General features: G+C 36.6%; 2 long non-coding RNA genes and 1 pseudogene across 4 annotated transcripts; 1 reads left to right on the plus strand and 2 right to left on the minus strand.

Moving 5' to 3' along the window:
- Window positions 1-25,629: 25,629 nt before the first annotated feature.
- Window positions 25,630-85,227, plus strand: LOC143649437 (uncharacterized). 3 transcript variants are annotated; one of them, XR_013158997.1, is made up of 4 exons: window positions 25,630-25,748; window positions 27,936-28,084; window positions 47,466-47,572; window positions 49,443-49,695. It is a non-coding gene; the product is annotated as an uncharacterized LOC143649437 (long non-coding RNA). The 3 variants fall into 3 exon arrangements; XR_013158996.1 differs by lacking the exons at window positions 47,466-47,572; window positions 49,443-49,695 and adding an exon at window positions 85,159-85,227; XR_013158995.1 differs by lacking the exons at window positions 47,466-47,572; window positions 49,443-49,695 and adding an exon at window positions 29,247-29,448.
- Window positions 54,397-55,336, minus strand: LOC143650917 (cytosolic Fe-S cluster assembly factor NUBP1 pseudogene; annotated as a pseudogene).
- Window positions 85,228-95,190: 9,963 nt separating the features above from the next.
- LOC143649438 (uncharacterized) lies at window positions 95,191-114,352 on the minus strand. The gene is made up of 3 exons (XR_013158998.1): window positions 114,025-114,352; window positions 97,834-98,027; window positions 95,191-95,713 (listed from the first exon to the last, which is right to left on the minus strand). It is a non-coding gene; the product is annotated as an uncharacterized LOC143649438 (long non-coding RNA).
- Window positions 114,353-144,179: the final 29,827 nt, after the last annotated feature.

Here is a 144,179-nt window from a genome sequence, read left to right on the forward strand (position 1 = left end):
AAGACAAAGCCTGAGACACTGGTGAGTGAGCAATAACTGAGAAAGGAAATCTGAGGGTGGAGAAGGAAATGGTTTTGCTAGCAGAGGCAAACATACCCCTGAAGTATTTATGTTTACTTGCGACCTCTGCCTTCCACCTCACCTCCTTCTTAGAGATGACCCTCTTTCTTTTCACACACATTTGTAGTCTATTCTTTGCAACTGTATTCCTATTCAAGGCATTACTTGTTTACTTTATATCGCGACAGCATATTTTTCCAGGGTAAAGAACAATGGTGAATGGAGATGGGGTGCTGGTGATTCTCGGGAATTTTCCTGGTAAAAACGACTATACCTTGGGTCAGGTTCATACATATATTCAAACTGCTTATGAAAAATTAATTGATAAGTTTCCCTACTCTTTTGTCTGTCCCAGAATTCACTGTTTACTCAGTAGGACATGTGAAAATTGCTCCCAGTTCATTTGCAAGGTCAATCATAATAGAACTAGATCCTGAAATAGCTTGGAATACAATGAATACATTACATCTGCTTTGGCTTTTATTTTGTTGGGTTTTTCTTTTCAGTTGAAGGCTTATTTCTAAATATTATTTTCCTACAACATTATAACGTGCTTCATATTCAAAGTTTGCCTAAACAGGACATGTGGCTAATGAAGTGAGATGATGGGGATTTAAATAGTTTTCAATGTAAAGGGAACAACATTATTTACAAGGCATACTGCTGATTAAGAAAAAAGAAAACAAGTAGTTTTCTTCATTTTAAAAAGAAACAAAAATGATGATTGAGTTCCTCAAATATCACCATTGCTCAACTTGTGATTTGGTGTGAATTGATGGGATTTCATAATTTAATACCAACCACAGGATGACAGACCTTTCTATATTGAATGTGTTGGTATAAAATAAATGTATAACTATAAATGTAAAATGAAACTTATGTTCTGGCTGCCGCAATTCCTGACAATTAGCATGGACTTATAGATACAAAGTATAGCTCACCTAAAATACACAAGGCTATCTAAAATCCCATAAATATCTTTTTTCAGGTGGAATTACTTCATCACAGTGCCATCAGCATGAGGAAAGAGGAATGAACTATGTGACTTTATTTTAAGCACTGAGGATTGACAAGATGCTTCAAAATGATGGGGAAGAACTTGCAGATATTTAAAATACATGCAAAAATAACCTGTGCGCTCCAGGTCATAATAAAGCTTACCTGGCATCATTATTAACAATTTATTTTACTATAAAGTATTGATAATTTACAGCTTTCATTAAAACGTAAAGTAAGTGAAAGTAATTTCAGTTTTATATCTGTGATTTTTTTTAAACAAAAGCAAATTATTTTGCAGCTGAGAATTAAGATTCCAGAACTAGTTGTTGCATTCTGAGATCATCTAGTTACAACATGGTCAGAGACATGCCAGTCCCTACTTTCTTGCCCTTAGCAGATATTGTGGATCAACGGAAGTATTTTCTGTAGATCCAGGATCATAGCCACTACCAGTTGGTCTGAATTGTCATGCAAGGTGAAATCATTTCCCTATTGCTGACAGAATAGTTGCTGAAAATACCAAGTTCAAGAAAGATCAGGGGACTTGCAAAAGTAGGGCAGAATGGGGATGAGTCTGTTTTGATATACAAATCCAATGCTCATCCACTCTGTCAGGCTCTTAAGGCAATTCAATTTAAGATAGATACTTTAAAGTTACAGTTTGCTTTCCTTTAGCATTATGAATATAGAATATTACATAAAGATTAGCTCTCCCAAGCCATCTCAGAAGAGAAACAAAGGTGCAAATAGTTCCCTTATTTATCACACTACAATTCATGAGCAAAGGGAGTTGCCAGAAGAAAAAGAGTAAGGAAATATTATTTTGCAAATAATTCCAAGCAATTGAAACATTGTTCTAAACATTTTATATTCTCAGTTGTTCAAAATGGGAGACAGAGAGACCCATAATGTTTGAAATGACAGATTCTGTCTCTAGAGCACTCGAGTGCAGATATTCCCATGCCTAAATCGGGTTTAATCAGTAATCTGCCATGGGGTGAAAAATTGATCTGTTGTAGAAAATAGGGGACCAAGAACTGGGAGACACAGGGAACCCAACATTCCCGTTAAACACTACATGATGGGAAGCCTGTATATTTTCACCCTGTGTTCAATACCTCCTGGGCAAATTCTCCCACACTGGGGAAACAGCTCTGGATGTTTTCAGTTTTGAATCAAATGGGGAGTATACACAAGGAAAGCTTTATCTTAGCAGACTTGTTTCTTAGATGCAACTTCAGATCATATATGGGTAAAGCAGGACCAGTTTAAGGTGTAACTAATAAGCAAAGAAGTGAGTTTTCACTAGCTTTTCATTCTTATAGCTTCCTGCCCTTCTTTTGCCACCACCCCATCCTCACCTCCAATTTGGTAACACTTCATTCCTTCAAGGTACTCTTTACAACCTGGCCTCTATGACCTTATGCATTAAAATCTGTCAGCTAAGAATCTGATACTATCATTTCCAGTGAAGGATAAGTAACTAGTTAAATGTTATCTTCTACAATGAGATTTGCATTTTAACAAGAGACAAAACCATACACCAAAGGAATGGAGTTGTTTTGGCATCAATGCATCTGGTGACAGAGATGCTTTAGTGAGGTTTTCCTTTTATACTTCTATCACCCTTGTGATTGTGGCAAGCAGGCTTTGGAGCAGGCAGGCCTCTTCCCTCCCTTCTTCTTCTGGTTCAGCTGCATTCTCTGTGGAAAATCCCCAACCCCCCACCCCTAGCCTTAAGGAAGGGGTGAAACTGCAAGTAGGCAAGATGAGATATTCCTGGGATGGGGACCCCTCCTGTTCTAGTTTGCTAGCTGCCAGAATGCAATATACTGGAAACAAAATTGCTTTTAAAATGGAAAATTCTATAAGTTGCTAGTTCACAGTCTAAGGCCAAGAAAATGTCCCAATTAAAAGAAATCTATAGAAATGTCCAATCAAGGCATCCATCTAGGGAAAGATACCTTTTTCAAGAAGGCTGATGAAGTTCAGGGTTTCTCTCTCAAGTGAGAAGGCACATAGCAAACACAGTCAGGACTTCTCTCTCAGCTGGAAGGGCACATGGTGAACATGGAATCATCTGCTAGCTTTCTCTCCTGACTTCTGGTTTCATGAAGCTCCCCGGGAAGCGTTTTCCTCCTTCATCTTCAAAGGTTACTGCCTCGTGGACTCTGCTTTGTGGTGTTACAGCATTCTCTGGTCTCTCAGAATCTCTCATTCTCCAAAATGTTTCCTCTTTTATAGGACTCCAGTACTAATCAAGATCCACCCGAATGGGTGGAGACATGTCATCACCTAACCCAGCTTAACATCCACTCTTGATTAAATCACACCTCCAGGGAGATGATCTAATTGCAGTTTCAAACATACAGTATTGAATAGGGTTTATTCTGCTTTTACAAAATGGGATTTAGATTAAAACATGGTTTTTCTAGGGGACATACGTCTCTTCAAACCAGCCCACCTCCCGTAACAGCTCATATACTTCTGTAACCCAGCCTTGTGCCCTTCTCAACTTAAACCAGCCAATCGTGTTTCTTGCCTTTAACACGTCATCCTATCTATAAAAACTAATGTTAACTCTTTGTTCGGGACTCAGACTTTCAGAGGCTACTCAGCTGAGCCCTATGGCCATAGAACATAAAACTTACTTCTTGAAACTTTGGAGCCTCGGCCTGGTTTGTTCTATTTCTGTATAACATTCCAGGAGGCTTTTAAGCCTTGTCCCTTTTTCACACAACATGATCCCTCATCTTCCTACACTGGGGTAGTCACTTAAATCTTGTCCTAAAAACGTTGTCATTATGTAAGCCACACAGCTTTGGTGGGCTTGGGGATCAAACACTGACAATTGTAGACCTAGTTGGAGTATAGATATGATGTTTTTCCTCATAAAATAATTGTACTTATGTTTGACCTTGATAAGAGGAAGTCCATAATTTATTTTTCCTGCTTGAAAATATAACTATCCCCTCAATGATGCCATTCTGAGGTAGCAGTGTCTCTTTTCTGAGACCTCTGCCTTCTGACAACATGATGCACAGTCCCCACAAAGACCTTTCAACCTCATCTCCAGGCTGGTTCCCAGAACATTAACTTATCAGGAAGATTACAAATTGATGCTGTTTCATTTCCTTTTTCTCCCCCTCATCCTCCACCAGCACCACTACTTCTCATGTCCCCAATACACTTTGTAAACTGTAAGGTGTTAATGCCAAGGTTTTATCATAATCTCAAACTTATATGGAGTCAGGAGAAACTGACATTAGTTAATTAGTTTTTGATGGAGAGGTGTATAAGAAATGAGTCCAATGAAAAGATTTGTTAATGTTTGCAGGACATATTCTAAACACATAAAACAAATGATGATAGCTCTCATAAAATGTTTACATTTCTAACTACAGAATTGAAATGTCCCTAGTATGGGACAGGAGAAACCTAGTAAAAGGGACATGATGGCTTTAATGATTATTAAATGATTCAAAATTCAAGTGTGATAAAATTCAGCAGTACTGCAAACTGTAGGCAGATTAATGGATGGAAAGGGGCACATAGAGTCCTGTGCACTGCCTTTGGCAGAAAAGATAGCTGAGGCTAGAAAAAAAATTGATGGGGTAAAGCAACACCCCTAGAAGAAATACTGAACTTTGCATTTTGCTCAAGTTGAAAGTGTGGGTTTTTATCTCCTGTGTTTTGAGAGGGAGACACTGCTCCCTCCGTTGCTCCAGGGAGGCTTTTGGGGCCAAGTCCCACTCCAAGGAGTCTTTACTGAGTGACAACTGAAGTGACCTCAGAACCAAGGGGACCTCACAGAATATGGAAAAATGAAGGTTGATTATGCTCTTGCTGCATTTCCTCTCCTTTCTCACAGAATGTGCACCCATCACCAGCAATGTAGAGAAAATGACCTTCCACCAAGAGGAAAGTAGGTCAAAGGTCTAAGAAATGAAACAGATTTAATAGTCTCGCATGTATACTTATTCTTCCTCTAAAATAACCTTTGATAGAAAGAGGAAAATATTTAGAAACACAAATTGAAAAATCAGCATAATCAGAAAATGAAGCACTAAAGTTGCAAGAAAAGACGTCTGCAAATAAGATGCTGCAATGACTTTTCCCTTTGGGCAACAGACTAAACAAAAATATTTTCAAGTATAAACTTTCATGGAATCAAATTGTACAGGTGCTAGAAAGTGCTATGGCTTAAGACACTGTGCCAAATAAGTGGTGTTTTCACTCCATATAAAAGAAAACCACAATTTCTCTCATTAAAAAAAAAAATCACACCTCTATTCAGGGTTCATGTTGCCATAAAGTAGGAAAAGGTTGTAGTTCACTTATCATGTGCATTTCTATGGCTATAGGGATGATTGGGTTGATGCTATCTAGTCTTCTCTTCTCTTGCATTTTAATCAAAAAGCCTTCAGAGTGTTAGAAGCAGGGAGTCAGCCAAGACTTGAGGAGACTTCCCTTAGGCAGCCACAGACAGAATGGCAACCTGAAGACAGGCTAAGCTGTCTGTTGGATGGTGAGCCTGTTGTATTACTGATGGAAATTATAAGCAAAAGGGGGAAATTATCTGTACATTCTGTACATGTTTTCTGCTTGGAAATATTTACAGCCTTCATTTCTGGTCACATTTAATTTAGCACTTTTATCACAGCATTTCTGGCAGGGTAAGTACCTGACTTTGGGACAGTTATCAGCCTACAGAATTAAACAGAGCCTGTCTGATTAAAATGAAGGGTTCAAGAACAAATAGCGTTAGAGACAGCAGAGATTAAAAGCAGCCATAAGTTTTGGGGAATGTTAAAATGGGAAAAGATTTAATATTTTTTTCGTCAAATCCATTCCTATTAAAACTTTGCAGGTTCAGTTGGCCAAGTTTTATGACTGAGTGGACTCTCTGAGCATGCTCAAGGTGTGTTTAGAAGATTAATTTACAAGCTCTTCTAACTCTGAATCTCCAAGGTTTATTCTGTCTGTGTGTTGTTTGCATAATGCACTTTTGTTCGGCTAAAGCACTACCTATAAAGGGATTATTTTCATATTCAGCACATTAAAAATCTAGCTCAATTCACAGATCCCATTCTGTGTTTATGCCTGAGATAACAGGTGAAAAGTATCTCATTACAAGTGTCCATGAAGCAAACATAAGAATGTGAATGTTTGGGGAAAGAATGTACCCCTACTGAAATTAATTCCCCAATGGTTTTATTAAAGTCTGCAAATTGCATTATTTTCCCATCATATTTGAAATATTGCCCTCCCTTAATGCCTGCTCTAACCCATGCCATACCATCTTCCCTGGAGTGTCTAGACATGGTGTCTTAGATTTATGTGTATGATCTCAGTATGTTACAACATCACTCTTGACTAATGCATTATTACAATACTTACAGATATTCCCAAGTGCCACTGTATTGATTAGAAAATCACCAATCTGCATATGCACACCATCTGTGCTGCGGAGAAACAAAACATGCAGGATGACATTTGCCTTATTGGAAGGAAGACTCAGAAACCACTAATAGAACGAAAAGGGAATTCTGTTTTGCAGAGAAGGGATTTGGCTTTTCAGAGGTTTTTTTTTTAAGTGCACAATATGAATTTTTATACAAATATACAGTATAAACCTAGGATGTTTAAACCTATTCATCCCCACCCCTTTTGGGTGAGATGGAAAACCCAGGTCTCGGCATGCAAACAGCACGCTTAACCATTTAGATCCTGAAAATGATACCATGTCAGGACCACTGGTACCATGAAATTGATAAATCTCAGCTCTACTGCAGCAACCCTTTGGTAAAAAAGCTGCCTGTAGTGAGCAGTCGGTTACATCTCAGTGGAAAGGCCGAAAGCATGCCTGCAAAAGATGAATGAGGCACTCACCTACGGGGCTGAAATGCTTTTAAAGGACAGGAATCTGTTTATCTTTGATTGATTGTTCAGTCTGATACTTTCCTTTATAAAGTTTATTGACTACAAGCACATAAATCAAAGAAAAGCAAATCACAGGTTCAATTTTGGAGACATTGACATCCTGCCATCTCTGCAGCAACTGCTCATACAAGTCAAGGGGCAGAAAGAAGGATGCAAGTAACTAAGGGAAAAATAGATGATGGAAATGGCCACTAGGAAAGGCCTGCTCTGATTACTCTCCTAAAGGGTCTTTAGATGGCAAATGCATTGAAGCAGTGCCAGTAGTTTAGGCAGATGTTGGAAAGTGGCTGATAGAAAAAGACTCTTTTTTAAAAACAACTAATTGCATAATTGCAAGCAATGACACTCAGATCTGCCATTAAAAATTTTTCCCTATTATTGATCCTTTATTTGCCTCAAGTCTTACTCATTCTAGTGTATTTACCTCATTGCTTTCCAAACTTAAGAAAAAATTAAGGTATGTAAATTGAAAATATTAAAGCAAGAACTACAACGACCTTTGAATGAACTTCTGGGGTTGGGTGGGTAGCAGCAGGAGTCTCTAATCACATCCCCCTCAGTCTTTCTCCATCCCAACAAAGGGAAATACTACTTCACCAGCCTTCCCTTTACAGGAGCCCTTGTCCACAAGGATTGTGGAATAAACTGTGACACTGATATTACCCAGATGGATTTATGCCAATGACCCTGGTGAAGCATCACATTGTGTCTCCTTTTAAAGGAGGGGTGCTGGTCACTATGAAAGTGCTCTGCTAGCATGGGTGTCTGTCCCTTTCCACAGTTTGATCAAACTAACAACAAAGTTCCCCATTCTGAAGAGTTAACAGCAACACTCTTAGAATTTGAGATATCCCTAACATAAGCATAAAATTAAAAGATGACTGCATTTTCCATTCCCTGTGCACTTTGCAAGATTGTTGTTTTCTCTTTTCCTCATTTTAGTCAACTGATATTGACTCAGGTCAGGCCTGTCTCTGAACGATTTCCATATTTTATTTCACATAGAATCTGTGGTAGGAGGTGGAGGGCAAAGGGAAGACATAAACCAATCCTTCCACAAGTGGCCAACTGTAGGAATTTTCACCTACAACTCCAGGAAGCAGTAGTCCTGGTATAATAACCAAGCCACAGAAAATAACGCAAACCAAACTGACAGTAGCTATAGAAAATAGAGAGATGTATAAAAAGTGTCCTTGTTTCTTCCCTGCAGGAACCCAGAGCACCTCACAAAGCCTTCCCCAGAGCAAATATCACTTTATGGTGGTCACCACTGGCAAAGCCACTAATGAGGCCTAATTGGAGCGACAGAGTCTGCCTGTGCACATTAGCATCTCTAAGTTATCCCAATTAAGGAACAAGATACAACGGGGTGGGCATTGTTTGGATACAGGTGTCCTGCTTGGGTGTGCTGGGAGGAACAAGGCCAAAGGCTGAGTGCCTTCAACTTCCCCATGTGTGACCTAATTGCTAATTGATGCACAACGTTGGGTGGCCTGCTGCTTTCTAATGATGTTTGAGACAGTTTGAGTTCCTAGAAAAACAAGCTTGTTTTGGAACAAAGCCAACAATTTATCTTCATTTATCGGTGTTTTACCCTTTTAGGAAAAAAAAAGCACATTGCAGAAAAGAAATAGGAAACATGATGAGACGCTAACCTCTAAATAAAAGCATTGTAGTTAATGAGTAGAAATTCTAGGCTACTTTGGTGTGTAAACAGTGTTAGAGAAGATATTCCTGGAGCATATCCTGGAGCATCAAGAGGTAAGGAGAAAAATAGCAAAGTGTGGAGCACATTATAGTTTAAAGATGAGTTCACAGCAAGAAACTTCAAAATTTATAGAATTTATCTCAGCACCTACTGCTATGAGATGGCATCATTGTCACATTCATCACAGTCCACTTCTGGTCTTCACATTTTCAGGAAATTGTTGGAATGAGTAGAAAAGTTTTAGATAAATTACAAAGATTGAGAAAGATGGGTTATTTTTTTAAAAGATGAAAATGGGAATGGCTGAAACTTCATTCATTTATTCATTCAACAAACATTGTCTAACTGCCTTCTCTGCTCCAGGCACTCAGTAGGTGCTGGGGCTTAAAGGGTGAACCAAACATATTATATCTAACTTCCCAGGAGTTAGACTTTAGCCAAAAAAGAAAGTCATTAAATGCAATGGAAATAATATTAACTGAATTTTATTGAGTTCTTACCACTTGCTAGACAAGAAGAGGATGCTAACTTCATCCAAAGTCATTGAGTTTCCTGGACTTGTGGAGTTTACCTTGAGCCATTCAGGCTCATTTCTTTGACCCTTAAAATACAGGTAATCTTTAATTTCTCTTAGTCTTATAAAATAGTATTTGGTCTGCACTTAAGATTAAGAAGTAACATAAATCCTATTTAACAAATGTAGCACAGGTTTTTTTTGTGATCCATTTGATTTCTACATAATGACTGATTTAGAGAGGGGAAAGATGCAGATTGTGGAAAAGATAAAGTGATTGTAGAAAGACAAATGAAAGGGAGAGAGGACCTCAAGAAAAGAAATACACCCACAGAAAAGGAATGCTCATCAGGAGACTTTCAAAGAAGAAAGCAATTGGCATATACAGTAGGAAAGCAGAAGAAATAAGAAGGGGAAGAGACATGGAGAAAAGAAAAGGGATAGTGAAAAATGTGTAGTAGATCCTGGGGCAGTTTCTAGTTTTACATGAAAATATCTGATCAGATTTTCCCTGTCCTTTGCATTGTATTTTCTGCAAATAGTTAACTCCTCCTTATTGATTCCTTTCTAAATACTAAAGACCTGGTTAATCCCTATGTATAGGTTTTCAGTTGGGATAGCCAAATGATGGACTTCCTATAACATCAGAATTACTATAGACCAGTCGCTTAGAATTATTTCTAACAGCAAGCTGTTTTTCCTCCCCTCAATATAATTTAGAATTATATAACAGCCTGGGAATTATGACAGATGATTTGGGCTACAAAACTAATATGTTCATTGCTAATTCACTTATTCAACAAATATTTAGTGAGAGCATACTAGTTAGAAAACGGTTCAAACCACCATGGAGGATGATCATTGAGCATCCTTAAATATTTGTAATGTAATTACCCAGAATATTGTACCAAAAATATACTCTATTTTTGCCGTGCTGCTCTTCTCCTTACCTCTCTATTTGTTACCTGTAGCCTGTAAAATTCATCCTCTGTCCTTGGCCTGTCTAACTTCCCACCATCTTTTCATCACCATTCATGATCCCTGTTCTCCGAGGAATATTTTCCGATAGCACCCCTCCAGACACCTTTTTTTTTTTTGACTCTCAAAACTCCTATGATCTGAAACTCTCAGACCCTGGAAATGCTTATAAGTGAGGTCACTTTACCACTATCTCTGCTGATCTTTAATGCTTTCAACTCTCACAAAATTACTATAGACCAGTCACTTATAAAAAGAGGAGTAGGGAAATGCTTCCTTCCTATGTTTTATCTTCAGAGAAGAGTCCCACAGCAGGATGTATCTGGAGTCCCAAATATTACAGAGTATAGTGCAATTTTCCTTCTATTCCTATTCTCAGTTATTTTCCAACTTGAAGAGTATATCACACCCCAGGAATTAATTTAGAAGCATTTGCTTTACACCTACTTCAAGTAGCATTGCTCTTTGCTCACAATCAGGGCTTGTATCTGTTCTGGCTTTTCCAACCAGACTCCTTTTTTCCTGGTGAATTTTATTTATGGGGTTCTGTTAACGAATTTTTAAAAAATTTGTTAAAAGTTTTTATTTTTACTTAATAAATTTTAAAATAAAAAAATACAACAGTTCAACTTAAACTTTACTTGTTTAGTCTCCTCAAGTACACAATCTTTTTTTGTTGGTAATTATGGTAAAGTGTGACATATTTATAGAAAAGTGCACAGATCGTGGTAAATTTTAACAAAGTTTGCATATCCAAATGGCAAGCACACAGATTCAGAAACCACATTATCATGGTCTGTGAAGCTTCCATGTGAGCCCTTCCAGTCTTTTTTTTTTTTTCCCAAGAATTACCATTATCTGATTGCTAATAACATAGATTAGATTTGCCTTTCTTTTGAACCTTATATAAATAGAATATTAGAGTTGATATGTCTATGTGTATCCTTTTTTGGTCAACATTATGTTCATGAGATATGCGTGATACTGCATGTGGCTATGGTTCATTTATTCTTATTGGAATATATATTCTATTTTATAAATATGTCACAACTAATTTATCCATTCTACCTTTGACAAACTTTGGATTGTTTTCACTTTCTGGCTATTATGAACAGAGCAGCTATGAAAATTGTTGGGTCATTAGGTCCATATGTTCCATTTTTAGAGCTACTGTTGAACAATTTTTCAAAGTGTTTCACAAAGAAACTTTTATACTAGCATTGTTTGAGAGTTTTAGCCGATCCAAATTCTTGGCGATACTTGGTATTGTCAGTCTTTTTAATTTTAGCCATTCCGACATTGTACTGTTGTCTTAATTGTGATTTTAATTTGCATTTCCTTTATGACTCATAATGTCGAACACTTTTTTATGTGCTTATTGCCATTTTATTTTGGGAAGTGACTGTTGAAGATTTTACCCATTTCTTCAATTGGTTTTCTACCTTTATTTTATTGATAAGAGATCTTTAGAGATTCTGAATAAGAGTTTCTTGGTAGATATATGTATTGTGTTCTCTTCTTTAGTGGTGTTTTTTGGTCATTTGAAGTTCTCATGCTTTATATTCTTGTATAAGAAAATTTTGCTTACCCCAATTCATGAAGATATTCTATGTGTTCTAAAATTTTATACATGTATGTATTTTGTATTTAGATTTATAATCATTCGGGATTTGATTTTGTAGATGGTGTGAGGAGTTGGTCAAAATATTTTTTTTTTCCAATTGGATAGCCAGTTGAACAAGATCATACTTTAAAAAGAGCTATTCCTATTCTTACTACACTGAAGCACCATTTTTGTTTAGCTTTTGCTATAAATTGATGTAGATCTTGTTCTGGATTCTCTATTTCATTCTTTTTTGGGCTTGTTTTCCCTATCTTCATGCCAAAACTTCATGGATTTTATATCTGATAGTGTAAATTCTACAGTTTCACTATTCTTCAAGATCATCTTGGCTATTCTTAGACCATTGAATGTACATATAAAGTTTTAAATCTTATCAGTTTCTACAAAACCATCTCCTGGTATTTTAAGTGAGATTGCAGAGAATTGACAGATCACATAGAGAATTTCTGTCTTTAAAACAATGAGCTACCCAATTCATGAATATGATTTATCTTTCATTTATTTAGGTCTCCTTTAAATGTTCTTAGTAACATGTGTGCTTGTTTGAAAGGATTTATGCACCCCAGAAAAGCCATGTTTTAATTCTGATCAATCTTGTGGGAGCAACCGTTTCTCCTAATCCCTCTTCAGTGCTATAGGGTGGAAACTTGATTTGGTTATCTTCATGGAGCTATAGCTCAATCAACTGTGGTTATTAAAATCGATTAGATGGAGATGTGTCTCCACCCACTCTACGAGAGTCTTGATTAATTTACGGGAATCCTATAAAAGAAGAAGTATTTTGGAGAAAGCTTCGAACACTGCAGAACCAATCAGAGAGTGTACCAGCCAGTGACCTTTGGAGATGAAGAAGGCAAACGCCTCCCAGGGAGCTTCATGAAGCAAGAAACCAGAAGAAAAAGCTAGCAGATTTCACCATGTGTTCCTCTCAATTGAGAGAGAAACGCTGACCGTCATCAGCTTTCGTGGACCTAGGTAACTTTTCCTGGATGCCTTAGATTGGGCATTTCTATAGACTTGTTTTAATTGGGACATTTTCTTGGCCTTAGAACTGTAAACTAGCAACTTATTAAATTCCCTTTTTTAAAAGCCATTCCATTTCTGGTATATTGCATTCAGGCAGCTAGCAAACTAAAACAGTTTTCTGTGTTATAGTTTTCTGTGTAGAGGTCTGACACATAGGTTATTAGATTGATTCATACATATTTGACTTTTTTATGTTTTTGAAAATTATATTATTTTGCAATTTTTATTTCCTTATGGTCCGTTGCCAGTGTATAGAAATGCAACTTTCGTATATTAGCTTTGTATTCAGTTAGCTTGTTAAATTCACTTCTATGGTTGGTAGATTCTATCGGCTCTTCTTCATATACCACCATTCCTCTGTTAGCAATGAAATTGCATTTATTATTTTCCCAATTTAATGCCCTTTGTTTCATTCTCTTGCTTTGTTTAACTGGTTAGGACTCCAGCATGATATTGAATAGAAATGGTGATATTTAGCATCCTTGTCTCATGACTGGTTTCACAGGAAAATTTTTAATAATTCATTATTAGATATACTATTTTTTGTAAGTTCTTTTTGGTAGGTGTTTTGAAGATACTCTTTATTTGCATAAGGAAGATCATTTCTATTACTAATTTGAAAGATTTTTTTATAAGTAGACGTTAAATTTTATTAAATATTTTTTCTTTATCCTTTAAGATGTTGATGATTGTTTTGTCTTTTTTCCTTTAAATGAAGTGAATTATATTTATGGATTTTTAAAGCATTAAACCCATCCTTGCACCCCTGAATGTGATGTATGAGCCTTTTATTTTATTGCTAGGTCCAATTTGCTAAAATTTTGTTTAAGATTTTTTGAATGTATGCTTCAAGAGAGATTGATCTGTGATTTTCTTTCCCATACTGCCTTAAATTCTGGTCTCATAAAAACTGAGGACTATTTTCTCTTTTCTATGTCTTGGAGTTTTCATATAAGATTGTGGTGTTTGCTATTCTTTTTAGAAATATTTCTTCTGTTGCCTCCATCCTGCATCATATACACATAAAGTCAACCTGGTATGACTATGAACTTTAGTGTTGACACAGTTTAAGTGTTATTTCCACCTCCTCACTATACCATAAGGTTCTCCTTCTACCTTAGTGTAAATTAGTGAATAGAAATAAATCTTGGCCATGAGAAGCCCAAGCTTGCACACTAGACATGTTCAAATCCCTGTACTGCTCTTTGTAGTTCTTGTATGCTTTTACTGTATTTTAAATCAGTCACAAAATTCAGTACATTTTCTGTCTTATATTGATCTGTACTTTTTAATGTAAGCCAATCTTATTCATGAATAGATTGAAAGTTTCTTGAAAGCAGAGACGATATCGTATCTTTTGTTTAAATTAGAACATACATACAGTTGAAGACACCTCTTTGTCTACCCAATGATTGTTACAATCATGAATTTGGTACTTATCTTTCACATTAATATTTTCATGTTAGTTATATCTGAAATTATATTATTTCAAGCTATATATAAATGATATGAGACTCACAAATCATTCTATTTAGATTATTTTATTTTTTCTCCAAACTTTTAAATAAAACATAACCACTTATCTGATTACATCAGACCACCTCTGCTGCGACCACCTTGGTCAAAATCACAATCGTTTTTCACCTGGATTATTGTAAGTCTCTTAACTGGACACCTTTCTTCTGTTTTTGTTCCTTACCTCTAAAGCTCTGTTATTTTTTTATTTTTCAACTGCTCAGCTTTACAGTGAAGTTAGATAATTCTCCAACATTCCAGTGACTCCCATCTTACTCATAATCTGGAAGCTCAGACCTGTATAATCACTCGCTCTGCACAAACCATATGGCAACCTTCATGCCCTTCAAACCCTCCCTGTTTGGCCTTTCCACTTGCTGTCCCTTTTGCCTGTAACTTATTTTCCCCAGATAACCACATGACCCTCCAGGTCACCTATTCCAGGTCTGTCCTCTGCTATCAACTCCTCAGTAAGGTCTTCTTTGACGAGGCTAGTTAAGGTAGACTCCTCCTGGAGCCTCACTCCGTCTTGCCCATAGCAGCACTCCCTAACCCCTTTTTCCACCCTTACCATCTTCTGATAAGTAGTTCTAAATTCAGTGTGTTTATTGAACTTTCATTTGTTGATTGGTTGATTTTTTTCCTTCTGCCAGGAAAATGGGAGCCTCATGACAACAGAAAGTTTTATTTACTGCTAAATCCCAAGCATGTAGAATAATGCCTGCAATATAATAGTTGCTCGATAAACACTAGTTAACAGAATATTCAAAGTATATACTCTGAAGCTTGCTTTGTTTCTTCAACCTCACATTTGTGAAGTATCTGGAGATACATGTAGCATAAGTCATTCATTTTAACCACTGATGTATATTATTACATTGTATGAACATGCCAGAATACATTAATATGGTTTCTTTTTGATAGATATTTAGTTTTCAATAGATTGATAGATTCAAGTTTTCAAAAACTGTGTATTACTTTGTATATTTTACTTAGATATCCATTTCTTAATGTTAAATTCAAGAATTGCAAAAAATACACATTTCAACATATTATATATTGTATTTCTGCTTTAAATACATTTTGGTCAAAACCTTGGAACAGATTTAGTTAATCTGATTTATGGAAAATGTTTATCATTTAACTTAAATGGCAAACCAGTCCTCGTTGTCAAAACAAACAGCTAAATCAGACTTATTTTCTGCCAGAAATATATGACTTCATTTTTCAATTCAAATAAATGTGCTTTCATACTCATCTCCATGACAACCATCGCACTTTTGAATTCTATTTCTAAGATAAATAGAAAGAAAGAAGGATAGATAAAAGGATAAGGGCACAAGGGCTATGCCTTGTTTTTGTCATTTGGATGACAAACCAAGTTTAAGAACCAAGTTCTTTGCTGAGTTTAGTGCTTACATCCTTGGACTCTCTCCCTCTGGAGCTTTGCAGTCTTAAAATGTCTCCTTGGGACACCAGAGATTTTTTTTTTTACACCCCAGGGCAATTTACTATAGTAAGATTAAAAAAAAAAAAAAAGGGAGAGATTTTTTGAAAGGGATGATTGTGAAGGGGGAGGTAAGAAGAAAGAAGAGGCAGACGTCTGTTCCAAGGACTCTAAATTTTAAAAAGAGCACCTTGGATGTGGCGGATCTAAAGGATGGCTCCTTTAAAGCTGTCCCTGCCTGCTTAGCTGCTTGAAACTCATTGTATACTCCCAGCTGTATGAATAAACAAGCAGGAAGAAAACTGCTCTTCTGTATATACTCTGAGGTGAAATTCCAAGATTGAAATTAATATTTTAAAATAGCTTTCCAGTACATTTGTATGAATTTCACTCCACAATTAGAGCATGAAAATGGCAATTGTTCCATCTCTTCTCCTATAGTGTCAGATTTAAGCATTTTAAATCATGCGGTGTATATGTGATTGTATCACATTGTAGTTTAAATAAGCATTTCCCTCATGAATAATGAAGTTGAATCTCTTGTAATATGTTTATGGCGTGGTTTACATTCTTTGCCAGTTTTATCTTTTGAATTGTATGCTTTTTTGCTTATTGAGTTGTTGTAGTACTTTACATATCTAGATACTAATCTGTAGCTGTTATACATGTAGCAAAACATTTCTCCCAGACTATGGCTATCTTCTTTTTTAAAGTAAACTTTTAAATTTAGAACAGTGTTAAATTTACAAAAAAATTGGAAAGATAGTACGGAGAATTCCCACATTCCCCACATCCAGTTTCCTCTGTTGTTAACATATTACATTAATATGGACATTTATCACAATGATTGAACCAATATCATCCATTAGTACTAACTATAGTTCATACTTTGTTCAGATTTTCTTATCTAATGCCTTTTTCTGTTCCAGGATCCCATTCGGGATATGATGTTATATTTAGTCATCACGTTTCTTTTTGTTGTTGTTGCTGAACTTCATAGTTTTGAGGAATACTGATTGTCATGGTCAGGTTCATGCGTCAACTTTACCAGGTAGTGGTATCCATTTGTCTGGTTGGATGAGTGCTGGCCTGTCTTTTGCTATGAGGACATTTCATAGAATTAAATTACGATCACATTGACTACATCCAGAGCTGATTCTATTTGTAATCAGCCAAAGGGAGTGTCTTCTTTAATGAGTGATGCTTAATCTAATCACTGGAAGCCTTTTAAGGAAGATTCAGAAGAGACAGGCTCTCTTCTTGCTTCAGCTGGTGAACCTCTCCTGTGGAGTTCATCCAGACCATTCATCAGAGTCATCAGCTTCACAGCCTGCCCTACAGATTTTGGACTCTATGTTCCCATGGTTACATGAGGCACTTTTAAAAATCTTATATTTATGAATATTTCCTGTTGATTCTGTTTCTCTAGAGAACCCTAACTAATACACTGATCAAGTATTTGGTGAAATTTTATATAAGTTCTTTTGGTTAATTTAATTTATCTAAAATTTCCCAGGTATGCAATTTTATCATTTATAAATAATGATAATTTGGTCTTTTCCATTCTAATGCATATATAGTATTTATTTTTCTTATTTTGTTGCACAGATTAAAATTTCCATTACAATGGTTAACAATGGGGTTTCATACCCAAAATACTTGGGAAATTTGGAGATATCTTTCTGTTACTAATTTCTAAATTAATTCCATTGTGATCAGAGATCATACTCTGTATTACTTACTGGTTTGAACTTTGAGACTTGTTTTGTGGCCCAGCCTAAGCTCTATCTTGGAGAATCTTCTGTGTACACTTGGAAAAGAATCTGTACTTTGCAGCTGTTGGTGTTGTATTCTATGAATGCCATTTAGGTAAGTTTGGCTGATAATGTTTTCTAAATCATTAATAATCCAAATATTTTATTTCAATTTGCTTTATTGATTTTTGGGAAAAAATGTTAATATGTCCAAAATACTTGTTGATTTATTCATTCCTCCCTTCAGTTTTGTCAGGCTTTTCTTCAGGTTCTTGAAGCTCTGTTTTCAGATGCATTCATTTTTAGGACAGTCATGTTTGTCTTCTTTGTCATTGTGAATTTTCTTTATATCCCTGATAATATTTCTCATTTTGAAATCTATATTTTCTGATATTAATATAGCCACTCTAGTTTTCTCATAATGAGTATATTCATAGTATATATTTTTACATCTCTGTCTCTATATATCTACATTTAAAGTGAGTTTCCTATAGGGAGCATGTAGTTAGGTCTTTCTTCCTTTTTATCCAGTCTGACAATCTCTTCATTTTAACTGAAGTGTCTTGTACTTTGTTTTAGTTTGCTAAAGCTACTGGAATGCAATATGCCAGAAATGGATGGGCTTTTAAAAGGGGAATTTATCAAGTTATAAGTTTACAGACCTAAGGCCTTAAAAATGTCCAAACTAAGGCATCCAGATAAAGATACCTTGACTCCAAAGAAATGTCAATGTCTGTCACAATGGAAGGCATGAGGCTGGCATCTGCTGCACCTTGTTCCCAGTTCTGTTGCTTCTAGCTTCTGGTATGAGTGGCTTCCTCTCTAAGTGTCTGTGGGCCTTCGCTTAGCTGCTCTGGGGCAAACTCTGGGTTCCATCTCTTAGCTTAGCATCTCCCAGGGCTGGAGATTTTTCTCTTCAGGCTCTGGCTGTTCCTGTGAGTCCTTGCTTAGCACCTGGTCTTTTTCTGTCTCATCTCCAAACATCTATGTTTATGTCAGCTCTCTCTAAAATGTTTCCCCTTTTAAAGGACTACAGTAAATGAATCATGACCCACCTTGAATGGGTGGGGCCACATGTAATCATATTCAAAAGGTTACACCCACATTTTGGTGTGCCATATCTCCAGGAAACAACCTAATCAAGAGGTCCCACCTTACAATATTGAATCAGGATTAAAAGAATATGGATATTCTGGGGTATATCACAGCTTCAAACCAGCACACCTTTTTACATTTATTGAAACTGTACTTGCTGTGACTGAGTTTAATCTTCAACCTTGCTCTCTGTTTTCTATTTGTTCTAGCTGTGTCTATTTTTTGTTTTCCCTCTTTCTCTGCCATATTTTGGCTTGAGTATTTTTATGAATCCTTTTATTTCAGCTACAGGCTTATTAGCTATAGCTCTTTGTTTAGTATTTTTTAGTGGTTTGTCTAGGATTTAAAAGGTACATGTTAATTATTATAATCTACCTTCAGATAATATTATACCTCATTTTTGGAATGTAGGGAACTGACAATTTACTAGTATTTCCTTCTTACATTCTCTTGTTATTGCTGTTATACATTTTACTTTTGCATATTATGGATCCCATAAAATCATTGCTATCAATTTTTTTTTTGCTTTAAATAATCAATGGTTTTTGAAGAATATTTTAAAATGAAGAAATTAATTTCTGGCACTCTCATTCCACTCTCATTCCACTGTGGAGCTACAAGTTTCCATCTGGTATTTTTTCTTTCTTTGTGAAGAACTGCCTGTAACATTTATTGAGATGCAGATGTGCTAGCAATAAAGTCTCTCAGTATATGTTTATCAAAATCATTTTTTTTATTTTCATTTTTGAAATATTTTTTCAATTGATAAGGAATTTTAGTTGTTAGATTTTTTTCATCATCACTTTAAAGATATCATTCCATTTTCGTCTGAATCAAGATCCTGCAAGAAATCTGTTGTCATCCTTACCTTTTTCATTCTGTACATAATGTGCTATTTTCATTAGCCATCTTTAAGATTTTCTTATCAATGTTTTTCAAGAATTTGATTATCAGTGCCTAAGTGTGTTTTGTTTGTGTTCATCCTGCTTGGAGTTCATTATGCCTTTTGGAATTTATCTTATCACTAAATTTGATAAATTTTCAGTGATTCTTTCTTCAAGTATTCTTTTTTCTTTTCTCCATTTCTTTTGGATATATATAAATGTACATATGTATGTATATTTATCATTTATATATATATATAAACACTGTTATTATCTCATAGATTACTGAGGTTCTGTATTTTCTTCATTTTTCATGTGTGAGCTTAGTTTGGATAGTTCTATTGCTATTGTGAAATTCACTTATCTTTTTCTTCTGAAGTATCTAATTCTGCTGTTAAAATCTTTAGTGATTTTTTTGTTTGTTACTCTATATTCCATCTTTAAAAATTCCACTTTGGTTGTGTATAAAATCTAGTATTCTTTACCACACTATGTCCATGTTTTCACTTAAGTGTTTGAGCATTCTGAGCATATAAACCTGTTTTGATATCCTTATCAACTAATTCAATTATCTCTATCAAATTTCTGATATTGTTTCTATTGATTGATTACTTTCCTGGTTATGGGCAAATTTTCTCAGAATTTCTCGTTTCCAGTAATGTTTGACTGCATGTCACACATTGTGAATTTTATGTTTTAGTGCTAGGTATTGTTGTACTTCTTTCATAAACTGTTGAGTTACTCAGGATGAGTTTGATTCTTTGAATCTTTTTTTTTTTTTCAAAGTAAGTCTAGGGTAAGCTTTATTTTAGGCCAAGTTTAGTCTCACTAATAAGTTGTGACCCTTTTGGGTTCTCTGTTGAATGCCCTATATGTCCAATGAGGTCTCTCCACTCTGGCTGATGGAAACCTGAATGATTTCTTGTCTTGTGGGAGCCCTGAGAATTATTTGTTTTGTAACTCCCCAGTAACTGCTGTTACTCTAAAAATTGCTTTATGACTTATTTCATGGGGTTTCTATCTAGGCATGTACAAATTAATCTTCATTCAAAAACTGAAGGGAACTCTAAGCAGTTCTTTGATGCTCTTTCTGTGTATAATCCTACTGTTTTGCACACTACTTTGCAAATTCTATCCTCCTCAGCTCTCCCGAAAGCTGACCCGTCTTCTCATTTGGTAAGAACTCCAGTGTCTGTTTGGGTTCTCTGTCATACCACCTTCCCTACACCCCTCCTCCCATACCATGGTCTGGAAACTACTTCCAGGCAGAAACCTGGGGAATGATCATAGGCTCATTTTTTCCCCCTTATTCTCAGGGATCATAGTACTATGATTTCTGGTTTTCAGTTTCTATAACCTGTTTCATATGTTTTGTTCAATTTTCTAGTTGTCTATGGTGAGAATGCAAGTTTGGGTCTGCTTTCTCATGACCAGATGTCAAGGACCATCTGTTATGGAGTTAAATTAATTTTTGTTGTTTTTATTGATGTAGCTCTCCTAGAGATTTTAGGTATAGTATCTTTCCTTCAATCACAGTTTGGATTTGGTAATTCTGGACAAGAGAGATTAGTTTAGCCAGAATGTATTTTCTTCAGATTTTTCTTTTCTGCTGTGGATATGTGATTAAGTCTAGTAAGCCTTTTCTTTAAGGAAGCTAAGTAGTGATTATTTGGGGGATTTGTTAGATAACCAAACTTCTCATTTAATTGAATATCTATAAACAGTCATATAAGTATTTTTTGTTCTGTTTCTTAAATTTCAGAATCAGAAACTGACAAATTATCTGTGAGTTACTATTTTGCAACTGATCTTCAAGGCATTCTGTTAGAATTCTGAAAACAAAACAATTATAACTCCATAGCTCATACTGATATTTGGGCACAGAATGTTGCCTCAGGGTCTAAAGAGATGTTGTCTGTGCCATTCATAAAAACTTAAAAGCTTTGTCTTTCAGAATGTTGTTTAAAAAATCCTGGAGTTTCATTCTTTCCCTAGGAAAAATTCTAGTTTTGTGTAGCTATTTCCAAACAGCAAACCAAAGGACTAAAATCTAGTGTAAATAAATGTCATTTTGAGTCATAATCTCATGATTGTATAATCTAAATGAACACTATCTTTCATAGACAGAATCTATTTTTAAATTATAGCTATAAAACAGATGAGAATTATAAACATAGATCACTGGGCTATTTTCTTATTGCCATTTAGAAATTACTATTTTTAAAACTCACTTTGCGTTAGTGAAATAACTTTAGAAAGTGTACATAGTTTTACTTTCAAAGGTCATGAGCAAGTGAAAATACACACATTTTATTGCAAGGAAAAGCTTCAGTTATTCTTAGTTATAATCTCCCCCACATTATACCCCTTTTCCAGTGCTAAAAAGTAAAGTATAACTCCGTAATAAATGTCAAGTAGCTACTCATTTCTTACCATTGAACCAAATTGGAAAAATTTAAATTGTGACAACTGTGTTCAAAGATGAAGGGCTGAAAATTTATGTTGGAGGATGAAAGCAAATATAGTTGGATGCTTCTTTGACTTAATTCCAGAGCCCACTCTTGGTAGAGGATCATATCATTTGACTATTCAGGCTCTCAGATCCCTTTGGTCACAATAAGTCATCATCCCTTAAGATGTACTGTTACATCTCAGAAACAAAACAATAATAATGATAATAGTAGTAGTAAATCAAAGCAAACACAAATAAAACCTGGTTCAAAGCAACAAAAATAAGCAGGCAAACATAACAAAAGAACTAACACAGAAAATGCAGCCAGAAATCTGAAGTAATTTTCCACATAAATTATAAATTTCCTTTGACTCCCATAGTCATTTTTTTTTCTTTTTGAGTTTCCTAGTGCTGTTGACTATATAGTGAGTTTCTGGCTTGGTCTATTACTTGGGAAGATGGTGGGGAGTGAGAGGAGCGCTTGGAAGAAGTATAGGTTTGTATATGTGAATGTATGAAAGTGCATTGTGATGAAGGGTCCCCAACTTAGAATAGCATAAGGAATTATGGATTACTTCAAAGGGCATTCAAAATCTATGTATTTGAAATCTGTGATAAGGAAGTCTGTACTTACTTAAGGGACAAAGTTTTCAGGTAAAGTTTCTACTATTTAGATTTTCACAGAGAGGTATTTTGAAATTGGATGGCAGAAAATGTGCAAACTAGAGATATGTTCATTCTCTTGCTCATCTACCTTTAGAGACTAAAGGTAGTATGAGCTGCTTTCATATTTGGCTGAAATGCCTGGAGAAAGCAAATATTTTTAAGAGAGCGGCTTATCTGCTGTTTTTTCAACCATCCTGACACTCCTTTGATAGTTTTGCTTTTAATTTCTTCCAACAGGATACTCCATTCTGATCCCCTTACCTGTGCCTACTAATCCTGCCAGTCCCAGAACACTAGACATCTCAAAATACCAGGCCCTTTCACTATATAACTAAAATAATTGTCACTGTGAATATGTTATACTCTTAGGACCAGAAACGTCAGTCATCTGCATTCTGGTATATCTGAGAGTTCTAAAAGTGTACCACAGACAGAGTCAGCCCAAAGCCAAGGACAACTATTTTTAAACCTATGCATTATTTTTATCTGCTAAGAAAGGTAATATATAAGCATTGTAGAAAAAGAAGAGAATAAGGAAAATCAGGGTTACCTCTTCTTGTCCCCTCTAACCTAACTTTGCCCAATTAAGGAATGCTAGTAGAAAGACTATCCAATTATCCATTCTCTAGAAGTCTCTTAGTTTTTAGTGACTCTGCAATGTGCTATTTCTGAGCAGATGTGAGAAACTTCAGAATTTCAGACTGGTCAAACCTGAACCTCATCAGCACCCCCCAAAAGAATCAGAACTTCCCCCTAGCAACACAGTTCCTGGAGCTTTAAATGCATGCTTGAGGGGGTGGGGAATTTATCCAGACTAGATGAGGGTAGACAAATCATAGAATACAATTAAAAAAAAAATTATAATTAAAATTCTCCAAGCCATAATGGAGTCTTTGTTTTGTTATTACCACGAATGGAATTTGTAGTCAGTTTTAGTGAACACTTATCAATTCATTTTAAAGAACAAACAATAGCCCTATTTTTCTCTGATAGAAAATTACCCTAAAGGATCGTGGGCAGCTTTCCTTTTATTTACATTACCATCAATGAACTTTTCCTGTAGCAGAAGGTTTAAATTGTAGAGAGAAAACTTCGTGACTGAGGAGTGAGATATTAAATTGGCCTTCTTAAGATAGTGGTAGATGTCTCTAGCAAAATGTTATTTTTTGCAAAACTATTGAGACTTCTTTTGTTAGCAAATTTTTTGGAAATATGGGAACTGACACAGGATTGCCAACTCTTTGTTTTTTCCAAGTATGTGAAATAAAAACAAAATTTACTTATTCAAAAAAATACTTATCAAAAGCCTATTCTGAGCCAGGCACTGTGCTAAAATCTGGGGCTGCAATGATGGATCTCTTTCCTTGTGACATTTATAGTTTGGTTGGCGAGATGCATCAATCAAACATGCAGAAACATAAAGTTTCAGCTGTGATTAGTACTATAAAGCCAATGTATATAGAAAAAAGACTCTAATTTTGATACTTTAAATATTATGAAGGAAGTATCCATCATCATCATCATCCTTGTGGCGAATAGTTATGAGTACTTACAAAGGACCAAGCACTGCCCTGAGCATGTGGCATGTGTAACATCATTTGATTCCCAAAGCAACTCTGTGAGATGGTTTATTTTATTATCCCTATTATGAGGATGTGAAAATTGAGACACAGAGAGATTGCTTAACTTGTCCTTAGATTTATAGCTTGCCAGTGTTAGAGCCTGGATTTAAACTCTGCCAGTCTGGCTCTGGAGTTCATGTTCTTAACTTGAGATTGAAGGGCAGTTTTCATAATTTTCATAAAAGTATATTTATGAAAATCTTACTACACACTGTTGCTAATTTTCTCTTTTAGCGGCAGAATGCTAAAAACATGCAGCTAATCGTCCATCAGCCCTGGAAATCCACCCTTTGAAGATTGCTTTGCAAATGAGGACACTGGATGGGATGGTTTAGTGTGATTTCCTGCCCAAGACAGGGGAAAGGACTAGACGGCATTCAAAAGACAATTCCAGGGCCTCATGCCTTAGTTTTAAATGGATTTTCAATAATACTATATGGAACCTTAACCTGATTCTTAAAGGTGTTGCATTTTGTGTTCCATTAATTTATTATAAGCAAACAAGAAAGAAAATGCCTGAAGCAAAAGAAACAAACAGGTCTCCCATGGTGCATCTATTCCAAATGCAATTTGGAATTTCCTTTGTTTGAAAAAGTATTCATTTGGGTATTTATTTATTGTTAAAAGGCATCTAAGCCTGCATTTTAATACAAAATGATTTATATACTTGTAGGTTTTACCCACTTTGAATACGGTTACTAAGATGAGAGGATGCTAAAAATACAAAAAAGCTGTAACACTTTCCAATAAACATCTAATTTGACTTTAATAGAAATTATTGATGTGGAGGAAATGAAAATTGATCACCAGATTCCTGAGGATTAAGGACAAACTGAGAAAGAGACATTTCATTTTATGGATCTGGGATGGAAATGTCCCTGACAAATCACCTTCCTTTGGCAGACCATTTCTAGGACCCAACTGTCTTGCCAATAGCTGGAAGGAAGATAGCAATTCTTTATAAAAGCAATTGGGAAAGCCTAGGCTACCTCACTACAGTGGAAACTTTTAAACTGGCATCAACAAGTCCTCTCCAAGCCTTGTTTCTGAGATACCTTACATAAATGACTGCTTTTCCCAGTTAAGACTGACTGCCCATTGCGGCAATGGCGTGGCCAAAGATATGGCCTAAGAACACAGGGTCAGGCCTAAGAAGGGCTGACAATGGTGAGCATTCTCTTTGCTTTTGCCCCATGCAGGGCAAGTGCAAGCTCGTCAGGCAAAGCCTGGGAAGGCAGGCTGGCAGGTCAGATGTATCATGTTGTCATGGTTCCTTTCTGTATTTGTATTTGTTGTGGATTATAAACCATGATGATGCAATAAAGGGCTGGGGCCATGAATTCCAATTGGCTGTGTAGTGCTATTTCATGGAGGGGCAAGTCCAACAGTCATGAATTCAGACGACATAACGATTTTGGTTTCACTGCATTACTCTGATCCCTGGGAACCCGAGGAAGAGAAGTGAGTAGGCACCTATCATAAATCCAGACATACATACAACATGAAAATAGCTGGTGAGGCTTTAAATCAATGCAGAATGCTTAGGCCAATAAATATACTGATCACACTATTTGGTGAGAAATGTTAATTAACCAGGGAAAGTTGATAAAATACATATTTTAAAAAGAGGAAGCTGCTCAAATATCTTTGTGCTTATTTGTATCTGCGTGAATATGAAATGCCATTGGTTCTTCATCTTTAATACCTAAGGGATTTATAAGCATATTGCTTCAATAAAACTTGGTTCATCTGTACACTACATAACTCAGATATGCATATTTAATTACTCTAAAAGTAATTTACTTGTACAGATGGTGGTATTAGAGGGTCTTATTCAATTTAAATTGCTTTCATTGGAAGCAAAAAAGTGTTCCTTGGCTATGATTTCCAAGTAAAATTTAACTTTTATAACATATGGAATATACCTGCCTATAGTAATTATAGAGGAATAATCCCACGCATGCAAAATAAACATTATTGTAACATTTTGAAACAACTCACAGGGAGTAGTATTATAAGGAGATAATTCAAGAGTCTTTCAGTTGCAAAGCTCAGAGTATTACAAACTCTAAACTTGCAGCTAAAGTATATAAATGAGCTTTGAAAAAAGCAGGGGGGGATCTAATTTGCAGCTGAATGCAGGGAGCAGTCCCTTCCCGCAGCCCCTGCTACCTACTTCCTACATTCAGTAAAATTGATCAAACCCCACCTCCGTGCAAGTAACTACAGAAATTAGGAGCTAATATGTGAGCCATATCCCTAAGCTGATCTCAGAAAATCACACCAACTGGGGTGTTTCCTTAGCAGAGATTTGAGTCCTCTGCGTCCCCCTCTCTAGAAAAGGCAAGACCGCCTTCCCCCCACCCTTACCCCATGCAGCTTGGTGACTTCTGAAATGCGACCTTCATCCTGTTGAAACAAATGTCCAAATAAAAAAATCATCACTTTCAGTGGTAAGCCAGTCATAAAGAAACACAAATGGCTTACATTGTATTGATTATCACACAGTAGCTGCGCATTAAAAATTGGAAAAATTATAAAGGCTTTTGCAAAAGATATTGTTTCCTATGATGAGATTGTAAAAAAAAAGTGCCCATGTGTTTGTTCGTTCTTCACTGCAAGTATTTCTTTATTAAAGCACTGTATCTCGGAGGCAGCACATGTGCCATCCACTCCTGCCGTTGCTATGGTAAGGAGTCATGTTTTATTGAAGAGTAAATGGCCACCACCCACGTGAATGGCTCCCAGGTGGCCTTAACATAAGCTCCCTCCCCCGCTCCTTTTTTTTTTTTTTTGAGCCATTCTGATTTTTTTTTTCTAATAGGCACAAATTTTCCTCTTATTTAGAGTAAGACAAAATCCTTTTGCTGCCTTCTCTCAAATCTGTCTTTTGAAAGCTCTCTATTCATTCTGGACCACGAAGAACAAAAACGAGCCAGATTTAATAGAGAAAACACCCCAAGTGTTTTTCTTTCTTGTTGTAAACTGAAAGGCGATTTCTAATACCTTACATGTGTCATTATAGTTTATGATGCTATTTTATAGGCCTGACTTTATTTAAGAATCCTTGCTTTTATTAATAAAGCCACATCAACCCTAAGAATCTTTGCAACTACACGCACATATGTACACAAAATAAGCATATGCTTTAATACTTTGAGAATTATTTTCTAGGATTCATTTTAAATACTTAACCTAGAATGCAGACAGAAAGATGTCTTGGTACTCACAGATTCCATTATAAGAGATCTCTATTATGTGAAATCATAGCACATAATTTTTAAACCAGCTGCACTGTTGATCTGCGTTTGGGGCATATGTATAGGCAGAGAAGTATTTGACACATGGTGATAACCTGACTGTTTGCCAAGCTAGAGACCTTGAAGTAAAGTGAGGTTTGCATGAGGCCCATTCTCTCTTCAAGTCATAACTATGTGGTGTGAGCATTATAAAAAAATACTCTACCAAAAGTGCTTTAACAAAAATGTTTGGCTTAAAATCTCTGATAAGAGGGAAACAAATCCCTTGAAATAAAAAAAAAAAACTGGCAACTAATCAACAGCATCCAGCTTCCTAAAAAAACGCAGCCACAATTTCTGACCTCTGCCATTTTTCTATTTTTGTTTTATCTGCCTCAAATTTTGCCAGAAAATGACTATGCTGGATTCCTGACTGGAGCCACATACCTGTGACTCAGTGCAGAAGTCGTCCTATCATTTGGGGTTAGCTGGATTGTTATTTTCTCACCAAGACTGAAAACGACTCCCATTTCATGAAGAAGAAAAACACAGGGCAAGGTGAGAAGAAAAGATAAGGGAGAGCAGTGGGATGAGAAGAGCGTTTCTTAATTATGCTGTAGACTCTCTCTAACAGATCCTTTTCCTATCCTGCACTGTGCAAAATAACTGGCACACAATGACTGTTACCGATGGCTCAGCAGTGGCACGTGGATAATGCACCTGTGCCTGTAAGACAGACAGGCGTTGTCTGCTTTTATTTTTTAAGAAGAAAAGATAAAGAGGAGGAAATAAGTTTGATCAAAAAGGTTCAAGATAGTTCTTTATTTTATTCTCATTCCTGTTTATTAGCTATTCTCAATTGTAAGGGGATTTCCCCCATATAATTCTTTTTATTGATTTTTATATTAAAGCAATTGGAAGCAATGTAGTATCATTTTCTGGTATAATAGGGTCATAGAAGCATGACAGCAGACACCTCGCTGGGGAAAAGACTTGTAAACTGTATACAAATTAGCCTCTTCTAATGCAGTTGATAAAAGAAAATAAACACTTGCAGATGGAATAGGATTAAATAATACATTAGAGCTCAGTATTATTTTCTGAGTAAACTCAGAATTTACTGTAGTTTTTTTTCTTTTTTATTGTAAATGACCATCACTAAAATGATCCTAAATACCCCATTAAGAAAAACTTAGTTGCCAGTAGGTGAAGACTAATCAGCCAATAGAAAACCTAATTGAGGAACGTGCATCCTCAACCCCAGGAAATTGTTAGCATGCACAGCCAAATACCAGTGTGTTAGAATATTTGTTAATCCTTAAAAGTAAAAAATACGTGTACACCTCATTTGTTCATTTATTCATTCAAATTTGATCCATTGCTTCATATGTGTAAGTGGTAAACGCTATGGAGGATAAAAAATAGGGTCACTGAAGTTATTGTAGCATGGGCAATAGGATTCTTTGTTTGCCATGTAGCATAGACTGCTTTTTTTAAGACTGAGAGAAGTCTCAGGGATCCTGAACCCTTGAAAGAGAACTCAAAACGGTACTGAGAGTCCATCCATGAAAATGCGTCTGAATAGAAAACATGAATAATACTATCATTACTTCCCATATTTACCTTTTATTAGCTTCCTCCCACTGTGACCTCATGTTTCTCCACACACTTTGACTCCCACACATGCCCTCTATTGATTTAATGTTTCTTGTTCCATTAGGCACATCTTCAACTCTGCTTTCCACCAAAGGAGCATGAATGTAGTTTTGCATTTTGATAATAATTCTTCAGTATCCAATTCCTGACCCTCCCCTAATTTTCAGCTTCATTACCCTCACATTTTGCTGACAGGTGGGAGAGGTTTGCCCTGAAATGCCATCGAGATAAAATAAATGAAAACAAATGTGATTCAAGACGCAACAAGATAAGTGCCATTAGAAATATATAAACAGAATGCTGTGGGGTTTAAGAGGTGGAAAATGCCACTCTCAGGGATCTCAGGGAAGACGATTCAAGGCATACAGAATTTAAATCCGTGATTCCCAAAACGTGTTAGCAAAAAGCTGCTAAATATCTAGGTGAAACTCTTTCATGAACACAACGGACAGATTTTTTTAAGAGCTTAAGAATGGTTTATATACATAATACTAAGCTCAAGAAAGCACATGTAGAGAATTCTCATGTTCTCTTCAGAGGAATTTACAAATGCATAAGCCAATTATTTCAGCTTGAGTGGATTCTTATATGCAAGTTGAAAATTTTAATCAAATTGAAATTAACCCTACTCAAACTGAATCTGAAGGAGTTATGGAGTGTTTTTCTGTTCACAACAATTAGAGTAAAGCACAGTTCAAATAAATATATGTGTTCTCACGCATTTAGATATAATCCTAAATTTTACCAGTTTCATATTTCCAGGGACCAGGGGAGTGGGTATCTTCATTTTTAAATCACTGCAGGTGATTCTGAACCTGGAAGTTCAGGGGTTCCTGCTGAGAAACAATGCTCGATAGCCCCCATCTCTCTGCTTCTGGGACTGAGATGGGCCTGCTAGAGGCATCAGATGAGTGGACCAATCTGAGATATAACAGGCTTGTGTAGATCTGTCTGAGGAAATATCCCTCCAAAAGGAGAGAATTTATATTGGAAAACAAAAGAATCGAGTTAGGGGTTAGAGCCCAGAGTCATAAATGGTCATGAGAACTGGATACGAGATAGAGGAGAAAATGGAGAGCCAGTCCAGGATGGTTGGGGAGGGGAAAGTAAGCGGATTAGAACTGCAGAGAAGGTGAATGGAACAGTGCTGAAGAAAGTGGCTGAATTCTTCCTTTCACACAGCTCCTAGCACATCTGACGGTTCTAAGAAGGAAGAGGAGCTAGAACCAGAGAGACTAGTCCCTATGTATGTATATATAAGAGGTGGAGATGCTAGGGAAGTACTTTGGTAGAATTTAGTTAGCAGAGGTCTGAGTAAAGTGTGGGGGTAGATGAAGAATGAATTAACAAGAGCACATAGTACCCCAGGAAAACTTGATTGAATGATTGAATGCATTCATTCATTTGCTCAATCATCCAACATGTTTAGCACATATTGTAGGCACTCTGCCAGACTCTGGGGATCTAGTAGAGCAAAAGATTGGCAAATGAATACATTGTTAACTGTCATAATGTAAGTATGATGATAATAAAGCAGATTTGGTAAAATAAGATGCAGTTCCATTTTGGGAACACATTAACGAGTCAAAGCAAAGTATTGTCAAACAGTCAACAAGTAGTACAAATTCAAATTTAATTGTCAAATGAGTCAATTATCAATTAACTGTGAAATTGGAAGAAATGGGTAGCATAGGTTATTGATATCCATCAGCAGTTCGCAAATAGCCTTTTTTCCTCTCTCAACAAAATCTTCCCAGGAACTGAACAAATGGTGAAATTACCGCATTGCAAGTTTGTCATCTATATAATTACTATACAGCATTAGCAGAAAATCTAAAATTGTGGTAAACCATCTAAAGAACAAACTAAGACATCTAAAAGAAATTAAGAAAATATTTCTAGAATTTTTTTAGAAAATAAAAAAAAAATAGGGTCAGAATTTTATGATGGGGTAAAAAGACAGGAAACAAGAAGATAAAGACCTGATTATCTTGTGGGTGGTTCTCCCAGTTTATGCCTAAATGGTATCCTCTGCTAATAGAAAGATGCTTAAGGGCATGACTCATGACCTGTCTGTGTTAGACATGCCAGGAGTCTATTGGTTACAGGACTGAGGAGACTGGTAGGAACCAGCACATCCTCAGGGAAGAAGGAGTCTGGAAGCCTAGATTTCCCCAATTACTGATATATCAGTTGTCAGAGGGATTCTGACTACAGCAGGGTCTTTGTCATTTATTTAGTTTCATATCTGTGGCCTAGGGAGAAGGAAGATAGTGAATAAAACTTGAAAGATCTATGTTCACTAGAAACTCTGTCATAAATTAAGGAACAAGCAGCATTGCTTGGGAGCCTGTTTCAACAAGGCATTACATTAAAAATGAAGAAGAAGGAGGAGGAGGAGGTAGAGGAGAAAGAAGAAAAGAAAGAAAGAGGAATTCTTCATTTTGCCATGGAATACATTGGAGCTTTAGCTCTATAAACACTCCAGTGTGTAAGCAGCACCAGTAAAAGAGGGAGCAATGTACCAGAGGATGAAGCAAGGAAGCCTGGCAGCATGCCAGCTATGTTGATGAGCTTGGATAGTTGCTGGGAAATCATGACATGCCCCAGAAGTCATCTCCTAACCCTAGCCTATGTCCCTCTTTTTCCCCCTTTTGCTTGCTTACATGCAGGTGTTTATTTTGTTTCCACCCTTGCTTGTTTGCATGTGGGTGTCTAGTTTGTTTCCGCTTGTGCTTGTTTGCATGCAGGTGTTTGGTATGTTTCTATTTCACAACAGATCACAGGTAGGCATGGGAGACATTAAATCTTAACCATTTCCAAATGATTGCCAGGGCACAACTGTTGCTCTTGGGTAGGGTTCCTTACCCTGGAGTGTATAAAAGCCCATCAGTTGGGTGGTGCAGGTATCCCTCATTTCCCACACAAAGCCAAGCATGTGGAGGTGGCCAGCAGTTGACCCCCCTCCACCCAGGGACCGGCCACATGGTCCTTCATCAATGACACAAAGCAGGGTGTGAAGAGTTGCCATCCACAGACCCTGACATGAGAAGTTGGCCTCTTGGTGGAGCAGCCATGGGGAGATCTTTCCCTATGCTCTTTTGGACCCTTTTGGCTTAATAAGTAATAAAGTGGCTATTTTCTGGGAATCTCTGTTGTTCCTGGGCCTTTGTTCCCACAGAGCACAGTCTAATGACTCTCTCTGCAGTAGCAGAGGGGGTACAATCCAAATGCCAAGTGGCATTCAAAGGAAATGACTGCATTGCCTGTCAGAGGCCAAGTTGTGGTTGTCGGATCATATTTCTAAGCACAAGTGAGATGCCCTTGGGAACTTCCAGAAATTCTTAAGTGATAGGGAAGAGGTCTACAATGCTTGAGGGCTCTATAATAGCTGGTAGGGACGAGAGCAAACAAGCCAAATATTAGTTATTAATGACCAAATGACGTATTTTTAAATCATGCTACATAATCATTTGTTAATAAATGAAATATGAACATTATGGTTTCATTAAATAGTGTAGAGAAACTATTCCAGAAATGTTTTGAAATTAGTTGAGCAGAGAGCTATGGAAGTGCATAAATATTTTGAACCTTAGCATTGAAAACTTTCAGTGGATTCTACAAATTTATTTATTATAAAGAAAGGGTAAGAGCCAGAGAATGAAAAACAATGCTAGATTGTAGATGCTACAATGGTAGATGCTAGAATAAGTGAAAAAAAAAAAAAAGACAACAAACAAACAAAAAATACTGGAAACAAACAAATAAGCAGACAAAATTTCTGTAATAGGCATTGCCAAAGAGGACTGTAGCTTATAGAGGTCAAAAGTAGACCTAAATCCAGGGCATTTTTAATGACCAAAAATTTTGTAAATAAGAAAATTAGAATTTTCTTGTAAAAAACATGGAAAATTGAAAGTTATTTATGCAGCAATTAATAATAAATATGTTAGAGTCATTATATCCCGGTATGCTATTTCATTTAAATTTTACCAAAAATCCATTATTATCCTCTCTCTCCATCATTTTTTCTCTTTCCCTCTTCTTCCCTCTTTTTCTCTTCCTCTCTTCTCTTGCTCTTTTCCCCCCTCTCTCTTTCCACTTTCCCTCCATCCTCCCTTCCTTCCTCCTTTCCTCCCCCTTCCTTTTTTCTTTCAGAAATACATAATAAAGGCTTGAATCCCCTTGCTTACACAAAGGTCCTTGAAGTGACAGCTTCACTCCAAATTTAAGGATGCCACTACATAGCTAGTATGTAGTACCAGCTATTGACAGGACAGCTTTAGGGTTTAAAGGGAAAGATGCAATCCCGGGATGGTCATGATGGAAAAAAAATTGTCCAAGCAAAGCTAACTTATTTTAATGATATTTAATCCCAATGACATTATAATAGTGGTTTTATGGAACTGAACTCAAATATTTATTTCTAAGATGATTAATGTTCTACAAAAAGGAAAACAAACAAAAGCAAATTACTATCTGACTTTTATTTTTTTATTGATTGCAGGGAGCTATATAATTTACATCCTTTACACATATGTTGTGCTTCTCATTTTTTTTCCAAGCTCTCTAAATAGTCCTGGCAGTACTGAAGCATTGAAACTCATATCTTTGTGCTTTCAATTAAATTTAGGCTTCTTCATGCTTTTTCCAACAATTTAACAAATGAAGAGATTCTAGAATTATTAAAGAAACAGGAAAAAAGGAAGTAAAGAATTGTAAAATGAGACTAAAAGTGTTACTAAATTGAATTTATTTTGCCACCAAATTCTGATAACCATCTATTGTGTCTTTTTTATTCATAGGACCTATCACCATCTAACCTGTTAAATATTTGACTTGTTTATTTTTGGAGTCTTTTTTATAGTGCTTTCCCTCTATTAGGAAGCAAGCTCCATGAGGGCAGGTAAATGTGTTCATGCATAAGTGTACTAGTATATGTTTGTGTGTGTGTGTGTGTGCAACTGCTACATCCCTAACACCTAGAATTGCATCTAACATATAACAGATGATCAATAAATATTTGTTGAATGAGTCAAGCTCACTTCTTTGGATTGTATGATTATGCTGATGTATTAAAACAGCATCTAAGCAATTATTAATATAAATAAGGTTAATAGGAGAAAATTTGTAGATAATAGCAAAAAATGCTTTTAAGCACTTGAGAGAAATTTTCTGAGAATTAAAGCTATTTAGAATTCATTTAATTCATTATTGTGTGTGTGTATGTTTTTAAATATGTATGTTATGTTTTGTGCTAGAACACTGGGAAGATAATATACCAGCAGGGCTATTACAGTTATTTTCTTTAAGAAGTACTCTAGAGCTCACATTTCTCTTATCAGTCCAGACTCCCTTTTTCAGGATCGAGAGTATCATTAAAGTCAAAAGTGTCAGTAGTTAGGTTACTAAGCAATATTAGTTCATCAAATGTTTCTGAGTGTCTACTAGGTAAAAGGTCTTTAGTTGCATATTAGGAAGACTAAAAAATGATAAAGATGTATTCCCTATCTTTAAGGATCTTATACTATTTAGTAGGCAAGTGGCTAGATCGCTATCATCAAATACGTGTGATAATACATGCTACAAGAAAGGTACAAATAAAGGGCTCAGGAAAGCAAAGAAGGAAGCAATGAATTCATCCTAGAATGAGTCGAATTTTAACAGAAGGATGCAAAAGGCAAGACGTACCAGATTGAGAAACCAGCATGAACAAAGACAGGGAAAGGCAAGGATTCCTGGAGTTATTTGGGAAATAACCTACTTCAGGGACATATAGGAAGAGACTTGTTCTATGTTGTCATCTTACTCAAAGATTTTGAGACCCTTTGGTAAAAGTATACAGAGAACAAGAGGACAGATGCATTTTGGAATCGTTAGAGAATTTAGGTTGAGAGATTTGGAATCCTCCTAGTACACATTTTCTAAGGCACTTTACAGTTGATCAGCTCATTGATTACTATAGCAAAGACCTGGGTGTGGCAGCAGGAGCTGTCAGCTGGACCACCTGCTAAAACCTGGGGCACAGGGGAAAGCCAGGCCTTTCTCCCCAGCGGAATCGAGTAGTCTGAGAAAGCCTGGCTTTTATTATTCACCAAGTCTCCAAATTTAAGCTTAAAGTAATGACTGCATAATGAAGATGAGTCATTATGTTTCTAGTCACCATTCTAGAATCAACAATGTTATTATTTTTTTTTTAGCTTAATTAAGTTGCTCTCTTTGTGAGGATTCATGATATGCAACATGAGTCTCTGAATTCTCATCTTAGAGCTATCATTCTTGTCAAATTTATCCTGAGAAACAGCTCACCTTTCACTGGCTTCTTCTAACAATACATTTTATTGTTTTTTTAAAAATACCGATTATTTTAGTAATACATAATGACTACATAAAATTTTGAGAATATAAATAAGTTTAATAAATTAAGAAAAACACCTGTAATACTACAGGTGCTAACATTTGGGTGTATTATCTACCCTGTATTTATTTTGTACTAAATATGAATCATGATTTTTTAATTCTTTTTTGTTTGTTTTCAGTTTTTTTTAAATCATATTTTAACTGAACATGACAGTGGTTCCTTCCCTGAATACTTTCCAATACCTGATATAACAAAAAAAAGGAAAAAATTAAAATATGGTGTGTTATCTTCATCTTAGCTTGATTAGCACCTTTATTAGCATTCATATTTATTCATTTATAAAGCAGGTATCTACTGGGGAACTTGCATTTTATTGATTCCTATGAGCTTTTTAAACGTAAAAGATATTAAGCCTTTATTTGTTATATACGAATTCTTACTTAGAATCACAAAATCTGTAGTTCTACCCATCACAGATACAGTAATATCTGGCTATATTTTGACATTTCAGTGAGACAAATTATTTTATAAAATACTTTATAAAAAATAGGAAAAAAAATTAAAAATAAGATACAGTTCACAATTCTCCTAACAAACTCTTTATTGTTTCCCTAGAGGTTTTAATATTAGTCTTTCAAGCTAAAAAATTAGCAATAAAAAGGACAATGCACTTCATAAACCTGCTAGTAATCAGAATGCAAATCAGAGGATGACATATTGCATCATTAGGAAAGCGATGTCTAGGTTTGTAGTTGACACATCAAATTCCATTCAAATCTGTGGCAAAATTTGACTGAGAGCATGTTAGAAATATGCACAACTAGGAAAGCCAGGTTTTATTTAGATAGAATTAATTTTATTTTTCTTTCAAGTCTTTGATCTAGATTATATTAGTCTAGAAAAAGTAAAAAATTAAAGTTAAATGATTCTGAGAGCCTTGATTAGAACATATATACTTAGTAATGACCTATTGAGATTTTTAAACCTACTGCATTTGGCTCTAGGTTCCTACAGTTGGTTTTTGCTTTGTGTTTCTGCTTGTTTGGGGTACTTCACTTTGTATACTTGTACTTGTAGAAAATTAACTTCTTGGAACAAGATATTCCAAGAGAAAATCAGGACTAAGCCATTTTCCATATATCCCTATTCTTCAGCATTTGTTCTATTTAAGCTGAAAACTGCATAAATCATGCTTAGTCTTTCTCCCCCTCAGTTACTTTCTTCATAGGGGGAAAAAAAAACAAAACTCTTAGTACAGGAACAAAGTTTTTCAGGTGGAGAATATTGACCTCATGCTTTCATTTTTGAGTCCAGCTCAGACTCTTTAGTTTAAAACAGCAACCCAGAGCAGTTAAACTCCCTGGGGTACCATGCAAGACTACTCAGCAATAGAAAAGAATGGACTATTGTACATGCAACGACTTACATGGATATCAAGGGTAAAAAAAAAAGCCAGTGCAAAAGGCTACAAACTATATGATTACATTGATGGAACATTCATGAAATGACAAAATGATAGAGAAGAAGAATAAATTGATGATTGTCAGAGGCTAGGGATGGTGGGAGGAAAGTAATGGCTATAAAGGAGTAACAAAAAGGAGATAATTGTAGTAGATGGAATAGTCCCATATCTTGATTGTTGTGATTGTAACATGAATCTACATATCTGTATATATAGAAATCTACATTGTGCCAATGCCAATATTCAGGTTTTGTAAGAGGTAACCTTTGGGGTAAATTTGGTACACAGGATCTCTGTGTACTATCTTTGCAACTTCCTGTAAATTTTTAATTGCTTCAAAATCAAGTTTTAAAAATACACCCAAATTAGGGAGGAAATAGAAGATAGCCTTTCTGGAGGTTCAACGGTGAGGAAACAATTTTTAATAGTGTAAACTTAATTCTATCAAAACAAACAAACAAACATTGCATTTAGAAAACATCTATTGCCCCTTAAAAGTATGTTCATCATTCTCAGTTTTGAGATTTAGAAGAATGTATGCATGTGTGTGTGTACATAAATATGATTTTGCTTATCAAATTTACAATGTATACTTTATACACACACACACACACACACACACACACACAAATTCTTTTCCTTAGCAAATTTATCTTTCTAAACTTAAGACATATCATGGTAAACATGGAAGTTCTTCAAAATTTCAATAGGTGCTCTATACAGGCTCTAAGAGGCATCAACATCTCTAAAATATAACCGCAATTATATAAACCTGAAATTCTGATTTGAAGATGTAGTTCAGCATGTTATTTGGCTCTCAGGTAAAATGCTTTTAAATAAATTTGAAATCTGGATTTGAAGCTACAGGTTAAGATGTAGGTTGGCTTTTGCATAAACTGAATTTACATAAACTTAAAGTCTTGATTTGGATAAGTAGGTTAGGATGTCAGTTGGGTCTTAATGTGTATTTGTGTTTAACTTGCATAATGTGGCCAATGTTGTAATTTTCATAATCAGCCATTTAATATTTCAATGACCTTGGACAGGTTACTGTAAGCTCTCTATGTCTCTGAAATATGTGGATGGTAGTAATAACTGTCTTACCGTCTTCACAAAGTAAAACAATAAACAAAGGTCATTATTGTTACTAAGAAAAATAATTGCAACAGGTCTGATCTATCAAGTTGTGGAATGTGATCTATTGGTAAAGTATTTCCTTCTCACTTCTAAAAAGGAATTTGAATGACATAAATCAAAGCTGACTTTGATTAGATCCAAGTAAATACCATCAAATGAAGCCCCTAAACAAAAAAGGAAATAAAAAACATGCATATCTAACAATGACAGAAAGCAAGCATGTTCCTTCTTTTATGGTAGTTATAATTTCCTGTACCCACTTGTGAAATTAGCTTCTTGTTTCTAGTACCCAAATTTTCAAGTTATGCTGACTCATTTGTTTATTGACTCTAATTTTAGGATATAATGGTGCCATTGTTATTTTAGAAAAAAATTGCAAACAGACAAAATATTCAACCAATAGGGGATGGATAAGAAATGGTTTGTTTATTAAAATCACATTATGGCATTTTCAGAAATATAACATTTTAAGTGAAAACAAACAGGATGTGCATGATATCATCTCAACTACATAAAACACGTTTTAAAAAGTAAAGTTTTATCTTCCAGCATATTAACTGGTATTCCCTGGATGATGGAAATATGGGTGGTTTTTTCTTCTTAACACATTAATTTCCATATTTTTGGTATTAGTTTTATTATTGAGAAAGACTTATCTGAAACTGCTAATTGTCATTGTGGTAAGGAGCCTCAAAGATGACCTCCAATGAGTCCCTTCTCCTGGTTTTCATACCCTGTCCTTGAGAGTAGACTGGACTAATAACTTTCTTCTAGTGAATGGAATACAGCAAAAATGAGGAGATATTTCCATGAATTAGTTATGTAAGGCTATGCATTCCATCTTGGGTTCCCTCTTTCACTCTCTTGTTTGCTTACTCTGCCATGTTGAATGCATCCTATGGACTGGCCTATGCAGCAAGAAATGATGCCTCCAGACAAGAGCCAGGGAGAATCTCATGCCTAGCAATTGCCATGTTAGTAAAGTCTGAAAGTGGATCCTTTCCTAGTTGAGTTTTGGGATGACTGCAGCCCTTCATGGCACCTTGACTGCAGCTTCAGGAGAGACCCTGAGCCAAGGCACCCAAATTCTTTGGGATTCCTGACCCAAAGAATCTTGAGACAATAACTATTTGTTATTTTGTCAATAAATGTTGGGACAATTTTTATTCAGCCATATAGAACTAAAATGGTCATTTTTAAGAATGGACATTTATTATGTACCTATTCTAAAATCTGTAAAATGTTATAGAGTTTTCACTTCTCATGTATGCTTGATTTTCATTTTAGCTATATTTATTTATCATATAAATATTGCTTTAGGTTTTTACTGTGCCATTATTTGTGTTTATGAACTCAAGAGCCAAAATTGAATAACATGTTCATGCTATCAAGGAATGCATAAACTGGTGGGGGTTGGGGTGAGACAAATCAGTGGATAATTATAGTAAACTTTAGTACAATAATAGAGACATAAACAAAGTATAATGGGGCACAGAGGAAGGAGGGGACAACTTCCTTAGAGCAAATTAGAAAATAATCTACAAAGGATGCTACATCTGAGTCAGGTCTTCTAGGATGATACGTGCATAAGGAGTGGAGGATAGGTTGTGAGATAATATCAAACACAGGTAACACGGTGTGAAAAAACAGAATTGTTATTATTAAAATAGGCATTGTCAGGCATTGTCATTTTTGCCCTGTCTAGCTAGAGTTTAGGGGATGTGGTGGGAGATAAATCTGATAAAGTAGATTGGAGTCAGATTATGAATAATATTAGATGTTAAATACAGGAATTAGGATATATTATTGTAGGTATTAAGATGCCATTAAATATTTTAATCAAGGGAATGATCTAATTTTATTATACAAGGATAATTCTGGTTTAGAGTGGAGGGTGGACTGCAGTGAAAGTTGTGGTAGATGCTCATTAGGGACCAATTAAAATAATACAGCATACTAATATCTTGGTATTGTTTTAAAACACTCTTTAGAAAACAGTACATCCATTTCATCATCAAAATAATCTTACCTCAAAGTAATAACTATGTCTATTTTATTTGTGAGGAAATGGAAGTTCAGAAAAAACAAATGCCTTGCCTAGATTATATAGTAATTATAAGTGACAGCATTAGGTCAGAGAAATATAATCTATGAAAAAGAATCAAATGGAAATTCTAGGACTGAAAAATGCAATATTTGAAATAAAAATACATTGAATGGCACCAATAGCAGAATGAGGATGACAGAGGAAACACAGTGAACTTAAAGGTACAGCAATAGAACTCATCTAACATAAATAGCACAGAGAAAAAATCTAAAAGTATTTAAAGAGCCTCAGGAGCCTCTGAAAAATATTGAAGAGTCTAACACGCATGTAATTGGAATTTCAAAGGGAGACAACAAAGAGTATGGAGAAGAAAAAAAGTTAAAGAAATCATAGACAAAATTTTACCAAATTTGATGAATGACGTAATTTACACTAAGCAAGATAAGTACAATGAAAACTTCATCTAGGCACATTATGGTCAAACTGCAGAAAACCAAAAATAAAGAGAAATTCTTAAAAGTAGTCAGGAAAAATGACACACATAGCAGCAGCGATGCAAATGAATCATTAGGAACAATGAGGCCAGCAGACAGCAGAATGATGTTTTAAAAGTTGCTGGGGTGGGCCACGGTGGCTCAGCAGGCAGAGTTCTCACCTGTCATGCTGGAGACCCAGGTTCGATTCCCAGTGCCTGCCCATGCAAAAATAAATAAGTAAAAAATAAAAATAAAATACTAAAAGTTGCTGAAACCACAGGGAAAGAGGCCCTCTATTTTTTCCTGGGTGTGGTGAGATAGCAGGATAAAGTCTGAATGTGGCACTGGTCATTTTACTATGAGACATGGAAAGTTTGCCCGCTTAATTTGCATATATATATAGAGAGAGAGAGAGAAAGGTGAAACAGACAGATGTTGATCAGATTCTGGTGGCAGTTCCTGATGATTAGATCAAACATGCTTCTCATTGGTTGGGACAATGCATTTTCTTTTTAGTCTAAGATTCTTTGAGTTGGGTTTATGTCACTTAGAACCAAGTGTGATCTTTTTAAAAAAAAATCATCCAAGCACTATCTCCTTATAGAAATCTTTCTTAACCTTACCATCTTCAATCTCAAAGGACAAATTAGGTTCTCCCGTTCCTCTGTATTCTATCAGTGCTCCATCCTTGTTGCACTAATCACATTGCATTATTTTTAAATGGACTGTGATCTCTGGAGGGCAGGTGTTGACTTAATCATTTTTGTATTCAGATGTCAGTAGTTGTACCTAGTGGATCCTAAAAAATTTTTTTTCAATTAAACAATTTTTTTTAGCAGATTCATCAGGGCTTATTGCTTGATTAGATCATTTAAGAAGCTTTGGGTTGAAAGTTATAGAGATCCCAAACCAAACATCCTTAAATATTTAAGAGAATTTATTGGCTCACACAACTGAAAAAAATCCAAAGGGAAAGTATCTTAATCAATGTTCACTACAGGGGATGAGGAAAATGGTATGTTGAGAAACCTGGGAGGTATCCTCATTAGCAGCTGGAGGAATTTGGACTGAATTAACATATATGTTTCATATTTTAACCAACATAGCAACCAGCAGAGAGGATCTTTTCTTTCATACTGCCAAGAGTCTAATGCATACAGGCTACAAAACCACAAATATTATTATCTGAATTAAAAATAGCTAGTATGTAATGGTCTCTGATAAATGAATATTGTAATTTTTTCTTTCCTTCTTTAATGATCACAATAATTAAGTACATATAATGGTGATGGGGGTATGTGACAATATTTTGAAAGCCTACTATGTCCTGAGTAGTGTACTGAGGGTTTAACCTCCATAATTTGTCATTCTTGAAGCAACCCTGAAAAAAATTAGATCAATCTCAAAAAAATAGAAAATTAGCTAACATTTAATAATAACAATAATGATTTCTAGCATTTATTTAGTTCTTACTACATGTCAGAAACTGGTTTGAGCACTATGTATATAGTCATTTATTCTTTGTAACAACTGTATGGGTGGGTCTTTTTATATCCCCAGTTCATAGATGAATAAATTGAGGTTTACTAAGATTAAGATTCCTAGAATTATGGAAAAGTGCCAGATTCTAGGCTTGACCAAGAGGGCAATTAGCATTTAATCTATTACAAAATTTACCTCTTCAAAACGGAAAACAAAAGCAGAACCATATATTACTATCTCTCTTTCTATCTTTATCTCTTTCATATATCTCCCCAGGAATCATAATTCTAGCTTTAGAAAAACTTAAAGAGAAAAAAAGACTTCTAAATTGATGATGAAATCTTGTTATTTAAGTTTAAGAAAATTTGTCCAAATTTCTATCCAAATAAAATTTTCAAAAGGTGAAAAAGATGACTGTAGTATATGTCATACATAAATCCAGCTAAGGAAATCAGTGAAAGGCAATTGCAGATGAGAGCTGCAGGGTAGGCCTGAAGAGCAGTGGGGACTCCTTAGAATAGTATATGTCGTAGTCCAAGGAGAAAGTCCTTGGTGGGGAGGTGATGCATACGACTGAATTTTACAACCGGCCAAATACAGAAAATATAATAAAGGCACAGATTAGAAAAAAAAGAAAAGATAGGTAAATAAATTATAGAAAAAAAAAACCAAAATCTGTTTTGAAAGGCAGGTCCAATTATAAAATCAATAAAGTGTGGCATGATAGTGAGTAATATTTTTTGGGTTTTTTTTTGTATACTGTATAGCAGGATCACATTTCATTATTCTTCCATGTTAGCATCCCATTATTGCAGCATCATTTGTTGAATTTTTGTTTGTTTGGTTTTGGGGGATGTGCATGGACTGGGAATCAAATCCACATGGCAGGTGAGAACTCCACCACTGAACTATCCTTGCACTTCTGAATAATTTTTACAATATAATAAAAGAAAATCCATTTGAACTGGATACCTGAACATTGTCCTTTAGGTAGCAAAGGGCTCATGATTGTGAAACCATGGAGACAGAAATGCAATCATAGTACACTATTGGTCTCTGCAAAGAACAATATTTATGTCAGCATAATAATATAAGTGCTTTTGGTTTTCATTTATAAAATCAAGCTAGATCCACATTACGAATAACTCAATTATTATTTGAAGCAGAAGGTCAGCAGACGATTTCTAAACTTGATAAATAAAAAATGTTAGCATAGGCATAAATTTAAGAAATATGGAGATTAAGAATAGAACTAAACCTAAAGGTTAAAGAGCTTCTGGAGGTATGGGACATGGGTAAGAGCTTCACAAAATAAGTTCTTTACACTTTAATTTTCCAATCATGTCCATTGACAGATTTGATTAAATGAAACATATTCAAAATTAAATGAATTTTTTTAAAAGCAGTGCCAAGGAATCTATGAAGCCTAAACATGACTCAAGAAAGGATATTGGTAAACAAACCTATTCCCAAGAGCTTAATCTGATCTGCACAGCTCTTATTATGTTGCCTGATTCAATGATTCAAACTCTTCCTTTGGTTTCTGTCTATTGCCTGCTTGAACTTCAATGACCCTTGCCGCTCTTAGTTCAGTATCTGAACACTAGTCCTTGACTTTGCGTCTTCATAGATTCAGCTTTGGTCTACCCTTGCTCCACTCTCTTCCTACTTCTGGCTGCCCCTAATGGTATGAAACTTCAAGTCTTCAGCAACTGAATCGAGGCTCAAGGGTTAGTGTGGTATGTGCCATCTTTGCCATCTGAGAATTAAGTATTCTTACTTATTTGGCTATATATTCATTAAAAAAAAATAGCATCATGACAAAAATCACAGCTTAGACTTTCCTGACCATCTCTAACTTCTCATGTTAAAATATCTTTTTTTGGGCAGGCCACGGTGGCTCAGCAGGCAGGAATACTTGCCTGCGATGCCAGAGGACCCGGGTTCGATTCCCGGTGCCTACCCATGTGAAAAAGCAAAACAAAAAACCTTTTTTAGAGCTTTTTTCTTTTTTATTTTCTTACATGGGCAAGCACCAGGAACTGAACCTGGATCTCCAGCATGGCAGGCGAGAACTCTGCCACTGAGCCACCGTGGCCCTCCCTAAAATATCTTTTGATGTCATCGACAGAAGAGGGACACAAATAGGAAATTCTACCTCAAGGCCACTCCCAGTTCAAATAAGAGAAACAATCACTGGTTGTTGATAAAAAATCAGGGCAATTCACAGAGCTCTCCTCACACCTCTCATTCTCAGGGAACATCTGCTAAACCAACATTTTTGTTTTACTTATAATGGAAAGTGTCAGCGACACAATCTTCTTAAATTCTACCCTCAGCCAGGTCAAAATAAAGGGCACAGGCTTCCAACGGCTTCCGGTTTGATTACACAAACTCAAACAAGCCCCCTTTTAACAGTTAGCGAGGTAAATCCACCACGTCCATCGAGATTGTAGATGATGTTACAAAGTTATTGTGAAGGGCACTGCACACAACACAAATATTTACAGCAGACTAAATTCTTTGTTCCAGTACCCATTTCTAAGTGAGTTACCTTGTGGGTGATAGTAAAGCTGAAAACTAAGAAATAAGGGTCAGAGTCCTCTGGTGAAATCTCCCTTGTAAAATTATGCCAAATGTAATAATACCATTTTATTGACTTAAGCACACTTCCCAGTGACATGCCATAGCTGACCTGCAATTTTTATCCTACATGATGCCAGCCCTAATGAAATGACACTTGTGAATGTAAATTAAGCTCACAAAGGGGACAGATTGCATGATTCTGGTTTCTCTCAGATGCCTGTAGGCTATCACAGGTTCCATATGTGAAGTAATTATGTTCACTGAAGGAAAGAATAAATGCTGTCAAATTGTATACTGAGAGAGAAAGCAGCTATTATATTTCAGTAGTCGCTAGAGTATTGCCCCCAGACAGTAGCAAGATGTATAAGAAAATAAAAACTATGCCAGTCATATATTACACATCTGCCTTTACATTTGTAGTTCCCTTTAAATGTATATTATACAAAGCCAATAACTTCCTGATGATCGTTTCGGCTGTCTTTGGCATATTTTTTCTGGAACCATTTTGGAATATGTGGCATGATAGTTATAGAAGGGATAATGAATATAGATGTTTCTTAGTTCTGTTTCCCCTTATGTTGTGCAGAGAAGCAGCCACACTGATGGATCCCTGACATTTGGACTTTGTCTTTTTTCCCTTGAATCATGTCTCAATTCAATCCCAGTCCTGCTCACAGCTCTTTGCTTTATAGCTGATGGGAATGGGTGAGAGATGTTGTCTGTTCTAAAACCTCCTTACCTATCAGTGGCATTTTAAAAATGAATTTTAATAGTTAGGATAATAGCCAGCAATGATTTGGTACTCAAACTGCATTGCATAATTCATTCGATGAATTCTCCTACTACGCGTGTTGCAATGACAATTTTGCCTACACTATAGATGAGACTATAGACATAGAGAATCTAAATATCCCGCTTTGTGATTCAAGTAAAGATGTGAATGGGAAAGATCGTTTAAAAAAACGTGTGTAGTTTCCAGCATAGAGCTAATGAGACATCTCTAAATCATCCTGCCCTTGCCTAGGAGAAATAGCAGTGAGATCTGAGTGACAGTCAATATGCTTAAGGGCTGAACAATTACTGCAGAAGGAAAGTTCTATATTTTCTTTGGATCTTCTCCCTACCGTCCAATCCAGATAGGTAACTTTGAGTTTGACAACCTCCTACCTTTCTTCTGTGCCCCCTGTTCCCCAGAAGTCTATTGCCCATAAACAGTTTTCTGATTGACCTAAAAGGCTCTTATCAGGCTGCTCTTACTCCAAAACTACCTCATACTCCATTCTTCTTCTCCATCCTCTGAAAACAAAGCACAGCACAATTCTTCAGAATAGATTATTTTAGTTGGGTACTAAGATTAAAATCAGGCAAACAGCAACAACAGCAAACCCTAATGCATGCTATTGTGGCAATGTGTAGTGGTGGTTATAATTATTTGCACCTTACAAAGGAGTAGTTGTCAAACTAAGTGAATGATTCCAAACTGGGTGCTAAAGGGAATTGTGGAATCTCACGTAGAAAAGACATTGAAATAAATAATCCAACCTGCATTTGGTATAAATCCCTACACAACATTTAGGAGACAGTGTTTTTCAGTTTTAGCATCAACAATTCCAGCATTTGGAAATGTGAAATCTCAAGGAGAAACTCATTCTATGTTTAGACAGCACTGAATGCTAAAAGAGTTCTTCTTTAAATGAGGTAAAATTAAAGCTGACTTTGTTAATATCTACCATATGATACCTGTTTTGCCTTTTAGAGCGACAAAGAAAATTCATGTCCCTCTCCTACAACCCCCCCAAGGTTTGAAGGCAGCGCCCACATTACCAAGCTCTGTAATTTTTCATTGGGAGGCTTTCCACGTTCTTTCAGTGCTTTATATTATAATATTGTTTATAAGCTTTTCCACATCTTGAATGCATTCAGTAAACACAAGGGAGAAAATGTTGGTGAACACTGTGTTTTTTAAATTACACTACCTTGATGACTCCCTACCATGGAAATACTAGCATTTTGTGCTTTTTTCTGTCTTGAGTTATCAGGAATGCTGCTTTCTCTGAGAGTAATGTGAAGCAACCTAAACTATTTTTTTAAATATCAAGTGGGTTGCCTCCTATTTTCTTTCAGTATCCATAACTACAGTAGGATATAATGCTGGCATGTATGAAGAAACAGTGATGTGAGGTGCCTATAAAAATGTCTACCCTCTTAAGGTCACAAAAAATTGTCTCTGAGAAGATATTCTGTCCTGGGAACAAGGAAGAGGCCAGAATCTCTCCGGTTAAACTATTTTTCCTGGTTAATCAAATACCATATTTCACTTTCCCAAAACACACCCAAAAAATGAATAGGATGGTCTGTAGTGTGTGTTCAGGTATGAAGTTGCTTTCCTGTTGACTCAAGGGGCCTCTTGCCTGTTTTTCTGGGTGTGTTTCTAGATATGTTACGCTTCAAATCACCCCTGCAACACAAGTCAGTTGGATCCAAAAAATTTCTGGTCTGGAATTTTTTTTAACAGCTTTATTGAGATGAAATTAACATAACATAGAATTAACCCACTCAAAGTGCATAAGTCAATGGTGTTTAGTGTATTCAGAGTTGTACAACTATCAACACAAGCAATTTTAGCAGATTTCCATCACCCCAAAAAGAAACTCTACACACCCTAAAAGAAACTATTTAGCTGTCACATCTCATTCTTCCTGACAGTCACAGACTAATTTCTATCTCTATAGATTTTACCTGTTCTGGACATTTCATACAAATGGATTCACATAACGTGATATTTTATGGCTGGCTCTCTTCACTTAGCACAATGTTTTCAAGGTGCATCCATATTGTGGTATGTATCAATACTTCATTTCTTTTTATCCCCAAATAATATCCTATTGTATGAATAGTCCACATTTTGTCTATCAATCAATGGACATTTGGGTCATTTCTCTTTTTGTCTATTATAAATAACGCTGCTATGAGCATTCACATACAGGTTTGTGTGAGGATGCATGCTTTGCTTCTTCTTGAAATTCCTGGTAAATGTATATGATAACTCAATGTTTAGCACTTTGAGGAACTGCTAAACTATTTTCCAAAGTGGCTGCACATTTTAAATTCCCATCAGCAATTTAGAAAGTTTCCATTTTTTATACAGCCTCATCAACATTTGTTACCATGTGTCCTTTTGATTATAGTTATTCTAGAGGTATCTCATGATGGTTTGGTTTTGCATTCCCCTAATGGTTAATGCTATAAAGCATCTCTTCATGGGCTTACTGGCCATTCAGATATTTTCATTAGAGAAATGTTTATTCAAATCTTTTGCCCATTTTTAAATGAGCCTATTTATCTTTTTACTGTTGAATTGTAAATGCTCCTTATATATTCTTGATACTAGTACCCTATCAGATATATGATTTGCAAATATTTTTCCCCATTTTCAAGTATTTTCACTTACTTGATAGTGTCCTTTGAAGCACAAAAGCTTTTAATTCTGATGAAGTCCAGACTATCTATTTTTTTCTTTTGCTGTTTCTATTTTGCCTAGCACAAAGACTTTGCCTAACTCAAAGCCTCAAAGATTTACTCCTACGTTTTCTTTTAAAAGTATTATAGTTTTAACTTTTGTATTACATTTTTGAAATGGTGAATAGTGAATGGAAGATATCCAATTATTTGTGAATAGTGAATGGAAGATATCCAATTATTATAGCATCATTAATTGAAAAGAGTATTCTTTCCACATCGAATTGTCTAGGTATCCTGCCCAAAAAATCAATTGACCACAAATGTAGGATATGAACTTTTGATTTCAAATCATGTGGGATTGAAAAGGATGGAGAAAATTTTTATTATGACTTAGCCAGGATGTTAAAAAAAAAAAATAGTTCAACTGTAGGGCAGGTCAAGGCAAGTGAAAAGGCACTTGGCCCAGGCAAAAATTTAAGGAGATGCAAAGCAAATTAATATCTCAATGCAAAATTTTTAAAAATAATGAAAAAATTCATGATGAACAAAATATCAAAATGTTAAATACAAACAGAGTCAGTTTTTATGGCTTTTTCTTTTTGCCTCAGACTCTAATACATTTCAGCAGAGCGTTTTATTACTGATCTTATCTTTATTAAAAGTTTTGATACTTCATCATGGATTTTGAACCCAAGGTACAAGTCTCACTCCCCTCACCCACTTTACTATGGGCCTGGCCCTGTTGATAACTATGAATAATAGATGCACACCCCAGCTTCCTAAACAAATTGCTTGACTAGCTAACTGCAAAGAAGTGTCCATTCATCTAGCTAGCTAGACAAAATTCCTCTCTATTTATTCAACTCAGGAAAATGATTTATGCTGCACAATATTTATAATCTATTCATTAAAATGATGTTGAATATCATAACACCTGATGTGGTTTGTCCCTCTGAATAAAAATCCAATCATGCAGATCAAAAGCAGAACCTAATCCCAGGTTGTATCTCTACATTAATTCTAATCCCAGTGTGCTGGTTTGAAAGGAGATATGCCCCCTAGAAAAGCCATGTTTTAATCAAAATCCCATTTCATAAAGGTAGAATAATCACTATTAATATTGTATGTCTGAAACTGTAATCAGATCATCTCCTTGGATGATGTGATTTAGTCAAGAGTGGTTGTTAAATTGTACTAGGTAATGATATGTCTCCACCCATTTGGGTGGGTCTTGTTTGGTTTACTAGAGTCCTATAAAAGAGAAACATTTTGGAGAATTGGAGATTCAGAGAGAGCAACACCACAAGGCAGAGTCCATGAGCCAGTGAGCTTTGGAGACGAAGAAAGAAAATGCCTCCTGGGGAGCTTCATGAAACCAGAAGGCAGGAGAGAAAGCTAGCAAATGATGCCGTGTTTACCATGTGCCCTTCCAGATGAGAGAGAAACTCTGTGTTTGTCATGTGCTGTTCCACTTGAGAGAGAAACCCTGAACTTCATTGGCCTTCTTGAACCAAGGTATCTTTCCCTGGATGCCTTAGATCGAACATTTCTATAGACTTGCTTTAATTGGGACATTTTCTCAGCCTTAGAACTGTAAACTAGCAATTGATTAAATTCCCCTTTTTAAAAGCCATTCCATTTCTGGCATATTACATTCGGGCAGCTAGCAAACCAGAACACCCAGGTTGTATCTCTGGATTAATTCTCCTCCATTGAACTTCAGTAGTTCATTCTTCATTACTGATTATCACTTTCAGCTGATCATCTACTGTTTCAAGGAAGAAACCACAGCAATGACATAAAAGCACACGACAAGAGTGTGCTACTCCTAGAAACTGCACCTCTTGCCCCAGACATCAGGGCAAGGGGTAGAGGACACAGGACATCAGGATAGAGGTAAGGTAGAGAAAGGACAGAGGGCTGAGGTCACTGTCTGATTTTTCAACCCAAAAATCTCATTTTTGTGCTCAGGGATGGGTTTGCTGGTCCAGGATCAAAACAAGACACTTTTGAAACAAGAACCAATCTCATCGTCTCCACTGGTCTGGTTTCTTCTTTTAGTAGATCATCCAGTTTCACTCTTTTAAAATTTTGAGAGCTGAGGAAATTAAACGCAGGACTAAAACAACAATAAAAAACCTTTTCCCAAAAAGCTCTCGCTTCTCTCAGGAATGCTGATGCTTCATGTCATGGGAGCTCCCAGTCAGAGCAGCCACTTTTCAATGTTTTCTCAATTTTTGGAAAATTTACGTGAAATTTTATTTTTTCTTCTTATTATAGGGTATCTGAGAAATTTTAACATGTATTATGAACCTTCAAAGGTGTTGTCAGTGGTGATGGTGCTGTTGGTGGGGGCAGTAAGAGGAATGTATACAACTTCTTCCAAAAATGTTTGATCATGGAATCTTTTTTCATGATCTTTTTGGTGAGAGTGGGTTTAAGGTGGTTGAGGTTATCGGATATCAGACTGTTTCCAGTTTGGACTGCATGTTTTATCCTCTCTCACATTTCTTCCATTTTAAGAGAGGTTTAAATTTCAGAAGTTTGAGGGAGATAACTCTTAAAATTCCCACATCCATGCCCACTCCCAGCCTTGTATACAATACAAATTAACCTCCCACACAGGCTTCCTGTGGAAATACTCTATTGTTCAGCATTATTCATTTTCTCTGTATAACAAGCTATCATAAACTTAGTGGCTTAAAACCATCACATGTATTGTCCCACAGCCTCTGTAGGTCAGAAGTCCAGGCACTGTTTAGATGAGTTCTTTGCTTCAGGGTCTTAGCCTGCAGTCCTATTGTGGACTGGGGCTGTGTTCTCATCTTAGACCCAACGTCCCCTTTCGAGTTCATTTGGTTGCTGGCGGAATTTATCTCTTTGTAGCCATGGACGTCATGGCAGCTTTTTTCAAGGCCAGTAAAAGTCTCTGAAGTCAGGGACACCCAGTCCTTTCTTCAGGAGCTTTCACCTGATTAAGAAAGGTCCACAGAGGACATATCCCTTTGAATTAACCTCAAATCAACTAATTTGGGACCTTAACTACATCTGAAGAAAAATCCCCTCACCTTTGCTCTATCCTGTTGGCTAGAAGCAAGCCACAGATGCCACCTGCACTGAAGGGAGGAGATTACATAAAGGCAGGCGTGTCACATCGGGGCAGGCGAACGGGTTCACCGCAGGATGTGTCAGCCTCAGCAGCTCAAAGTCATTTTTTTTTTTTTTTGGCTCAATCTTCATGTTTCTTGAAAATTTGCTTTTACCACTTAGTTTTCCTATGAATAAACTAGCAATTATAGTAACCTGCTAAAACCACACCCATGGGCGAAACAAAGCCTTTTATCAATTCTTTTTGATAACGTTTAAGGGACTATCCTAAAGCTTGAATTGGACTGAATAATAAATAAGCCTTTGAATAAGAGTTTCAAACATGAAAAATAGTCCTGCACTTGCATGTCAATTATGCAGAAACAGACATGGAGGAGACTATCATATTTTGTTATCTTTAAATGTTTCTGTTGACTGCTGATGAAAATTAAAAATACATCGCAACCACCAACCTTCAGTTTCCTTTGGGTTACTATTGCAGTCTGTTAGTTGAGATGTAAAGACTGAGATGATATGCCATTAAAATGAATGCTTAAACAGAGAAACAATAGGGCTTAAAAAAAATTCTCAAACAAATGATCACTCAGCTCAATTTTTTTGCTGTATTCACTTGTTTGTTGCTAATCTCACAGAGAAGTCTGCATCAGGGGAGAAGACCTCAATAAATTCTTCATTACTGTGGTATTCAACCAAACCAATGGTTAGCATATATCTATTTTTTATTTCTAATTCAAGACCTGGAATTATTGAAAGTTTGTTGTGTTGTTTTCCTAAGGAGACCAATTCTATAAAGTTGTTTTGTAGCCGATTCAGGGTAACAGCTAATCAAGACCATGTGTGCAGGTGTGTATGGGCCTTAAAAGTTGAATCAGGGAGAAAATTACAAGTTGAATCAGGGAGAAAAGGCAAATCCCTTCTTATTGCAATGGTATTTTGTTTGGTAAGCAAGGTTTGCTCAGTTTCCACAAAGACAAAGTCTTGGGAACATGGTTCCAGGTCCTGATGCATCTGTTGAATTTTTAGATTTTCTGGTGTTTATAAGGCTGAGTTTCTTGATTGTAAAAGAATTCCTATTTTCTGGAAAGAGGAAAGAATTCAGCTCTTTCAAATTGCAAAATTGCTGTCACTGAAATATATGTGGCCTTACTGCACAAAACACAGAAATGATAATCTAGTAATACTCACTGGCCAAAATGGTTTGAGCTAAAAATAAGAAAGTGTTCTGAAAAAATCAACATGGTAGCAAAAGCAGGAACAAAGGAGAAAAGCTGCTAAACTGTTGTGCAAATTATATTCAGAATTGTGGGGCTTTCTTGTTTAAAGATAATATGGTGAGATTTTAACACTCATAACTACAACTAACTCACTACATTAACTGACCTTTAAATATGATTGTCTCTTTCATTCGACCAAACAACATTTCCCTCATAAAAGAAACTATTCATTCACTTTAAAAAACCAATATATGAAAATATGCTAAACTGACATTTAGAATTATCTCCAAACACCTTAATGATAACTTATGTTATTATTTCCATATGATTTGAATCTGAGATTTTAAAATGCATTTTATATCCATTAAAAATAATAGCCAGATATCAGGTGACTAGGAGGGTTATCTGATAATGATATTAGGGTTTTTCTTAACAGATAAGTAATTGCTTCTTTTCCATGCTGAAGGCAGGTTGAACTCTCTGCCCTTACATCTGTATTTTATGAGGTAAAGAGGCACAGAGCCTCATATTTTATATACCACAGCATTGTTTTATAATAAGGAGCACAGCTTTTCTCCATTGTTTTGATAATTTGGGAAATTTGGTGAGCACAAAACAGTAAAGAGTTATCAAGACTGCAGACACTAGCTGACCCCTGATTCAGATCTTCAGATCTGCCAGCCAGATTCTTCCTTTGGGGTATCTTTTACTGCACGTTCTGCCTCTCCACTTGTCCCCTCTGTTTCCCAGACTCTTGCAAGTTATTTGGTACATATTAAATAGAACCAAGCTTCAGCGAGCTTCAGCACTGTGGATATCTGCCTTAATTTGATATAAATAAAGACTGTGGACACCTTATAGCTATAAATACATCAAAGATAGCAGAGGCAATTTCATTTTGTAGTCTGGTGGAAGTTGGAAAGCATAGGCCTTGATATAAAGAGGAATGGATTCAGAGGTGCATTCATGAATCGCTTACCTCTTAGAGGGGGATATTTTTCTAGATTTAGGATTAAAACATTTTTTTTTTAAAAAAAAAAGCTCAGTGCCTAGAATTTAAATGGACTTGAGCAAGCCAATCATTGCTCTATTTTAGTTCCAAGTATGAATTCTGGGCTAACAAGTACAGCCAATAAGGCTTAGTGAGCATTTTCAAGGTACTTTGTTAACCTAACAAAGCCTCTGGGTAGCGGTGGGGTTTATATGTATTTAAACCCCCATATACATAAACTATATATATATATACATATATACCTATTCTAAAGGAGGAACTCCTGTGTTCTCATCAAAAGAATACCTAGATTTAAACATATAATGAGCTTGGTGGGGTGATCCAAGTTTGTAACTATTTTCATAGACTGAGCTAATGAGAACCAAGTCGTGAACTGATTTTATCAGTGGGAAGCTCTGCTCTTTGCTTGTCTGGAGAATGGGAGAGAAGTGTATAATGGCTTTTGCCTTCAGGCTAGCTTCTCACTGAAGGAAAGGTCTTCTTTTTGCCTGCAGGGCTTCCTACAGAACCATTATATGTGGAGGCTTTCTTAGGTAGGATTATTTTTGGGTACACAACTGCTCGGAAAGAGAATATTTTAGTCAAATCTTTTTATTTGGAGACAGACACATAGAAACTTAGTTTTATACTCATCCCCTCATCTTCATTTCTGTTATATTATTACCGTCTAATTTGTAAAGAATACCCTTTACAAATATTCTAAAGAAAAGTGTGCAAAACTTAGATGCTTAAAGCATCTCTGCAAAAGTGACCTCACACCAGTATCTGGTCCTTGTGTCCTATCCCTGGAGCTGGTGAGGTTGGATTGAGCTGCTGACCCAGCTCCCCCAGCTCGGTAATGTTGCTTTCTTAACATTCTCCCATGTTTTAGGAATGGATGAGGCTCTCTTCTTTCAAATGGTACAGATTACGAGATTCTTGGATCCTTTGATTTATACTTCGGTAGGCTAATATGGCTGGCAAATCTGGGGCTTCGATTGAAAAAGAGAAGACTCTCCTCCATCACAACTCTTTCCTATTTGTAGATACAAAGGCACTTTGCCAGGTATAGGGATCCTTGTCATGGGACCTGAGATCTGAAGTTCTTTTACATTTAGGACAGATGAAGCCACTCAGGTTCCCCACTACACTGGTGATGGGCAGCTTTACCTTGTAGCAGAAGTTGATTTCTCTGGACAGTCTAGAATGACACTTTCTAAGCAGTGGTGATGATCACTGCTCCATCCATGTGTGTATGGAGAGGTACTCAGCACGATGTGTCCCTTGGCCATCCCAGGTGGGTGTCCACCATGAGGTGATTAACTTCTCCCCAGTCCACCTTGAAAAGGAACTACTTCCTCAGGTCATTTTTCTTTGGTCCTCTCCACATAATGGTGCCACCGGGGCTGCTGAGCCTGACATCACCTTCAGGTTGTCTTCCATGTACACTGGAAACCATCTCGAGCCATCCTGGTGAATCTGCTCTCCTTCCAGTCCCATTGTATTGGAAATTGAAAGCCCACATGTATCAAGGTCTGGAAGAGCAATCTGGCTATTCTCATCTCTGCCAGGCCATGGCAAGGTGAGCACTGAATGTGCTCTTTCTGACACTGCCATTTCCAGACAACAAGATGATATTATATTTCATGGTTTTTATTTTTTCTTTGGTTTTCTCTATGGTTGGGTCTGCAGAGAGTGCCATCTCCAAAGGTGTACAAAGCCACTGCATGGGGTCCCTTTGGCCAGAGGGTGCTGTGGGTTGGACACTCCAGCTCCCCTTATCACAGATGCAGTCACTGGAACTTGCTGCTCTGTATTTCTGCCCCATGGATTTCCTGTGTGTGTGTGTGTGTGTGTGTGTGTATAGTTGCATGTTTTAACTGAATTTAGCCAAACTAATGGATTCAAAGACACAACTTTCATTCATAAACATTAAACATATTCAGTTGCTTTTAGCTTTCATTGTAACATATTATCCAATTTATGATAGATAAATTACTTCTTCCTGCCCTTTGTTGTGAGTTATTTTTGTGAGTTATTTAATATCCAATTGGTACAAATTGGAACCGTGGAGTTTCCCTGAAAAATAACCATTGCCTCTCTGTGGGTACTGATATTAAATTTAGTAATATTAACAGCATAATAACAACAGGGACAATCAGTATTATTTTGAGGAACACATTATCCAACAAGACACTGTGGGATTAAGCCATTTTAGTAGCATTAAATACCTGTCATTTTATTTCTATCACTTTTCAGTGGGTGGTTGATTGGGATTAGTGGGTACATTAGTCTTTTTATGGAAATGCTTATATGCATTCAAACAGTACACCCTAAATGACTGTCTGAGTTCTATACTCATTTGTCTTTAATAGTTATGTAGCTCATTGTCTCTACTGTTTAAGGGGGGACAGCTAGGATTAAGATGCACTTCAGGGAGTTTTTGGTTCAAAAAGATGGGCTGGTCACATGTTTTTTTTCTTCTCTCCTTATTTTTCTCTCCTCAAACCCCAAGAAATTGTAGGAAAAAAGAAACCAAAAAGAACAACTAAAAATGAGAAGGATATTCTCAGGTGAGAAACAGCTAAAACAAAATTCTGGCAGAAAAAAAAAAGCAGCTGGAGGAATGGTAACAGAGTAGAAAATTAGTCCAAAGAGAAGCTTGCTTGCCCTGTAGACTTCAAAAAGCTCAGGACTCAGAAAATCCAGGTGTGAAGGGAAGTTAATTGGAGAGCAGAGGTGTTAATCAAAAGTCTGTTCTATGGGTTGAATTGCATCCCCCAAAAGAAAATGCTGAAGTCCTAATTCCTAGTATCTCAGAATATGACCTTATTTGAAAATAGGGTCATAGCAGATGGAGCTATGCAATTTAACATGAATTCATATTGGAGTAGTGTGGACTTTTTAAGTCAAAATCACTGTGTCATTATAAGAAGGAGAGAGGAAAAACAGGGAGACACACAGAGAGAAGATGACCATGTGATGAGGGAGGCAAAGACTAAGTTATGCCACAATCCAAGTAATATCAAGGATGTTTGGTCCCCACCAGAAGCCCGGAGAAGTATGATGGAATAGATTCTTTCTCAAAGACTTCAGAGGGAGATGGCTTTTATGACACCTTGATTTGGAACCTCAAATAGCTTCCAGAACTGTGAGACAATACATTTCTATCGCTTTGAGCTCTCCAGCATATGATACATTGTTATGGTAGCCCCAGGAAACTAGCACAGTCTGTTTACGGAATCTTTGAACTCCATCACTACCACCATGTCCATGCATGGAATATTTGATAGTTAGATGGTCTTCCCAGGAAGAAAGAAATTGAATGAGCTATTTGAGGAGAATATTAGTGCATCTAATGTCGACATTAGAACACCAGAGACAAGCTCTGGCTTTAGGGGTTCCCAGTGTGATAGTGGGCCCTGAAAGTCAACAAAGTCTGTTCATAAATATAGTGTTCTTAAGCAGTGTTTAAAAATCTCGTTCTTCATTATGAAGTTTACCATCATCACTTTAGGAATGAGAAACTAAAATAAACACCTAGAAAAAATGCCCCTTGGAAAAAAAATAAAATAAAATTTCCAAAAAGATAAATCTTTATAATTTGAACTCAAAGAAATTTGAAAAGAAAATTTTTAAAAAGTGTAGGATGTTAGGCAAAGAAACAAGAAAAAATTTAGAGATTTCTTAGAAATTAAAAATATGATACTGAAATACAAAATTCAATGGAATTACTGAGATTTAAATACTGCCCCAGACCACAGAATGAAAAAATGAGGCATAAAATATGTGAGGAAATGTAAGTGACATGGAAGATAAATCTAAATAACTAACAATCTGGTTAAGAGAGGTTGCAGAAAGATAGAAAAGTGATTTGAGAACAGATAATTATAAGAGGAATATTGCAAGAGAGTTCTTGAGCAGAAGCATCCATATCTTATCTTCAGATAAAAAGAATCCACTGAATACTTAGCATGATTAATGTATACGGACTTATACCCTACTACAGCACTGTGAAATTTCATAGCAATAAGGAAAAAGAAAATATTCCAAAAGCTTCCAGAGAGACAATTGTATCATCTACAAATGAATACTATTAAATTGGTATCAGGCATCCATGTGATGATATTAAGAATTACTGATTGTATACATAGAATGGAATGATTTCTAAATGTTGTGTTAGTTAATTTTTTTAATTAATAATAAAAAAATATTGGTATCAGGCTTCTCATAAGCAAAACTGATGACAATGGAGCTAAGCAAAATTTCCCCTCGCTTCACTTCTCTTGAATCTAGAATTAATCATATACAATCAAACTATCAATACATTTGAGAGAAAATAAAGACATTTTCAGGTATGCAAGGACACAAATTCTTAAATTTTTCATTCTTAAGAAATTACTTGAGGATGGACTACAGCAAATGTGGTAGACATCCAAAGAAAAGATGAAGACATTTAACCTAAGAAACAACGAACCCAGCCCAATGGAACAGTGAAGAGAAGATCCAGAAGGCAGTATGCAGAAAGCCTAGAAAACACCTAGCCAGGATCTCTGTAGAAAGGAGGTCCAGGTAGGAGGTTTCCAGGAAATGGGAATCAATCAAATATACTGAATAACTGAAAAGCTGGAAACACTTGAGACTATGGAATCCCATAGGGATGAGTGATTAGAACCCTACTTTCTCTTTCTGCATTCACTTCATAGATAATTTCTGCACCTGGCCATTTACATAACCAACTACTTATTCATAATCTCTACATACAGGTCTGAAAAGGCACCTTATAAGTAACATGCCTGAACTTGTGATCCCCACTCCTTTTCCCCTCCATATACCACAAGAATACAAAAAAGCAAGCAATAACAACAGCTTCAAGCACCCTGCTTCTTTCCTAGTCTTTCCCATTCCTATAAATATTTGGTAGCTTTCTTCTACCAATATCTGTAGACTTTGGAGTAACCCTCACCTTCTCTCTTTTTTTCTCCACATCTGTCTTCCGATTCAACAGGAAATCTTATTGGCCTTATGTTAATATACCCAGATTCCTTCCTGATCAAAGTCACCAGAATGACTGAATTCTTGAAGTATTCTCCTAACATAAGTATGTCATTCAATTGTTTATTATTTTCTCAGGGCTTCCCATATTGCTTAGATTAAAATCCAAAATCCATAAGACACTTTTTGATCTAACTTTCTGTTACCTGTCTGACCTTGGCTTCTATAACTCATACCCTTTTCATTCTCCTTAACCAAACTGTACATTCAAATCCCTGTCTCCACAGGGCCTTTGCATTTGCTGTTTCTTTTGCCTTGAATGTCCTTCCCACCAATATCCACATGATACTTTCCCTCACCTCTATCAGGTCTACTTTTAATGTTACATTATCATAGAAGGGTTCCCTGGCCACCTGATTTAGTAGCAATTCTTATCATTCTTTTATTCCCAATTATTTTCTTCACAACACAAATCCACCTAACATAATCATATAGTTATTGTGGACTTGTTTATTGCCCTTGCAACACAAACACACTACAATATAAGGCCAGAAAGCAGAGGCTTTGTTTAATTAACTTCTGAGTCTTCAGGACATATAACAGTGTTTTGTCCATAGTTGATGCTCACTAAATATTTATCTAATGAATAAATGAAAGACCAGTGAAGGCATTTTGAAAATGTAAGAAAAGGAGAATCCATTCAAGCTTGACTGTAGGAAATTCACTTTAATTTCCATAGGATTTTTGTTATTAAATCTGTAAAGGAAATATAATTGCTGTAAACTCTTTGGCTCTGAAAGGAATGATATTGACATGGCCTTAATGTTATAAATGATGGTTAATGGTTTTTAGTAGGCTCAAGGCACAGACAAATAATGAAAGACTTTCTTACATATAAAAGCAAATCTAAATGAAGTCAACCTAGACAATGTAAAAGTAAAGATAGAACATGAGAGGTGTTTGGAAAGAAGTTGAGGAGAGGTGGAGAAAATTATGGATGGCCTACTATAATTATTTTCAAAATTTAAAATTAAGAGCCACTATTATGGGGAAGATATGAAGCTTAAAAATTCTGTTTGAAATTACAAGGGTGACTTGGGAAAACTGAGAATAGTGCTTTAAATATTTTGGGAGAATTAAGGAGAGGGAAATGAGGAAGTCATATAAATGCATTAAATTCTTATCCAATTTAACAATTCGAGATGAGAGAGAGTATTCAAAATTGGCAAGTCAAAATAGCAGTATGAGTATTTCATCTAGAAGGAGGCATGAACACCAGGAGACCAGATCCAGAAATGGTTAAATGTGGAGGCTCTGGAAAGCAGAACGGGTGCAGGGAGGAATTAGGCAAGAGGAAATATTGTTTTCCATTATTATCCACCTCCTGTCTTTACATTTTAAACAGTATGCTTCTGTTAGTTTGATGAATTAAAAACAAAACTTTGTTTTTAAGAAGCTTTTTGTAAGGAAAGAATGATGTGATGGAAAACATATGAAATAGTCACCTAAGATCCTTAGAAAGGTTACAGTTTAGTGAATCTGCTGCTAACTTTCTAGGTGGCCAGAAGTGAGTTGTTGAATGATATGAAGCGTATTTCCTCAACTGTAAAAGTCTCAGAGCTTTTTCCACCTCTCTGAATTTCTGCAGTTCTGTGAATTTTTACTTTCCTTAATTTTGGAAGCTACCTAGCACCTGAGCATGAACTGACGCAAACTCCTCAAGTAAACATGGAACTCTCTGCTAATTGCAAAGCAAGACATGCTCATCCTTTGATACTCTCTTTAAAGCTGCAACAGATAGCAGGGAACAAACATTTCTGACAGAGGTCCGTCTTTGTTATTTTTAACAAAATTACCCAAGTTCTTCAGAAGTGTAGATCTGTTCTTCATTTGGGGGTGAAAACATGAACCCAGTAGCTCAGGTTAAGTTAAAGTTTTGGATGGTTAAAATGATGAGGTTGTTTGCTTATTTTATAAAAGGCAAAATGTCTTTGGTTTTGTTCCACCATACACATAGTATTCTGCAGTTGGCCCTCAAAGAAAGGGACATGCCATCTATCCTACTAGATCATAACTCAACCAGGCAACACTTTTTGCACACCTGAAAATAATTAAGAATTTAGAATTAGGTTGTGGGAGAGGATCAAAGATTAGTGTACTCACGTCTAAGAGCTTTTTTTCTAATTGCTTGCCAGCTTCTATAGTTAAATACTTACTTTTTTTATCAATCCCTAATGTAAATTGGAGATAAATATCCTCCCCTGTGAAACGTTTTTTAGGATGGTGGCTTTGAAAGAGCCTTGCAGATAAAAGACCATTTTCATAGCCAACAGCAGATGTCACACCATGTTTTAGAGTCTTTTCCTTTGTGGTGGAAGTTTAACATTATACACAATACTTTCTTACCTTTCACATTCTTTTCACATCACTTCTGAAGATAAATGCAATGCTTGAAAGGCTAAATCCCATACAACCATTATGGCTAAGTAGTGTGATGGAACTATGCTGCCTGACAAGAAAGAAGTCATTTGAAATAGTTAAGCTAAATTCATAATACGATTGGTACCAAAAATTACCAAGGTTTCAGTGGTATTCAGTTGTTAATAGATTACCTTTTAATCTAGCCTTCAGTTTATAAACTGATTACAGAACAAGTGTTCAAATACTTTTAAAGGATATTCATTGGTATGTCCATCATTTGAATGACTTGAATGGATTTCATAATCCTGAGACCGTGAACCACTCTCAGAGACACATCACAAATGAAAATACTTAAGAGGCTCAGAGTTTTGGCCACTGTTACATGTGAGAAAAATAATTATTGGGCTCTCTCAGAAGAAAAGCAGATGAATCTCTCTTACAGGTTTTCAGAACTAGTGCTTTCATTATTGCTTTTCTAGGCAGAGATCATATTTGAGAAACCAGATTAGCAAAGGAACCATTTTGAATTTGTAAGGTTATTTCAGAACTTTCTGCATTACAAGGGGCTGTTCTTGAGATAGTTATTATTTGATTGCTTGTTTAATAGCACATTATAGATACTATATATGTCATAAGAGTAGAAAGACATTGATCATTTAATTTTTTTTTTTTTGAGGGTGCATGGTCTGGGAATTGAACCCAGGTCCCCCGCATGGAAATCAAGCATTTTACCACTACATTTAAATGTTTTATAAGTGAAAAAATCCTATTATATTATTATTACAATATTAAGAATCACATTCACACTGACAAATAAAATACTCATAAATATACAGTGATAGAGTCTTTAAAAAATAATGATAAGCATGATGGCAAATTTTCTATTTCTCCAAATTGCAACTAGAGACGGCAATTTAAGAATTTCTTCAGAACATTTGTACTGAATTATTGATTGAAAGACCCTGTAGGTTTTTCACATAGAGACATTCTAATATGGACGTATATTTTGTTTCTGCTATGTAAAGAGTCTGTCACTCTTTGAGTCATCTTTTACACCACTCACGTTGAACATTGGCTGTGACAGAGTCACCTGAGAAGCCCTACAATCTCACACTCAAAGAAGGAGCCCTTTTAAGTTGTTGAAAATTACTAAATATTGCCCTACAGTATTTCCTAGTGCCCAAAGAGAACATGTGCTCTAAGGCTTTACCTCATTTTCTATTCTGTTTTTTCCTCTCTCTTTCTCTTTAGTAAAATAGCATTGTCATAAGGGTCACATTGCCATGGAAAATTATATTAGCTCTTAAAACTCTGTTCTCTTGTTATGGGAATAGAAACCGACATTATGAAAATGGGATGGTATTGTTTGTTCACTCCATTCTGCTGAGGATGCTCTCAGTTGAACATCAGGGTGGCTGGGCAGCAGGAACATGAGAGATCCCGGGAGTGTGGCTGCAAGTGGTGAAATAGCATAGCCTGCCAGCAAGAAAGGGCCGGAGAAGTTACTGCTCACCGTGGTAGCTGACAGTGGTGGAGGGATGAGTTTCTACCACTTGTTGTCACCCCCATAAATATGTGACTGTTCTCTTCCGCCCAATAAAGATAAGGATTTTCCCTCAGTGCTTAAGATTTGAAATGCTGTTTATCTATTTCAATACACTTATTTCTGAAATAGGATGTCTCCTTGAATTCATAATTAGATTAAAATTGTTTATCAGCCTGTTTGTTTCAGTGGGGGTATGTGTGTGTGATGGAGTTAGGAGAGGATTACATTTTTCTTGTTGAATATCACAAATATCATAGTCCACTATGTTTTTTCCTTTTTATTCATAAAATCCAGTATTAAATCTTGGTGGAAAATCTTGGTGGAAATCTGAAAATGCTTCTACTGATCCTAAAGCTTTTATAGATTCTCAGACAATCGGAAAAAAAATGTCAAGTATATCTTTAGTGTTAATATCTGAAGGCAATTTGAGTTGTGTTTGGTGACTACAGAAAATAAATGTTTGAGGTTGTTTTCTTAATCAAAACTAATATTGGCATAAATATACCTTCTAGAAAAATCCAAAGATTTAACAGTGGTTGGATTAAATTTCTATCCATTTTTAAAAGAAGAGACAATGCAATATGTATCATTAATTTTTGATATTTAAAAGTGAACCTGACCTACCTTCCATGTGGGAGACCCAGGTTCGATTCCCAGACTGTGTACCCTCCCCCCAAAAAAGTGAACCTGGCCTTTCATGAAGCAGGCATTTTGAAGTGTCCTAGTGAAGGGCTGAACTGAATGAGATAAACTCTTGCTTTATAGTCATAGAAAGAAACGACATGAAGGCATCCTGAGATCATGCAATCCTACCTTCTGTTTTCATAGATGATGAAAACAGAACCCAGGCAAGTAAAAGAACTCGCACAAAATCCCATAGGTACTAGAATAGAAAAGGGCTAAAAAGTGGTCTCCCATTGGCACTTTCTGATGTATCATATACTCTGTGAGTGAGCACTTAATATTTGTCTTTGCTCATCTCTATTTTTCTCTGTCTCCAATTTCCTCTTTTCTCACTGTTCTCAATAACAACCTGCACATTCCTGTCTTGTAAATATCTTCTTTTTCTTTTATCTTTTCACTAACTTCAGAAAGCTATGTCTTTTTAAGACGACAAGCTGATTGTTTTTGGAATAGGCAAAACCAAAGTAAAGGCAATCATTGTATCTCTTACCATAGCAAAATTTCACATACATTTTCAATTTAATCCTTTAAGGTTAGACAATTTTAGAATTTAAGGCCCATAAGGATGGGACCTAGATCAATTATATTTTCATTGCCATGCCTTTCATGCCTTAAACAGTGCCTGACACATGATAATTATTCGATAAAGCATTTGCTGAACAAATGGTTGATATCCATCCCCACTGAGAAATGAGTACTTTCTCAAGAATGCATAATTTAGCGGCAGAGCTTGAACTCAAACCCAGGACTTCTGATTCCAAATCCAAATTTGCACTTTGCAAATCAAGACAGTTATGCAAAATATGAAAAGGCAATGTGGAACGAAAGTAGGTGTAGGAAACTCCTAGAGCCATTGGAGAAAAGACCTAAGAACATTGCATCTTAGGTCCTAATTGTTCAGGGCTTAATGAACAAGGAGGATAGTAATGAAATGGAAATTCTAGGGAATGGAGAACCCAGGATGGGGAGATTTAGGATTGAATTCACAGGAATGTGATACTGAGAGGGACTCAGCAAATTGGAGGAGAGTCCTGCTTCACCTCTTCTGCTTCCGAAGAGGTTCACATAGTTCTTCCACAGAAAGAGCTAAGACCCCCAGGTCTAATTTCAGCCATAAATGAAGCCTACACAAACAAATAAGCAAGACAACCAACCCACAGATAAAATGCAAAACAAAAAGAAAACTATATGGCTACAAAAATATTTATGAGGCTGCTGCATCAATAACACTAATTATACTGTAATTGCCAAGAACTGAAATTAATGTGATTCTGTGGAAATCCACAATCAATCTCAGACCTAATTTCTGTAAATGAATGCACTCCGAACAAAATTTCAGTTTAGAGAGCATATTTCATTCTTAGAGTACTTGGCAAAGTGACACTGGGGAGGAGAGTTGTAAGATGTAATAGTATACTTCAATCCTAAACTATAAAGGCAATAAAGTCAGTCCATCCAATCCTGCCTGATTATAAGGCAGCTCCTTAATGGTTACACAGTGGAACTGGTTCTGCGTTATCAGACCTTACCTCTAGTCGTGAGAGCATTCTCAGTGTAGCAGACTGAAAAGCTCAGTGATCTCAGCATCATCATAAAATTTCCCAACTGTACATAGAGCTACCGTAAAACTGAATTATTTTCGGTTTAGATAGCTGGCATAAATGAGAGAGACAAAGGACTTTCTTCCGATCTGTTTCAACATATGGAAACGAAATATATTTTGTGGGGTGCCTACAATACTGTTATGTTCTCTGTCTCTGTGGTTAATTTTGAGCCACACTGTGAGCTTGCTTAAGGTGTTACAAACCCATCTCACTTTTGTTTTGTGACTGTTCCTCCTCTAACGTGTTTGCTCTGATATTATGGAACTGGGATGGAGCTAGGCCCCTTGTTTGTATTTCAGAGACTAAACAAGAGCTGCTGAAAATAAGGGACCACATTCTAAACATTCAATTTTAGCATGGAAAATACTGTTTACACAGTCCGCAGTAATGGCAGCTGTTTCAGCTATTTAAATAGTATAATTACACATTTCATTCCAGAGTATAACAGTAACAGTTAGTTTACTAGTAAATCTCAAATTGAATGTACCCATTCCTATATAAACATGTACAGGTAACCTATCAATAGTTACCGCCAATTATTTCTGAACTATAATTTGGTCTTTATTGGAGCTGCAGTGCTTGAAAAGAACATTTTACTTGGGAACGTGGAACCATCCTCCACCCCCCAAATGATGGAAAAAACAAAACAAAACAACAGTTGTCAGCATAATGTCTCGACATTCATGATGCCAGCCTGTCTTTACTGGTGTCAGATGTGAAAATAAATAGATATTAAACTGTCAGTCAATGAAATTGCAAAGTCAAGAACAGCTCTAGCTGTGATCCTGTGTATTCCATTTGACGGACACAGGTGTTTAAGTGTTATGAATTCAACAGGACCAGGGAACAAGAGAAACATTTTCTAGCAGTTTTCTATTTGCTAAAACATGTGAAATGAACTTTCTTACATCTCAGGAACTTGGGCAGATTCTTGGAGTCTTGAGAAGTTTGCATGGATTCTACCACTCTTTTTGGTACTAAAATGTGAAAAGTCAGCTCCAATTCCTGGAGGTATAACTTACTATTGCCTGTGCATTCAAGGTCTGCAAAGCCAAGTAATGGGCAGCTCCATTGGCCTTGGATACAAATTTGTGCCAGACATTAGAAATGTACTTCATGTATTTACTAGTCATAAGATGTGTAAAGCCAATCATCTATCATTAATAAACATTAACACTATTAAGAATCAATGATCATCTTACAGCATGCTGAAACCAGTTCTTTCTGCTTAATGATTACTAAAGCAAAGCCCATCATATTCATTTATAGGCATTTGTAAATGTTTATCTTTTGTTATTGTTGTTGTTACTATTATCAGCAATATCATGGTATTGGCCCACATGGGAAGTCTCATTTGCTTCTTACTTTTCAACAAGGTTCATTAAATCAGGTTTTCCTAAAAGAAATGTTTGCTTTTTAATGGTATCATAAACCAAATAATATTTGAATACTAGTTAGGGGCAGTTAGAAAGGACTGGATCCTTGCTGCCATCTGATTCTTACGCCGTCTCACTGACCAATTCACAATGTAGTGTTCTTGAAAATGCATGACTGTAGGAGGGGGTGATTTTGGTGTAAATCAGTCAAGTTTAAATGTCTATGCTGATCAATGGCAATGCTGTTCAAAGCTGATAAAATACCATTTATTCGCCAGTTTTTAACTATTACATTTTATATGGACAATCCTAGGCTGAGGGTTTCCCCCATAGTTCACCTGCACTGATAATTCTATTTTGGCATTTGCTTCTCTAAAGACCTGAACTAACATGGTAGGAAATGTAGTTTAGAAAGATTACTCTTGTGATTAATTGGAAAATGAATTTGACAGAAACGAATCTTACCAGATCATAGATAATGCCTAGTTCTGATGTATGTCTTCAAATCAGTGTCCATGTTCCGGTATTTCCAGGCTTGGAAGTGGATAGTGTTCATGATGATTTGTAATTAAAAGTAAGATAGGTGCTGAACGTAGGCATGAGTGACTCCACCAAACAGATGGAGATGCAAGAGACTTAAAGGCAAATGTTATTTTCCTGCTTATGGGATTACAAGACCTGCCATAAGCCTTCTTTTGCACCAGAGCCCTGCATTATTTTATTGTCATTTTTCCACTGACACTGGTGGGCAATACTGCCTATTTTTACCTCCTCATCTCCCTCCCTGTGACAGGTCCCCCAAAAAAAGAATGCCACAATTCTTTACCCATCCCTGATCCTTCTGCAATTTGAGTTTACGGCTCCTCTCATCAACAGGTGAAACCCATTTCCCCGCTCCTGGAATCTGACTGCCGTTGTGATTCGCTTTGGTTACTAGAATGGGGTAGTGATGATATTGCCAGTTCTATGCCTAGACCTCAAGAGTCCTTGCATGCTTCTGCTTACTCCCTTGGATTCCTGTAGAGCTGCCATGTGAGAAAAACTGGGATAGCCCACTGGATGATGCAACGCACATGGCTCAGTTGCCTTCCCAACCCCATCTGTCAATCAGACAACACAAGAAGCCAACTGGCAGCTAAGAAAAACATGAGTAAGCTGAGCTGAGTCCTGAAAAATCACCCAGCTGAACATGGTCTAAATTACTGTCCCACAGAATCGTGAGCTTAGAAAATGTTTGCTGTGTATGGCATAACAAAAGTTAACTGATACTCCATCTTTAAACCATGAGTATGTAGTATGCAGTTTTGGTCTCCAAGTCAACTGATCTTGTTATGATCGCTGAACAGTGACTACAATGCCAATTTAGTGACCTAATTATAATTCTTGCCCTATGCCCTTTCTCTGCAGCACTGTTATTATTGACTTCCCTTTTATCTCTTTACTTGGCCAGGGGGGTAGCCTTCTTCTTACATCTCTATTTATAGCTCTAGTTGTTTCTTCTGGTTGCTTCTTAAATGTTGGGGTTCTTTAGGTATCCAGCCTTAATCATTTTCTATATTGCTGTGTGTTTTCTTTGGGTGATTTCATTCACTTGGGAGTCCTCAATGTGAGTGTATACTGATAGTATCCAAACCCGTCCTGTCAGGTATATAGGAAAGCTCAACTGGGATATTTAGCAAGCACCTGAAGTTTAAAATAAGTCTGAATTTTAACTCATACCTTGCCTTCTCTTCAAATGTTTTGTGATCCTAATAGTCCTAAATTCCAATGAAGAAGCCTCAGAGTCACATCAAAACTGCCATCTTTTCTTAGCTTATTACCACAAATTATCTGCTCAGGTCATTACATAAGCCCACCGGTCTTTTACCAGTTCTGTGAGAGTTACATTTCTAAAAAGAAATACCATCACATCATTTCCCTCTTTTAAAGACCTCTGCTAAAAGTTGAAGTTTAAACTCCTTAATGTGAGTTTTAGAATCAGAAAAACTCTTTTTAAATTCCTAGCCCGTCAACAATAGACCTGTGAATCTGGGAAACGTAGCTTCTATAATCCTCATTTTTAACAAATGAATCATGTCTTTCATAGTCAATCTGACAAGTCCTTTTATCAGAAGGGCTCGCATATAGGGGATAAATGAACATTTTTCACCCTAAATTTCACCTAAATTTTGTAGTCATTTTTTGCCACCCCTTGCATCAATGTCTTCCCTTCATCTTGGCTTTAAATTATCTAATATGTTGGCCACATTTAGTTTAGCATTAGATCCTAAATATTCTATCTAATTTAACTAAGTATCTAAGTATCTAAGATTCTTGGGTATCTAAGTATCTTAGATATTTCCCAAATCTCAAATATAAGAATGTCTTACAATTAATAACGTGTCATTGTTTAATTCATAGCTTTATTTGGCTCAGTTTGTTTGTTTTGAGCGGCATCTAAATGCAGCATATTTGAGTAAATGAAATATGATAGTTTCTTCCTGATTCCTTGCCTTTGCCTATGCTGTTTCTTTTTCATGGTATAATTTTCTGTCCTTAACTTCTAAATAAACTCTTAGGCTTTCGGACTTGCCCAGACATTTTCCCTCTTCTTAATCCTCTATGATCCCAGACTATTTTTTCATAACTTTCTGTTTGATTGGAGTGAGTCAACTGTGCAGTTACAAAAGACCACTAACTGTCTTGTACACAAGATCACCCTCACTTCTGTCACTAACTGTAAGTTTTGGGGTTTGATAATGTGCTAGAAAGGCTCACAGAAATCGCTGAAAGCTATTATAGCCATTGTTACAGTTTATTACAAGGAAAGAACACAATTTAAAATCAGCCAAGATGAGCACACATAGAGCAGAGCTTGGGGAAATACTAAGTGTGGAACTCTGTTGTCTTCTCCTCAAGGAGTCAGGACATGTTCCTTTCCTGATATTAATGTGTGAAAATATACATGGAGTATTGCAAATCAGGGAAGCTCACTCAAGCCCCAGGGTCCAGAGTTTTTAGTGGGGCTACAACACATAGGCATGATTGCGTGATTGCCCATGGGGTTGAGAGTCTCCAGGTCTATCCAAAACCCCCACACTGAATCACATTGTTGGTCTTTCTGATGTGGTCACTCCCCACCCTAAATGCCATCTGGTATGGCCAGCGCTCACCCTAAATCACACTGTTTGACTATCTGGCATGACCCTAGGTCCCAGGTCAAAAGAAGCTCTTTTATCAGGCATAATATTCAAAAGACCTATGAGGACCCAAGAACAAAGGCCAAATTTTCTATTGGAAAAAAGTTAAATTCTTTACTACATGCTGTATAAATTCACAACAAGTTGTTATTTATTCTCTCTCTTTTTTTCTTTTCTCTATAGACTATTCAGTTCACATGTTTTAAAGTTGGATAGATTAGTATTCAAATATTGAATCCACTGACTATCTAGTGTGACCTTGGACAAGTTATAAAGTTTTGATTTTCTCATCTAAAAACAGGTGAAATTATACTAATCCTATGGGATTATTCTAAGGATTGAATTAGATAAGACATAACTGTTTGTCACAATATCTGGCCAGGTTAATCACTTAATAAGCTGTAGCAAATTATACGATCATTATCATTTTCCCTTAAGTATCTACATAGATTATAATCAATATCTTAAGCTTATAATTAGGAAAAGGAAGTCAAAATAACAGAGGAAAAAAATATTTATGTAACTCAGGGACTCTCCATTTTCATTAGGTATCATATTTCAATCATATTTAATTTATATTCATCCCATGAGCTACTAACTCTATGCTGTAGATTATTATTTCTAAAATGATTCCTGGGCTTGTTAGGATATTGATAATACTGTAGAGGAACACGATAGTTAATAGGTGCCTATTTCATTACTGAAAATTAGTTTTAAATGATATTAAATCAAGAATATTCATAAAAGCAAACTGAAGTTTCAAGATTAGTGGTTGAGAATGAAAATCAAACCCCAGGTTAGATCATTCCAGCTTCCCCCACTAAAGCAGAAGATTTTCAAGCATCTACATCAAGAGTACATCCAACTTCTACTTGAATACTTCTGAAGGAGGCAAGGAAAAAAGTTTTGCCTCAACAGGGACTTGGTTTAAAGGATCACCTAAAAATTTATGTTGCACTTTCAATTTCAACAAAATTATAAACAAGATAGCATGAAATTATTGTTACTAAAAAAAGTTTAGAAATCAAATATCAAAACTTGTGGGATGACTCTAAAGTGGTACTTAGAGGAAGATTTGTGTCTTTCAATGTTGTTAGAAAAGAAATAAAAGAAACAAATCAGTGAGTTGTACTACCAATTCAAAATGTTGAAAAAAATAAGTTAAAACAAAAACATATAACAAAGGAAATAAAAAAGAATAAGTGATAACTATTGAAGTAGAAAAACAAAACAAGAAAGAGGAGAAAAAAATATTAAAATTATTTCTATGGGAGAAAAATATTAAAATAAGCTAAATTCTTCAGTTTCCATGAAAACACTAATATAATTGTCTAAATTAAAGGCAAAGAAAGGAAAAACAACATTAGGAATGCAGAAGAAAATAGAACTATGGATAGAGTTTTTGTTTTAACTATAATAAAAATGCAATGAAATTTTATGCTTATAAATTTGAAAACTCACATAACAATGCCCCAAAAGAATATAATTTGCCAAATCCGACTTGTAGATAATTAAAAAATATGAATTCATTCATAAGTATTAAATGAATTTTATCAATATATTAAAATATATCCTTCCACATATTCACAAATAACAAACTGAGGCAATTTTAAATACTGCCATCAAAGCTTTAAAAGCAGAAACCTTAATTTTATATAAAGTGCTCCCAAAAAATAGAAAAAGAAGAAAAATTTTCCCAACTTATTTTAAATGGCTAATCTTACTACCAATACTAGGCAAAGATATGAGAGAAAAGAAATTTATAGACTGTCATCAAATTGGGTGTACCCAAGGAGGGCAAGGATGGTTCAAAACTAGACACTCTACATTAATGCAATTTCTCACAATGATAGATTTAAAGAAGAAAGAATCATAATGACCCCAAGAAAGACAGAAAAATTTAACACATGATAATGTTAAAATAGAACTTTTATCAAAATAGGAATAAAAAGACAATTCTTGAACCTTACAAAGTGATATTTACTAAAACTATAGGAAACACCATACTTAAAGGTGAAACATTAGAAGCTTTTTATTTTAAAAGTCAGCAGCAAGACAAGTATGCTTGCTATCATCACTTCCAGTTCTGGAATGTCTAACTAATGCAAAGAGATAAAAAAAAAAGAAAGAAAATACAGAGGGGTGGAAAAGATGAAATCAAAATCTACTTTTTCAAAGACAATATGATTGTTTGTATAGGAAAACCAAGGTATTTTACAGACAAACTATTAGAATAAAAAAGAGCATTTAGCATGTAATCTGGACACAAGTTCCATATGCAAAAAAAAAAATTAGAGAATTTAATAAAAGTTGTCATTTAAAAGGGGCACAAGAATTGGAATGAACTTAGTAACAAATTTCACAAAAGATATTCAATCTTTACATGGAAAATAATAAAACTTTATTGAAAGGCATAACGAAGAGTGAAAAATTAAGCAATTCCATGTGTTTGTGAGTGGAAAGAAGCAATGATGTTAAGGCATTTAGTTTTCCCAAATTAATACATACTTTAAATACAAATCTAATTTTGAAAACATGATTTTTTTCATGGAATTTGAAAAATTTATCTTAAAGTTCATATGGAAATGCAAAGACCAATATTAGCCAAGAAAATTTTAAGGAAGTAAAACATGGGAAAATTTCCATATGACACTTCCAGACTTATCATAAAGCTTTCATAATCAAACATTTTGCATTGGTGTAGAGAAATATTTTTAGAAAATGATAGGATATCTAAAACTGGGCCCCTATCTGTAATGGCAACTTACTATATTCCTAAAATGGTATTATATATTATAAAGGAATTAACAATTTTTAGAATAATTAAGATAATTGGTTATGCATTAATAATATTCCTATCTTAAATCATTTATAAAAATTAATTCACACTGGATTTAAAATATAATTGGAAAAAACGTAAGTTTATTTTTTAAAGATGAAAATACAGGAAAATATCTTAACTTTGGATAAGGCAAAAAGTATAAGTCATTAAGGGGAAAAATGACACATTTGTTCTTATCCAAATTAAGAATGTCTATGTATTAAATGATACCAAAATATCATAAGCATGTGAAATATGGAGTATTCAGCTTACACTATTTATCTGAGGACTTCTGAATCTTCTTGCATTCTTTTCTTTTATTATCAAATCAATTACAGTTTGGCCAACAATGTATAACTTGATATGAATTATATTCAAAAGTATTTATTGAGTATATATTATATAAAAGTCTTCGTGGCACAGAAAATAGCATTGCACTAACAAAACGTATTAAGCTGCCTTCTACCCTTGCCTTATGAGTTTCGGTGGTTACAATTAAAATCCTTAAAGATGGGCAACTTGTTTGTGAAGCTTTAAATTCTTTTTAAAGACTTCTGTGAGGGAGTTTTCTTCAGAATTCTGGGTTTTTGAGCTCAGTTTGTGACTTCAGAATGTTTTGAGGTACTGCCTAGCTATTATTTAATAGTTATTTTATTTAGAATACCCAATAATGCCTCATGCTCATGAAACCCACAACATAACAGATCCATCAAAAGATTCAAAATGCCACCACTGTAATTTGCTGTAATTCTATCCATTTTTGTCTAGCTCATTCTCTTCCTTGGTAATATTTTTAGTTGCGTGTTTACTTCATTGGGTAAATTCCCAGCTTGAGTCATAGCTGTTTTTTGTGTGAAAAACAACAACAAAATAGAATTACAATGGCTAAGAGATTTAAAATGAGGAAGGGGGCAGGTCATTCTGGAGGTTATTCTTATGCAAATCTCAATTAAATATCACAAACTGCCAAAGGATGCAAAATCTCCAGCAAACAATGTTCCTCTAAACTCTTAGGAAATCCGGACACCAGATACAAATCACAAGAAAAAGAATTCAGTAAGCTATCTAAAATGAAGAACATTTGGAGCAGTTCAAATATCCACCAATCAAACAATTTATGTAATCCTTTGATTTTTCTTTAAAAAGTCTTTTCTTTAAAGTCTTGTTTTTCTTTTAAGTCTTGCTTCAAAGCGCCAAGATAGACAAATTTGGGTTGCTCCCTGAATTGCAGTTTAAGACCCCAAATAAAAGCCTTGTTGCCTTGTAGCTCAGTTTGTTATTTCTCAATAGATGTCTGAAAGAACCTTATTATTTTCACTCATGTTTATACATGTATGGTTAGCATAAAAAGTCAAGGGAGCATGTATGGGGACAAATATAAATATGTTTATGTATATGTGTGCATGATTAGTCCCATTTACCATACATATACACAAACAGCCTCGTAAGAAAACCAATAGCTCTGTCCCTGCTCTCTTCACATCATAAACTTTCCAATATAATCTTGTTTCCCCCTATAGACCTCTTCCTAATTTGTCTTTTCTTTATCTCAAAACTCCTGGGCTGTCAAGCCAAGTTACTCTTAAAAGGACTCTGGGAATTGCAGTCAAGAAAAAAGATATATGAAAATATCATTATTCAAACATAAAAATTTAATAAGAATGTTAACAAGGTTTCCCCAAGGTGGGGGTGTTTATTGCTTACCTTTTTTTAACAGCACAATAACTTTTCTACAGACAGCGGTCAGGTGAAACATACAGCACTCGCTATTTAACGAAAATGTGAAAGAAAAAGGACATTATCTCCCAAACCTAAACACAACTTCCTTTCCTGTGTCATTTTCAACTCTTTTAATTTTTCCCCAAACGGTTTCAAAGAGAGGGTCAATCATGAATGATGGCAGTGGCTTTTTCTTTAATTTGTGACATCTAATCTTTACTTTAGGCTTTGCCAGTCACATCTCACTATGTCTCACTGCACGTGCTCTGACACAATATATCATGGCCAAGGTGATCCAATATCGTGTGACACCTTTTGAAAAAAGGATATTAAATGGTGGCAGAAGATACACCTGAAACACGTCAGTCTGGGCCTCCAGGCATTGTTCGTCACTAACAGTTCCTCTCTGAGTCTGGCAAGAAGAATTATTATTGCCCTTTATATATAAACATCCTTATCCAAATAGTCTCCTCTTATGTCTAATATATGCATTCCTGTCATATGAAAGCTACTTGCTTAAGCTGCTTTTCTGTCTATTTGTAGTCTGTTCAGACACACAGTCCTCAGCAGGGGTCTGGCTCCATGATTCATTGCCTCAGATTTCCTATGGAGCTTACATGACGCTCTCTAAGCCCCATACGGTTTTGTATCCATTATAACCAGGGACAAGTAAGCAGCGCTCAGGAGTCTGAGCATCTATCTAAGAATAGCTCCCTAACGCCTTGCTTTACTCACAATAAATGAACAATGAACTCTTTACATGCTAACCCCGTATGGTGAAGAGAAATTATAGGCGCTTGCTTGAGTTAAATAAGGGAAGAAGCATTTAGAGTGAAGCTTCTTAAACGAGCAGGTCAATAACTAGTTTACAGAGACCAGGGCACCTGGCTAATGGGAGAATAAAGAATTATGCTCGTCAGAGAAAAAAGAATGATGTTGTCCTGGTTTAGTGCTAAATAATTACATTCATTATCCTGAGACTAGCTCTGTAAGTGGTCGGGTTGCACTAGTTAATTCATTAGCAAAACTAATCGGCAAACCACAAACAACAATTGGGGGTAAATTTAACCAATTTCGATAGAAGATTTGATGAAACAGGATTTTCTTTATACAATAACAGGAAAATAACACTGGAAAACTGCACACGAGATGTAATTGTATGTATCTTCTTGTTTTTTCTTGAGTTTCAATATGAAAAAAGGAAATTATACCTAACAGAGAGAGAAGATATATTTACAAATTAATGTCCCCACTGAATAACTTCAGATAACCTGACATGCCCCAGAATTTCAATGCTAATCCTACTGCTAATAAAAGTTTTCCATGATCTTTGCATTTTCAGATCTGGGATTATAAAATTATAAAATTAAATATAATATGTATGTTGTAATAAGGGTAATTCCTGACTGTTATAACTTAGACCCATATAGCCAAGAGAACCATGGAGCAGGTTTACTTATTGACCAAACCACTTGAGGATTGCATGGTTCAATGGTGGTAATTAGAATGTCTTCATTCTTACTTTTATTGAATTAATTTGTTCACTTGCTCATTTAACATGTATCATAACCGTAACTGGACAAAAATCCTATAAGGGAAGCAGTAATTTGCCTTGGGCGTAGGGAGCAGTGGTTTTGATTATTACGGGGCACTAAGAGGTACTTAGGAAGTCTTGGCTTTCCTTCTCTCTCTGCCTTAAATGGATGCAGGTTTTGTTGTTTTTCTTTCTGGAAAGAAGACTTTTTTCTCTTAGAAAGGAAGAAAGAAATTAAATATGCAATGCTAGGAATGATGGAAAGATTGAGGGATATAATCTAAAGTATCTACTAATTGGATAGTTTTGTTCTATGTCACCAAAGAGCAGCAGTATTCATTGAGAATTCAACAACAGCAACAAAATACCCAAACAACAAAAACAAGCAAACAAAAAAACCCAATTGAACTAATATACTGAATTCAGAGGAAGAAAAAAAAACCCACTGATTTAGTCCACTACAGATTTTGTATTCATCATAAATTCTCACTCAAGTAATGAATCTATGGCAGGATCTTTGTAGAGTCTAAAGATTCCCAGATAGACCGTAGAATTAGATAACTGAATTTATCGCTGACTTATCTCTTGAATTATTAGCCTCATGCCAACCAAACTTAAGAGGAGCATTGGCATTAGAAAGTTGTGGCTTTTTTTATTCAAAAGAATTTGGAGGACCATGTGAGAGGTTCATGTCTTATTCTGTTCTTTCTTTCATACTAGCCTAGGGTTTCTTGAACTTGACGTTATGGACCTAATAATTATTTGTTTCATTATAGGATGCATGTGCATTGTACGATGTCTAGCAGCATCCCTGTCCTCTACCCACTAGCTACCAGGAGCATTAAACACCCTGTTGTGACAACCAAAAATGTCTCCACATCATAGCCGATTGCCCCCTGGAGGGCAAAATCACCCCAGGTTGACAATGACTGCCCTAGCCCCATCTCCTACCATGCTCCAATGTACCTTTCATGTCTCAGACTCCCTGTGTTGTGCTCTCCCACATTTCTGTAACTTTGCACACTTCGTTCCATCTAGTTAGTATGTCCTTTTACTCTCTAGCCCACCTGCACATGACTACCTTTCAGTTCCAGACAAAGCTGTTTGCCCCTCTATGGTACTCCCTAAAATACCTTGTAAGTGCACTTAGAACTCTCTCTTAAATTATTGATATGCTTGTCCGTCTGTGGTACCAGACTAACACATTTTGGACAGGGACCATGTCTTATATATCCCTAGCATCTAGCGTTCCTAATTTATAGTGGGGCAAATTCAAAAGAAAGAAGAGGAGGAAAAATTAGTAAAGCAAGAAAGAAAAAGTCAGAATAAGAAGTAGCTTATCAAATGATGCTGTTAGTGAATAAGTTCATAGAAGGGTATTTATAGCTACTGTTACTAATCTGAAACATTAGGACCAAATTGATAATATGTACATATTTGGTTGTTCCATGCAACAACCTTAAAATCAGTTTAGCACAACTAATTGTTTAGATACGTTTTCTGTGTGCACTGGGTTGGATAATTGTGTTTGCCCTTCCTCTTAGTACCTAATATAATACCCGAAGTCCTTGAGGAATCTATCTAAACCATTTTGTGAACAATTGTGCATTTGTCCTCTACTGAATCTGAAATTAAAGTAATTTTTGAGTAAAAGCCTTGAATATAAACCTTGGAGGTTTATAGTTTTTTTTGCCTTTGTCACTGTGAAATAATTTTTTTGTTTAAATTATGTTTTGCAGTATGTTTGATTTGGGATTTCTTAAGCCTCATAGACTTGTACATGTATAACCAATTCTCATTATGTATTTGCATTGAGAATTCTGCTTAGTTTCTAAGGCAGGCAATGTTATGGTTATTGTATCTTTAAAAAGTTACTGCCTTTGAATGGAATGTCTTATAAAAACAGGAGAGAAAGGAAGAGAGGGCACATGGGAATACTCAGAAGAACTCAAATTTACTCCTAATTGTGATCTCTTTTAGAGTAACTATTCTCACCTAGTTACCCTCCAGTTATAGATTAGATCCTATTACTACTTCCTTTTGCACTGCAGTCTTTCTAGAGATCATGAATGCATGATGAAGGCTTTTCTCCTCTTTCAGGTAACTTTTTAAATACATGTTATAAAGCAGGAAAATGAGGAGAACACTATTGTGGTAGACTGTAGAATTGTTTAAAATATGCTGTGCTTCTCCCTGTGGGGGGACTAGCTGACCCCCATCCCATCGACATAGGGCTTTCCCAACTTCATTGCCTTGGCCAAGGAAATGTTAGTGGAAATGACTTGTGCCATTTCCCAGCTGAAGCTTTAAAAGCTACCACGAGTTATATACTTCCTTTCCTCTCTGCAATGAGGCCAACATTTCAGAATATGGCTACTTTCTTCAGTTGGATCTCAGAATAAGAATGCCATGAAGCAAAGATGCCTCCAATCCATGAAAGATGATTTACCTGACTTTGTTGTTGTAAGCCACTGACATTTTTTCCATTCATTTAGTAATTATTTTTTTAACGTCTCCAGTGTGCCAGGCACTGTTCTAGATATTGGGGCTACATGATTGAGCAAAGTAGACAAAATTTTGCCCTCATGGAACTTACATTCTCTAGTGGAGAAAAAAATTAAGCAGAAAAGAAAGATTGATAGAAGTTTGGTAAGGATTTCATTTAAAAGAAAACTTTTTTTTTAGGATTTCATTTTTAAATTGGGTGGTTATTAAGAAGTGACTTATTTTCTTTCCTTAACAACAAATAACAAGATTTTCCAAACATTCTTTACCAGTAAATATATTTCTAGGGATCTATATTCAGGAGAGAATATGAAATTTGGGGAGAAAAGTTTAAGCATGATCTATCAATTGCTCTTTTGTCTATAATAGCAAAACATTGGAAACAAACTACATGCCCCTGGAGAAATGTCATTAATGCTTGTGGAGAAAATTTTTACATAATTTCTTATAAACATTTCCTATGTTAGTTAAATAAAGGTACAGAATTATGCATGGTGTGATTCCCAGCTTAGCCATTCTCATGAACTAAGTTCATCTTCATCATTCATCATCTTAGAGTCCTAATCCATTTCTTCTATTTCATTTGCTTTCCTTGGCCACTAGTCTGAGAACTTGGTGTTGCTCTATGGCCCGTGGGCAATGGCCCTAAGGAAATGACATGTGCTCTAAGTTAGAGAAAAGCACATGCCTTCACTTTTTAACTTCATGAATTTGGCAAGTCATCAACTTGCCTACTTGTCTGTAACATGTGGATGAAACAGTAAATACAGGGAATCCATGGATTTAACATGGTTTCTACTATGAGGGAGAAAGTTCTGTATGAGTACCTAACTAGTGAGTCTAGCTAACAAAGTAAAGACACACCTCTCTCTTCCCTTCTTACATAGTTGTTCTTATTTGTATGGAAGGCTCAGGAAACACTTAACTCTACACAGAAATCTAGGAACCATTTTAGACCTCTCTGTTATTCTTCTTCTATAAGCAATCAACTAGATGTCTTATTATATTTTACTTCTTTTGTATCTTTCTTATCTCTCTGCTTTTATTTCCTCTGCCTGCAATAATAGCTAACGCATATATAGTACTTCTTATGTGCCAATAATTCTTGCACATGTTAATTAATTGAACCTTCATAATAATCTTAGGATGCAGGCACTATTATCATGAACCCTATTTTTCACTGAGAGAATTGAAACACAGAAGGTTTAGGTTAACTTGCCTAAGGCAACATAGTTAGAGACTGGCTAAACTGGGAATTACACCTTGATATAATTCAGCTCCAGAGTCTGTGTCCTTAATCATTACCCTCTAGTGGTACTGTCCTGGTACAAACTAACACCATTTCTTATTTTACAAGCAATAGCCATTTAATTGATCTCCCTATGTCCACACTTGCCTGCCTACAATCCATTCTCCATACTGCAACCAAAATTCTTTCTCATATTCATCATCAATCTCAACACTACCTATTGACATCCTTATATAGAGTCTAAATTTTTTTCCCTTTGCAAGAAATGTTCATAAATGCACAGAGACCCGAGCTCCATGGACTTGGGTCTGATAAAGGTAATCTTGCAGAGAGTAGATGATAACATCAGGAGAGTGCATAGTTAACAAATACAAGTGGGAAGCACAAAAAAGAAGTCTACGTGGTCACCAAATCAGAAACCAAGAGCAGACTTCCAAAGCCAGAGATCAGGGTTGAGAGGATATGGGCATCATTCCTGGCAAATATCCTGGGACAATCTGTTATCCCCAGTTGACTTTTCTTAAAGAGACTGAGAAATACAATGAGAGGAGATAGATGGAGCTGGCTTTGAATCCTGGCTCCAACCCCTAGTCCATATGTCCTAGATCAATGTTTTTAATAAACTCATATAGTTGTTATCAGGATTAAATGAAATAGTGCATACTGTCTGACATGAAGTAGATTCAAATTTTATCTATTGATTTCTAGTTGCAGAGTATGGGAGCTCAGGCCAAGACTCACAAATGGCGTAGATGAAAGGCATCCGTATATTTTATAGTAAAGTTCCAACTCTTTAATAGATGGGTCCCTTTGTGATCTGTGAAAGACTCTCTCCACTTCTTTCTTCCCTTCATCCACACCAAAATGATTGGCATTCTATATTCCTTTCAGGAATATTCTTCTACTCTCCCCTGTTCATCCTTCCAAATTCAGTAAGACTCTCTTAAACCCTCCTACCCTACCCCACTCCATGGACCCACCATCAGTATTTATTTGAACTCTGAAACATTGCTCCTTCAAAGTCTCTATTGCCCTATAGCATTGACTTTGTGTCTCCTTTTGGCCTGTTTTAAGCTATAAGAAGCTCCACTCCATTGGAGTGGGACCATGTCTTCTTCTCTTTGTCACTCTTACTGTTTAAGAAACATGGGGCCCATAGAAAGGACATTAGGATATTTGCCTAATTCATAAATCAACTAGCTGCCAAATATTGTGGATTCCTTACTGAAATATCTATCAAATATATGTTCTTCCAATGTATTTTCTTCAATATCTTTTCATTACCTTTAGAATGGAGAGAAAACCAAATGAAGATAAAACCTATCAGGAAAATATGCCAATTTGATACTATTGTGATCCCCAGAAAAGCCATGTTTTAATCCCAAGCCAATCTTGTGGGTCCAGCCCTATTAGTTAAGGTAATTGGATTATTTCCATGGAGATGTGACATGCCCAGTTGTGGGTGTGACCTTTCGGTTAGATTGCTTTCATGGAGATGTGATACACCCAATTGTGGGTATGCTCTTTTGATTGGATGGAGATATGATCCCACCAATTCAAAGTGGGTCTTGATTCATTTGCTAGATCCACATTTTTAAGAAACCTCAGATGCAGACGATTGGAGAACAGTTGCTTCAGAGCTGACAGAGACACTGATGTTTGGAGATGCTTGGAGTGCTGACAGAGAGAGCAGATGCCTAGACATGGGCAGAGCCCAGCAGACATTGCCATGTGCTTTCCCAAGAGATACTAAGCAAGCCAGAATCCAGAGTTATATCCTGGAGGAGAGAAGTGAAGGCCCACAGTTGCTTAGAGAAGAAACCACTGGCATCAGAAGCTGGAAGCCATGAAACTGGGAACAAGGACCAGCAGATGCCAGCTATGTACTTTCCCATGTGACAGATAGTGATCTTTCTTAAGTCAAGTTATCTTTCCCTGGATGTCTTACTTTGGACATTTTTCTGGCCTTAGAATTGCAAATATGCAACCTAATAAATTCCCTTCATAAAAGCCATCTCATTTCTCATATATTGAATTCCAGAAGCTTTAATAAACCAAAAGAGTTGACTTACAGAAAACTTCATGTTTTGGCTTCTGCCTGTATCTTTTGGTTTTATTCTCGTCTCCCATTATCTTAAAATTCACATTACCCTAGACTCCCTGAATGTGCCAAATTATCCCGTTTCCATGCTTTTGAATATACTTCTCCCTCTCCCAGCAATACCTGACTCTTCTTTGCCCAACAGTCTCATTTCTGTGTTAATTCAAGACTCAGTTCAGACATCACCTTTCTGAGGGAGAGTTTCCTTATCTCCCAGGCTGTGTCAGATCCCACGCATTTGTATTTCCCCATTACCCTTGTTTTCACTCTTAGCACCCTTTCTCAAAATTGTTGGCTTGCTTCCTTTCACTTTCAATACTGTGAACTCAACGAGGAGAGGGACCATGTCTTGCCATATCTGTGTTTTCATCGTCTGGTGACTAGCCACTCAGTAAATGTCTGTTGAACTGTTTGGAATAAAATTGTGAGTCACCATATGAGAAATAAATCTCATGAGCACATTGGGTCAGCAAAACAATGTTCATGAAGCTGAAGTCTTAGGCTTGGCCCTTATGAAGTCCTGTTAGCTATAATGTTAATAAGCAGCGATGGGACTTCCACCTCTGAGCCACTGTCTTAAAACTGGGAAACCAAGAACAAGTATACATGAAACTAATGTGAAAATCACCTTGGGAAATGGAAAATGACATTCTAAAGTGAAATACTTCAGTATCTACTAGGACTGAACAACAACAAAAAATGATATCTAAAAACCTGTCAAAATGAAATTCCAAGTTTAGGAGAAAATATCTTGACATAAGTGTTTCTGTCTCTAAGCATCCGTGTACCAAACAGCCAACAAATATCCTGGGACAGGCATGAAGTGAAGCATAGAAGGATTTAAAGCAGAATCTTAACAAAAGGTCTGTTTCTACCTGGGATTTCATCTTGGCTTCCAAATATTTTCAGTCATTGTATGATGGTGATTTCCCTAAACAAGGTTGTCTTTTCACTGGCTGAAGGTGTGTCAGGCCTTCTTAGAGTTACAGGCTCTGATCAGAGCTTCTATGAAACAGGGGTCCCATTTGGGTAAACTATTTTATATAGCACTTAGTTCCACCCACAATTAAATGCAATTAGTGCCTTTGTTTTTTAATTAGTGCCTTTTGATGACAGTGAGAGAGGAAATTCTCAGAGAAAAGCTCACTGATAGTCTATCAATGGATCTGATTTTCATTTAGCTTCTCCTGCCCTTCTCCAGATAAACCATTTGGAAGGAAAAACACTAAGACTAAAAAAATAATTGTCAAAGTAGATAATGTCAATATCAGATTTGTATATGGAAGTTTCTTCCCAGGGCTAAGCTTTTAATTATATTTTTTCTCAAATAGAACTTGCTTTGGACAAAAGTGTAAAAGAGATATAGTCAGTTTTTAGAGTGTACTACTTTCCATTTAGCGTCTATTTCTATCATTCTGTTTCTTTTAGTGTAACTTAAACCCAGGGATTTCACTGGGTCCCTGTCTGTCTGGATCTTGTTCTCAGCCAGCTGACAGTTAATTAAAATTAAATATGTTAATATATGCTTTGAATTTTACTGAAAACATTCGATAGATGGATAGATAAAGATAGAGAGATACATGGTTTTACATATGCGCAGGCATATGCACAGGCTGGCCAAGAGGGAAAGATTGTCAAATAATCTTCTTTCTCTTTTATCTTCACCCCCCACAAACAAACCTAGTAAATGAATTTCCAAAAATATGAGGCTTAATATAGCTGTTCAGAAAGGACTCAACGGCCTGTTTACTGCACTTATCGACAATTTGTGAAAGAAGAGACCAGAAATCAGTCTAATTACAAGAGTGCCAGTTGTGCTTGTTAACACCAGCTTTGTGACCAAATGTTATTCCACAGTTGTCACATCACAAGAGGGTTTCATTACTAACATAATAGTGAACAAGATCACATGAAAAGCTATTGATTGATCTGCCTCACAAAGGAAGGACACACTTGTCTCTATTATAACAGGTTATATCTTTGACTATCGGCAGCAGATGCAGCCCAGCCATTCCTCCTGCTACAGAAGTATACTGTTGATGCTGCTCTGTTTCTTTAAGCTTTGTCAATTAGGATTCCCTTTCTATTTGCCTATGTCATCAATGGGCTGAGTAGACAAGAAATTATCCTGCTCTCACCCTTCCTGATCTTTAAGCAAGACTTGATCGATTCTCTTGAATTGAATTCAGGAGATGCTTGAGGTGTGCACAGTTTACTGTATCAATTGTCATTTCTGGAAATAAAAACAATGGCTGCTTTGTGTCAGGTTGGTTTCACACGTCTTACAGGAGACCTGGGTATAATTAGGCAATCCAGAAAGGAGAGAGGAGAGGAAGCCAATCCCTCTTGGAGTCTCTCTTCTCAGAACCGTCAGAATGAGATGGCAGCGTGTGCCCTGACCCTTAAGGAGTTGAAGCCATGATGATTCCAGTCTTTCAGTTTCCTACATTTCGGTCGGTTATCTGTGTCCCCCAAATCCAACAAACCTTTTTACTCAGTCCGTACTTTTCAAATGAGCAGTCACCTTCATTTTAAAACGAACTCACTGAACATGATAACCGGAAGTGAGTGGATTTGTTTCTCACAGGGAGCAAACACCTAAACAAGCACAACACATCATCTTAGCTGGTGATGGGTGATTTATCAGGCAGAACATGGATCTGCTTCTCACCGACTCGATGTTCCTGTTAATGCTTAGTGAACAGGTACGATTTAATGAACAATATAAAGTACTTAAAATCTGCCTACCATTAATAGTTTAATTAAACTGACACGTACTTCAAAAACAGAGCGACAGAAAACATTAGTTTTGGTTATAAAGGGCATGACATTATTAAAATGCAATTAAAAGCAACATTCACTTACAGTTAACAGCTAAAACAATTTAATTATTTAACGGCGGATTGTCACTTGTGACTAACTTCACCTCTTTGATATGAGGATGTTCTTTGTCCCTGTTGATTGTTATGGTTCATTCCCTCCAGTTACGAGTTACTGGTAGCATTCTCTGGTAGCATTCTCAGATCATCAGCATCTTCAATCTGAATCCCTGCTGGCTAGTGTGCATTGTGAAGGATGAATATTGAATTAACTCTTTTGCAGTGCTAGCTGTTACTCTACAAGTAAATTGTGATTGCATGGCATATGTGCAAAGTTTCACCTAATCTGAAAACATTAGACAATGTTGTGCCTTCTCTTCAGACATTTTGAATGATGAGCTGTAATGTTGTATCACCATTAAAAACATGGATTCTGGACCTCAGCTGTCTGGTTTCCAATCAAGATCTCTAAGTTTTAACTTGGTTATGTCATACAATGTTTTTAAATTCTACGCCTTTCAGTATCTCCATCTGAAAATGGGGATATTAGTAGCACTTAATTAAGTTGTTTATAGAGTTAAGTGAGTTATCAGAGTTAAAGCACTGAGACTTTTGCTTGTTATATAATAAGTGCTAAAAATGTCAACTGTTATTATTAATTAATTAAACTGTTGTTATTAATTAATTAATTAAAATATAATTATTAAATAATTAATTAAAATATAATTATTAAATAATTAATTAATTTATAAGAATCAAAATCAAGTCCTTTAAGTATAATTCAAAAGATCCAGGATAAAATAGGCAAAAATGAATGCCCTGTACAAGGAGTAATCTAGCCATCAGGAGATCCCTAAATTATATGAGAAAAATTCCTTATATTGAAACTTCCAGAAAAAAAAATCACGAAGACATATCTGGTACCTTATGAACGTGTGGGATGCATTCCCATTGCACTTACTTTGTCTGCAAATCTACAGCTGTACATTTATATAAAATTTATACCACAAGAAACTTTTAAAGTTTTCTACAAAGGGAAACATAATTCTCATTACACGGAGCCTTAGTCAATATGGGTTAACTCTCTCCTGTTACAGATGCGAGAATTGAGAGAAAGGTTACAGAACAAGCAACATGGTCAAGACCAGAGGGCAGGCAAGAGAGGGAAGATGAGAATGGCGGCTACTTAGCAACCAAGCTAATATTTTTTATTCAAGTCTACCATTATTTTCAGGGATGGGAAAGAGCTAAAAATGAGATACAGAAATTGTCTTCATGTCAGAGTCAGGAGGCTTAGAAACTAGCATTGACGTAGTTTTAGGATATTAAATCTAAGACAGTAATGGAGGAAAGAAGGCACAAAACAAGATAAGAATTTAAAAAAATAATTAGTAAAATGGCAGAAGTATGTCTTGCCAGTTCAGAAGTTGCCTTAAATGTAAATGGATTAAACTCTCCAATTAAAAGGTAGTGACTGGCAGAATGGATGAAGAAGTACAGTTCAACTTTTTACTGTTTATAAGACTCATTTTAGGTCCAAACACACAAAAAAAGTGAAAGAATGGAAAAATATCCTATGCAAATAGAAATAAAAAGAAGAGTTTGGGTGGCTATATTAATATCAGACAAAATAGATTTCTAATAAAAACACTGTTACAAGAAACAAAGAAAGACATTGTATATTGATAAAAGGGTAAATTATACAAGAAGATATAACAATTATAAACATATATACATATTATAAAAGGGCCCAAAAATATATTAAGCAAATATTAACAGACATGAAGGCAAAAATATGCAGTTCTATAATCATAGTTAAAGATTTTTTTTTTTTTTTTTTTTTTAATATGGGCAGGCACTGAGAATCAAACCCAGGTCTCTGGCATGGCAGGTGAAAACTCTGCCTGCTGAGCCACTGTGGCCTGCCTACAGTTAAAGATTTTAATACATCACTTTTAGCACTGCATAGAACATCGAGACAAAAGTTCAATAATAGATTGAGGACATGAACAACATTTTAAAAAAACTGGATCTAGGGAGTTGTGACAGTGGATCAGTGGCAGAATACTTGCCTGCCATGCCGGAGACCTGAGTTCAATTCCTGGTACCTGCCCATGCAAACAAACAAACGAACGAGAAACAACTGGATCTAACAAGCGTATTTCATTTAACAATAACAGCGTATACATTCTTTTCAAGTGCAAATGGATCACTCTCCAGGATAGACCACATATTAGGGCATAAGAAGTCTCAATACATTTTAAAATACTGAAATGGTACGAAGTAACTTTTCTGACCCTAAAAAAAGTGAAGCTAGAATAAGGTACATTTAGAAGCAGATAACCTGGAGCTGCAGTGCATTGTTGGTGGGGATATAATGTGGTACCATCACTGTGGAAAACAATCATGATGGATTCTCAAGAAGTTAAAATATAGAATTACCAGAGAAAGTTACATCAAGATCTCAAACAAATACTTTAACAACAATGTTTATAGCAGCTCTATACACCATCGCTAAACGGTGGAAACAACCCAAAGTGCATCAACAAACGAATAAACAATCAAGATGTGATCCATATACAGAATGGAATATTATTCAGTCTAGAAATAGCAAATTCTCAGAGACAGAAAGTAGATTAAAGACTACCAGGGAATAAGGGGAGAGGGAATGGGGAGTATTTTATGTGAATATGGAATGTATGTAAATAAAATAAATTAAAAAAAGAGATCTTGGGGCAACTTACTGAAAGAATATGTATATAAAACTTGTATTCCAGTCCCTGAAGGTTGTTAGTCAATGATCCTTGATATACAATGTCTTAAAACTCAGCAGGTTGGAAAGGACTTTAGATTGGTATGTTTCATGGAAATATGTGCTCATAGGTTTTAAACTTGGATATTACCCATTTTTTTCATAGTTAAGCTAGTACCCAGGGACAGAAGAGCTTCATTAGGACTCTCTTGAATGGACTTTCATTAATGCGCTGGCATTTATTAAGCACTTTTTATGTATCTTCAGGAACAATTAGGCTCATGTTTCCTTACTTCTCTATGCCGTACAGAGGTTCCTACCTGTTTTCAGCTAGTTGCACAGACTGGCCCACACTCAGCCCAGTTTGGAAGCTGATCTTTATATACGTGTAATCATGGGCCCAACACTTCTTAGTGCTTAAATCCTTTTTTTGCACACTGCTCATGCATGTGACTCTGTCCCCAGGACCTGACTCTTTTTAGCTATACTTTTAGGCTAGGTCCTTGACCCCTTTTCCTTATCCTCCTATGATGCCTCCATCTCCAGGACCAGACCCTTTCTAAGTTACTTGTTACTTCTTGCCTAGCTAAGATGCCAGGCTTTGCCCTACCTCTCCACCTGCCCATGTCATAAGATCTATTCACATGCAAAATGCCATGGTAGGGGGAAGATATATATATATATGTATGTATATATACACACACACACACACACACACACATACATTATATATATATATATAAAATAAAACATGACTAGTTGACATAGAGCATATATAAGAGCATATATAAGACAGAAATACATGAAACAATCAGATAATCAAGCAGGCTTAATAAGGTGCTCCATTGCACAGGACAACAAATAAGTAACAAAAGAGATAGAAAAGAGTGATAGACATGAGTTAGCTACTTCAGGGTGGGCTTCTTAAGAGATCATAAGATTTGTGCTAGCATTCAACAGTGCTCACCGTCTTTAGACAGAAAGAAACATCACAGGTGTTTACATCATTAATTGGATATAATACAAGTGAGAGAAAGAAGAATAAATACATAGAGGCAAGAATGAGCATGAGGTGAGTGGAGGAAAGAAGGAGAGGGAAAGAAAGGAGATATCTGAAATTAAACACACGAAAAATTGATATTGAAAATTATTGGTTAAAGTTGGGCAAGGTATATGAGGTCGTTAATGACAGGCCTTTCTATTTAGTTATTTCCAGATCATAATCTAAGAATAAAATAAAATAAATAAATGCTCATGCCAATAGAGCGCTGGCTGTGCTTTGGGGATAGCCCAAGGCTATTTCTATGTGACGTTCTCTTATAGAGTTGCTCTGCCTAATGGATACAGCAAAAGGGTGGGAGTTAATTAAAATATGAGTCATGTTATGGAACGTCCTGGCTGTGCTATCCTCTCTCGCTTTTCCTTATTGAGTGCATATAGCCATTACGATTGACTGCACAGCCCAATTTCTAGCACAAGAGGCTGGGTTAACTGATTTAATTTCACCCAGGCAATCTTGCCAGCTCACTCAGTGAATCAAACAATAATCCTTTAGTTAGTAGATCAATAAGAAATTAAGAAGCAATTAACAGAAACTGAAAAAAAACTTAAAAATTTACACTGACCTGGCCATAAGGGTTTTTTCCTTCCCAGAAAATCAAGTTTTAAAAGCAATCGAACCCATTCTACTATGTTTGCACACTTCCTGTTGGTTTGACAATTTTCAGAATAAAAAGTTAAAAAAAACCCAAAATATTAAAAAATTTAAATTTTAAAACTCAAACAGCAAATAGTATAATTACATTTATAGTGGGATATAAGATATATTCTTTTTCCACTGATTTAAGCAAACAGCTAAATGGACACAAACGTAGTTTATGGAAATAGCCGTGACCATGCAGAGCTGCTATGGAATAAGAATCAGTTTTCCAAATAATCATTTCATTTGTGGCACAGAGGCAACATTTCAAAATTAAAACTGTCACTTTCAACTAAGATAATTTCAGCTCCAGCCTCTCTCTGAATAACCAAAGCTTAGATACACTATTTATTTAGCTCATCTACAAAACGAAACAAAACTAAACAAAATAAAAGCAGGATTTCTTTTTTAAACAACAGCCCTTCATACAGTATCCAGTTACTACTATCTTTCTTAGGTCGAGTAATTATAACTGCAAGGTGGGAAGTAGAAATATAAGCTTTAGTCTTATTTCAACAACTGAAATGCTGGCTAACTTTTGATAAATTGTTTAACCTCTCTGTGTCATCGGATCCACCTCTCTTTTAAATGGTGAGTGAAAGTTGCTGCTTACTGGGTGCACGGGTATTTCAGTGGTTAGAATGCTTGCTTCTCATGTAGGAGACCCAGGTTTGATTCCCCAACCATGCACCAAAAAAAGTTGCTGCTTACTTATGTCTGGTGCAAGTGAGTGAAAACAAGTTTAATAGCATTCAGAATACAGACATGATGTGATAATGAAATAGCATGATTATTAAGACAAATCTTTAACTCAAGTATCAAAACTGCTAATCAAGATATACTGGAAGAAGTTCTCAGAGTAAAAGGAGATGACTTCCTTCAATATTTCCCTTCCAGGTGGGAAGAGAGGAACTTACACTGAAGAACAACAAACACACAATCAAAAGGTTGAAAAAACAAACAAACAAAAGGTGTCAAGAAAGTTAAAAGAAGGAAAAATGCAGGTTCCTTCTAAAGGATGTTCTGGGAAGAAGATAGTAGGTCTGGAGGCTTGAATTCAAGCAGTACCCCATTATGGAATGTTGCTCTGAATTCCCTGCTATGGAATAAACCAGCAGACAATTGCTAAGCATTAACTATTTTATGGTCACTCCATGCTATGGGGACATGTTGCAGAAGGTGCTGACATTGGATGAAGTATTGTATACCATAAGTGACTGCATTTCCTCTTCTGATTTAAAGGTGTTTTATTAGACAATATATGCCATCTTTTCTTTATGTTTCACACTTAATCCTTCAAATAGAGAGGTATTATGTGAGAAGCTGTGTGGGATGCTTAAAGACCTGCAGACCATCAGTAATGCAATTAAAATTGGCATTTATAAAAGCATATTTTGATTCCTAATCCTGTTTTTACAAGTGCAAAATCACATTAGAAAACAATGTGATGCTAATTAAAGCTTTGTCACCCATAAGACCTTAGTGAATTGCATTTGTAATAGGATCTGATGCAGAAGCAATTTCTGCCGGGGAAACTTAACCAAGGATATGTGACTACATTTCTTGTTACTCTATTAAAATCAATGCTACAGTTGTGTATATTACTGACGCGTTTTAATGCCTAAACTGAGCTTGAAATGTCATGTCATCTAAAGTTAAATTCAAAAGCTGGAAAAATTATTGCATTGTATTTGCATATTAAAATGCAATCAAAAGTCCAGGGATACTATTGATTTTCCTGATTGAAGCATCAACATATACTTCAGATCATAAATGAATCCCACCTTGCAAAAACAAAGGTGGCTGTTGGAAAAGAAACTAATTGGTTCTTGTTCTTGTGTTTATATAAAAGTTACCTTTGGGGTTATGAAATCTGAATGAAATAAACTTTATTCATACATACTTTAATGATCTGAGTTTTTTCCCGGAATCTTCAGGCTAGACCTAACCTACTCGCACCAATTAGTGATTAGTAAAATCCCTGATATAATAGACACTCAAACATAAATTTCAGCTCAGTTCATTCCTCTTGATTTCAGGAGCTATTACTAGGGCTCTGATTGGGGAGGGAGAAGGAAACCAAGCAGATTAGAATCTGAAATTGTCCAGAGCTTGCCTTGACCTTTGCAAATGGTCACTAACAATATTACTTAACATCCACAATGATGTAGATGTCTCTGTGTGTGTGCAATTTAAATAGCCTGAGACCATACCATTTTTATATTGAAAATCCCACTAGAGTAGCAAGTTAAGCCTATAGCATTTTTGATCACTTACCCAAAAAGCGCAGTTTCCAACACCAAGAATAGAATTAATGTGGCCTGGAGGAAACAAATTGGACATGCATAATTGATATCTGTGAGAATAATTATAAGGAAGTTTTAAGCTCTTAACATTTTTCAGAAAGTGCTAAATGCATTAAAATTAATTCTAAATATTCAGATACAAATCCTTGAGATTTTCTTTCAACACGTGGTTATAAGTAAACATCTAAGCAATCAAAGAGAACCCAGTTCACCATACCCTCCAAAAAAAAAATCTATGTATAATATAGCTTGATCTTGACGAGTCACAGAAATGGTAAACGGACATGCAAAATTTGAAGGAGATGAAATGATGTAACTTTGGACAGAAATGCACACAGTAGATAGGACAGAAACTAAGTGCCACCCAAAGTGACCAAAATAAGGAGGACACAGTGAATACAATTTATAAAGAAGACCCAAAATTCAGGAAAGTAGGGACAATGGTGCATTACGGACCGTGAATTAGAGAGATTTGCCCAAAGAAATAAAAATAGCCAGAATGTATGAACAATAGATGAAAAAGTAAAACATCAAATGACTAAGAAAGAGATGTTGCATGGTAAGATGAAGGAGGGTGTGTGGGACACTTGGCATGAGACTAAAGAAGACAAAAATGCACAATTCATCCTGTGAGGGAGTGGCGGCCTTTGAAAACACAACCCTTCATTATAGAAAACTATGATAAACAAAGTAAATATAAAGAGAAGGAGAAATGGAATTTAAAAAAGTAAATTACATTGTTATTTTCTACCCTTTAAAGCTACATTGCTCTTTCTATTGTGTTCTACTTTTCTCATCCTTTTATTTCTCTTCAAGAGGAACAAACAAGCAAAAATAATTTACAATCATAGATTATCAGTACCCACAGTCCATCTGTTTAGTTTAACCACAACAGAATGTGTGACAGTGTTTGAATTTGGGAGAGACGGGTGGGCACTATTATGAATCAATGAAACAATCCAATGTATAAAATAAACCCGAGATTCTGTTCAGTAATAAATTCCACTCTCTATGTTATAATCCTGCTTGAAAATGCTCATAGGAATTCAACCTAAAGAATCTCCTTTTTTTTCAAGAAGTCAATTGTTTCTACAATGAATATTCACAATACATATCCCCACAAAGGACAGCTAATGCATCCAAAAGTGAAACTGGTAAACAGCCACCGGCAATAGAAATTTATGGAATTAGAAAAACCGGACTGGTTAAAATACATGACTGCAGTCATTGTTGCAAAATGATTGGATTCATGTCTCATCAAATTTACATTGTGAAGACTGAATATAGTATGATTAGGCATTATTTTAACAACTACATTAAAATACAATTTAAAATAAAATGGCCCTTCATATCATACTAATATCAGTGTTTTAAATAACAAAGGGGATTTTTTTAAAGGAAAGGATTAGCATTTCGTTTCAATCAGTACAAGCAATGAGATTCCAGTTGGGGTCTCAAAGATTCAGGATTTTATTAATATTCCAGAGATGCATTTGTGTTGCCTCTGGGTACACTGAAAAGCCACTTAAACCGCACTTAAAACAGCACTACAGGATCAAATTGATGTGCATCAACCATTTACAATAAAACTTGATTATTATAAAGGCATACATATTTGCATAATTACATGTTTGATTTTTTGATAATGCAGCATACAGGACAAAATTTGTTTCATGTAGAAACACATCATCAAAAAGCACCATCTGCTGTAGTATTTAATGCACTGCACACTGATCAAAAATGTGGAAGATGGATTTCTGAGTATCAAAAGGAAAAAAGCCTGAGTTGTATTTACACAGGCAGTATGGCTGGCTGGATCATGTAGAAAGGAGAAATAAAATTCAGGCAAAACATGGTAAAAAAAGATAAGAACCACACATCCTCAAACACAGAGATGAGCGCCTTCATGAATATGGCATAAGATGTTTGGATATCTGTTTATATGATGTCATCCTTGCATTTAGTAAATTTTAGATTCTATATTTAGAAATGAAATACTTTAGAATAATTGCTCTTGAATAGAGTTATCCTTAGAGAGACATCCATTATGTGTAGCTGTAGATTTGGAAAGGAGAAAAAAAAATCCTCCATATTTCATTGTGCACTAAAATGAGAGTGGCAACGATAGTGGATAGTGAAATCATGGATAACTTTTTCTTTTATCTTCTGGATTTTTATTTTTTGCTGTAATGGTCTTTCTAATTTTACGTAATGTATAGTTAAACAGTATAAAAGGAAAAAGTAAAAACACATAAAAACATAAAATTTGGAGATCCAGTTTTCTAAAAGAAGTCTTCTGAGGAAATGAAAATAAAATGAACAGAATGCATGTGGAAAATACTAACATGCAAAACAAAATTTCACAACTGCCTTTCAGAGCACGTAGAGTAGGAAGGTCACCTGTGGACTGACTAGACCCCCAAGGATGATGTTGTCTCACTATTGGAAAATCAGGACTCCATTTCCTCAGGGACCTCTGGAATAATTAAAAATTGCTGATATTGCCAACTAGGTCTCTTGCTATGTGAGTCCCCAAAGACGTCTGACTCAGGAAAAAGAGTCCTACAGATGAATAACAAGTCATGAGTTAGGGCAATCAGAAGATGGTGAACTCAAATTAATTAAGTTGGTGTTCACTTATTTCCAAGCTTCCACTCCAAAACAACAACAACAACCACAGCACACACACACAAAACAAAAAGCTGAACTGTTACTCTAATCACAGATTTAATGTTATAGTCAAAAGAATCTATGTCTATTTTGTATTGCACAGTATTGGGAATGAACAAATAACAGTTTAACAACAGATCACATTTAATAATGCTATCTGGTTATGAGTCCTAAGAGTGGGGAGGAGAAATGTTCAAAAAGTTTTCCAAAAAAGAGCAACCCGGGACCCAGGAGTGCAAGGACCATAAACCAAATACTGGAATGCCTCCCACTTTGAAACCAATACCAGAAAATTCTATGGTTAATGCTTCTGTTACATTGGGCAGCTTCAGTGTCATTCTGTTTCCTATCTGGAATCCACTGAAGGAAACTGTTCTATCTAAGTGAACAGAGACAGGTACATTCACATCCTTGCAGGTGGAAAGAGACCTGTGGGGAGGAATTGGCCACTCCCTGCAGATGATAACTAGGCTGACCTCAGACCTGAAAACAAAGAGGACAATACTTAGGGGCCATGGCTACAGAGGCTGTCCTAGCACATATTTACATATTTTAAAGTTGTGTCCAAGATGCAAGGCCAATCAGCTATCTTGTTAAAGGATACTTTCGACTGAAATTAATTTCTTAAGATCCAGAATCATGTGCGCACATAAGTGTTGGGAAAGAAAGCATTTGAGAAATATGCTCAGGGTACATTAGATTCAGAATAGATTCCCATTTTGGAGATTCACTAGTTCTGATTGAAATCCTCTTTTTTTTTTTTTCACTTTTAATGACCATTTATGTTCTGATCATGAAAATAGTATCCACTTAGAGTAGAAAATACATAGCTTATAGGAAAGGACAAAGAATTAAAATTATCAGTAACTGAAGTTTTCACAAACTTAGCTTTTAAATTTTTGATATATATTAGGCAGGGTTTTCCAAGGAAACAGAACTGATAGGCTATATACATGCTTGTAAATATATAAACATTATGAGATTTATTACTGGAATTGGCTCACATGACATGGGGACTGAAAAGTCCAGATTCTGTAGGCAGGCCACAAGTTGGGAACTCCAGTGAAGGTTTTAATGAATTCCCCAGGATACATTAGCTAGCTTAAGAAAGGATAGAAATACTTCTTTCTAACTGCTGAAATCATCAGTTCTAACTTTAAAGCCTTCAACCAATTGGACGAGATTTCTCTCATTGTTGACTGTAGATGTTATTGGCCATAGAAGCAATCAACTGACTAATGATTTCAATCAATGAAATATCATCACAGTAACAATCAGGCCAGTACTTGTTTAACCAAACAGGTGGACACCATAATGTAGCCAAGTTGACAAATGAACTTAACCATTACAGTCCACCCTTTGTCAATCTGTCACTCTTACACATCTCCTTAAACTTAATACATATCTACTTAATTGTTAAACAAAAACAATGGCATACACACAGTTATACATTCACCTAACATAATTCAAATGGCCAATGTGCAACCAGAAATGCACTATTTACCCAGGAGAGGATGTAAGCCCTTGGATAATATTCACTCTTAAATTTGATATCATGTTACTTAAATACTGTGAATAAAGTTAATACAACTTATGTTATAAGGGGATAAGATATGGAAGAAAATAAAGATATGTGCTTTTGTGTATATACATATTCATAACAAAGAAAGGAGGAAATACTCATCACCATTACAGTCCTTGTTTCTGTAACTGGTCATGTGGTCATAGCTCATATTTATTACTACCTTCTTCTGCCCATTTCATATTTCTTTTGCTCTCAGCATGAACCAGTGCTAGTTGTGGTTCTTTGCCTGGTAGGGTGACCCAAACCTTCATTCCTGAAGATTCTGAAACATTGATAGTCCTTCCTGGAATGGGTGTTGCAGTTTTCCATTGACATTAATCACAGGGCACAGTAGTACTAAGAGTTACCCTACCAGTCCTATTTCTCCTTGATAACTAGAATTAATTACTCTAATTAGGACAGTAACTCTTTTCTTTGCTTGTTGATTCAGAGGCATGAGGAACCCGAAGTGAACAGGTGGCAGTCAACTTGCAGTTCAGTGGAGTCATTTTAGTGTCTCCTGCTGGAAGCATTCCTCCTTTTGGAATTAAGACCTATAAATCAGCAGAGCATCAGAACAGGAAGCAAAGATTTTTCTACTGGATCACTAGTGAGTGGTGCCACTTTCATTTTCACTCCTTGTTTCCTGAACCTGTAAATCCTGGCAAAGGGAGAAATAGCACCATGAGAAAATGCCCATTTAGAGCATATATAGCCTTCTAGAGAATATTGTCCCAGGCTTACAAGACATTGCCACCCAATCGGCACTGTAACTGAGACTTCAAAAGGCCATTCCAGGGTGCATGGGTGGTTCAGTGGTAGAATGCTCACCTTCCATGCGGTAGACTCGGGTTCGATTCCCAGACCATGTACCAAAAAAAAAAAAAAAAAAAGCAATGTATAAAGGTCATTCCCAGGTGGTCCACAGTGGCTCAGCAGGCAGAGTTCTTGCCTGCCATGCTGGAGACCTGGGTTCAATTCCTGGTGCCTGCCCATGCATAAGAAAAAAAAAAAATGAAAGAAAGAAATAACGTGCGAAAGGCCATTCCATTGCTCTATCAATTCTGTTTCAGGATGATGGAAACATGATAAGACTAGTGAATTCTGTGAGTGTGTGCCCATCCCCACACTTCATTTGCTGTAAAGCGTGTTCCTTGATTAGAAGCAGTGCTGTGTGGGAAATCAGACAGAGGATATGGCATTCTGTAAGTCCCTGGAGGGTAGTTTTGGCAGAAGCATTACATACAAGGAGGCCATATCCATAATTGAATTAAGTGTCTATTCCAGTAAGAACAAGATGCTGCTCTTAACATGATGGAAATGGTCCGATATAATCAACGTGCCACCTGGTAGCAGGCTGAGCACCTTGAGGAAAAGTGCTTGTCTTTGCTGCTGGTCTTTGTTGTTGGCATATTGGGCACTAAGCAGTGGCTGTGGACAGGTTGTCCTTGATGAGTGGAAATACATGTTTGCTGGCCGATGCATAACCTCCATCCCTACCTAGCTAGGGTGCTCCACTTTGTCCATGAGCCTATTGGGCATTAAAATTGTGGTTGGAGAAAGAGGCCAACTGGTACTGATAGAGTGGTCAACCTATCTCCTTGATTATTAAAATCCTCTTCTGATGAAGACACCTTTTGTTAAGCATTCACTTGGACAAAACTATCTTCATGTTTTTCACCCATTCAGAAAGATCTATCCATATACATCTCCCCCAATACCTTTTTGTCACCACATTTACAGCCATGTTCTCCCCAAGTCCCTGGCCAATCAGCCAAATCATTGGTGACAGCTCACGAATCAGCAAACAAATGTACCTACAGACATTTTTTCCTTCTAAGCAAAATGAACTAGTTGTATTGCTAGAAGGATCATATGCCCACTGAGAGGACTTCTCTTTACTAACGTCTTTCAATGATGTCCCTGGATGAGGCTATAGTGTTACAGCTGCCACTTTTGGGTGGCATCTGTATATTGTAAAACACTTTCTGTAAACTAGGCCTAAGTTTTTACTTTCTTACTCAATTGATTGTGGGCCTCTCCTTAAGAGCCCACAACTGTGGGCTGGGAAAGATAATAGAAGAAGTACATTTGGGTCACTTCTTCCTATAACTTATTTGTGACTTCAGTGTCTGCTTGAGTCTGATTTCATATATACCACTTCCATTTGATGAAGTAGTACTGCTGTGAACACCCAAACAAACCCATTGTGGTTTGGTGGGTCAGACAACACTCAGTTCCTGATGGGCCACTCAGTTTTCATGGTAAATTGGTGGTTTCTGGTTAAGCATTTGGTCCCTATTAAGGCCAAGTAGTAAGGAAAAGGATAGCTGCAGAAGATGGCAGAGCATTCCTCCAAAATCCTAAGGGTCTGTGCTGTGATTCTCCCGACTCCAATCAGCATCTCTATTTTCCACGGACTTTTCCAGCATCATGCTGGATCATGTGATCCAAGTGGTAGAGCAGCTTGCATGGCAACCTGGACTTAATGTAGAGCTTCCTCTTATCCTAGTCCTTACATGAAATTTGCAGCTTTTCAAGGTCACTTGGTAAATGGTTTCGAGCAGCACACCCAGATAAGGAACATTTTAACTCCCAAATCCAAAGAGGTTAGCTCAGCATTTGCCTCTTTTTTGGTCATAGGAGGGGCTTATCCTTTACTTTAGAACAGGTATCTCAAAATGTCCCACACCCCTGGATCCCTAGAAATTTCACTGAGGTGGAAGGCCCCTAAATTTCTGTTGGGTTTATCTGTTATCCTCTGACATGCAAATTCCTTACCTATAAGTACAGCGTAGTTGCTACTTCTTGTTCACTGGGTTCAATCAGCATAATGTCATCAATATAAAGGACCAGTGTGATGTCTTATGGAAGAGAACGGTGATCAATGACTCCAAGGAGTAGGTTATAACATGGGGATGGAAAGTTCATATGCAGGCATACCTTAGAGATTTTGCAGGTTTGGTTCTAGACCACTGCAATAAAGCAAATAATGCAATAAAGTGAGTGACACAAATTTTTTTTTGGTTTCCCAGTGCATATAGAGGTTATGTTAATACAATACTATAGTCTTTTAAGTATGCGATAGCATTGTCTAAGAAAGTCAATGTACATACTTTAATTAAAATATGACACAAAACAAATGTTTATACGTTATTAAAAAAATGGTGTCAAGAGAGATGCTTACTGTAAGATTGCCACAAATCTTCAATTTGTAAAAAAGGATTAACCGCAAAATGCGGTAAAGGAAGGCACAATAAAACAATGTATGCCTGTTCCCCTGGGGTAGGGCAGTGAAGATGCACTGCTGGCCTTGCTAGCTGAAAGCAAACTGTTTTTGGTAGTCTTAAGTAACAGGTATTGAGAAAAAATCATTTGCCAGCTCAATAGCTGTATACCAGATATCAGGAAATATGTTCACTTGCTTAAATAATGATACAATATCTGGAACAGTGGTTGCAACTGGAGTCACCATCTGGTCATCCTCCAAGATCCATCTGTTTTCTGCACCCTCCAAATAGAAGAGTTGAATGAGGATGTGGGAATCACCACCCTTGCAACCTTCAAGCTCTTGAAGATGATATTTGTCTCTGCAGTCCCGCCAGGAATGTGATATGGCTTTAATTGACTATTTTGCCAGGTAAAGGCGGGTCTAGTGACTTCTACTTGGTCTTTCCTAACATAGTAGCCCTCACTTTACTAGTCAGGAAGCAAATGTGGGGATTCTGCCAGTTGCTGAGGATGTCTGTTCCAACTATGCATTCTGGAACTGGAGATATAACCATAGACTGGTTCTGGAAACCCACTATGAGACAGACCTGAGGTATTTATCACCTGACCTTCATAAATCCCTACTTTGACTTGTGGAACACAGGGATGTTTTAGGTCTCCCGGAATTGAGGTCATTTCAGAAACAAAATCTAATAAACCCTGACGTGTCTGATCATTTCCTTTTCCTGAGTGCATTGTTACCCTGGTAAAAGGCCATTAGACCCTTTTGGGAAAGCTGGGATGAAGATTAAAATGATATGTTTTGGCCATGTAGCAGGATCCTTTCCCATGGGTACCTAGCCTTCCATTCATTCAAGGAGCTCTGGGTCTCTGAACTCTCTCAAGTCTAGAAATGGATTGAGAGACCATGAATCTTTGTTTTTGTGATTGAAGTTAAATTTTTGTCCACTTGACCAAGCATATTTTTGCTTATACAGATCAAGTAAGAATTTAGTGGACTTCCTATATATTTCACTTCTAGGTATCCCATGATCAACTAACCAACACCATAAATCTCTATAAGTCAGACTATTCTGATTACTGCTTACACTCTGATGTTCATTAGCTTTGACAGCTAAGTGTTGCCACTTGGTTTCTGCCAATCTGGGATCTAATTATCCTCATTGTATTTAAGAATTCAAGTTGAGTGACAGAATTGCTCACATTAATATCTAACCTACAGAGAAGAGTGACCACAGAACTCTTTGGTATGATGAAGCTGCTCTCAAAAAATTTTTCCTCGCAGTAATGGTAAAAAGTGTGTTCTCTGGACATTTCTGGGGTAGTTGAGCCAGTCTCATATGATAAATATACTCCAACATTCCCATCACTCTAAGCCTTTGGATCCCTCATCTATATTATACCAGGGAAGCTCTGCCATTTTGATTTCAGTCAATATAGGCCACCTTTTGGTTCATGATTAAACCAAACACCTGAACAAACTTTTACCACCCTTTTTAAACCATCAAGCTACAATATCAAATCAGAATCTTTGCTTAGTGGGCCCATATCAATGAATTCAGCCTGATTCAACTTTATATTTCTTCCACCATTATCCCACACCCTTAATATTTATTGTCAAACATATTTCCTTGATTTCTAGCTATAGAAGTGGAAAAAACATGCAGTTCTTTTGAAATACAGTGCACCTCCTAATGGGTAATATTTTGTACCTTATCTTTTGGGACCTCTTGGGCCTACTTATAGGTTTAGAAGGAAAGAGGGGTTGGTAGGAGTGGGTCATAAGAGAAATTACCAGACTTGCAAGCCAACCTCTTTAAGGAATTTCAGTACAGTTTCATCTGGTAAAATAAAATAATCTGTTCAGATGGAGGGATGAAGTTTGTTTTCTTGGGGAGTGCAGTTACAGATTTATCAGGCACAGCAGGGTTAATCTCTTCAGTGAAGGCTAGATGGCTGATTCCTCAGGGCAGACCACTATAGGTTTATCTTCCAAAGACTCAACCAAATCTAAGGTTTAAATGGTCCCACTCTCATTATCATCTGTCCATTATCCTCATTCCAATTTTCAGGATTCTAATTTCTTCCTAATCAATGCTCTCCATTTCGCAACAGATACGGTGCAAGGTGGAGAAATCAATTTATATTTGAATTCAGCCACCTTGACAATGAGACTCTGGGACTGGTTTTTGGAAATCTCAAGTCTGCAATTACAAAAATTAGAGTTTCTTTCTGGGCACACATAGAAACTTTCATGTCCTTCATGAGGCACTTGACCTGGCAAATTAAAGCCTTGAGCTCGTTCTTTTTGTAAAAAACAATATCCACCACTTTTAGGAATAATCAGCCAAAATAATTTTACTGTTTCACTCTTCAAATCTCTGTGAGGTATCAAATATACTGTCACCCAGAACCTTGTTTCTTAGAAGCATGTAAGTAGCTATATCTGATGGTGAGATTTTGCATATCTCTATTGCCAATTCCTGCCATGGACTATTAGCGCTATTTTGATCATTGGAAATGGAGTCACTAGCACCTTTTAATGTAATCAAATTAAAGAACCAATTCCAAAAATCCAGAAACATCTTAGAAATCTCATCCCAAAGATTTTGTTTCTCAAAAAACCACACTTGGTATCAACATCTATCATATCTATGATATCAACATGTGTGTTAGTTGGGGTTCTCCAGGGAAACAGATCTGTGTGTGTATGTATATATAAATAGTATGAGATTTATGATAGAAATTCATTCATGTGACATGGGGATTGGCAAGTTCAAATTCCCTAGGGCAGGCCATAAGCTTGTAAATCCAATGGAGGTTTCAATGAATTCCCCCGGAAAAGCTGACTGGCTGAAATAGAGAAAGAAATTATTCTTTCTGACTGCTGAAACCATGAGTTTTTCCTTTAGGCCTTCAATTAATTGGATGAGAATTCTCTCATTGTTGAATGCAATTTCCCCTGTTTTGATTTTAGATATAATCAACTATAGATACAATTAACTGACTAATAATTTAAATCCATGAAATATTCTCCCATTAACAGTCAGGCCAGTGCTTGCTTGACCAACAACGGGACACCATCAACTTCCAACTTGACACGTGAGCTTATACTCCACACAATAGAAAAACCACAAAAAATTCTTAAAATAGAGGAAAGAACACTTTTAATGATTTAGTAAACTCATGTTTGAAAAACTTAAGCTTTTTATGATAAAAGCAATAATTCAAGTAGCACTGGAAAAACAAACAGTGAAAAATAAGTCTCTTCTCCATACTCTATGTTCCGTATTTGCTGATCTCCAGAAGTAAATACTAGTATTATTTGTTATGTATTCTTCCAAAAATTTACTTGCATTTAGACATGCATATATGTATATATACACACATGCATTTACATAATAATATAATAAAATTTATACTGTTCAATATTTTGACTTTTATTAACTTAATGATTAATCTTCAACATGCTACTTTATCTCTCTGGATCTCACTTTCTTAACTGTAAATGAGAATATTCTTAACCATGTATTGAGGATAATAATAGCTCCTAACTCATATAGCTGTTTAAGGATTCAAACAGTTAGTACCCCTAAAGCATTTAAATCAATATTTGTATTCCATAAATCTACTTCATTTTTGGAAAATCTATACAATATTTCTTAGTCATTTTATCCAAGCTTATCACAAGTTGTTTCTTTCTTCCTTCCTTCCTTCCTTTCTTTCCTTCCTTCTTTCTTTCTTCTTTCTTTATTCCATCCTTCCTAACTTACCTTCCTTCCTTCTTAACTTCCTCCCCCTCTTCCTTCTTTCCTTCTTTCTCTCTCTCTTTCCCTTCTTCTCTCCTTTTTTTTTCTCTCTCTTTTTCTTTTCTTTTCCTTTTCCTTTTATTTTGTTTACATGTTTAAATTATTCAGCACTGTATTAGATCCACTTTTGTAAAAAGACTTTGGGCATGGTACATATTTTTCAGCTTATCAAAAAGTTTGGGGAGCAGAGTTTGACTTCCTAAACATATTAGCTTAGAAAAAAAGAGATTTAATTTGTCAAATAAATGGCTGGTTATAGTTTGCAATATAATTTGGCTTTTAATTATGTACTGTATTACATAGAGTGGGCAGTGGAAGGCAAGGTCTGTTACCACGGAGGGCATTAGCTCTTGGAGGAAGCAGAAGAGTGCAGAGCTGGATGAATAAATACTGCTGAATTAACACAACTTCTGGAAAAAGAGATGTCAATTTAAAGGCAAATATCTATCTCTGTACAAGAAAAGAGAGATTCTTGACTTATAAAAGCTGGAAGGATATGCTGCCCAACTCTCCCTTCTCCCTAGCTCCAGGAAACTCTGGCTATTACCTACTCCAGAAAAATCCAACTCATTCAAAGCAAGAGTATACCATGCTGTGAATAGTCTACTTTTTTTTCATTGTAACCCAGAAATCTTTATTACAAAAATATTTTTTTCAAGCCAAAAAGTTTAAGTTGCAACTATGTACAAACTGGGGCCTGTTTCCTTCCCTGTATACTAAAAAAAAAAAAAAAAAAGAAAACAACAAAACAGACAAAGTACGTATACAGAGACATTACAAAGAAAAATGTTTAAAAAGACTAGCCAGGATGCACAGGTAGTTCAGTGGTTAGAATGCCCACCTTTCATGTGGGAGACCTGGGTTCGATTCCTGGACCATGCACCCCACCTCTCTCCCCAAGAAAAGACTAGCCAAACTTTCCTGCAGATGAAGAAAGTTCAACAGGAATGATACCATCCACAAAACAGATGGAAATTTTAACCCAGTATTAAAGAATACAGAAGTCATTGCCTCTATAAAAGACCATAAAAATAGAAATATTGGAAATCAGAGAAGGTGTTGCTGAGATAACAGGAGTCAAACTAAGAGGAAATGAACTTGCTAATAGCAGAAATTCAGAAAATAAATAGATGAATAAGATAAATTATTTCAAAAATTGAGACAAATTATTAACACATGCATGAACAGACACCACAGAGAAGAAAAATAGAAAGTAGAAAAGCAAATAAAATGAAACAGAAATGAAGAGACTAGAAAATAATATATAAGAAAAATGGTAAACATTTAAGACAAAGGAGATGCAATTTATACATGATTAAATCCCCTGCCCCCCAAAACCCAAAACAATAAAAAAAATTTTTAAATATAACTTAGGAAGCAGTTCCTGAAATAGAAGAAAACTTGAATCTCTAAGATGGAAAAGCACCATGAAAACTGATCCCAAATGATCTCACCAATAAGACCTATAGTAGTTGTGGTAGACTGAATTATGAACCTCAATTTAGGCAAGTTCTTAACTGAGTCCTCATTCCTACCGGTGTGAACGCACTGTAAATGGAATTTCTTGAAGATGTTACTTTTAGGTAAGAAATAGTCTACTAAAGCAAGATGGACCTTTTATAAGCAGAAAAAATTCAAACATAGTGAGGGAAAGCTACAGGGAGGAGCTGGAAGCCTAAAGTCAAAGGAACCTGGAAGAGAAAAGAGAGGACATAGCCATGTGATGTGAGCAAGGATGCAAGCCAAGGAATCCCAAGGATCACCAGCAGCCAGAACTAGAATGTTTTGTTACAGACTTTGGCAAGAAAGCATTGCCTTTTTAGCACTTTGATTTGGGCTTCTCCTATCCTCAAAAACCATAAGCCAATAAATTCCCATTATTTAAGATAACCCATTTTGTAATATTTGTCATAGCAGCCTAACAAACTAAGACACTAATTAAATAAGGATTGTAATACTAGTGTCCGACAAAATCTACTTAGGGCCAATAAAAAAAAAGAAGGAAAAATTTATGTAATGTTAGGAGGACAATGAAATTATAACAAATATTAATATAAATGCATAAAAATGGCAGCCACTGTAATAAAACAGAATGTGCAGGAAATGCACAGGGAAATAGAAAAACATTAATCATGAGAGGCTCCAGTTTACTTCCCTCAATCTTAGGTCAAGTGAACAAAAAATAAGTAAGAATATTTTCTCATGCCCATGAGATAAAGACTTCTTGACCAAATGAGGAAAGAGAAATGAAACAAAATAAAGTTTCAGTGGCTGAGAGATTTCAAATAGAGCCAAGAGTTCATTCTGTAGGTTATTCTTACAAGTATACACATACCTTTTTTCAGTTTTTAGTGAATTGGAGTTGTTTAGAGGGAAATACCTGAAATTGTTGAGCTGTAATCCAATAGCTTTGATTCTGGATGGTAAGTGAATGACTATAGAGCTTTTAAGGTGTGATCCTGTGACTGTGAAAACCTTGTGACTGTCACTCCCTTTATCCAGTGTATGCACAGATGAGTAAAATAAAAAAAAAATGACAATAAATAAATATAGGAGGAGATGGGTATGGGAGGTTTGGGGTGTTCTTTTCATTTTTATTTTTACTTTTATTCTTATTTTAATTTCTTTTTTGTGCATTGACAATGTTCAAAAATAAATTTTGATGACAAAGACACAGCTATATGATAATACCGTACACCACTGACTGTACAATTTGAATGATTATATGGTATGTAAATATAAATAATATATCTCAATAAAATTGCATCAAAAATAAATAAATAAATAAAATAAGTAAGATTAGAGAGAATCTAAACCACATAATCAATAGAGTAGAATAAAACTTGTTTACATCACTGGGAATTTTTATTGTTTACCACCATAGCCTGGTAAACCTATCCTTACTCATCTCTGACATGGCTACCTACCAGAAAATAGGTAATGGAGCAACTCCAGAATTATTTCCATCAAAATCAGGTACATGACGTATTTATTCATTCTGTCCTCTAAAACCACTACTAATTAATATTATATGAGAAGTATTCCTCAAAGAAATTAGAAAAAAGAAATAAATCAGTGATAAAAATGATAAAGAAAAGAGTTACTCTTTCATTATTTACATATGTATTTATCAGCAAACTGCAAGAGAATTAACTAGACTACAATAAAGATAAGAGTATTAATTATTTAATGTGGACTAACAAATTTATCTCTCTATCTATTTCTTTTTTTATGGCGTGTATATATATTAACAACAATCACAGAGAATATAAAGTAATTAATGTCTTCATTTATAACAGAAAATATAAGATGGCTTTGAGAAATTCATCAGGACCTGTATAAAACTTGTATGAGGAGAAATTTAAAACTCACTTAAAGGACTTAATGTAGACTTGAAGAAACGGAAAGATTTAGTAAAAAAAAAAAAAGTGAAGGAAAACCTTTTCTTTCAAAGCCTGTGCATTCTTAATTGACTTACAATTTAAAGCAATCCCAACAAAAACAACATTTTTTTCTCCTGAAACTGTACACACTAAATCTGAAGTTTATATGAAAGAATAAACAAATCAGAATGACCAAATAAAAAATGTACAAAGAACATGAACAGTTAGTTCACAGAAAAATGAATATATGAATTAGATGCTCAACCGCACTTTTAGTAATTAAAGTGAAAACACATTAAAATGTCATACTTTATCTACTTCAACAGAAAAAAGAAAAAACCAAAAGTTTGGCAACACGTTTTATCAGAAAGGCTGTGGGAATAAAAGGCATTTGTACTTGTTCTGAAATATTTATAAAAATGTAAAGACTCATTTATGCTTTGATCCCTCAATTTGACTGTGGACACCCCCCACCCCCACTCTTTTTGGTACAAAGTTATTCATTCCAAAAGATTGGAAACAACCTAAATATCAATCTATATAGTACTGGTTAAATAAACTTTTAAATAGCTACACAAAGGAATATCATGCAACTGTGAAAAAGATTGAGGATTTTCTCTAAACACTAATATAGAAGGATCTCTATAATATATTAAGTAAAAATTATAAGATGAAAAGAAGTGCATATAAAATATTTTGAATAGTAAATTACAAAAACACACGTTTGCATTTAGTTATTTTTACCATGTAGACATCAGAAGAATATTTAGGAATCTAATAAATGTAGTTTTTTATAGGAATGGGAGATATGGGGACAGAGGTAATTGCAAAGATATCTAAATATATACTTTTTACTAAATTTTCTAATTTTATGCTTCTGTGTATCCATCGCCAATGTGCTACACATTTGAAATGAAATACAATATTAAAAAGAATCTTTTCACACAAAGATAATCAGAATATTATTTCTTCTGAGGATGAATTTTTAAGTGTCAAACTTCAGGTATTCATGGTTCCAAGTCACTTTCTATTTTATTCTTAAGCTAAAGGTCAGTAAGAAGACATGCCAACGTGCAAAAATAGGCTAGAGTATGCAACAGTATAATAGTTCCAGGAATTCTGGGAACAGTTTCCTGAGGAGTTGCTGACTTTGATGTGAAATTTTATCCCAATGCAGTGCTATCTTCTACATTCCACTTTTTGACCCTACATGTACGTTTGAGGCAATCTATTTTTACTTAATTAAAAAAATATATTATATGACAGTCAAAAATCATTATTCAACAAATAAGTACTAGCTGACAAACACTGAGGGACACTGGATATATTTTGGTCAGTTATACAGAGCCTTCTAGAGAGTCAAGAAAAATGGAAAAATAGCAAAAAAGAAGCAAATAAGTATGGAGACAAAGAGGACACTGTGCTAAAGAAAGAATGGGAGATTCACTAAAATAGGATCACCAGGGAAGGTTTCTCTGAAGAGATGATATTTAAGCCAAGACTTAAGGGTAAGAAAGAGTCTGCCATGAGAATATGTCAGGTGAGTGGAATTCTAAACTAAAGAATCACTGTGAATCACGTGTGGAGGTTTGATATGAGAAAGAAACCAACTTGCTTGAGAAAGGGTGAGAATTGGTTAGTCTAGATTGTGGAAGTTTAGGGAATGCTGATGAGAGAGGCCTTGGGGACGTGGGCAAGGGCTGATACTCACACATATGTGTCTGGTCTTAAGACAAAGTACAGATTTTGTCAGCAAGTGTCATATAGGGATTCACATTTCAGGAAAGACAGCTTTGTGGCTGTGTTGAGAGCCAGTTAAGGGTAGGGGTGACTAAAAGAGGGTAAAGCAGATCAGCTTGGAGGTATTGCAGTAGCTAAATTTAAAATAATGATAATCTGTAGTAGAGTGTGGCAGAGAGACAATACAATCACTTAAAATACAGTTAGGAGACTGAAATGATAGGACTTGCTGGTGAATTAGATGTATTGGAACCAAGACAAGGAGGAATCATGAGAAACACCCAGGTTTAGGCCTGAGCAAAGAGATGGATGATGATGCCAAAGAAAGGGAAGCCTGAAGGAAGACCAGGTTTTCAGATGAAAATAAACTGGATTTTGGATATTTAAGGTGAGATAACCATGAAGCATCCGTGAGAGGGTGAGTATGAAGTGAGAAAGTGAAGACCCTTTGTACAGACAACTCTTTCACGGAGTTTTGTTGTGAAGGAGAAAGAAATAGGATGGTGGCTAGAGTGGGTGGGGGCAGTGGATCAATGGAGAATTGCTTTTTTTTTCAGGACTGATATTATTAGATTATGTTTGTTCACTGATAGGAATCATTCAGTAAAGAGGGTGTTTTGGTTTGCTACAGTTGACAAAATGTACCAGAGATGGATTGGCTTTTAACAATGGGGATTTATGAGATTACAAGTTTACAGTTCCAAAGGCCATGAAAATGTCCCAATTAAGGCATCAACAGCAGGATACCTTCTCTGAAGACTGATTACAGGCAAGCTGGCTCTACTGTCAGATAGCAAGGCGCATGACAACATCCGCTGGTCCTTTGCTCCAGGGTGTTGTTGCTTTCAGCTTCTAACTGCTCCATCTCTCAGCTTCTCTGGGTGCTTCTCTTAATTTCATCTCTTAGCTTCCACTCCATCTCTCAGGTTCTCTGGGTGCTCCTCTTAATTTTATCTCTAAGTTTCTGTATGTGTTTTATCCTCTTATAAAGTACTCCAATAGGAGGATTAAGGCCCACCTGGAATGAGGTGGGTCGCATGTCAATTGAAATAACCTAATCAAAAGGTCCCACCTACAATAAGTCTACACTCACAGGAATGGATTAAAAGAATATGGTCTTTACAGGGGTACCTAGTAGCTTCAAACTACCACAGGAGGTCAAATTAATGCAGTAAAAAGAGGTGTAATAGAAGAATTGAAGCTCCTGAGAAAAGGCCTTTGATTAAAAGGATGCAGTCAGTGGTAAGGAGGGAAGAAGATGGCAACTTCTATCTTCAAGGATTGTAGATGTGGTGGAAGAAGGCTCCTGTTTTTTCAATGAAGTATGAGGCAACAGAAGGTAGAATTGGGGTGGCACTTCAAGAATGAAGTGATGGTTTAAAAAGTCTTCTAAGAAGAGTAAGTGTTCACCCAGAAGATGGCGGGCTCATAGGAGGGGAAATGAAATAGAGTGAAAGGACATTCCTGATGAAGAGAGATCTGCTGGCAAAGGCGTGAAGATGCTTAGACAACTTGGAGCATTAGGCAAGATTAAGTAGGTAGTTTAATAAGGCTAGACCAAAGGATGCAAGAGCTAAGGTGATGGGTCTTGGATGCAATGCTGAGGAATTTGGATAAAGTTCTATAGGCAATGTAAAAACATTGAGAACCCTAAATAATCTTAAGGAAAACATCACTCAGATCACAATGTGGATAATGGATTTGAGAGATATAAATCTGGTGACAAACCATAAAGATATGATGTAGTGGTCCAGATTGATAGATGGTGATGTGCTGAATTAAGACCGTAGCAGCAAGAATAGAGTGGAAATCATAGATCAGGACAATATTACCAAGATTAATTTGGCAGGATCTGGTTATCACATAGTAATAATCATATAGGGAGGGAAAACAGTGAGAGGAGATGAAAATTTAAGCTATAATCTTGGTGAGCAGAAACATTTAAATTGCAGCAGAGAGAAGGAACAGCCAGAGAGGTGGTGTAAGAAGCTGGGAAAAAAAGCGCTGTCACAGAATCAAGACAAGAGATAATTATAAGTAAGACTGATCAAGTCAAAAGCTTGAAAACATAAGACAAGGAGATCTGAAACAGGAAAATATCCATTGTAACTATATGCAAAAAATAATACGAATACTGGATATTAAAAAAATAATTGGGCAGAGAGAACCGACAGATAGTGTGCTGTTTTAAAACAATTATGTACCCCAGAAAAGCCATGTTTTTTTAATTCTAATCCAATCATGTGGTGGGGGGCAGGCCCACTCTTTGGTCAGGACCTTTTGATTAGATTATTTCCATGCAGATGTGGCCCTGCCCATTCAAGGTGGGTCTTATTTAGTTTACTGGAGTCTGTAAAAGAGCTGACACAGAGAGCTGAGAACCACCACAGAGAGCGCTTAAATGAAAACAGTCACAGATGCTTGAGGACACTAAGCTAAGAGAGAAAGCCCAGAGTCTGTCCCAGAAAAGCTAAGTGAGGACCCACAGAAATGGTTAGTAATAAGGAATTCTAAGTAAAAAAAATCTGTTTTACAAAGCACATCATTAGCAAATTTGTTCAGCATTAAATAAAAAGAATGTCAGTTGTATCTGTATTATTTTACGTTAGTAAATATTTAAAAAATGGAGATAATTTTTTTCAGGTTCTCTCCCTACTTTACTCCCCAAACTCTAATTTCCTCTTAAGATGTTCAAATCCTTACCTTGGGGATTTTTAGGAACATAATTTTCAAGGTTGGGAAAGAAATACTATATCTGAGAATAAATTCTGCAATCAGCCACCAAACTTCCATAAGCTTTTGCTTCTTCATTTTTAAAATGAAATATTTGAATTGGATGACTGCTAGGGTCTCTTCCATGGTAGACATTTATGAGTTCATGAACTTAACCATTAGAACTAAAATGTTCCTGAGATTCTTGTATTGCTCTTAGTAATAAGACTAAAAGGGATGGGTCCACACACCACTGCATTCCATCCTTCTTTATTATTTACTTAAAAATGTTTCTTCTCTCTGTCTCAATTTTCACTTTTATGAAAATGGAGACACATTTGCAAAGACACATCTTTGAACAATAGAGATTGAACAAGCAAGAGGCCTTGCACAAAATGAACCCTCAAGTATTTCTTGAATGGATGAATATAAAAATAAATATTCAGAGGTTGTCTGAGAGATTGTTAGAAATCCTTCTATAACATCCCTAACTACCTCTCTTTGGGTATCTCCAGATTTGGGGAACTCCTAACCTCACAGGGGTACCGATTGTGTACTTATGGCTGACAGAGTCACAACAGTGACCTTGAAATGGAAACCAGAAGCAGGCAGCAGTTCTATCCAGCCTCGATGGTGCTGGAGGACAGTGTCAAAAGTATAAGTGGCAGAAAGGCCACCCTCGAAGTTGAAGTTAGGTAGGTTTGAAGGGCTTCCAGGAACCCAAGTTGAGATCAGAAATATCAAAGTGAGGCCACCAAGAACTAAAGCTTTATTAGGATGTATCCTGGGACTTTTGTTCTTGAGGAAAAGACAAGTAAACTGTATTTCCACTGTAATTTGCTCTTTGAAGACCTTAACTCTATTTTACTCCTAGCTATGTAGGCAGATCTGCTGAATTGTAAATAGTGCTGTTAAGTTTTACCAAAGCTAAAATTTGTGCTCATGTAATCTTTGTCCACTAGTTATGGGGCACTGTACCATCAATATGCCAGATTTTCTGGTATCTGAAGATGTCAATTATATCATGTTTTATTTTGTTTTTTTATCTGTTTTTTTTTTATTATGAAATAGGTTAGCCATCAAAAAGATTTTGACTTTTTGAAGACCTGTGTGCCCTCTATTCAGCTTAACAAAACAATACAGTTTCAAGTCTTCTTGTACCTCCGATGTCATTATTTACTCTTTTCCCTAAAGTAATGAATCTCCTGATGTTTGTCTTTATCATTCTTGTGCATATTTTCTGTTTTATTATTCATGGATATATCCACGAAAAAATAAATATCATGTTTTTGTGCACTTCCAACTTTATAAACATGGTATTATACTGTACATATAATTCTGCAACTTACTTTCTCTCTCAAAATTCTACATTTGAGATTTTTCCATGTTCCTACATTAGCTCAAACATGCTCAATTTTAACTGATCCACTCACTGTATGAATTCATCATAATTTATTCGTTATTTCCCTGGATACTTAAACTGATGACTTGCTATACCTTGAAAGTGAAAAACTTCCATTGTCTAAACATTCCTGTGATGGTTAGGTTCATGGGTCATCTTGGCCAGGTGATGGTGCCCAGTTGTCTGGCCAAGCAAGTACTTCCTAACCATTACTGCAAGGACATTTTGTGGACTTAAATCATCAATCAGTTGATTGCATCTATGGCTGATTACATTTAGGATAAGCTAAGGGGTGTGTCTTCTGCAATGAAAGATGTTTAATCCAATCAGATGAAGGCTTTTAGGGTGATAACTTCAGCAGTCAGAAGAGAGAACTTTCATCTCTACTTCAGCCAGTCAGCCTCTCCTGGGAAATTCATCAAAGACTTTCACTGGAGTTGCCAACTTGCAGTGCCTTTGGAATTTGGACTTATGCATCATCATAGTTGAGTGAGACAATTTTATAAAGTCTCATATTTGCAGATATATCTTTTTGGTTGTTTCCCTAGAGAATCCTAACACAATTCCTGAACTCCAGAGTGGTGTTTTCTTTCTCAGTGTTTGGAAGACTTATCATAGAGAGACTTATCTGCAACCTACAGAAATATGTAAAGATTTGGAATATGTCCAGTAAAAGGAGGAGGCATTTTGATTTTTCCTTATTTTACTCAGGTAGAAAGCTCCAGGTCACATGGTGAAGTATATTACAACTATCTTTAATCTTATTTGTGACATAACAGAATGTTTTTCACTAATTTTAAGCATAAATAAGGGCAAGAAAGCAGTGTACCTCAAAAAAAAAAAAAAAAAAAAGAAGGGAGCTTAAGTAAGCATTTTGCAAAAGGTATTTATTTTATGTAAGGGCAAATAAGTAAAGATCATATATTCGAACCAAAAGGGCAATTGTCCGAATGTATTACTCTCATCTTCATATGGTATTGGCAAGAGTTCTCCATGGATGCCCTTTAACAACTGTCTGACTTGGTATTTTGTAAATCAAACTATCAATACACATTTTTATACCTACACACACGTATGTGTATGTAAGTTTACACATACATGTGACTGGAAAAATAGATACCAGAAAGTAATGGTAGTCATTTATTGGTGTTGAGATCATGTATGCTTGATGTCCTATGTTCATGTATTTGATATACTCTGCTGTCATCTCACTGGGCACAGGAGATATCACGGGAAACTAAACAGATGGCTTTGCCCTCTTACCTGTGTCTGAATTTTCTAATGGCTATACTATAAGCATGAATTTATTTCAAAATAAGAAAAGAACAATAAAAGTTAATTTTTAAAAGAAGCTATCAAATATGCTATCTGAATTAAGCTATGAGTGGAAGGAGATAATTTGTTTTAATTACAGCTATCTCACTGACAAAATAAAATTGCATCATTTAAGATGCTCTTAATATGGTTAAGTAAATCCTTTGGTGGAATTCTTGTGGCAATTTAAGAAGAACATATTGGAGACACAGAGGGCAGAAAGAATCTTTGCCCACAGCTCGTACTTTTCTGAGGATGCAGGCAGCGTTGGGGAATTCCCTATACAAACAGGGTATATTTATGTGGCGTGTAGTTATGTTTTGTAATAGTAATGTTCTTGAAGTATGTTTCCTAATATGATCTAATTTTAAAATATTGCCTTTCTAAAATAACAGATTCTCAGATCTTTATTCTATCTATATTATGTTATTTAAAAGTACTACCAAAGTTGGAGTTCAATTTTTGGTTGTTACTGTTAAACCCTCTTTTGGGTTTCAATAAATGAAAAAGATTTCAGTACCTTAAAAAAAAAAAGAAGCCTGCTTTTACTTGTTCTCTCCATTTACAGCCACAATTCCTGACCTCACATCTTTAATGTCTTTTTGCCTTTTTCGGTCTTTCTTGTTACCCTGACTCCCCTGTCTTTGAATTCCCATCACCACCACCTCAAACACTGAAATAGCAAGAAGTCTAATGTTATCAGTTATTTTTACTGAAACTCATTTTTATGGCAGTTTTAGCCCTTCACCTGTGGATTTGTATTTTCAAGGTGTTTATTTCCATGATAAGAATTAATTTTTGATTTCTGAAAATTTCTAGAGCAATTTCATAGGCACCCAGCCAGGTGAGCCCCTTTCAGAAATGCCTGGATTAATCTGCAATCTTGCCCATCACTTATCCATTTCTTCAGATAGATGGCCTTCTATTGAAGCCCAATCGCTTTCTCTCACTTTTCTATTTAAACCATACACTCTCTGAAGACAGGACACGGTCTAGATTTGCCTTCTATTTATTCCTGGTGCCTGGCAGGGTCCTGGCCAAAGTAGACACTGCTATTTATTAAATCAATGATTGGTTGTTGGCTTCGGGACTTGAGTGGAAAGTAAGGAGAGACTGCAAAGGATATTTTAAATACCAGAAACTATTTTAAGCTATGATTCTACCCTCAGTGTGTTTGATTTGGCTGTCTCAAAGTCAGAAAATACATGTAGCCTTTCTGTTCTCATCATCAACTCGACGTTGGATGAGTACTTCAGCTCCGAAGCAAGATGGTGCCACTCTCTAGTGAGAGATTCTTTGCTGGCATGGCACTATGCCACTACTGAAGTTGCTACAGCTGCCAAACTAGGCATAACATCCCTTTCAGAGGGGAGTTGCTTACCGGACAACTCTGTTTATACGTCTGCCTTTTTCTTTCTAAAGCCCTGAAGCAGACAATTTCGAGCAGATTCCAATGGTGCAAATAGTGGGCGTTGAGAAGTGCCTCTTCTCTCTATTCCTTAATCTTAAGTCTCTCACAGGATTCTCAGGAGAAAGTTAGAATTCTAGCGCTTTCTTATATTTTCTCCTGCAGCAATCTTAAACTCAAAATGTTCTAAATTGAATTTATGACCTTGCTTCTCCCTTAGTGGCTATTTCTTCCATACCATTCATCTTACATCAACTAATTAAGTAACTTTCATGGCATCCTGAATTCTTTCTTGTTCTTCAACCCCGTCATTCAATGTGAACTAGTGAAAACCATAAATTCCAACTATGACATTTACTCTAGGTGTCACAATATAGCATTTACTTAACATTCTAAATCAGACTAGTTTCTTAGTTCCTAGCAATGGAACTAATTTGTTATAACTAATTAAATCAGCTGATTTAATCAGAAAACAATGTATTAAAGGTACCACTGGCCAACAGAGCCTCCAAGAGGACCAGAGAATCAGTATGGAGTTTACCACCCCATGGAGCCAAATACCATATTAAAAGTCAAAATGCAGAATAAACACAAGAAGCCAAATTTCCCGTCACCAGTGATTCAACTGCTTAGTGTACATACCTAACCCCACCTCACTGAGCACCCCAAATTGTTGCTGGAGCCTAAGCAACTAAGATTCCTGCCTCTGGAAACTGGTTGCAGCATATGGCTCCTGTAATTGCTTTCAACTGGAATAGTTTCCAACTCAGGCCCTCTTTCTGAGTATCTTTAGACACACACACATCTATTGGTGGAGGCACTTCTAATGCCAGTGCCATACCTTAAGGAATATGAGAGAATAATTATTTGGTATTTTCAGGTTCTATATTGGAAGTTGGTCTTTGCCTCTCAGCAAGACTCACTAATAAGGCAGGGCATTCTCCAAAAATATAAAAGAGTTTCAGTTGCTGGGCAGCCAAAAGCAGAAAAACATACCTTATCCCCTCAATTAAAGTCACCTTATATGTAACATGATTCTAATAATAATTCCTATTTCCTGGATTTATTGTTGGCATTAACCATATAAAGAAATCAACATGCAAGCAGTCTGAATATGGGAAGGACACAAACATGAAATGCTTTTAATTTCTATCCAACTATGGCCTTTGTTGTGCTATTATAGACCTCCCATTTCATCTTGGGTGGATCCCATAGTTTTCTAGTTACTTTCTGTTAAAAAAAAAACAAAAAATTCAGTAAAGCCCAATTCGTTACAGAATATCCCTAAAATTTTCATCACACTGTCATTTTAATGTGTTTGAGAATGGCAAAAAAGTGTCACTTGGTTAGATCAGAACCCAGAGACAGGAGTTTCAGCAGGTCTATGGGTCTTCATTTTGTCAGCATCCTGCCAAAAAGAAGCGTGTTTAAGCAACTGTGTTGCTAGATTCACAATGTGGCTCTGATCCAGAAAGAGGGGAACACTCTGTCATTCTCCTTTTTATTAGGGTAAATGTGCAAGTAGTTTTGCATGGGTGATGAACATTTTGGGCTCAAGCATCGAGCATTCTCAGCTTAAGTGCCAGGTGCTTAGAAGAAGTATTGGAAAATGCTGGCAGCCCTGCAACAAGAGACCTTGGGGTCCCTGGTCCCATGATAAATTGAATTGGAGAGCAGATTTTCCTTGGTGAAGGGAGAGAAGGCTCCAGTACCAGGTAGCTTATTATCAGGCAACCTGAGACAGCCCTCAGGATAACCTAAACTACTGGGCACTCTTACTTGTCTTCACAAAAGCTTTTCCCCTTCCTTGAGACAGGTCTAATCTCTGGCTCAAGGGTCTGTAGCAGGGGCTGGTGTATAGGTTGTTGTATTCTTGCTGAGATGGTTTTATTTTAGGCCTTGATCCTCAGGTGAGTTGAAGTTTATGGAGTAGATGAGGAAAGGGATAAAAAAGACTTTTATGTTAACTGATGCTGCTGTAAGATTTCTATTGGCTGGTGATGCCTATGGCATGGGATCATTTTATGCTCTCTCCTTCTATGGAAATATGAGTGTTCTTCAGGGGGCCCCTTTCTGGGGACTCCCCAAGGTAAAAAGATACATTCCAACAGAGCCTTTTCTTGCCTCACCCCTTAGTCTCTTCCACTAGAAGTACCCATCTTAGCCTCTTGCCCAGTGGCAGCCTTCTTGGGGATGATATTAATAGGACAGCTTGGGCCTGGCCAACTTCCATGGAGTCCAGTTATTCTCAGGAAGTTAATTCATCCTTGGAATGCCAAACCCCAAGAGTGCGGGTTTGCCCACACCTGCCCCCATCTTTACCCTACCTTTTCTCTCAAACTTCTTTTCCCTTGATCAAAAAGGCACCACGTGGAGATTAGCAAATCTCCTACATAAACAGATATTCCACTAGGGAAGATTGCCACTTTTCCCCTTATGACAAGTACCACGATCCCTGGAATTGTATCTCTTGGAAGCCATCCATTCTCTTACTTTGGGAAGGGAGTATTCTCTACCCTTGTCCACACAGAAATGGGAGGAGCAAATCACAGCCCTCTTTCTCTGACTGTATGTTCTGTCTTATCTAAGGCAGGTCTTTTTTTCCCTCTCTTATCTGGGCTATTTGCCATCTGTTCTGTGCATTCAGGATCCAGGGTTCAGTCAGGTACTTTAGCAGGTTTTACACACAGAACCTGGGTCTCCCCTTCTCTGACTCTCTCCTTTTAAGGACACCCCCTCATTTGCCAGCAGCTGGAGCTGCCTCTGACTCTGTGCTTTCTCAAGTCAGAAAGATGGTCAGTTTCTATGGGAACTTCAGCACCCCCACTTCCACCCAAGCTGCAGATCACCCTCAGGCTAAAAATGCAGAAATGGGAAATGCACCCTATGCTGTTCCTTTTTTGGGGGTTCCACCCCAAAATTTACAGCTTTTATTTGCCTTCCAGAGCATTTAGGTAATGGGCTTCTGTATTTCTGTCCAGTTCATACATGTTATCTGTGAGGGGATTGGTCTTCTAGGAGTTTACTCTGCCTTATGAAAAGCAGTGCCTGCCTTTATCCATTTTATAATCCCTACACCATCTACCGCAATACTTCTTACATAGTAGGGACCCAACCAGTTAGTTGAAGGAAGGGATTAATGGTATGGCATTGGTTTTCTTCCCTGCAGCTTTCACATCTCAAATCATCGCTATCACATTTACTCCCAGGTATGCAATCCACTGCTTTATGGCTCAGAATTTCTACTACCTGAAGCTCCCCAAAACCCATGGCACTTGGCAGTGCACAGCAGAGAGCATGAACGAGAGCAGATTCTTCTTGCTTCTAGAGCTTGTGATCTGGGGTGGCCCTTGGTATACCCTGTTGTATGAGAGAAAGGCTTTGGGCAGACCTAACAGAGTGGAGCACCCAGCCAGAGCCCAGTCCTTGACTGAGGAGGAGGGAAGGATGAAGCATAGCCTGGAGAGTCAGGATCTTTTGTCCTAGGAATATATTATGTTAGTATTATGCATGATTAGGGAATGTGAGAAATGGCAAGCATGGAAGATTGAGGCAGGCCAAGTCTTTTTGGTTATTTTTACATGAACTTCACTCTCTTAGATTACTCTCCATTTCCCCTTTGAAGTTGTCCTCTTCTGGTATTCACATAATACCCAAAAGCTCCCCCAAACCCCACATGGTACCTTCCACCTTCTTTAAATACCGTGATCTTTTCAGAATCCATCTTTCTCCTGCAGAGTTTTAATTTTTCTTTATGATCCATTTCCTTAGAACGCTTTGAAGTAAATGTGTAGTTGGTCTGATGATCTCAGTCAAACTAAATTGTTAATGCCAGAGAATGGCCTGATAGCACTTATGCCAATTATTTTCATCAGCTACCAAAAGAATTAGCCAGTAGAATTAAAATGTGAGAATTTAGGCATCACCCTTCTGTATTCTCTCTGAACTAAATCTGGAAAAATATTTTATAGCTGTCATGTTGTATATTTGTGTTCAGTTCCAGATAATGATAATTCATATCCATTAGAGGAAATTTTTAAGTTATTGTTAAGAGTAAGGAAAAGAATACAAATGATCCATACCCTAAAACTCATTGATCTTTCATCATTTTAAGGTTTATGTTAGGAACATTTCCTATTAAAAATTATTTTTTACAATATTATAAGTATTACTTGCTGTATTATAACTTTACTTGATCTTTTCGTTTAATACCAAATCATGACCATGTATAGAGATTTATGTAGTATTCAAAAACTTGATTTTTAAAAAGCAGCTTGGTTTTTTATCTCAGTCATGTACCAGGAGGAGTGTGAACATATATCAATTAGCTTCCCCAAAGAGTGTTTTGATCGAATCATAGTGAAATGAGGAAAAGACATGGCGCTAGTTGGGTTAAGTGCAACTTGGGCCAAGAATTTCTAACTTATTCCTAATTGGGTAATTATAGCTGATTGAAAGAAACCATGTAATATTCACTGAATATTTTCAAGACTTTAATGCCAAAGGAAGCTGGATAATTTTAACCATAGAGCACAAAGTCAGAGGTGGAGATCTCACATGCTTAAATTCTTTTTGGATGAGTGCTGCTGATCTAGAGAACTTGACTAGGGAACCCAGAGTTACAGAAGGCTCATTTGAGCTACTGTTTGTTTTGAAATGAAAGCGCTTTACATTATCTGATAAAAGGTATTCTAGAATTATGTCACTGTCTACAGTGTTCATGTCTAGGCCTCAGGTGTCTCATGTGGGTATAATTAATAAAAGTTAATAAATGTCGTGGTAATGTAGTAATATATACAGCTACTCCATTCCAGAAAGCATATAGGAATAAACCCCAAGGTGAAAGTGATGCTCTCCCACAAATAGTCTCATCACTGACATTCACACTTCAAATGTCACCTCAGATGAATGATGACAATTGATGATGATAATACCTCAAATTTAATAAGCACTTGCACTATGTCAGAATATGTTCTAAGTACTTTAGATATATCAACTATTAAATACTCTAAACCGTCCTTTGAGACAGACACTTTAATTAGCACCACTTCACAGCTGAGAAGACTGATGCACAGAGAGGTTAAGAAAAGAGCCTAAGATCACCCAGTGAAGTGGAGGCCCCGGGAATTGAACCCAGGCAGTCTGACTTCAGAGTCAATGCTCTTAACCCGAGCTAAAAATGATGCCATCCCTAGCAGACTAATCAGTACTGTGGTTAACCTAATATTGAAGAATGCATTAATTGAGTGATTTTTTTCTCTCTCAAATAAATATCCACAGTACCTGCCATTTGTAAGGCATTGTACAGCTTTCAAAATACTTTTGCATTCATTATTAACTGTATGATGATTAACTGAAGAGGAAAGTGAACCTCAAGCGACTTGTCATTTATTGCTTGTCACTTATTACTCATAAGGGCAGATTCAGGAATAAAGCAACCGTCTGTTGACAGGGCTTCTAAATTTTACTTCATTGCCTTAGTAAGCATCAAAGGGGCACTCACGCTAGTGACTCTACCAGGAGCTCAGGCCAGATATTTTCTCAGCATTGAAGTCTTGTTACACACCTGGTCATCAGCCAGTGCAACCAAGATTAAGAAAATTAAGGCGCCTCTGGAAACCTGTGCCACAGGTAAAAATTAATCCTTCCTGCTGCTTGTGCTGCCTTAGAACTGATGATACAAATGGCGATATATTTTCGATGTGAAGAACAGCATCCTTTATACTGAGTTAGGGTCAGTCCTGTTGATAGACTGTCAGGGAAGTCAGACAAGCCAGAGTGGGCTGTTTCTCTTTCAGTTCATTATCTGGATCATTTCTGTGACAGATTTGGAAAATTACCAGAGGTGAATATAGGCTATGAAACCCTTACTGTGAATGAATTGACTGTAGATGGCACCCATTTCTCTGAAAAAGGGATACCTGTCTTAAAAGGGAACATGTGGCCTTTTTACACACTATTCCCAGGTTGGCTAAGAGCCTCTGGCTCACCTCCTTCTCAGATGGCCTCAGAAATTGCAGGCGATAAAGGAAAAAAAATAGCCGTGTTTAGTCTGGCAGTCCTCTTATACAGATACTGTTTCATGATATCCAGTTATGAACAAGACAAGAAAAAGGGCCAAACTCCATAGTGAGTGAAAAAGCAAAAAACCAAAAAAAAAAAAAAAACAGAAAAGACCCCACCAAACCTCCAGATATGAACTATTGAGATTGGGTTACTACAAACAGTTCTATAAATATTGCAAATGCCATCCACGGGCTTATAGGAATTCATCTACATGTTTCAGTGGGAACCTCAACAAAATCATCTATTTTTGCCCGAATACCCTCCTGGCTTTTGTCCTTTTCTGCTGAAACCAGAAAGTCTGATGTGTATTAATGTGAATGTGTTCAAGTTTTTTGAAAGAAGAAAATAAGGCTTGGCATAAACTGTTGTCTTAAAGGGAGAGTTACCTTCTATTTTATTTCTGCTATGACTAACAAGTTGGGCCTCACTGCTGACTTGGCAGGTGATGTCAAATTTGACGAATTGAAAAATTGGGAGAACAGACACTCCTTTTCCTTGAATCTTCCTCGGTGGGCAGCTTTGCCAGTCGAGGCTGCTGAAGTTGCCATATACAACATTGCTGGAACCAGCCAGTCCTACTTTTTCTTGCTTTTTTATGCATAAGGTGGGCAGGATTCTTTCATTACATACATCATGCTCAGCTTCATCAGAGACTCTGCAAAGACAGACGGCTTTAGAAAGTTAATGAATGAGAAACGTGCTGATGGGTTATTTTCCGTAGAGGGAGGTGGTGGAGTTAGTGAAGATCTGACTCCAGTGTCTAAGGCTGGCTGCACTGAGCGACTCTGTACGCAGTTATGCCACTGACTTCCTTTTCACTGCACGGCACTGACAGGTTATGATAGCAAAGCCATTTATCTTAAGTTAATAAATCAGAAGGAGGTAAAAAAAAAAATAGCCATCTGTGATGCTTCATGCAACAGCTTTGAGAAGTCAGAGGACACAGGGGTTTTTGCCTGATTCTGATTTGAGCTTAAGAGGAAAATTATTTATCTTCGAGTTGTTAATTAAGCAAGAAAAAGGATATCCTTTGTTTGACTATCCTGTCGCGTCTAGGGACCCTTCAGAATAACAAGCTGCCTGAGCTGTTATATCTGCAGTGATTCACCATCCTAGCCCCCACCGTCGAACATTTTTCTCTTTTCCTTGTGCTTTCTACTATGGTGATATCTCATCTGAATAGGAAGCGATTTGTGCTAATTGTCTGCCACTAAGACTAGTCAGAAAGCTGACAAACATAGCCAAAGAAGAAAAAAATCTAAAGAAAGAGATTTAGCCAAAGCTTTTTCTGTTTTTTTTTTTTTTTTGCCTCAGATACAATTCTTGCTATTATTATTATTATTATTTTGAAACTGAGTTTTCCAGTTTGTTGAGTTGGTTTGCAGAGAAATACTCGATAGAGGGAGTGCTGTCCTCATCCACAAGTTTTGGTGCCTCAAAAGAATTCTGTGCATGCAAATCACACCTTCTACTTTCTTCACTTTAGCTCATTCCACAATTATTTTTAACTAAGCACAACACTGGAGCTGTACATCCACTTCCAGGAAAGAGGAGAGGCTGTAAAATCACTGCTATGATAAAAAATGAAGGTATTGTAGCAAGTTATTTGCAGCTGAGCCTGCTATCTTGTGATACCAATATCTCTTGGCATAGTTTAGGAGAAAGGCTGTCTATGGACTGGATAGAAGAGGAGAAATGGAATATAATGATTAAGCCACTGAGAGATATTATGAAACTGCTTTCTTTATCAAGATAGCAGATTACAGCTGGGCTGTCTATCACTTCTATTTCAGCAATTAACTTCATTATGATGGAAATAATACTGTACATGAAGGGACATAGAGAAGTTATGCCTTGTTTCAATGTCCCAGAAAAACGTGGATGAGTCTGGTAGACAGTAGGTATCAGCATGAAAGCAAATAGGGCAGGGCATCTGGACTAAGTGTTATATGTTTTATAGCTTCCCTTAGTGCATTTTGTCTTTTACTTTAAATGGAAATGTGTAGTTTTCAAAGAGCTCTGAGCTTGCTGCTGACACATTCTTGGCAATAAGTTCTTCTAAAAGATGAAGATGAGGTGACCAAAATAGACAAAGGATCTATTTTGACTGAGGTCACTGTAGTTTGGAAGAGCCCCCAAAAATCTGAAAACCATTTATAATATTTTCATCAGAGCATGATGAAATGCCAGTAAAAGTTATTACATAAGCATAAGTGGAACAAGATATGTTGCTAATCCTGTGTACTCCCCTTTCTCCTTCTGTTGGTGCTGCTTCCTTTTCTTCTCTTTTTTCCTTTCTGCTCTGTCTTCCCTGTTTAACTTCCAACCCCTGTGATTAAAACACTTCAAAAGGTGTCTGGAAGCCATATTTTTCAGTTGGTTTTACCAAGATGAGATAAACGATTGCCTTAATAAACAATCTTGTCAACTGTCTTGCATTTGAAATCATTTTTCTTTTGCACATTTTCAATGGAAAGGAGTAAAGCCAATGATTTCAGAGCCTTCACTAGGTGCTTTCTCACAATGCTTGTGAAGTTGATTTCATTACATTTATTTCATCAGTGAAGAATGAGACCCTAGGATGTTAGATAACTAGCCTAAATTCATAGACATGGAGCCATAATTTGATCCTGATCTAACTTCTAAATTCTCATTGGTTCTAAACGATGCATTATTCCATTATTATTTATAAATACTTTTCTCACTAATATTTAAAAGTTCCAATGATGTTGGTAAAGGGTTACAAAGTCCACTTTACAGGTGGGGGATTGCAGCAGAGAAATTTGTGCTAAAACAGCTTTAGGTCAGTTTCCTAAAGGTAGCACAGCTGGTAAAATCTCTTGGTCTTCATTGCTGAAGTCAGTCCCTTTGTCACTGATTACCTCCTCTCACTCATGTCAGGAATATATCTCTGTGTCCTTTAACACTCAAGTGGTTGTTCATCTTAGAAAAGCGTGTTGACCTTTATAAAGTGAATTCTGCTACCCCTCATTGTGCTCTTTTGGACCTTGTATTTAGTACTATTACCCTATAGTATAATTGTTAGTTTTCTTATCTGAGCTCTCCGCCCCTGCTGAGATTTTAAGCTGTAGGACACACGTGCTCTGGGAGTCTCTCCCAGGTATGTAATGAGAACTGACCTTTACTGATCTCTTAACTATGTCCAGATACTGTTTATGTACTTTTTGTGATCCAACTTTTCTAACTTTACTGTCAATCACAGGATTCTTCTTTGGTTTTGCTTTGTTTTAAGCCCAGTTTATGGCTCAGGGCCCTGAAGTATAGAAATGCAATTTCTCAGGTTCACGTATTTAATCGGTGGTTCATCAAGATTTGAAAACATGCAATCTGACACCAGAAACCACACTCTTAACCACCAAACTACACTGCGGTATCTTTCAAAAAGGTTCCAAAAAGTTTGTTGAATGAATAAAAGAAAGAAAGAAAATCTAGAGTAAACTCTTCAAAAAATTGGGTCCTAAAGAAGTCAAATGAGGACGTTGGGGATATGCTATATGAGAAGCTTCACTTCATGGATCTAAATCATGCTGAGCAAAAATTCACAGCTAATAAGCGTCAGAGCATAGAGCAAACCTTGTCTTCACATGCCTCTGCTGCAAACTATGAAGGAGAGCCTACCAAGGCGGGCTTCAGATTGCACACCACTCTTCATTATATTCTCTGATGCTTAGCAAGCTTTTAGTTTTACACATCTAGTTGGCCATGGATATGTTTGAAAGACAGGGCTGGCAACTTTAATCAGACTTTAACCTGATCCCATAGGAGGTTCATTTACTAGTTCACCTACTCAGAATTCATTGATTCCTTTCATGTCCATGGGGCTTCTGAAGTCTTATTCTCCATGTCTCACCCAGTTGTCAGAATACCTGTTCATCGCGGTTTCAGATGTCTTTGCTGCTGTATGACTCACTCTGCTCACCATGGCCAACAACAATAGGGTAAAAGGCACAAGAGAAAATAATACTGGCGTGGAGTTTTGAAACTGCCAATGTGAATTCTTCCTTTCTGTTTGTTCAACATGACAATGTACTAGACATCAGTTGATACAAAAATAAGTCAGTCCACACTCTCTTTGCCCTCACCAAACTTATAATTTAAGGGGGCGGGGGACCGATTGTGGGTCATCATACTCAGCTATATTAAATGGTAGCTCTCTATACATATTCACAAGGGGTATAAACAAAGTTCTTAGGAAGGAAGAAGGGTGGATACAACTTCAAGATAATGAAAGAGCTGGCAGCTGGAATGAGAAACTGAGCTGTCAGTAACGAATACCGGTATTCATGTTTGCATCATCCACAGAAGGATTCATGTCTGGAGAATTGGCGTGTGGGAGTCCTTCAGTTGGAAAATGCTAGAGCTAGGTTAACCCCTTGTTTTACATATTGAGAAATTGGAAACTAATTATTACTAAGGAAATTTATCGAGCACTTACCATGTGCTTAGGCATTTGACTCCTATGCCAAGCACTCAAATACATTTTGATTTAATATATTAATGTATTACTGTGTTTATTCATTCATTCAACAAATACTGAGTGCTAACTCTGAACCAGGCACTGTTCTAGACATTAAGGATATGAGAGCAAACATATCTCTGCCTTACAGAGTTGACTGTCAAGAACGAGAGACAAATTAACGAATAAAAGAATAATTTTAAATTGCAAAATATACTATGAAGAAAACAGGTAAAGAAGCAAAACAGAATAATAAAGGAGCCTACATAAATGGATGCGAAAGGGGGATATCTTTCTGGATTATTATTTTTAAGGGAACTATAATTTTAAACTCAAAGTGCACCAAATATATCTTTTGGCACAGTGGAGAATAGCCTATTGTAAAAGCTGATAGTCAACTGAAGTGAAATGTCACTATCAGGAAATAAACCCCTGGATGAAAAGAATGATTTGAAATTATATAAAAATTTTCGTTATGGTTACCATTTTGTTATTAACTTGATAGGTCAGATATTTAAAGTTTGAAATAATTGTGCCAAAGCAGCATTTTAAGAACAATGGCTAGATTGCACTTGCCATCACTACACTGCACATTTGTTACACTAAAACATGCCTGCTTTCAATTCACACATTTACTAATCTCAATAACCTTTGGCATCCTACAGAAAGAAATTTAGAAACAAGTGTTTTGGTAATTTTTGTTGTAGAAGGAATTTGGTGTTTTGAATTAATAGTGTGGGCCACTTTCAAAAATCCTTCCTTTTCAGCCACTGAGGATGGTTCACAGTCCAGAATTGTGAAGCTCAGAGCTCACCGTGAGGCCACAGCACCACTGGGGCCCTTACAAACAACCACAGTTTCTGCCTCTCTTCTCTGGGGTGCAGCCCAAGAATTTGCACTTCTAACATGTTTCCAAGTGATGACGGCTGCGGGTCCAGGGACCACATTTTGTGAACCAGTGAACTTCAAAAATGAAAAGCTGTATTTAACCTCCATCAACCCCAAGTTACCAGTAATTGGACTTCTTAAAATTGTCTGTGACATCTGTTGCTTTGAAGTTTGATTTGTGAAAAAAAAAAGTGTGGAGTATTTTTTATTTTCTTCATATCATTTTCTTTATTACATTTGGATCAAATATTTATGCTGGGTACTGTTGGAATGATATGAGAAATTTTCCTCTTCATGCAAATTTTGAGGTGGAAAAGGTGACATTCTACTTCAGTTCATCCTTAAAAGTCATGAAGCCTCCAAATAGGAATTGTTTTTGAAAGACTTTTCAGCATAAAAGGAATAAGATGGTGAGATCCTAAATATTGTACTTCAATACCACTTGGTTTAATGTTATAAATACTACTATGTCAAACAGTTTTACAAAGATTAAAATTATTTCTTCTCATTTGAATTATTTGGCCTTTTATTGTTATTTAAATTTTGTAAACATGCTTTGGTTCAAAAAAGGATATGCTCTTCCTATCTGAGTTGTCTACTCAACACTTCATTAATATTCATAAGAATCATCAATCTATTTCCTTATTTGACTCTTTGAAAATGCCGAGTAATTGTTTTTGTAGATTAACTACATTCACAATAATCATTAATTATTGCAGTGCTTTTCTTTGGTGGTAATAATACACATTTGTACTTCATTCCTTAGAATATCATAAACTCTACATCTGAAAACCAAAAGCCTTTTCACATAAATTCCATTAGTCTATGTCATAGATATTATATCAATATTAAGACTCAGGTGGAAAGTTTTTGTTGTGGCTAGAAATATTTCTGGTTGGAACTTTGGATTTGCTTAATTTTGATATTATTTAGACCATCTAAACTACAAAGAAGGAACAAGAGACATTAACAAACTGGGAAAGAGAATTATATCAGGACTCAAAATATGAAACTATTAGGAAGGAGAATAAAGGTAAAAATACAGCTCTAGAAGAAATGAAGTTATAGAGCTCAGATGCCTTTTCCCGAAACCATATATTCCTCCCTATACATTTTTTCAAAAGAGGTGACAAGGACCAATAACAATAAATACAATTATATTCGTTTCTGAGGAAAGAGCTCACCTAAAAATCACTTTTCTTTGTGTCTTCCTGAGAATCTATGGGTTCTGAACAAGCATATATTCTGAGCATCAAAGCTTCAACCAAAAGCAAGTTCCTAAAAACCCAACGAGCTAAAGATTCAGTCTGCCTGAGGAATGAGTCATAATTCTTTTTCCTTCAGTCAAAACTTCCTGATTCCTCAATGTACAAATAGTTTTTGTGGGTTTTTTTTTTTTTGGATCACAGGCAGGTGAGGGTTAACCACTAATTATACCAACCCATGCTGACCTGCAATTTGGCCATCTCCTCTGCATCGATTTCTTGCCGCCTCCAATTAGCCAGCCTCCTGTACTACACCTGGTAGTCAAGGTCCTGTCTCCGCCATGCAGGATGCTGGTATGACTGCCCTAAAAAAACACCTGTTGCCAGCAGATTCCTGCAGGTTAATTTCCACTGCCAGAGAAATTGCTCTAAATTGCATTGACTTTCAATGGGCTCCCACTGGCAAACACCTGGAGGCAATCGCCTGCAGATGACTGCCCAGAGACCCAGGTGTGTTTCTGGAATCTGTCTTGCCCCAGTTCATCCTGATGAGATGTCTTGGTGCTCAGAGTGCAAAACAACTAACCCACGTTAATGAGTTGCAAGACACTAACATCCGAAAAGGCTCACAAAGAAAATGAAGCCTTAAAGGCAGCAGGCACTGTCAGCCAGAGGGGGAAAAAAAAGAACACTTGCTCAAGAGAGAAGTGGTAAGCGTGAGGTTTCATTCTAACAAGCATCCTGAGCCTCTCCCAGCCCCTCCCCTTGATGGAAGCAAGAAGTTTCTCAGTAACAGCAGCCCATATGGTAACTGTCGTTTCTGGATATTGCTTGCTAATGAGTTGAGTGCCTACTTGTGCACACTTGAAGTTATTTTTCTGTCCTCTTTTTTTTTCTCTTGCATTCGATTTCCAAGTCATCTGATTTTTTGAAGACAGATTCTAAGGAAATGTAGAACAAAGATAAATAAGATCCCCGATGCCACCAAGATTTTAAAAAACATACACTTTCTTTTAGGATTAAATGGAAAATGTGATTCTTGTTATTTCCAATTATGATTTTCTCCAAAGTTAGGCACAGAGAAATTAGACTGTCCACTGGAGATACGGCAACAGACATAAAGTAAATCCATTAAGATTCAACTCCTTTTAAAGGCTGCATTGCATACAGACTGCATAGTATTTGTTGTTTGACAATGGTTATGATCGGAATTTAGATCTTAGCCCAAAACTGATTCCTCTGACTACATGAGGGTGGAAACTGGCCAAAAATAAAAATAACAATACCCATGATACTAGCTAATGTACCGAGGACTTGCTCTGTGACCTGCACACTTATTTTAAGGCTTCGGGGGATAATCCTTTTTAGGTAGGAAGAGATATCCCCAGGCTTATGGTAAAATTTGAAGACAATATACATTTGGGAAGTAGCGGAATAAAGAGCATCTTAACTATAAGACTGCTGAGCTGTTCTATTTGCCTTCCAGAAATGAGCTAAAGAATACCCCAACACTTGCTCCCTGCTAACGGAACTGTTTCTCCACTGGCTGCCAGATTCATAAATTATGCTCTCCAGTTAGTCTCAGTTTCCTCTCCATTAGTTTTCTGTTTTAATTGGGTTTGAGTTGGTTGGGCTTTCTCAATTCACAGTCATTTGCCTTGGCTGTGGGGTTGTCGCAGAGAGCATCAAGTTGGTGAGTCTCGGAGACGAATCATACACACAAGTAGAATGGTATGTCTGGTGTTGCAGGAGTGGTGGGACAGCAGGAAATGAGCAGAGGAGCCCAGTCCACTGGCATGGCCACTCCATCTACCAGTCAGTGCACTAGGCTAGACTTGACTCTTTTGGGAGTCTTTTATCTGGGCTCTTTTATTTTTCTCTTCATTTTATGGACCTTTTATTCCTCTTTCCCTGAGAGTGGAAGGTAAAACAAGAGACAATAAGCAAAATGCAAAATATAGATCGTAACGAGGCAGAATATGTTTGAGAGAGAGTTTTGTGTTTTTTAAAGAAGCTGGATTCATTGGAGTCACTTATTCTTATGCTAGTTAATGTAGAGTTTGCAAACCACTTTCATCATTAATCAATTTTGTTGTGAAAACAAAATCTCATGTCAAATTACTGTGCCACATTTTGACAAAGTGTCTGGAAAGGGAAGAAAAGTAAATCAATAACTATGAAGAGACTCTTATCCATCTATAAGCCTTCTTTAGCGATATTAACCCTCTGCAATCAAGGCTGGAGGCTGCGTTGACTGCATCAGGCCAGGCAGTAGACACCAAGGAAATACTGATAGCATAAGCTAGTACCTTAAAAAACTATCTAGGAATAACTGTGTTGATTGGACTCTTCCCTGGGAACAAGGACTCAGAAACTTGGGGAAGCAGTTGTCAATCGTGGGCACTTCATATATAAACTGTCCAGGCCTACTTCACATTCATATCACATTATCCTACGCCAATACCTGCCACCAGAATCAAGAAACATACACCGAACACCTCCGTGAGGATGCACATTCGTAAAAATGGCTACTGAGCCTTGTTATTGAGAAAATTCTGCAGGTATTCATTCATTTAATAAGTATTTAGTAAATATCTATAATGGCCAGCCTCCGTGTTAGGTGCTTGGGGAAAAATGGCGAGCCAAACAGAGAGTTCCTGACTTCAGTGAGTTTATAAGACATCCTGGAAGAGAGACAACCAAAGGGAATTGTTTCCTGTGGTTGGTTAGTATACCAATGTTGCTTTAAAAAGTGGCAATATTCTTGTTATTTCTACAATGCAATTAAACTATAAAAATGACAAGTTTTTCAAAATGGGGGAGTTTCTTTCTGCGTTTTGACTTTGCTTAAAAGCAAGCTGTTTCAATTGTTTATTAAAGATATTAAATAATGAAGGATTAGAAGTTGTTTACTTAGACAGGGAAAATAGTTAGAGACTTCTAGGAGGCAGTGAATGGGGACTTCTGGGGACTGCAGATGTCTCAGGTAAGAACTGAGGCCATGGAAAGCTGTGATAATTCATCCAGATCCCCACATAGGAAACCCAGAGACATTTGTAGTCTATGTTAAACTTGGAGAGAATTTGAATAATGATAGGAAAATACATTACCGAAAGTGAAATATTGGGTTTAGGCTTTGGGAAGGCTAAGAAAGAAGCTACGTTTCAGGAGATAGGCACTTTCTCTTCTCTTCTGCTGTTCTGAAGACATCTGTTAAACCCAATATTAGCTGATAGCATGTTTCAATTAAGGGGGAAAAGTCATTTTGATATATATATATATATATATTGTAAAAACGATGTTTTCCTCTTAACATTTTATTTAAATGTGAGTGGAATAACCTAAGTTACGGTAAAAGGTTAAGCTGCTGCATCAAGAGTTAACAAAAAAGGTGGTTTAAGAACAGAGTTGCTTTTTCTCTTTCCCGTAACAAGTTGAGGTGAATGCTTCATTTTGGAGGGTCACTTTGCCCCATGCAGTGATTCAGGAACTCAGGCTGACAAGGTCTTTGCCATCTCAACATATGGCTTCCAAGTTTCCTTTAGTCATCACCACTCCGATTGGCTGGAAGGGGAAAAGAGTAGAAGCTTAGGACCAGAGAGCAAAGTGAGGCAAACATTTTTCACATCAACTGTGCTCACATTCCATTCCTTGAAGCCGAGTCACATGGCCACCCCCGAGGATGAAAAGGGAAGGGAAATTCAGTTCTTAGTTGAGTAGCCAAACTGCCCAGTACAACTCTATTGCATAGAAGATGGAATTTGGTTAGAGTCTTCACAAATAGAGAGGATAAAAATGATAGGGAAGGGTGCATGGGTAGTTCAGTGATTAGAATGCCCATCTTCCATGCAGAAGACCCGGATTTGATTCCCAGATAATATACCTAAAAAAATAAAATGATAAGGAAACATTTACCTTTAATAGATGTTTATAATATAATGTAATAAAGTTTTAAACAAAATACAGCAGGTATAAAGGGAAATACAAATACGAGCTCTCACTTTTGGGAGGCTTTCTCTCTTTTCCCTACTCTTTCAGAATTAGCTTAGAAGGTGTTCTAGTTTGCTAGCTGCCAGAATGCAACATATCAGAGACAGAATGGATTTTAATAAAAGGGGATTTATTCCATTAATTCTTCAGAGGAAAGGCAGCTAACTTTCAACTGAGGTTCTTTCTTATGTGGGAAAGCACAGGGTGATCTCTGCTGGCCTTCTCTCTAGGCCTCTGGGTTCCAATAACTTCCCCCAGGGTGAATGTTTTGAATCTCCAAAGGCCTGGGCTGAGCTGGGAGTGCTGTGAGTGCTAAGATGAGGCATGATGAGCTGCTTGGGCTATGCTATGTTGAGCTCTTTCATTTAAGCACCAGCCAATTAACTCAAACATCATTCACTGCAGCAGGCATGCCTCCTAGCTGACTGCAGACGTAATCTGCAACAGATGAGGTTCACATGTCATCGGCTCATGTCCACAGCAATGTAAGTAGGCATCTTCACCTTTGGACAACTGAACCTAACTACCACAGAAGGTGATAGAGGGAAATGGTTGTAGTAGAGCCAAAATAATTCAGGACCTATTGCTTTATTGGAGGTTACCCTGGAAGTAAAAGGAGAAATTCTAGTTCTAGAATTGGTTCCCATACTACCACCTACAAATTATCAGGCTTATGGCCTTTTCTCTTTCTTTTTCTCCTCTTTGATTTAAACCCTACATCTATAATAAAAGTCATCTTTCTTTGACTTGTATATAATTAATGGCTAAGGTTCAAAACCAGGCCTATAGCAAGGATTAACAAGTAATAAATTTGAGAATTACAATTAAATTTCCACTTCTGCGGTAACAATCAGTTACTTAGGTTTAATTGATTTACAGAATGAGTATGCATAAATCAAGAATGTATGTTCGAACTCCCCAAATCTTTTATATTGTGACAAATTTCCATGTTTACACTACACTTTTCTATACCTTAGTCCTAAATGAAACTATCTTCATGCTACCCAGTAAGATCTGATTGGACTTAGAGCCAAAGTGTCCCTCTAACTGACAATTCAGCTTCCTCCTTTACCTTCATCTAACTCCTGCTGTCAACCTGCTCAACAAGGAATTTCATTTTTGGTTTCACATAGGTTTTGTGTAAAGTAAAAAGAAACATGTCCTTTTTGGAAATCAGGGCATTGTTGCAAATGTGGTGACTTCTGATGGACTGTAAATATGTTTATTTTTAATGGTTCTAATATTATTTGAAGATGTTTGGCTATGAAAAGGTTTTATTAAAATCTGTATTGATAAATGCATGCTTGGAAGTCTAAATATCTATAGAAATTCAATTTGACTATTATCATCTTGAATAATAAGAACCAGTTTTGAAAAGACACAGAACACAGATATGAAAGAAGATAGGAGGCGGAAAAAGCCAGTGCATAATTTCATAGAAGTAAACAAAGACAACTCTGAAAATGCATCATTTTTTGACAAATTGAAATACCAATAAGTTAATTAAATCAGAAGTTACAAATGTAATTTTAAAAGAACAAATCAGTGTCATAATTTTCTGATTATTTAATAAAGTTAAAAAAACTAGTAGATGAGTAGCTCTAACAAACCAATTTCTATCTTGGTATTAATGAAAATTTTGATATTTTGGCATTATCATTATTTATAATCAACATCATGTTGCACTAAATTAATAAAAATCAAGGTAAATAAAATCTTGCTACATAAAAGAGAAAAACAGATGAGGAGAATGTTTAAATAACTATCAGTGAAGAAGGTCTGGGATTTTCAAAAGAGAATTGTGCTAATTTCCCACCACACGTGTATGGAAAAGAAAAAAGAATAAAACATATGGAGCATCCAACCTTAAGAAGCAACGAGATGTTTAGGCATCCTTTGCCCACTTTCCCAACCAGTCTCCACTCCTCTGTGCCCTGCTGTGTGAACTGGGAGGCCCATCTCTTGTGGATTGCCTTCTCTGGGCTCCCCTGCTGAGTTCCCTGCATGGCTTCCTGTTTGCTGGACCAGTGGGAGGCACTAGCAAGAAGTCAAAGAGTGAGAGGAGAGCAGAGGGGCCTCAGTGATTCCTTACTACCCCTACCTCTTTGCATAGATCCTGTGACCCTTCATAACTACAGCTCTTGTCTGAGGCCCCTCCTCTAAATCTCTGGTCTCACTGGGCTTGAGTCAGCCCCGTCCCCATACCCTCAAACCTGGGGATTTTTTGTGTGTGTCTTGGCACCTTAGCATCCATCCCTTGCTTGTTCCCCTACCCTGTCTATCCATCTGTAGGCAGTCATTCATCGATGTCTCCTGACCCTGACTGACACAAGAAAAAAAGGATACCAGTATTTCAGCAAACATAATCAACATTAACTAAATACAATGTCAAACTAATATGCTGCAAAATATCCATTTGGGGAGATAATTTAATTGGGAAACAGTTTTGTTTCAGTTTAAATAAAATCCTGAAAAGCAGTTAACAACCTTTTTTAGGGGTTTATTACATCTTTGGTAAAGTGAAGGGACCAGGCTTGCATAAGCAAGAAGAATCATTTAAATGCAAGAGGTAATATGTAAAGTCAAATTCTAAACATTTTACTCTACCATGTGGTCTCAGATACATCCTAATCTGTTCTACTCTCTTGATAAACTCCTCTCTACCCTGTGGCAAGACCCCAGGATCCCACTAATATTTGACTCCTCTTGCTGACCAAACCATTTCTCCCGATTCTGTCAATATTTCTGGTTCTCCACCAAGGGGTTGCACATCCTATTCTCCTTTGCTGTCCCTAAGCTTCCTAAGGCCACCTTTGGACAGGTCTCTTTTGGATTCTATTTTCCTCCATAATCTGAAGCTACTGGACTGATATTCTCATGGCTATGATCACAGAACTCCCAGAAGCCCAACTTCAGAAGCATGTAAGATATTCCCTACATACATTTACCACCCATTCATCCACTAAGGGAATTCAAATAATTCATTCTAAGGTGTCCTTCAAAAGACCTGAATATGAATTTTCTTCTTATTTCTTACAGGGAGAAGTCATACATCAAAGTAAATCGGAAATGAAAACGTTATCTTCCCTTCGATTTAATTCCGTAAGTTCAGTTTATTAGACTAGAGGTCAAATCCTTTCCTTGTGTACCTTCTAAAATAATTTTTAAAACTATGTAGGTTCGTGCACATTTTAAACTGACATGTGGCATGGATGTAGACTCTGAGTTTCTTTGGCAAAGTGGTAGAAGAACTATTTTAAGCAACTTAATGCCTGGCTTATCCCTTAGTGTAACGACCACAGTCCTAGACACTGTCTCAGCTGTTTTCCCTGGGTGTAATTTAGCTAAGGATTTTGTTATGACTGTTTAAATTTTATAGACATCTAATGATACAGTAGGTAATAATAAATATATTCACTGTACCTGTATCTCCCTTTAAGGTATACCTGATAATAGTTAATATGACATTGGAGATGTATATTATGCGGTGAAAACTTCTCTACTAGACCATTTCAGGACCTTAGAAGGCAGAACTATGTTTTAGAAAATCTAATATATACTTTCATTTCATTTTAGTGGGTAGTAGAAACAAGAGAAAAAGGGTCCCTGACATGTGCTACCACCTAGTTGGTTAAACCTTTTCAATGGTTATCTTATATAACCCCTCATATTCCTGCTTGGATGTATAGACTATTCAGATCATTTTCCAAATGGGAAAACTCAGGTCCGTGGATGTCATTCAAGTTGCCTATGGTAGGCCAAAGAGTCACTGAAAGAAGCAAGATTCCAAAAAGTTCTGTATAATTTCAAGTTTGGTCCCTGATCTTATACACTAGGCTTCCTTTAAAAAAAAGTTCATTTTGGAAGCAACAGAACTTGGTAAGATCTCATTCTGCCATTGTCCCCTGCATGGTCCAGAGCAAGTCCATGCACCTCTGGGATTTTTTTTCAAAAATTCATAAAACAGAAATAACATTACATACCTCATATAATGTTGAGAAGATAAAATTTGGTAAAGTATGTAAAAATACTTCAAAAACTTACTAGTGTTAGATATCGTAATGGATCATGGATGTTGTCTGATCACCTTGACTACATCTGGTTTGAAGTTAGAATGGTTTCTAACACTCTTTCACACACAAAGAAACAAATTTTAATCCTTTGTTTTATATACACATATAAAGTTACATGCAGCATATGCACATTTAAAATAGCATTTGATGTACAACCATTGGATTTGTATGAAATTTACCAGGAACTCATCTACTTACATAAAGTGAAAATATATTGTATAAAGCCAAAAATAAATGATTCTTTCTATATCTAACTTAAGATTCTTTCTATATCTAACCTAAGAATAGTGTTTTATTTCAGATTTCTTATTATCCCTGAGACATGGATGCATTGGAAAGTGCTAAAAGACATGTAACAAAAATGATGAAGATCTGAGGAGATGGATTCACGAAGGCATAGTAACAGAATTAAATATATATAGGTTGATGAGGCAAAGACCAAGGAAGGACAAGATAACTGTCTACTGATATCTAATGATGTATATACCATGGCAGATGAGGAGTTATTTAGTAAGCTACAATATGATAAGACTACAATAGGACGAAATTAAGAAAAAGGAAATTCAAGCTAAGTTTCATGAAAAAAAAATTCCTGAAAGTGAAATCTATTAGCCTGTAGAAGTGTCTGTATGACAAAATTTGAGTAAGTGCTCCCCCTTGAGACATTTAAAACAAAAGAGAAAATGAACTTGGCAGTTTGTTAAAAGAAACAATTCAGCAAAATTAAGAATGTAGACTGGATGACCTAAAATAAGCACTTGCTGTGTTTAATGTTCATATTTAATGATCTTAGTGGTCAAATACTAATTTTTGAAGTCTGTGTTATATTAATGACTGGTCCATTATATGTTAAATTACATTCAACTATTCTTATTTGTAGCATTCAGTTGCAATGGTTTCACTGAGATTGAACTGAACAAATATTTTATGCAACCAAATGCTAATTGTTCTAGTTTGCTAGCTGCCAGAATGCAACACACCAGAGATGGATTGGCTTTTAATAAAAGGGGATTTATTTTGTTAGTTCGTCAGAGGAAAGGCAGCTAACTTTCCACTGAGGTTCTTTCTTACGTGGAAGGCACAGGATGGTCTCTGCTGGTCTTCTTTCCAGGCCCCTGGGTTCCAACAACTTTCCCCAGGGTGACTTCTTTCTGCATCTCCAAAGGCCTGGGCTGAGCTGCAAGTGCCGAGATGAGGAATGCCAAGCTGCTTAGGCTGTGCTATGTTGCGATCTCTCATTTAAGCACCAGCCAATTAAGTCCAACGTCACTCATTGCTCAGACACGCCTCCTAGCCGACTGCAGATGTAATTAGCAACAAATGAGGTTCCCGTACCATTGGCTTATGTCCGCAGCAACAAGACTAGGTATGCTCACCTGGCCAAGTTGACAACTGAATCTAACTATCACACTAATGTAATTTCAAAGTGTGAGCATGTCAATGTAAAAGTTAGTTGCTTTAAAAAGTATGTTCTTTAAAAATATATAGAAGAGAAAGTCTAAGTTTCCCACTTACAATGACAATTACCATATACTGGGTTGGCTTAAATAATGGAAATGGGAATTTATTGGCTCATAATTTCAGAGGCCAGAATCCAAATCAAAGTTTGGCTAGAAGGCTTGCTTCAACCTGAGGTTTGTAAAGCCCTGGCTGGCCAGCAATCCATTAGTTCCTTGTCTTTCACCTCCATGTGGTGATGTTCTCTTCTTTCTCTTCCAGGTTCCCACTGATTTCTGGCTTCTGACTCCTCCGTGTGGCATTTTTTTCATATCCAATTTTCTTTGCTTATACAGACTGCAGTCATACTGGATTAAGGCCCACCCTTGCTCATTTTGGAAATCTTAACTAATGGTAATATCTTTGTACCAGTTTGACTCTGGGGTCTACAAAAGCCATATCCTTTACTCATTCAATATTGCTGGCTGCGAGTCTTTTGATTATCCATGGAGATGTGACCCACCCAATTGTGGTCTTAACTTTTGATTCCACCTGTTCCTTTGCGTCTTGATTAGTTTACTGGAATCCTTTAAAAGAGGAAACATTTTGGAGAGAGCAACAAAGCTGACACAGCCAGAGACTTTTGGAGAAGAAGAATCAAAATGTCCCCAGGGGAGCTTCATGAAACAAAAAGCTGGGAGAGAAAGCTAGCAGACATCACCATGTTTGCCATGTGCCTTTGCAGTTGAGAGAGAAACCCTGAACTTCATCGGCCTTCTTGAACCAAGGTATCTTTCCTTCAATGCTTAGATTGGATATTTCTATAGCCTTGCTTTATTAGGACATTTTCACGGCCTTAGAACTGTGGACTTGCAACTTAATAAATTACCCCTTTTAAAAATGTCAATCCATTTCTGGTGCATTGCATTCCAGCACCTAGCAAACTAGAACAATCTTTAAAGGTCTTACAAATGGATTCACATACATAGGACCAGGTTTAGGAATAAGAACAGTATTTTCCTGAGATATGTAACTCAATCTGCCAAAGAGAGGTATTTGCATTTTCTTTTGCAGTTTGGCATAATGAGAAGGCAGCTAAATTTGGAATCAACACACTTGATTCAAATATAACTGTTACATAGCTCTTATCTTCAGATTATTATTTTTCTTTTGTAAAATGAGGGCAACACTAACGTCATCCTGAAGCAACTGCAAAGAAGAAAAATGTTGCCTCTGAGAATGAGAATTTAAAACCAATATACGATAACTCAGAGCAAAAAGAAGATGGTGAAGAGAGCTCCAGGACTCATGTCTTTACACCAGAACAGTGGTTCAACAGGTAGAAATTGTCTGAAAAAAAACTATTTTTAAAATTTTCCAGAAGTCAGTAGAACACAGAGAAGAGTAGAAGGAAGAAGCTGCCATCTTACAATAAAGGCCAATAAATTGCTCTCTACACATGGAGGTAACTGGCACCCATCCCCGACTCTTATGGCAGGCCCCGTAGTATCCAGCCATTGGCTAGCTTGCTGCTGATAGAAGGGACATAAAAACTCTCATTCCAAAGACCAGAGGTGGGCATGCCAATTGCTGATCACAGCTTTGCATTAGCATCTTTGAGTACTAGGGGCCCAGCTCTGAGGGTGACCGTAGTCCCAACCTGTCCTGGACAGAGGTGGTAGTGAAGGAGACTTAAAGACACTACACTTTCTCTGGGTTGTGGAGGACAATTAGTTGAAGGGCTGCATTTGCTAGGCAGGTCAAGAAAGCACAGCATTAGGGAGATAATGGAAGAAATTCCTGGCGCCCTTCCTGATTCCCTCTCCAGTTTACTTTGTAGCAGGTCTCTGCCCTGGTCCCTCCCCTTTGTGGGTCTCTGGCCCTGTTTGGCTGGGAAAGTTTGACTTGGAAACTTCTCTCTAGCATGAACACCCCTCGCCCACAGGATTTGCCCTCTAGGTGAAAGCAGATTGAGACAACAAAAGAAGTATAAAAATCTACAGAGATGGACAATCTGGGGCAAAGGCTCGATTGCTTTAAACACTCAGGAGAGGGTGGTCTGTCCACTGGGAACTGGAAGGGGCATTCGAATGCCTGTAAATAGGGCAACTCCAAAGCACCTAACAAGCACATGCCCAGGACAAGACATAGGCCCAGAAAAGACAGAGATGGCCCTGCACACTGTTTTCACCTTCAAGCAGACCTTCCTGACTGAAGGGCTGAAAGTCAAGAAAATATCTGTCTTATCACAAGCTCATGACAAAATCAAGAAACAGGCATATCATGAAATAAATCCCAGAGTTAACATTTTTAAATATTAAAAGGTACAGTGTGCAACAAAACAGTACAAGACACACAAAGAAACAGGAAATGATGGCCCAACTAATGGAATGGGTTAAAAAATCCAGAAATTACCAACAAAGAAGACCAGAGGGTGAACGTACCAAATAAGACTTTAAAAATATCTTAAAATTGTTTAAGGAGATGAATGAAAATACAGAGAAAGAACCAAAGACTATCAGGAAAACAGTGAATGTCAATATGAGACTCTTAGTAAAGAGACAGAAATTTTAAAAAGGAACCAAAGAGAACTACTGCAGCTGAAGTTCACAATAACTGAAATGAAAAATTCCCAGGAAGGTTTCAAGAGCAGAATGGAAGTAACAGAAGAAAAAATTAATGAACTCAAAGAAAAGACAATCGAAATGAGTCAAGCTAAGGAGCAGAGAGACAAAAGAATTACAAAAAGTGAAAATAGTCTAAGACACCTCTGGGGCACTCTTTTAGTATGCCAAAGCTGCCAGAATGCAACACACCAGAGATGGATTGGTTTAAAGGGGATTAATTTAGTTAAAAACATATAGTTCTTCAGAAGAAAGGCAGCTAACTTTCATCTGAGGTTCTTACACGGGAAGGCTCAGGGTAATCTCTCCTGGCCTTCTCTCCAGGCTTCTGGGTTCCAGCAACTTTCCCCAGGGTGATTCCTTTCTGCATCTCCAAAGGCCTGGGCTGAACTGTGAATGCTGAGATGAGGTATGGTGAGTGCTCGGGCTGTGCTGCCTTAAGCTCTCTCATTAACTAATTAAATCAAACATCGTTCATTGAAGCAGGCACACCCCTAGCCCACTGCAGATGTAGTCAGCTACAGATGAGCTTCACATGCTGTTGGCTCATGTCCACAGTAATAGAACTAGGCACCCTCACCTGGTCAAGTTGACACCTGAGCCTAAGTACCACAGGCACCATGAAACGTACCAATATATGCATTATGGGAGTTCCAAAAGGAGAAGAAAGAGGGAAAGGGATGGAAAGAATATTTGAAGAAATAGTGGCAGAGAACCTCCCAAACCTAGCAAAAAAAAATGTGATTATGCATATCCAAGAAGGCCAGAGAACACCAAAAAGGAGAAACTTGAAGAAAAACACACCATGTCACATATTGATCACACTTTTGTATGAAAAGGACAAGGAAAGAGTTCTGAAAACTGCAAGAGAAAATCAAAGTTGCAAGAAGAGAGAAAAGTTCACGGAGTTCCAATTAGACTGAATTCTGATTTCTCATTAGAAACCATGGAGGTGATACAGCAGTGGGTTGAAATACTTAAAGTACTGAAGGAAAACAACCGCCAGCCACGAATTTTATATCCAGTGAGACATTCTTTCAAAAGTGGGGGAGAGGTTAAGATATTCCCAGATAAATAAAAGCTGAGTCACTTTATCACCATTAGGCGACTTGCTCTATAAACAATGCTAAGGGGAGCTCTTCACACTGAAAGGAAAGGGCACTAGACAGTGGTTCAAAGTGGCATAAAGAATTAAAGAACTTTGGTAAAGATAACCAGTAAGTACTATTTATAACTACACTATTATGGCATTGTATTGTTTGGTATATAATTCAGCTTCTTACTTTCTGCAGGTGCTAAAATGCAAATGATAAAAACTAACGATTGATCAATCTACATTTTTGGACATAAACCACAGAAAGATATAAGTGGCAATAAGTACAAAAATGGTGGGGAGATGGAGAGGTATAGGAAATGTATTTGTAATACTATAGAAGTCAAGTTGGTATCATAGCAAATATGATTGTTATATATTTAGGATGTTAAATTTTAACATCATTGTAACCACCAGAAAATGTATGAAAAATATATCCAGATAAAAAGGAGAAGGCACTCAATATGGCACAACACAAAAAATCAAGTAAATATAAAAGTAGACCTTAGAGGAATAATTGAGGGACAAAAAAGTTATAAGACTTATAAAGGCTAAGTAGCAAAATGGGAGGAGAAAGTTCTGCATCATCAGTAGTGAATTGAAATGTAAATTAATTAAACTCTTCAGTCTAAAGATAGAGTTTGGTAGCGTGGATAAAAAAGGATGACATAACTACATGCTTTCAGTAAGAAACTCACCTTAAATTCAAAGCTACAAGTAGGTTGAAAGTTAAAAGATGGAAAGATATACTATGCAAATAGTAACCAAAGGAGAGCTGGTATGCAAACATAAGACAAAATAGACATTAAATAAAAAAACAGGAAGGACAAGGATGGTCATTATATACCAATAAAGCGGATAATGCAACAAAAAGATGAAATAATTATAAATGTATGTCCACCTATCAGTGGAGACCCAAAATATATAATGAAAACACTGACAGATTTTAAGGGAAAAATTAATAGGTCTACATTAATAGTAGGAGAATTGATAAACCACTTTCAGTAATGGACAGAACATTTAGTCAGAAGATCATAAGGAAATACAAGATGTGAATGATACTCGAAACCAACTAGGCACAGTAGACATAAAAGGAACACTGTACTTAACAACAGAAATGCACATCCTTCTTGAGTGCCTATGAATCATTCTCTAGGATAGAGCATATATTAAGTCACAAAACAAGACAATAAATTCAGAAATATTTAAATCACACCATGTATTTTCTCTCACTACAACAGAATGAAGCTAGAAATCAATAACAGAGAGACAAACAGAAAATTCACAAATATGTGGCAATTCAATGACATATTTGTGATGGTTAGGTTCTGGTGTCAACTTGGCCAAATGATTATGTCCAGTTGTCTGGTCAGGCAAGCATTGACCTGACCATTGCTGCAAGTATATTTCATGGCTTGTAGATTAAATCATCAGTCGGTGGATTGCATCTGTGGCTGATTATATATGAGATCAACTAAGGTATGTCTCCCACAATGATGTAATCCAATCGGTTGAAGGCTTTTGAGGAAGAAGAGAGACTCTTTCACTGCTTCAGCCAGTGATCCTCTCCTGTGGAATTTGCCCAGACCCTTCATCGGAGCTGCCAGCCTCACAGCCTGCCCTATCCATTCTGATGGTTGTATAAGACACTTTTATAAATCTCATATTTACAGATCTTTCCTGGTTATTCTGTTTCTCTAGAGAACCTTGACTAACACAGTTTGGTACCAGAAGTGGTTCTTTAGAAATAGAATCTGAAGAATGGGTTTTTACAATTGATTTTCTACTCTGACTGGAGTCAGAGGCACCAATGACTTTGTTTCCAATAATCAAGATGGAACTGACAGTCCATGGGGTGAGTTGGCAAAAAGAGGCTCAAATATCACTGTCAGATTCTGCTAATTGTATGCTTATATGAGGCATATACTTCAGAGTGATATTGTTTTTGATACCTTTGCAGAGTTTTGTGGAATTAATAGGTATAATTATGTTGGTTGGTTGTTATTAGAAACATTGGATGCAGTGGTGAGGAAAAGGGATCAGCTGAAGGCTTCAAATTCAAAACTTCAGTGCCTTATGAATGATGTAAAAGTTTCCATGTGTGCCCTGAAAGAAAATCTTATTTCCTGTTGTCGCAGACTTGAGATCTCTGAGAACCAAACACAAAGCCTCCTTGTGCAAGTAGGAGATTTATATGTAAACTAAAATCTCAACCTTGCAGGGTATCTGCTGTTCAAGTAGGGGCTTTGATTGAAAAGAATGGGATTCTGAAACAAGGGATGTTGACATGTCCTGATAATGATGGTGATAGGGAAGCAAGATCCCTGGAATCTGCTGACCCTTTGCTAGATAGATCTGTAATGGACTGCCCTGAGGAAAGAGCTGCCCAACCTCCAGCCTGCCTTAAGGAAACAGTTTGCCTGCCTCCAGTCTGCTCAGAGGAGTCTGTCATCCAACCTCCATCTAACAGGGTTAACCCTTCACTGCCTGCTAACCCTGTAACCATCTCCCCTGGAGAAACAGCCCTCACCCCCCTGTCTGGAGTAACTAATCCTGGGTCACCAGACAAAATTGCATTGGAATACCCTGAGGTAACTGGCTTGAAAGACACTTCTATTTCTTTTCATGGCCCCTCCCCCTTCACCCTCTTTTCTTAAAGATCAAAATTGGGCTAAAATCCCAACAGGCCTCGAAAGGTGAGGTACAAAGTATGACCCATGAGGAGGTACACTATACTCCAAAAGAACCGCATCAGTTTTCCCATTGATAGAGTCAGAAATCAGGGAGATATGTGTGGGAATGGATATTAAGGGTGTGGGACAAAGGTAGGACTATGAATTTATTGACATGGGCCCAGTAAGCAGAGATTCTGCATTCAGTGTTGTTGCTCATGGGGTTAGAAAGGGCATTAACAGTTTGTCTGGATGGTTGGCTGAAACATGAATTGAAAGGTGGCCGACATTACCTGAGGTTGAAATGCCAAAACTGGCTTCTGCCAACTCAGGATCTGATCATCCCCTTTGTATTTAAGGATTACATCTCAGTGACAGCAGTTCCATAGTAATACCTGATCTACAGAGAAGGGCAACTACAGAGATCTTCAGAGATGGTGGAGCTAGTCATATGAATTTATTTCTCAAGGTACTGGTGAAAGATGTGTCCTCTGGACATTGCTGGAGTGTGTGAGCAGGTCTTCCATGATGAATCCACTCTAACATTCCTGTCTCTCTAAGCCATAATGGACAGCAGACTCAAAGCAGTAGTGAAAATAATCTGACTCGCAGAAACTTGTGGCATCGGCTAGTAGATCATGGGATACTTGGGCGTAAAATAGATAGGGAGTCTACTAAATTCTTGTTTGACCTGTAAAAGCAGAATTCTAGGTCAAGTGAACAGAAGTCTAACTTGCATTACAAAAACAGAATCACATCCCTTAATCAATCCCTAGAATTGAGAGTTTTCAGAATCAGAATCCCTCGAATGATGGGAGAGCCGAGTGTCTTTGGGGAAGGACCCTTTTATACTGCCCACAATTTACACTCATAACATTCCTCCTAGCCTTCCTCAAGGAGATCTATGGCTCATTGTGCACTGGGGAAAAGGAATTGATCAGATATCTCAGGGATTATTTGACACTGTTTCAGAAGTGACACTAATTCCAGGAGACTCAAAATGTCACTCGCGTCCATCAGTCAGAATGGAGGCTTATGAAGGTCAGGTAATCAATAGAGTTTTACCTCAGGTCCATCTCACAGTGGATCCAGTGGGACACAGGACCCATTCTGTGGTCGTTTCCCCAGTTCCAGAATGCATTATTGGAATAGACATAACTGGCAGAATCCCTAGTTTCGTTCTCTGACTCATGGAGTGAGGGCCATTATGGTAGAAAAGGTCAAGTGAAAGCCACTAGAATTGCCCTTACCTAGTAAAATAGTGAATTAGAAGCAATACCATATCCCTGGAAGAATTGCAGAGGTTAGTGCCACTCTTGAAGACTTGAAGGATGCAAGGATGGTGGGTCCCGCCACATCCTCATTCAACTCTCCTATTTGTCCTGTGCAGAAAACAGATGGTTCTTGGAAGATGAAAGAAGATCATTGTAAACTTAACCAGGTGGTGATTCCAATTGTTGCTGTTGTTCCAGATGTGATATCATTGCTTGAGCAAATCAACACATCACCTGGTACCTGGTATGCAGCTACTGATCTGACAAATGATTTTTTCTCAATAGCTTTCAGTAGGGACCATCAAAAACAGTTGCATTCAGCTGGAAAG

The sequence above is a fragment of the Tamandua tetradactyla genome, chromosome 11 (assembly GCF_023851605.1).
Source record: "Tamandua tetradactyla isolate mTamTet1 chromosome 11, mTamTet1.pri, whole genome shotgun sequence".
Lineage (NCBI taxonomy): Eukaryota > Metazoa > Chordata > Mammalia > Pilosa > Myrmecophagidae > Tamandua > Tamandua tetradactyla.